This window comes from Arvicola amphibius, chromosome 11 (genome assembly GCF_903992535.2).
Source record: "Arvicola amphibius chromosome 11, mArvAmp1.2, whole genome shotgun sequence".
Lineage (NCBI taxonomy): Eukaryota > Metazoa > Chordata > Mammalia > Rodentia > Cricetidae > Arvicola > Arvicola amphibius.
The window spans coordinates 30,635,169-30,779,347 of record NC_052057.2 but is presented as its reverse complement, the minus strand read 5'-3'; the positions used below and the strand labels follow the sequence as shown (position 1 = coordinate 30,779,347).

The 144,179-nt window shown below is 35.5% G+C and overlaps 2 long non-coding RNA genes across 3 annotated transcripts; one reads left to right on the top strand and one right to left on the bottom strand.

Annotated features, from left to right (window-relative positions):
* Positions 1-63,699: 63,699 nt before the first annotated feature.
* On the bottom strand, positions 63,700-79,776 carry LOC119826481. Of its 2 annotated transcripts, XR_005287435.1 has the most exons (7): positions 79,610-79,776; positions 79,371-79,454; positions 77,552-77,691; positions 74,741-74,862; positions 72,951-73,096; positions 64,269-64,425; positions 63,700-64,101 (listed from the first exon to the last, which is right to left on the bottom strand). It is a non-coding gene; the product is annotated as an uncharacterized LOC119826481 (long non-coding RNA). The 2 variants fall into 2 exon arrangements; XR_005287434.1 differs by lacking the exon at positions 77,552-77,691.
* A 228-nt stretch (positions 79,777-80,004) lies between these two features.
* Positions 80,005-143,694, top strand: LOC119826892. Its single transcript, XR_005287485.1, has 3 exons — positions 80,005-80,077; positions 133,591-133,681; positions 143,598-143,694. It is a non-coding gene; the product is annotated as an uncharacterized LOC119826892 (long non-coding RNA).
* The last annotated feature ends 485 nt before the right edge of the window (positions 143,695-144,179 follow it).

The window sequence follows — 144,179 nt, the reverse complement described above, 5'->3', positions numbered from 1 at the left end:
GGATTGTCCTGCCTCTTTTCCCATGGCAGCATTAAGTTTCCAAATATACGCCTGTGGATATTTTGTACTGGAATACCAAATTCCAGTTCACAGTCCTTGGTCCCAAGATTATGCTGTAGACAAAGAATAAGAGTCACTATAATCTTCTTGTGCTGTAGGAAATCCTACAGCCAGTAGCCTTTAAGTTACCTAACCACTTGGGCATGGCCTCTTATACTTTTTTTTTTTTTACATCTTATACGATGTAAAGCATGCATCTGTTCTCTTTTCTGGCTGTGGGATTCAGTTGCTGTTCTTTCCAGCAGAGGATTCTGATTTGTGAGTCTACCCCTAAATAAATAACCATCTATTATTCTCAAGTCTGAGCTAGTGTGGGATTTCGTTTAAGTGTTCTTTTTCATTCTTGATTTTCAGATCAGTCAAGAATTTACTGTGATGTTCCTGTGATATTATACTTTAATGGGATAATACCAGTGCATTGTCTCCACAACAATGTTCCAGTAGACTCCCACAGTTCTTTTGTGCATGGAGGAAACACTTGGGGCAGGGGGTCTGAAATACTAATACCCAATCACTCTGAATAAGTAATAACTGTATAATATGTACATTGTTGATCATGTCCTATAATTAATTTGGAAACATTCCAAGACATCCCTCCAAAACAATATTCTTTGCCAAACATACAAAAATTCTTTTGCCATACCCAACATGAGAAAATTTTCAAGCAATCTGAAACCCTTGTGTGTCAGGTCGACCTAAATGTGACCACCATCTCCTTTCCTTCACAAACAGCAAGATATAAAATAGGTGGACCAGGATCATAGGTACAATCGGTCTCACTCTGGCTTTTCGGGATTATCATCAGCAACATCTGAACCAGCATTATGCTGTTCCACACACTGCACCAACTGAAATTTAATTTCATCCTGTGAAAAAACATAAACATGCCCCCTCCCCATACCAAACCTTTGTCAGGACCCTTTCACAAACAAGTAGATGGATCTTTCCAGTATACATGAGCAAATTATGTGGTGGTGCCTTCTTGCCAAATCTAGTCATGGAAGATTGCTCACAGACATCCCGTTTAAAAATTTAAAATTTTAAATAAAACACATATATGGTGACTGTGGGTATAATCCTAATAACTCCCCTTCTTAATTATATTTTTAATTAACACTCCCATGTGCCTTTTCAAAAGTCCTTGCCCCTGCATAGTAAATCATTCTCAAATCTTGGAGATGAATTTATGCCAGAAGCTGATATTGAGATTTTAGCAACATTAGTTTAATGACACCCAGATAGGAATTATCATTTATTCAAGGTATCATTGACCAAAATCCTTATGATGACTGACAGAGAAATTCCCTTTTTATCTAACAATCTAGGGGGGAACAAACAGGGACAATGTTTTCATTTCTGTAATTACTTCCTGCTGACCTGAGGACGTTGTTATATTAGTCAAAGGCAATGATGAAACTTAGAAACATCTGGTTTATAGATAAGCTGAAAGGACAGCAATCACATTGGTTGGACTGGTCCACATCAGGTTTCGGCAATTTCAGGACTCATAGACATTTGGAGCAGGTTGTTATCAGCAATTAATGCTTGGATGTGTTTGTCAGCCAAGTGGAAATCTGATGAAACAGATACAAATTGGAAACAGAAGTTAAATTTTTGGACTCATTTGAAACTTGTATGCCCATGTTCTCAATAATTAAGGAAAGGGAAGAGCCCCAAAATGAGAAGAGAGAAAAAAATACCATAATCATTTTGACCTGTGAGAAGTGGATCCAAGGTATATAACTCTCAAAATTTTCAGAAGTTTGTATGAATTTCTGTTTAATAAAAGGATATGAAACTTTCAGATATATTAGCATTATTAGTCTGTACTGAAATCCATATTGTAGAAAAAAAAAGGAGGTAACAGGTATCTGAAAAACAGCAGGAGAAGGCTTACATCCTTGAGTTCTAACAAAAACGATGGATTTCAGTGAAATAGCATATAAGCTTATATTCAGAAGACAACCAAAAGAAATTTAAATTCTTGACCTTGTGACCCCAACAGCAAGTGATCATTACTCTATTAGCTTGTCAGAACTCTATTAATGTTAAACTATGAACTTTGAAATCCTAGTATAGTAATATTATTAAAGGAGAAAAAATCTTGTAAATTTCTATATTTATCTCAAGCCATTATTTCTTATAAATTTTATCTATGTTTTTCAGAATATCATCTCAGACCCTATAATCCACACTTTTGTGTCTTCAGATCCTTACAATCTGTACTGACGTCCTCGGGTCTTTATTTTTTTTCGACCCTTATAAGTAATATAGACTCATAATATGAGCATTTTGTCCTATTAAGAACCATCATAGGAGCTTACATTGCAGGTTTCATTTACAGACTATTGATAGGATGTTGAAGTTTTTAAGAAAAATGTTTGTACTTCTCTATGGACGTCTGAATAACTAAGAACTTTAGCCTTGTTATTTTATAGAAGGCTAATCATACAACCCTATAACTCAGAAGGTTGCACTATGATGATTAATTATTAACTTGTATTTAGGACTTCAGTCTTCCATTCATCCTTAAAGAACCTGATCCCATAATTAACATAACTCTTCCTCAATGAAGAATCCCCAGTCATGATTAAATTTTATTGAGCTCTACATTTTTCTCTGCTCGCCTCTCTGTCTCTCCCCTCCCTTCTTCAGCCCTTCCCCAAAGTCCCTATGTTCCCAGTTTACCCAGGAGATCTTGTCTTTTTCTACTTCCCATGTAGATTAGATCTATGTAAGTCTCCTTTAGTATCCTCATTGTTGTCTAAGTTTTCTGGGATTGTGATCTGTAGGCTGGTTTTCTTTGCTATCCCCAGTCTTCGTACTGGAGAAAATCAATCAGAATTAGCATAACATAATTAAATATTCAACATTTTTATAGTCTCCCTTAAAACTCGGTAGTATTAAGATAAGTAATTCAAATTTTTCCTATATCATTTCAGTCTCTTATTTGTTTCCTTGTCCTTAACACGACATGCAAATATTCATCAATGTCTCCTCTCATGATTTCTTCCAGCAATTCAGAACATTGAAAAGATACATTTCAAACAAGAGCCAATATATTGCGTGTGTGTGTCTTTGTGTAGCACAATAAGAACTTAAATTTGCAATGACATGAAAACCTGTACCAATGTAAAACTTTTGAATGTAGTTAGCAGTTTTCTTTTTCTTAATCAATAATAATTTATACCTAATTTCCTTTAAAGATGATAAGTATTTGTAACACATTGGATCTAAATGATTAAAACCTATATATTTTTCTTTTCCTTTGAAAAAAAAATCATGATTTTCCCCAAGCCTAATGCATCTTTAACTTTTACTTTAAAATCAGCGCTCTCCAACGTACACAGGTTGGTATGTTTCAACAGTTTTCAAACAGTATCAAGACAGAGAAGGGTTAAAATAAGAAATTGCTGTCCAGCAGAAAAGACATTGACTGTTTTCACAGTGCAGAAGAATTTGCCTAAGGAAGGAAAAGAGGGAGAGCAGCACTGGTGGGCACAGACTGCCAGTATTCCTGAAAAAAAAAAAAAAAAAAAAAAATATTTGTTCACTTTTCCGGCCACAATCTCAGATTCTTATTTCCCATCTGTGCAATTTTTCAACTGCAAGCAGTCAATTCTCTGACACCCAGTTCACATGAGCACGGCTCCCTCTAGTATTTCTGCCCACCTGAGCATGCAAAGGCATCTTCTGCCCTCTGCAGGAGCTGCTGGCTGGCTGTGGGCCAGAGAACAAACAAAGGGAGGTGGCCTGTGCCATGCCTCTCCTTAGAGAAGTTTTGCTTTGGGGACCCAAAGTCCTGGAACTGATCCAGTAAAAATCTACAGGATGCTAGAGGCAGAGGCTGCCTGCCTCATCTCTTCCAGGATAACAAAGAAGGTCAATAGACAAAACCCAGTAATGACAAACAGGTACCAGTACCACTTAAACTTCAAAGACAAGATCACATAAAACCGCAACATAGTAATTGTCAAGACACAGACCAAAACAAAGCATGCTCGTTCATTCACACACATCTTTTTAAATCTCTGGATTAATACTTCCTTTTACAGGGAAGCAGGACACACAGCCTTTACACATTTCAAAAACTGAAGCAATTGCTGTTGTCCTTCCTTAATTCCCCTAGTATTTAAAGCATCTTTAAGTAAATGTACAAAGAGCTACTTGCTGTTTTCTTGGCCCATATTTACGCTTCTACACTTATATACAAGTTACTTTTTACTTAAGTTACTCTTATTTCTTACTTCTTTTTCATGCTGCACAGCTAACCTCTTTTTTTATTTATACCACACAATTGTTTAGTTTTTTGTATTTGCACCACACAACTGCTTAGTTTTGTTTTTTTTTTTTTTAATATTTATACCTGGCGATTGCTGGTACTCCCTGGGATATACTTACCACACCTCTGAGTGCCTTTAAATATGCAGTGTATCTATAAAGACACCCCTCCCCCAGGAGTCTACACAGCTGGGTCCCACCTGTAGGCGCCCTCTCCTACAAAGTCAGCTAGAGTTCCTGGGTAGGGGATCCTCAAGGCCAAAGAAAAGTCACAAGAAACAGAAGACAGGATAAAATCGGGAGCTCTGTCTGGTCTTGCCAAAGCAGCGAACAAGTCCAGAGTTTATTTCAGAACTTGCTTATATATAAAAGCAGAATAAAGCACAGAACTGATGGTCAGTCAGTATCTAACCACAAGACCATCCCTGTCCTTGATTGAGCAGCCTCCTCTCCAACATGTGCTTACTGCTTGGAAGGAGTCGTACTTTCAATCTTGAAGCTCCTGAGGTTTGTTGTCAGCAGTAAACTTTCTACTATGTAGAGTGTTCTTTTCTCATGGGGCTAAGTCAGGAGTATCTCATAGCCATCAAGGTTAGAACAAAAGTAGTACAGGCAAGCTTGAACTCAAATGACTTCTTTACGTCAGAAATGACTCCAGATAGAAACTGAGTCACACATGGGTTTTCACAAAAAATAACTTTCTGAGATGAGAAAGACCCTAAACGAAGAAAGAAAAGGTTCCCTTAAAGAAATAGAAGAAAAAGCAAACAAAAAATTGGAAGAAATCAATTATCCCTTAAATAAAGCCAAGGAAAAGCAATCAAACTGGTGAAGAAAATAGTTCAAAACTTGAAAATTGAAGTAGATGTAGTAAGGAAAACACAAACTGTGGGAATTCTGAAAATGCAAAATCTGGTTCAAAAAACAGGGACTATGAATACAAGGATAGCCAATATTATACCTTAGATGGGCAAAAGAATCTTGGGCATGAAGATATGATACGGGATATAGATTCATCAGTAAAAGAATATGCAAAATTCAACAAAGTCTGAACACAAACCATCCTGGAAATATGGGACGCCATGAAAAGACCAAATATAAAAAAAATCAGGGTAGAAGAAGAATACTAGCTAAAAGGCATAGAAAATATATTCAATAATATCATACAAACACAAAAAAAACCTTTCCAACCCAGAGAAGGAACATGTCTAAAAAGATACAAAAAGCTTACAAAATACCAAATAGACTGTACAAAAAAGTACCCTTGCCTTATAATAAAAAATCAAAACACTAAATATGCACAGTAAATAAAGAATATTAAGAGCTGCAAAGGTCAAAAGCCAGTAGCTTTTGTGTCAAAACTAAACTAAATGTTAGCTATACTTATCCACAAATCTAGCCCTACAGGAAGTACTAAAGGAAAACTCCAACCCAAGGAAGTTAGTCACACCTATGAAAACATAGGCAATGGATAATCTCATACCAGAAAATCACAAAGATGGGAAACACACACACACTACTATCACCAACAGCAAAACAGAAAATAGCAGGAATTAACAATCACTGGTTATTAATATCCCTTAATATCAATGGACTCAAATCACCTATAAAAAAACAAAGGCCAACAGAATGGATATAAAAACAGGAGCCAATCTTCTGCTGCATACAAGAAACACACCTTAACTTCAAAGACAGATATTACCTCAGAGTAAAGGGTTTGCAAAAGACTTGCCAATCAAATGGACCTAAGAAACAAGTTGGTGCAGCTATCCTAATATCTAACATAATGGACTTGAAACTAAAATCAATCAAAAGAGATGAAGAAAAAAAAAGAGATGAAGAAGGGAATTTCATATTCACCACAGGAAGAATCCATCAAAATGAAGTCTGAATCCTAAAAATCTATGCTACAAATACAAGCAGAGTCACATTTGTAAAAGAAATATTATTAAAGCTTAAATCACACATCAAAATCCACACATTAATGTTGGGAAACTCTTACCACTGGATAGGACTGCCAGATAGAAACTTAACAGAAAAATAAAGGAACTAGAAATTATGACTCAAATATTTAATAAACATCTATAGAACATTCTACCCAAACACAAAAGAATATACCTTCTTTTCAGCAACTCATGGAATCTTTTTTAAAATTGACCGCATACTTGATCACAAAGCAAATCTCACCAGATACAGAAAAAAAAAATGGAAACAACCCTCTTTATCTTATTGGATCACCATGGCTTAAAGTTAGAATTACATCACACTAATTTCAGTAAGCCTACAATGGAAACTGAACATAGTTCAAACAAATCATCACTGGGTAAAGGAATAAATAAAGACATTAAAGACTTCCTAAAATTCAATGAAAATAAAGGTACATCATACCAAATTTATGGAACACCATGAAAGCAGTGCTAAGTTCAGAGCACTAAATGCCTATGTGAAGAATTTGGAAAAAAAATCTCACAATAGTGACTTAACAACACACCAGAAATTTCTAGAACAAAAAGAAGCAAACTCACTAAGGAAGAATAGATGTCAGGAAATAATGAAATTCGGGATTGAAATCAATAAAATAAAAACAAAGAGAACAATACAAAGATTCAATGACAAAAACAATTGAGAAAATCAACAAGATAAATAAATCCTTATCTAAACTAAACAAAAGGCAGAGAGAATATGCAAATTAAAAATCAGAAATGAGGCACAGAACATAACAACAGGGAGAGAAAATCCAGAGGAAATATTAGATCATTCTTCAAAACCCCATACACCACAAAATTGGAAAATCTAAAACATATGGTACCACATACCAAAATTAAATAGTATGGTGTTTTCTCAGAAAATTAGGTGTCAATCTACCTCAAGACTCATCATTACCTCTCTTGGGTATATACTCAAAGGATTCCCACTCATACCACAAGGACAATTTCTCATAGTGAGAACCTGGAAAGAAACCAGATACCCATTAACCAGGAAACTCCCAGAAATCCACAAGGATGACCCCAGCTAAGACCCCTGGCAATAGTGGAGAGGGTACTGAATTGACCTTCTCCCGTAGTCAGATTGTTGACTGTCCTAATTGTCATTATAGAACCTTCATGCAGTACCTGATGGTGACTCCAGATGCTCTTGGAGTCAAGATCATGATGGAGAAACTTACAGAATCAGCTGACCTGAACTTGAGGGAGCTGACAGACTCAAGACTGACAGCTGGGGAGCCTGCATGGGACTGACCTAAGCCCTCTACAGTTGTGAAGCTTGGCTTATTTCTTATACTCCTTTGAAACTCCTTCCCTATGCTGGGATGCCTTACACGGGCTTGATACAAAAGGGAGGAGATTGATCCTGCCTCCACTTGATATACCAGACGTTGATGACTTTGATGACGCCCCATGAGAATTTTTACCCTTTCTGAGAAGGATAGGTAGAAAGGAGGTGGGGACAGGGAACAGGAAGAAGGGAGGGGAGGAAATTGTGATTGGTGCATAAAGTAAATAAAAATATTAAATTCAAAAAAGATATTTGAATGCATTTTAACTTATTCTTTTAACACAATATTTTCAGATTAGTTAGCTTACCATATTATTTTCTGAAGTAATTTTTCTTTCTCAAAATTTCCTGTGAATGCATGTTAATTATGATATATTATCAATACCATTTGTCCTCAATAATGTATTGTTCTTTTCATTTTCTCTTTATTCCTTTTTGTGTTCTCTCTTTTCCAATGAAGATTCAGATATCATTGTTATAAATTCTTGCATTTTATAAGGATAACTAGTACTAATTGCATACTGTCAATTGACATGGGATACATTTTAACAATTCATGCCCTTCCAAAGAATCCATATTACATACATCTGGTCTATAATTTATATGATAACTTACCTGCCATCATGTTTCCTGCAAATATAGTATACAAATTCTCTAATATATTTAGTTCAATACAATTGTTTAGAGACAATTTAAAGATATACAAGAAAAACTATAAAGGTTATATATCTAAATTCTGAGATAAATACGCTAAGTATTTATCTAAATATCTGTCTTTCTTATGCGTTAAAAAATTAAAAATTTGGACAAACCATTGTGTTCATCCTGGACACCCATTGAGAGCATCCTCAAATCTCTCTTGAGTCAGAGGAGAGAGTTATGTTTTTCCCTTCAGTTGTATCCCTGTTAGAGAATATACTTGGATCATGATTTTTTTCTACTGTTCCTTGCACTAGTTTTTTTCTTTTTGGAGAGTATTTATGAAAAGACTCTTTTTTATGTTAACATCTGACTGACAATGACTTTTACTTATCTTCTTGGATAGACCTAGAAAACACACTAGACATCAGATCCACAAATTATAACTGTACAGTGACTTCCAGATTTGAAGCATTTCAGGAAATAAGTTCATCCCAGTATATTTTGACCTTTTTTCATGTTTTCCTTTAAATTTGTCTTTTAGCTAATCACATCTTTCTTTTAAAAAAAATTGCTTTCAATTATCTGTTCTCCTTTAAAAAAATGTCAGAGGTACTAAGCTCTCTAACCGTATATGCTAGCTAAATTGATCAATTTCATCAGATTCTTCCATGTGAATCTTTGAAATCATTCATTAATCCTCTTTGTTATTTACTTTTCTACATAATGTTTAACATAATAGGTCTTAGAGATTTTTTTTCATATGTACTGAATAGAAAAGTGACCCAGTGCAGACAAGTAAGATGTATTCACTGAGTATGCAATTCAATCAAAGAGAATATTGCTTAAAACATAGAGTCAATATAGTATACACACACACAAACACATACACACACACAGACATGCATATGTTTTTCTATCATTGACAACAATTTATCTAATTTGAGGTAAATTTTATATAAAATTGCATAAACTGAAGAGAATGTTTTGTGGTTCTCAGTCCAGTTTCCCATATTTATCTATTATCTATTGACTAACAGTTTTATTTGTTGATATTGCTGCTACATACATAAATCTATTGGATACTCTTTTCTGTAGTTATTTCCTTTATTTTTGAAATTAAAATATTACAACATTACACCCTTCCTTTTTCTTTCATTAGAAACCTCCCATATACCCCTTCTTACTCCTTTTAAATTCATACCTTCATTTTTCTTAATTGTTTGTACATGTGTGTATGTGTACATAATAGGTATATGTGTGTGTGTGTGTGTGTGTGTGTGTGTGTGTGTGTGTATACCTAAATGTAGCTTGCTCAGTCTCTATAATGTTACTGGGATGTTTGCTTTTAGTACTGACCATTTGGTGTTAGATCTCCAATTTTTAATAGAAAGTATTAGAAAATAAACAACATGAAGAGAAATCTGCTGGGGCTTATTATTTTCTCCTCTCAATTATTAATCTATTTGAGGAAAATTTATTTTTATCATGTAAGTAATTTCCAATAATATATTTCACACCTTTTGCCATTTAAGAAATCATAATATATGAATAGAAAAATGTGACATGGTATTAGGGTCAGTTCATGTGGACACAAGATGAGCTATAGCACTTTCTTATATCCAACATGTGGTTAGGAGACAGGTGTCTATTCAATTTTCTGCTTGGTTCAGATTTTGTTTTTGATCCAAGGATTAGAGAAAGGGGGAGGAAATAAAGGTCGTCCTATCTACATTCTGGCAGCCGCCACAGCAGAAGCTTCTTCCTGATTGTGTATTTAATCCACTCCCCTTGGCCTTGTAGCTAATGGAAATTCCTCTCAAAGCCTGACAGTCAGTTGACAGTGAGTCGCGGCCCAGTGTTGTGCAATTTCATTTTCTTAAGTCTCTACCTAACTATCTTAGTACAAAGGTGGGAGCGGCCATCTCAAGGGCTTCTATACAATTGACATTTTAAACTAGAAATGAAAGTTTAGGCTTTTGAGTTTCCAATATACCTGTTCATTCTCTATAAGAAATAATTAGGTCCACTACAAAACAGATGTGCTACACCCTGACCACACAGAAAAGAGTAAAGAAGTCAAGCAAAATAAATAAGAAATGCAGGTCACTAAGTTTCTGCTGTAATAACATTATTCTTTGCTTTTAAAAGGTGTGTATGATTTATACAAAGACATTGTCATACTCTCCAAAGCAATTTTGACTTTGAAAAACATAAACACAGCTGAGAAGTTATCTGATTATCTTCCGTGGTATACATTTCCCAGAACAGACTGGTGTTTTTAAAGCAATCAGATACTTTGATGTTAAAAAATTAAAATCTTTCATGTTCTTCCTTTTGCTTAGTAATCTTTATTTTTGTTGGAGAGTTCTAGCTTAGTTAAAAGGTACATATGGGTAAATAACTATTGTATATAAAAGTAGTGTTATAGGTATGTGTTTATTTTTATTTTTCTGTATGTAAATATGATATTATTCAATATTTGTGTGCTGTAGGAAGTCTTACATCCAGTGGTTACCCGACCACTGGGGTGTGGCTTCTTATAATATATATGCCGATGTAGAGCAAGCATCCAGGCTCTTTTTTCCAGTTGCGGGATTCGGTTTCTGATCTCTGTTCAAGCAGAGGATTCTGATTTGTGAGTTTACCCCTAAAAAAATAACCATATATTTCTCAATTCTGAGCGAGTGTGGGATTCATTTTAAGTGCCCTTCTTGATTTAGGACTGTCAAATTTTGCCAAGAGTAAGACGGTCTGTCAGTTATTCTAGGCCTTAACTAAAGTTGTTTGCTTCAAAATTTCAAATGAGACTTTGGGTGATTGCCCAGGTAGCCAGTTGTGTCTGTCATTTGCTGCACATTTTGGAAGTTGCTTGATTGCACTTCCTGCTTACTCGGGTAATATTATTTCCCTTCTCGGATCTTTGATGGGGTTGAAGAGTAGGTAGTTGTAATTACTTTCGTCTCATGTCTTGGCCAAGTTATTTACTATACAAGACTTAAACTAGTTAGAATAGGATAGTTATTTAATATATTTGTTCTTATTGTGTATAACTTTGTATTAGGCTTATTTAAACTCTCTTACTTAAACAGGGGAGGTACTGTAGAAAGTCTTACAGCCAGTGGTTATCCGACCATTGGGCGTGGCCTCTTATACGATATATGCGGATGTAGAGCATGCGTTCAGGCTCTCTTTTCCAGTTGCGGGATCCAGTTTCTAATCTCTGTTCAAGCAGAAGATTCTGATTTGTGAGTTTACTCCTCAATAAATAAACATTTATTTCTCAATCCTGAGGTAGTGTGGGATTTCTTTAAAGTGTCCTTCTCCATTTGTGTGCATTTTTGATAACTCAAAAAAAAAAAAACAAGAAGCATTTCCTAGAAAGAATAGAAAACCACAGCATAAAACTAAAACAATAAAATGGAAGATAAGAAATATTGAGAAAAAATTGAATTAAGTTTTTAAAAATAAACTTTTATAGAGATAGACAATATTTTTAAAATATTAAAAAGGCTAAAGACTCATTTAACAACAATGTTATTTAAAGGTTTATGAAAGTAAACAAAATGACTATTTGAAATTAAATAATTTCAAAATGTAACATGAATGAAATGAACAAAAAGCTCACGTAAACCAGAATTCGGAAACTGATGAAGAAACTTCAACCTGAAGAGTGGTTTTAAAGCAATTTTAACAAATACTAATATAATAGAAAGATCCTACTATAAGTCTTTATTTTATAGAACAAGGAGTGTAGTCCTTATTGAAAATTTGTGAGACTAAATAGCATTAGAATTTAAAACTGCTTCCAAAAGAAAGAATTCATAATGAAAGACAAAAGAAAACTAATATGTATCAGTCTTACAGATACATACAAAAATATTGCTTTGGAAATATATTAAAATGAAATTTATGGTTTTTTAATAAAAATGTAGTCATCAGATAAATGTTTGTAGAACATAATACATTAAAGTATATTTTGTTAAAAAACTGGCTATAATCCCTTGAATTGTTTCAGAAGCAAATATGAGTAACCAGTCACAAATGGAATAAAGCCCCTGTGCACCATGAGCAAATACTTAATATACTGAGGAGAATTGCCTTATTGTGAAGGACTGCAGCACATATATCTTAAAAGCCAAACTTTGGAAACACACTGAAGTTACAAACAAGAAAAGAACCCACAATATTACTCTCATTACTGACTGAATTACTGGTACTGGAGAATATAAGAAACCAATAAAAGTCAATGAAATATTGAACCTTTAAAGCTATTCTTTTAAAGATGATATGATTGCCAACATATATAATCTAATGAAATCTAGAAGCAATAAAAATTAATCAGAAATTGCAGCAAGGTTGCCAAATACTAGAACAATTCAGAAATCAATACCATATATACACAAGCAACAACTGATTCTAAAATGTAATAATAAAGCATGCTCCTCTGCAATAACAGCGTGAGTTGTAAGTTATCAAATAATGGATTTAATAAAAAGTGTCTAAGACATTTAGGAAGGAAATTACTGAGAGCTATAAAAAGTCTTTAAATGAACCAAGAACGGCAGCTTTTATCTTGATTAAATGCTATATATTGAAAAAAAATTATATTCTGACACTCCATAATTGGTATAAATTTAATAACATACAAAATTACTTAAGGAAATTCAATAAGATGATATGAGGAAATAATTAATAATACTAAATTAGCAAATAAAACCATGCAAAGAGAAATATTATAAAATCAGTAAAAATTTAACATTTGAATTTCATAGACAAGAGAATATAAAGAGGATATTGAAAATGCAGAATTGATCATATCCATGTTGAAATTTATAATGAAAAAAAGAGTCATTAAAATCAATAGGGAAATTATGCATTTTCAAACATTTTTTGAAGGCCAAATGACGATTACTGTAAATCTATAGTAAATTAATTTATAAATAAGTTTTCAACTACTGTACTACACAGCTGAAATAAATCAACATGTAAATGAACAAAGGATCATGCATATCATGCAGTGAACATTAGATGCTGTCCATCTCAAGAACCTTCCCCATATTAACTCTGCCAGCAAGATGAAATTTCCTTTGAGAATCACATGAATTTTGCTTCAAACTTGTTAACCTATAAAGATAACTATATACTTCCACTTACAATGACACCAGGCAAATATCTCCACTTTAAAAGGCAGAAAGAGGAAAATAGAAATAGAATATTAAAAAAAGAAATAGAATATTATCAGAGTAAGACCTAAAGTCAGAAGAGAAAAGAATCCAATCCCCCTATCTCCATGCTTGCATTTAGTGCACAGTGGTTGAGTGTTGACTCCCAAGTACTCAGTCAGTCTTCTCTTATTACTTTGCTGACTGCAACATACATAGTTTCTGACTTATGCAGTTGGGCTTAGGAGTTATTCCTATTTTCTAGCATCATTCAATGTCTGGAATCACTGTTCTATGTTCTTTGTAAATTTACTTTGTAAAAGTAAACAGTTAATTTTGCTTGTACTTGTACTTCTGTTCATTGAAACTCATGTTTGTGTAGACCCATTTCCTTTTAACTCTAATCAGAATGAGAGATCAACATATCACAGCCCAATTAGATAGTAGATGGAAAGCATTCACTTTGTGGCTGGTAAATCAAAAGAGAAAGAAAAAAATCAGACGTGCCTGATCCCTTCTAGGTGCACTTGGCAATGGACTCATACGAATTCCTACATCTTTCTCCACCTTTCAATAGTGCAGAATGGACATTAAGACCTTACTACACCTGAAACTCTGGGTGCCATGTGATATCCAAACACAAGTATCTATCATAAACATGCAGACTTTCAGACTTGTGTGAGATGTGTGTGTGTGTGTGTGTGTGTGTGTGTGCAGTTTAGGTCCTGACATGAAAATAAACGCTGCAATTCAATTAATTTGTAAAGGATTATTATAATCCTAGATTAAGAAACATTCTTCAAACATGTACCATAAAAGGAAAATAATACAAACTGGGCTATCATGTAGTGACTACTTCAAAGTCATGTTAATCAAGTTAAACAAAAAAGCAACGAAAATATGCAGGTTTGAAAAAAGACATTATGGAGCAAAAAAAGTGCACATAAAAAGATAATAAAACTAATCCCAAATTTATAGTAAACTCAGTAAATAATGATGACCGAGAAATACTGTTCACAAGAGTAACTCTATGAATCCATAGGAAACAGAAAAGATGCAGTGCCATCACACTTTGGCTATCAACACTCCTCGGAAGAATCATCTCCATCAGACTGACTTGTATCATGTCTGTGGGACTGTTTATTGTACCATAGATGGTGTTGATGTCCCGAGGCATGTATTCCTGAGTGTCTAATGGTGGTAACTGAGGAGGAGAGTAAGCAATGTTCCTCCATCGTCTCTGCTTCAGGCCCTGCCTCCAGGTTCCTATTTGAACTGATTCACTGGCTTCCCTCGATGAAGGACTACAATCTGGAAGATGGAATATTTTCTCCCTTCACCAGTTTGCTTTTGATTACTTTTTAGCACAGTACCAGTAAAACAAACTAGGATGTGTATATTACACAATAACATGAGAAATAAGAAAATAATCACAAAGGTTAAATACCAACATATTTTCTTTCATAGCTTTCTTTTTGCCAAAATACCAAACTGGAGTACTCCATAATTCAATAGGATAGAAAGTGATAGAATTCTCTGATATGACACTTTGTGAATAAATGAATTGGCAATCCAGCTAAATAATTGGTGTTGTATGCAGAGATTAATATATATATATATATATATATATATTTACCAATAATAAATATATTATTGCAACATTTTCACATGGTTGAGATGAAGTTTATGAAAAGTTTTTTCCTGCATTAAATGTGTTAAAAAATTGGCATCATCAATATGTTTAGCAAGATAATAGATAAGCAGCTAGGCACATATATTTCCCTGAAACTATGTACATAAAGAGGACAGTAAAATAATTTCATACTTTTATCTTTTATTTTGAGTTGCATCTTATGGTTTATTTCTGGTTCATAACTTTTTTCTAGATAATATGTCTCTGTAACTTTGCTCCCTTTGAAATTCATCACATCTTTTTTATTGTTACATGAATATATGTATATCTATATTCATATATGTTGTTAAACGTAGACTGTTTAGTCTGTGAAACGTTGCTGGTATATATGTTTCCAATGCTGAACATACAGTATTGATGGTAAGAAACTGATATGCTCTTCTCTCGGGAAGACTAACTGCATGCTAAATATGTTCTTTATTCTCACAAATAAGTATAATCCTCAACCCTCACCAAGAAGACATGTCTTCACAACAGAATGACACCCTTACAGAAAACCATGACCAATCATAATGCAGAGTCATGGAATCCAGTTCCAGACTGGCACATCTACAGAACAGCTCCCACATCTAAAGTCCATCATTTCAGGAGAGTGATGAAAATATTATAAGAGCCAGAGGATCAGTAAGTTTTCTAGGAAACAGTCTTCTAGTATTCTCAGAAGCTGTATGTGCAGGGAGGAAAGCCCTGGAGGCCTCAACTCTACACAAAGAACTGGAGGAATCTATGAAATGATGAATTCTTAAGTTCTTAGCCATTGATGCTATACTTGACATCATAGGCAAAACAGTAAACATGTCTGCATAGTTTAACATGTTTTTCAATCTGAATCTTTTTTCCATAAATGCACAGTATACCCTCTTTTTAATTCTCCTTACTGCATGTCCAATTAGATATTTAGTTTTCTCATAGTTTTATATGCTGGAAGAATTTCTGGGAACACTACTTATTTCCCTAAGTTTTGAAGACTCCAATGTCCTCTGTAACTCTAGACAAGCTTTTAATTAACTTTCTACTTTATACAGTACTACATTGGCACAGAAGATTTAGAATATTTTAAAAGTCCATATGCCCATTGTGACTATTTCTTTAAACTTTACATTGAAGACAATGTATTGAATGTTTTTACAATATGACTGTTATGTTCTTCATTAATAGAAACCTAAACCTGGAGTGTGTACAATGCTCAGTAAGACTGAATATCACACACAGTTCTTGCAGATGATCTGTTTTTTACACCACACCTACTCCCAGTTTCTCAAAACTCCCTGTAACATGAATTCCGAGAGATTTATGACTCTCTTTGGCCCTTGTGTGCACCTTCTTTCTTTCATATACAACTCTCAGGCAGGAAAATAACTAAAAATGAAATACAGATTTTAAAAAACTGATATCTTTATGTATATAGACAAGTAAGGCTCCATCATGATTGATTTTGCTGTAACTGTCTGATGATGCCTTTATATATATAAATATTAGATATTAATTCTTTTCTATGGTATTTCACAAAATACTGTTAAGACTATTCTTAGTCAGATTTTACCCATTTTCAAACTTCACTAGTTAAACATAGGTTTAGAAATGTGATTTTGGTGAAGTGTGTTTTTATACTTCACATAAATTTTGATATCTTTAACATAATAAGATTGTATGTAATAAAAAGATTATCAAGTAAGAATTACAATATCCAGCCTATTTATATTTGGCAAATTTAGATAAAATATCTTATTAATTATCCTATCTTTGTGACTCTAAAGTTTTACACCTAATCTACCTTTTATCATAACTAAGTAAAACTTTAACTATCTAGACTTCAAGTCTCTCAACATCATCCCTTTTAATTAAGGAGAAAGGTGGAATATTCTTTGTTTGTTATGATTGCTTCATAACGAAGCTGATTGGCTAATAGCTGAGCAGGGTAAATTTAGGCAGCAGAGCAAAGATGACAATGACGGGAAGAAGGACAGGTCAGAGGAGTCACTAGCAGATGCGGAGACAGGCAAGATGGGGTGTCACATTGAGAAAAGGTACCAAACCACAAGGCAAAATACAGATACAAAATACGGGTTAATTTAAATGTAAGAGTTATCTAGTAACAAATCGGAGCCATTGGCTGAACATTTGTAATTAATATTAAAAATATTGATATATTTTCAGACATTGCACAGAAATATACAATTTAATGTAAGAGGATCAGTATTTGAGATTTTTAGCTTTTCTTCCCTTGTTAAAGATTTACTTCAAACGTGTGTGCGCGTGTGTGCGCGACATAGCTGAAAAACTCTTCATTAGCGAGATTTGTGTTGTTCTTCTTTTTTGGGCTTTTTAAAATTCTTGTCAAAGATCTGTTTAAAGAATTACCACATTTATGTATAACTATTTAAGCTAGGTACATATATCTGTCTTACCCCAGTGTTCAGGCTGAGCTGAACATCACTATGATAATGGATTGTAATAATGAGCTCCTTGTATTGACTTTCTCTCTCTTCTGAAGGCCGAGGAGCAAGGACACTGCTCTGCTTATGACGCTGCTGGATTTTGTTGTCTTCTGTTTAGCTTGGTGTCATTCACGTCAATCACTGTCCTCTAGTTTGAATGAAGCTCACAGAATCCCAATTCTTGGTATTCTATGAACTCTTTTTTGATTTGTTTTTATTATTTTTTCACTTTTATTTTTAAGATATGATTGAAATACCAGTGTCAAAGATTATTTCCATATAATTTGTGTAGCCCAACGAACCTTAATTTCTTACAATATATACATTTTATCAATGTGCTTCAATATTAAAATTGGCTATAGAAATTGTATTTGTGGTTTTTATTTAATGTCTTTCAATTTTAATTTAACATCTAGAATCAGAATAGAAAATCAAGCCCTGAGGGGTTACACGTGAAAGGCTTTGTTTTGATACAAATGTGAATGTTGACTGAATGTATCCACAGAGTACTGGGATTTTGCATCTTTGCATTTAGCAAAGAGCGATAATGTACGTGTCTGATCCTCTGCTGAGATGACCCATTCTAGACATTTCTAGCATGTTAGCCATCCTGCTGAATTGGATATGTGTATCTTTTTTTCAATAATTTTTTTCTTATTGTCCCCCACCCATGCATCTCCAAGCTCTTGACCATCTCTCCTGTCCTCAAGATCCACTCCACATATTTTCTTACAGCACATGAGAAGGAGAAGAGGCAATCTAGAGGACCAGTGTTGCTCTATGTGATCCCGTCATAGAGCAATGCTTGACTTTTCTCTACCACGATCACTCCGGTTACCTCAGTCTATGGATTTGCTGCATGTGAGACAAATGTATAAGCTGACTCTTTGGTTTCCTTAGAATTGTCTCCTGAGAGTTTGTTAGTGACAAGCCTGTGATGGAGACAGGGGCATCATGGACTTCCCTCTGTCTTTCTCTTCTTCCTAATTAATGATGTGAGTGAATTATATATTTTTTCCTTTGACATGTACTCACCTCCCTTAGTATACACTTTTCTCATCTAAGACTCAATTGTTGAGACAAGTGAGCTGAGATAAGAATCTCCTGTATTATGAGTGAAAGGAATATTTCCTTTTTAGAAGTTAATCTCTTCCGATATTTTATTGTAGTAATGCAAAGCTGACTCAAATAGGTGACACTATTTGACACCAGGGAATCGTTGTTAAATCACAGACAGAATCATGCAACCTTTATAACCCCGAATCCAAACAAGCTTCCATGGTTTGTGAAGAAATTGAAGACATTTAGCCAGTGAATTCTTCAGGTCAAGAACAAATTAGACACTCCTTTACAGCTCTGTATGGCTAAATCCAGAAATTCTTTGACGGGAATAAAAAGCACTATGTAATGAAGTAATTGGTAAAGTAATTTAGCAGGAGTAGGCTATTGTAATGTTGAAGTCAACTGTATAAGTTGAAAGAAAATATGAAGCAGAGAGTGAGTTACACATATGTGACCTACTGCCCTGTTTAATTAGCTGTGATGTGAGAACTCCGAACTGAGGGACGTCGAGTGTGTCAACTACCATAACAGTGGAAAGGTGGACAATAAGCTCATGGACACTAGTTAAGGGAGTAGGAACTTCAGGTGAGAAGAGCATATTCATTCTCATAACTTCCTATTCAAGCAACGGAAGCATTCTATGTGTCCCAGTATTTCTGCAACACCAACAGCTTCTACTAATTCTGTGAATAATCCACTGGAATAAAGGTACCCTTGGAGGAAGTTCAGAGCGGACATCTACCACGAGCAGACTTAGACACAAATACAGCAAGCTTGTCCCTGGGGAATATAATTTCCTATTTCAGAGATCATGCATTATTTTCATCCTGGAAAATATTTAATAAATATTTATTAAATATGTAATTGCGGCATTACCCAAGAAGCTGAATTGTATGTACTATATGTCCAGCCACCCAGTCTTAGAAGTTTCCAGATGACTTCATTTTCTGGTGAGCATTTACATAAATACAATTATCTTCATCCTGCTCCCATTCCAAAACAGCTATTTACATTAAAGACTCCAGAATTATGACAGGTTCTAACGAAGCACCTTCCTCACTCCCCAGCCAAGACATCATCTACACACCAAGAGGTGCTACGGACCTGATTCACGTGTTAGGTTTTATAAAGATAAAATTAATCAGCTGGAGCACAGATTGACACTTTGCCCATTAAAATAATTTCTCTTTACCACTGCCCTTCTGGGTCATCTCAAATCAGGACTGCCATGCAATTTTTTATTCTTAAAGAGCAGAAGCATTTTTACGACAAGCACAGGAAACCTTTGACTAGGGCAAAGACTGAAGGTATAGAAATGAGGTGATAATGAAGGGCAGTGACCACGTGCAAGTGAGTATACGAATCGTTCAAGATCTTCCAGAACTTAATCTCAGTCAACTCATCGTTCCAAAACCTTGAGTTATGTGTTTTAATCCTTAATTTTACTGATTCGCGTATGAATTTTTAGAGTTAATACTCAAATATTTCAGTTGTCCATTGATTTTTTAATAGCAAATGTCATGTCAATTCTTATTTTTATTTATTTACTGTAGAGTCTATATTTCATATTGTAAAATATTTTATTCTCAGACATCTTTTAGTAATTCTTCTTTATGAAGATTTTTTCTTCATGATGGGGTAACGTGGATGTTTTTCTTCATTAGGTGAACATATAAGAATAATATACTTATATCTTTTTATATGGGGATGGTTAAGCACCTACAAGAAAACTTACACTTCATTATTTGAAGACCAAACACTAGCTCTCAATTGGGTTGTTGTGAAGGTGGGTAAATGTATTTTTATAAATGCAATTTCATGAATAAACAGAGCATCTATTTTTGTTTTCAGTATTGAACTGTGGCCTAAAACTACCCCTTATACTGTGAGTTAACAAATTTTCCTAGCTAACATAATTTGTTTCTAGAGAGATACCCTATATTTATGTGGAGAAAGTGTGCACAAAATGTCTTAGTGTATGAATGGCCGCATCTACATTAAACAGGAAGTCTATCTCTATTTTTTCTTACCATTATTTGATTATTTTTATTTCTTTAATTGTAGTTGAAAGTAAAATGGGGTCTCTTAATATTTTTTTTCTCAGAATCGAGATGCACAGGTTCACTATTGAGACCCCTAGGCTAATTTTTCAGATATAAACAACTATCTAATTATATGTATTTTTAAACTTGATGCTTTCTTTTCCTCTTTTGCTATTTTGTACTTACAAAAAAAATTTAAACAAAGAAATAAATGAAGAAATACTTTGATAATTTACAAATTTTCCATTTAAGAAATTTAGGAGAAATAAAATACAGATCTCTATATTACTAAATTTAGTGCTACAAAGAAGAAAGCAAGAGAGGAAAAAAATAAGAAAGAAATAAAGGAAGGGAATAGGGAAGAATGGTAGAAGGAAAAAAGAAAGAGCAGCAGGAAAATAGAAAATGTGAAGATAAAGGTTGGCTTTCTGGGTTAATGAAACAGAATGGTGACGTGGAAGGAAAAGTCAGGAAGTCTGGAGGAGGAGTGGGATTGAGGAAGAGTTCTGATATTTCATAAACTTGAGATTTTTTTCTTTGTGGGGATCATCTCTTCTGAGAATTGACACATAACATATTTCAGATCCTGAGATTTCAGCACAATCTTACCAACAGCAGCAGGGCAAGCAGCCCTGCCAGACTCCTCCTGTGTGCCCAACCGCAGTGTCCTGACCTTTGTCCTCCCCCGAAGTCCTGAGAGCCTTGTCCTTCTCCAACACAAACAGAGCCTTAGACTTCCTCAAAGTGTTCAAAAGTCAATAAAGAAGTGCAAAACACCCAAAAAAAAAAAGAAAATAAGAAAAATCAAAATAGTTTGTATGTTGTCAATGTTTGGTTATAGTAATCTTGACTCCCCTTTAACATTTTGTTCTTTCAGGTTCATAAACACACATACACACACACACACACACACACACACACACACACACACATCATTGCTCTTTGTTTAATGTACCACCGTTTGTTTCTTAACACTTTCTCTTCCTGCCAAACCTTTCTTCTTCCCAAGCTTCTCTAATATTCCTTTTTTTATGTGTGTATATGACATAGTGCATGTAACTGTCCTTGCCCACATGAGCGCAAGTGAGGACTTCTTTGCTTCAATGTAGACAATGTACCATGGGCTACAAAACTGAGGAATAAGAATGTCCCTCCTCCACAAACCATTTTACTGTTTATGCCCCTCTGGGAGGGTTTGGTATCTTAAAACCTATAAAGGTCCTTGTTGAATACAGTCTTGTGCTGGTGGTCAATGCTGTGAGTTCAAAGTGTAGCAAACCCATAATATGCAGAAGATAACATTTCATATTCCTTCTAGCAATACATTCTTTCTGCTCTGCCTATCACAATATTTCATGAGCCTTGGAATGTGTCATACACATGTCCCACGTATGGATTAGCTCTCAGCAGTCATTATGACTTGTATATTTGTTATATTGTGTATCTCTTCTTTAGTCTTGTATTCATTACTTCAACCATATCTATGTATGTCATAAATAGGTCAAAGATGCATGGTGAACAAGAGGCTCCAAGCAAAAAAGTAGAGGAACTTTTACCTCAGGTGAATTTTGTTGCCTGGATTGTGCTTGGATATGATTTCATGACTTCTGTTTTAAATATTTGCATTCCATTTTTAGGCTAGTTTATTCTTGCTAGATGTCAGAACATAGCTATAGAATGCAATATAGAGAATATATCCTCAGTGCACCCCAAATCTGTATATGGCCTTCTGTCTTGTTTGCACTCTTTCCCAGATATACTTTATAGTACATGCTGGGCAATTAGGTTGAAATTGTTTTGGCCTGAGAAATTTCTGGGGAAGAACTGCTGTGTTAATACTTTGTATATACTGACTGATGCATATTTACATGTTTTTTTTTCCTGATCATGATTTTCTAAACTCAAAACCCTTCCTTGGATCGTTCTTTTCTTTATTACTATATGTATAAAGGTACATCGGAGCTGAAGCAAAATTATCTACAACATTAGACTTCAGTCCATCCCATCCTTTAGGGTCCTCAAATCCCAGGTCTCTCAGATAGAGACTGCATAGGCCACATAGGCCGGTGAAATTTATATTCTAAAGTTACTGCATCAATGTGTGTGTGTTCTGTATAATGCTATTATTTTTATATGAACATATTCTCTCTCTATCTCTTTGCAACTCTCTTTTTCCCCACAATAATTGCCTATAAGTAATTCTTAGTTTATTATGCAAAACATAGACTTAGATGAGTAGCTTTAGTGTAAATCTCAATTTTCTCCATTTTAGGAAAGGCTTTATCAAACAAAAGACAGGTATACAGACACACAAGCATGTGTTTCTTTAGGTATCCTGTGAATTTAACTATTTGGCAGAAAAAAACATAAAAACAGAACACCAGATTTCTCTCTCTCGAACAGTCAATCCTTGCTTTAATAGACATACTTAGAAACAGGTCGCAATTACATATCGGGATGCATAGCTTTAGTCAGTGTTTAAGTACGACTCATGTCTATGTGTCAGGGTCTCTGAAAGATTAATGACACACAAATTTGTAAAGAAAATGGTTCCGTGACCCAATTGGTTTGATTTTTAAATATCAATGTCACGATTCTTTGCATTGACTGCCTTTGTGAACCACAACCCTACTTTACTGTGGGGACAGGCTGCCACATATGAATTTCATTTCAATTAGTTTCTGGTACTTCATTTGCTAGCCTATTTTAGATATCTTTTCCTTTCCTTTTCATGTGTAAATTTTCATTTGAAATAATTAACATATCTAACAAATCACAGAATTAATCTTTCAATTCAAACTGAGGCACATATTTTTACCCAAAATATGTCAAAGTTTTCTCAATAACTCAGTTTCTAATATTTACTTGCATTTTAAACCAAGGCTAGGCTTAGAGTCAGTATCTTGTTCGGTTTCTTTGATTTTCTTCAACTTCTAATTTTAAAAGCTAGTTAGAAATTGGTATAATAGCAAAGTGCAAAAAAAATAAAACCTCTGTCTCTAGAGAGAGCCTCTGGTTCTTATTTAACACTCATTTAACACAGTTATGAACTTGAATAGGACGATCAACTACACAGAGTCCTGACGGTATTTTTGGAGGAATCTGGGAGAAGAAATTGGATCTTGAAAATATAGTTTTACTTGCTATATGGTAGTAGCTGAGACATCATGGCTGGGAGAAATACATAAATACACTTCTGGTTTATATTATACAGATATTTGTAGGCAGAGGCTCTTCATTCATTCTCAGCTGTTTAGATGATCACACCGAAACTTTATTGTTTCTAACACTGCTTGGCCAATAGCTTAAGTAGAAGAAAAATAAAAGATCCGAGTAAATTGGGAATATGGGGACTTTGGGAGAGGATTGAAGGGGAGGGGAGAAGCAGGGAGGGGAGGGGAGAAAAATGTAGAGCTCAATAAAAATCAATTAAAAACAATAAAAAAGAATATTTTTAGCTACCTCTTTTATCCGAAACTAACCCATCTTCATTAATCTGTGCATCACCACGAGATCATGACTTAGCAGCAAAGTCTCTGCAAGCTCCTGTGGAGGTGTTTGTCTTCTTTGGCAGCTATGTGACTTCTCCCTGACTCTGCGTAATCTCTTTATATCTCTGTTTGGAATATCTGCCTAGTTTTACTCTGTTAACCCATTGGGTGAAAGCAGCTTTATTCACTAACCAATAAAAGCAACACATAGACAGAAGGACCTCCCACACCAGGCATTGTTTTATGGAAGCATGATAAATAAGCAATATGTGCCAGATGATTCATAGTTGCAATGCAGACTGTTGTAATCTGTTGACCTGATCTGTCACCTGGGTGCCTTATCCCTTTAAGAGACAAGCCCGTCCTCTGCCACCTCCCCCTTGAATCTCCTGCCTATTCTCTGTGTTTCTTCCTGTCCCTCTTCTGAAGAGGTAACTACTGCCTCTCTCACCCACCCTCCTTCTTTCTGCCTCCCCCTGTCTCTCTGCCTCTCTGCCCCCTCTCTGCCTCTGACTCTCTCTTTTCTTCCCCCTTTCTACCCTTCCCTTCCCTTTCTCATCTATAACCCAGTAAATAAACTCGATACTCAAACTCTTTCTGCATGGCTTAATCTATCTGTCACCATGGGAACCTGAAGTGGCCTAGGATGGCTTGCTGCTGCCCTTTGTGGGAACGCTGTCCATTGTGGTACCAGCCTCTGGCCCCATGCCTTTATAAATGATAACAGAGACTATTTACAATCACTTTGAAGCTCAGATATTTCATTTCACCTTTCTGAAATTTTCTCCCTTTGAATGTTGCAATTGCACTTAAAGACAAAATGAGCTAAAATCTTCATTTTGAGAGTTTTACTTATAGCAAATTTTAGATTATCACTTGTTTCCTCTTTCTTTTATCTAACACCTTTGTGCTTTCTATCATATGGTAGTATTCTATTATTCTCAAAGCCATTTAAAGTTTCCTAAATCCAAAGCACAAAATATAGTAAAGCATCACAGACATTCTTTGTTTACTGTCCAAGTCTTCATTCTGTCATTTGTCATGTGATTTTTGTCATGAACAATGGAAACTTCATTATGTATTGAAAAATGAGTAAAGAAAACTCAGGTATTAACTTACAAACCACACAAAGCATAGTCTCCATTTAGACAGCCTCTTCCAACTCACTGACTCCGATCTCTGGTTGATTTAGTTCCAGTGACCACTCAGTTTTTGTGAAATACTCTCTCAGCTTTGCTACTTTATCCCTCACTCTTCATGAAAAAAATTAAATTTCTTCTGTTTATTCATCACTGTATGGTTTATTCTGATTACAACAACTTAAATTCAGATTTTGAGGTAACAGATTTTTTCAGTAATAACTAAAAACAACATCTATTCCTGAAGACAGATGGTAAGCCCAAAGTTACTCCAAGTTCCTGCAAGATTTTAATGTCATCATATCAGGATACAGATATGCCCAGAAAGCCTACACAAAGTGCTATAGGCAGCTAAGGAATGCTAAGAGCAAGATAAATAGTCTACTTCAAGGAAGAGCATACCAGTTGGCTATCCAATACCAAATAGTCAGCCTTCAAAACTTATATACAAGTAACACTATATGGGCTGAGCAGGTTTTCTTAAGTATTTAGGAATATGTGTGTGTGTTTATGTGTATACATATGCATAGTACTACATATTATGATTTTATTAATATATATGTAGATATGCATATGTATCAAGAATTTAAAAAAAATGAAGAGGGTCTGATTTTGAAAAAGAGTAAAGGGTTATGTCTTTACAGAAATGTTGTCCCACCTGGTTCCTCAGCCTTTTATTCCCAAAGAAATACACAGAGGTCTACATTAATTATAAACTTTTTGACCTATTAGCTCAGGCTTCTTATTAACTAATTCTTACATCTTATATTAACCCATTACTCTTGTCTGTGTTAGCCACATGGCTTGGTACCTTTCATCAGTGAGGCATTCTCATCTTTCTTCCTCTCTGTCTGGGTGATAACTGCAGACTGACAGATTCCTCTCTCCAGAATTCTCCTGTTCTTGTCACTTAACCTCTGCTTCCTACCTGGTCACCTTGCCTATACTTTCTGTCTGGCTAATGGCCAATCAGTGTTTTATTAAAATACAAGTGGCAGGATAAACACCATTGTCCCACAGAAGTTATGGGATGGATTAGAGGGAGAAAAAGAAAAGTTTTGTAATTATATTATAATCTAAAGAATAGCAGAAATAATTAAAAATAATTATCAAATGTGAATAGAGAGGACGATTGCAACACTGCCAATAATGTCCCACAAATACAGCTATATTCTTGAAAGCCCAGTCATTGTAAAAGTCTGAAAAAATGTTTAGTAAAAATCCTTATTAATATTTCATGGTGAATTAGTTTTTAAAATATAGAAAATGTTTATTATAGAAATAACAGATGATTATTGAAAGAAAACAAAACACAAAAGTGAAAAAAACTCTTGTGCATTTTCTTCCCAAAAACAAATCTTAAATACTATTTACTGAGTATGAACTTAAAATGATATTTACTGATTACAAATTTTTGATATTTGTTTTAATCTAGCTGAGTTCTTGACGCTTGTGATAAATAAGGAATGTTTTAAATATTTTGAGTAATATAAATGTTTCTAAATTTAATTTTTATTTTTGTGTGAATTTTATGCAAGAGGCATTTTAATTTTACTCATCCCTCATCCTTTTCAGTAGAACTCATGTTCTACTGATTCCCACTCAGATTCATAACCTCTTTTATTTGAATAATGTTATTATATACATCTATAGATAGATATATAGACACATATATCTCCTATTGAATCTATTTACAGGTTCTTGTATGTATAGACAACATACAAGACAACCAGTTGAAATTGGATTGTCATTTGTAGGCTCATCCCTGGATAGCTCTGAATTTCCATCTCTCAACAGCCCTAGTTGCCATAACTCTTTATCCTGAGGTATAGATTTGTGATATTTCTCCGATTTATGGTGGCATGTCAACTGTTGTTTTCATTGTGCTGGTTTTGTTTAGGTAACCACATTGTTAAATTTTCATGGGTCATGTATAGAAGGTACTATCTCACTGTAGATATATTAGAAGCTATACTGGTCCTCTGTCCCTTACCCTCTTCCATGCTGTAGTTTCCTATGCTTATATATAGGAGTTGCATTGTATGTGTTGTGTGAATGTAGCAACTACAGTTGTATTGTAGGTGCACCAAGCCTTCTCCCTGAGGACTAGCTTCCAGAGTATCTGAAGGTGCTTTGCAAACTACCAAAGCAAGAAAGACAATCAATAGTCTTACTTAGAGGTAATGATTGTGAACCACAAAAGTGGCTGGTATGATAGCATATCAATGTGCTTCATTAATGACACTTATATCTGGGGAGTAACTAAAAACTATGCATTTGGATTTATAGGGGAAAACTCATGTGTGGTTCTGTGTACCTAGCCAAATATCCATGTGTCATGATTCTCAGAAGAAAAGCTACCACAGCCACTTTCCTAAACCAGTATAATTCTGAGCTGCTTTCTAAGACTTAGCCTTATACCCACAGACATGTGTATCTTCCATTTCTCATCAAAGACACTTCTTTTTACGACAGATGGTAATCATTATAGCAACTACAACTAGTAAAAATACTGAAAACAAATTAAAATTACCTCTTCTTCTATTTCAAGTTAATCCATTTCTATGAAATTTTTACTAGGAAGGTAAATATACATAAAATGGAGAAAATTACAATAAGTGTAATAAATTATTTTTAAAACCCATTATAAATTATCTAACATAATTCTTCTGATAAGAAGTAAACACATTGGTACCCTCAGAACCACAGTTTCCGGTCCTGCATATGATTCTATCATATTAACCCTCCAAAATATATCAGTAGTCAGTTTTATTTACTCCTTCTTTAAAGGATTAAACATAGATGAAAATCTGTTTGTATTATTTTTTCTGTTTCCAATTGTTGTATGAACAGAATAGATAAGAAGTATGCTTATGATATATTATATCCATTTATCCATGCTTGTTGCATAATACTGTATAAGAAAATGTAGTACCTCTAATTTATTCTTTTAGTTATTGAGAGACAGTTGCATCCTAGTGTACTTGCAATTATTATTAATAATGTTATTTTATTTTTAACAATTTTGGTATTCTCACTTAAAATAAGATTTCTGTTACATACATAGAAATGACATAAAACACAACATCCATCAAGATCTCTAAATTCATTTTATTTTTGAAATTATAAATTACTTCTTCCTTTTCTTTCATCCTTCCAAGTCCTCCTATACACCCTTCTTTTCCTTTTTTCATATCTGTAAAACTTATTTTCATCAATCTGCTTCATCTTTATTATATTTATAAATATATATATATATGATATATAAACATATATATGTATTCCTAAATATATAAATATGACCATTACAATCTATATAAATATAACTGTATGGATATTTTCGTGAATGACTGTTAGATCTTAGATAATCAATTAGTGGCTCTTCCCTAGGGATGAATTTCTCCCATTTTCAGTATCCCTTAATTGAACAGAGATTTTTGTGTAAGTTTGAAGCCTCATACCATTGAATTCCATTCCATTCCATTGTCCATTCAGTGTGATGCAACATGTGAGAATATAGAAGCTTCATGGAAAACATGACTTTAAATGATAACAAATACAACACAAGTTGGTATTCAAGACACAGGAGCTGCTCTCCATGGGGATAGACAGGCGCACATGATGAAAATGCCAATTACTTTACATATGGTGCAAGGACAATGGAGGTTGGAGTTAAGGTAGTGGGTACAGGACCAGTCAAGCTCAGAGCACCAAGAAAGGTGAAAAACAGACAGAAGAAATAGCATGACTGGGAGCAGTAACGGCAAGTTGGCTGTGTCCCTCTCACCTCTGCTCTCACAGTCTGAGGATCTTGTGCAAACTGTTTTCGTCCTTTCACACAGCCCTGTTTCTAATACAGATATCTATCATAGACTTATTTGTTAGTAAAGATAACTTTTAGGAAGAAGATCCTATCTAGGATCCCAATCCAGACCTCTCTGCAGACAATATGCACCAACCAAGACGAGCAGTGGCTGTGTTTGGTTGCTAGAATAGTTACCTCTTGATCATGGTAAAACTGCAAACAAGTCATGCAACTGTAAGAGGAGAGAACTTGGTATAATTAGTAGTACCTTCTATTCATACAACGTCAGGGGATAGTAATGCTGTCGAAATGACAAAAGCTAGCTGACAGTGGCAACTCTCATTTTCCAAAAAACAAATATAACCCCAAAAGTAAGGGATTTCTTTATGTAATCCAAAGAGAATGTTTTCCCGAAGCACAGATGAATTTAAAGTTTTTTCTTCATTTTTAATCATCCAATTTCTTTCTAAAAATATCCTAATCACCATCAACAGGAATATCTAATTCATTTATGTGCTTTTTGTATGCAAAGAGATTTACTATTTAATGCACATTGGATATGTATAATAGATTTCATACTGGTTTCATTGTTGTGCATGTCTATTTAAGTTTAAATGAAACTTAAAACATTGAATAAAATTTCAATTTCAGTCTCGCTGGTTACATTTCTTGAAATTATTATTAGTGAAAATAGCATATGTAGAGGATTTCCAACATCTGAGATAGGTCATCTCACAGTGCCATCCCAGGAGATGGAGGAAGGAAGTAGACTCAGTCTTCAGCTACAGGGTAGCAGAAGTCAAAGTCTTATACATTACATTACACATCCCACAGCAATATGTTCCATCCTTGTTATGATCCCATGATGTTTCTAAGGGTGGGATGACTCTGTTATTCACTGCACAACACACATGACTTAGTAACAGAAAGAATAACTGAGTAAATGAGCACTCAGAATAAATGACTTAAAATAAATTGCATATCTGACATTTCTATGGGAAAAGATCTTCAATTTAATAAATATATGATCATGTTGATATGGGTCATATTCTTTAATAAAGTAATAATAATTCTACAACTTTTTCTATGTTTCTAGTTTACATTGAGGTGCTTGTGATATTCTACAATCTCTATTTTATTTCCTAATTGAAAGTAGAATATTTTTGTTATTTATTTTTCATATTGGTTAACTATAAAATGTAATCCATCACTGTAGCAATCAATTTAGTCTGAATAATTCTTGCCTTCTGAGTATGACAAAAATAAAAATGAACTAAATGTTTCATTATTGTTCCTATTGGATTTTCTTCACGTATTTCCAATACCCATTTTATTATTATGACATTGTTCTATTGATTTATGAGTATGTACACTTCTCAGTATTTTCCCCCGACTCTTCATTGTTTCATCCATGTTAAAATTATGCAAACTTTTCCTTCTGTTCTGTTTCTATACTACACTGAAAAAGAGCCAAAAAATCTTTTATTTATATTCAGTGTCTCTGGAGATTCATTGATTTCCCAGGTACTTGTATTCAATGAATGGTGTTAGGAGAACTTTTGTGAATATTAGGAGCTTTCCCTTTGGTACTTGTATAGATTTCATTTTGATAACTAATGGGCTTCTGAGAATTTTTCCAGGCTTCTCTATAATCTACACCTTGAGAGGCAGCTTTCAACAGCTGCCATTAGTAGTTCTGGTGCATCAAGTGATGGTTCATTCACATTTGTGTGGTATGAGAATAAACTAAATTCATAGGAATAGTAGTCAATAAAATTCTATGTAGTATATAGATACAGATATATAGGTAATAGCTACTGAAAAATCTAGTCAAGAAAAGAACCCAAACATTACTGATTTCTTTGTGTATATAAAAACAAAAATAAATATGTTTTATATCTCTCATTTCATGTTATTTAATGTCTAATCAAAGTATCATTAATTATACTATCACAATATTGGGTAAACCAGAAGGAAATCATATACCCTAAACCAAAGTTACCCTCCCTACTTTTCTCCTGTGGATACGTGTCAGTATTCCAACAGCTGTCATCATCTGTGGGACCAGATAGAATTCCTTCTTGTCTCTAAGAAGCACATTTTAATTGACTTTCAGTCCATAGTGATTCAAGCAAACTAATCACATCCATCCACTGGAAACAATAGCACATTCTTGTCTCTATCCTGCCATGTGTCTCTCACAGACCCCAGCTTATTTTGACATAAGAATTATACCCTGGGTTTTATGACAAGAACTTTGCTTCTCCAGGTGTTGATGAATGTTAGTAGCACATTGATGTTATTTTTACCACACAACAGTCTCTCCATTGTTGCATGCCATGAGTCTAGCCTTTTTTTTCAAAATCATAAGTCAATAATATCTCCCTTAGCTAAAAGTTAAATATAGTGTACTTAAAATGATCTAACGTTCATTAAATGCATTATGATACTATATGTACAGTAGCATAAATACAAACACCATTGACTGTACCAAATAGAATATGCATATATGCTAAAACATGCATGTATATCATATGCTTTTATTATTGATTTATTTAAAATTGCATTGCTAATGGAAGACTGAAATTGGAAAACACCCTAAAGGGAGTGACCATAAGTTGAAAGAATTAAATTTTAAATATTTAAAGATTTTTGAGAATTCAAAAGAGCCATGGATGTTCACATATCCTCCAGTAATACATCATCAACATATTTTCAGGCAGCGGCGGAGAACAAGACATCAAAATGACTTCTGAATTGGAAATAAATGAGTGGGCGTAGTTCAGAAAATTAATGATACTTCATCTGAAACTTGTTGTCTTCTAGAGCCTGGATGATCATGGTGCTGGTCAGATCCTTGGGGGAAAACCCAGTGTGAGCTCCACCCTGATGCAGGACACTCTGTCAGGCCCACGCACCAACAACATGCGCCCCTGTCCTCCCACACCTGTTACTTCTACCTCCATATTGCTAGTTCCATCTCTCTCAGCAACACGTGATTCTGCTCTCTTTTCCATCTCTCTATGCACACTTGCACATCAATATGGCATTAGAAACTGCTGCATTGTACAGTATTTGTTCCCAGACTGTGTTCTATGCAAATACACATTATAATGAGTCATTACTCTAGTTCAAGTTTTCTGGTACCCAAAGTGCCATAAATACTGGAGTATTGCTATGATCCATCTCAGATATCCTGTTATTGCCTAGATTTTTGATGACCTTGTGCCTGGGCAGCAGATGGGGCAAAAATCCCAGTGAGCCCTTGGCCACTGGTTTCCGAGGTTCTAACCTCTAGCATCTTATTGCAGCCCTTGGGCAGTGATCAGGAAGAGGAGCAGCACACTTTGCAGTAGTAGTCACTTTATTCTGTGGGTCAGGCCCAATGGTCCCAAGATTCTGGGAAAACTAAAGATTAGCCACACTCAGCAATGACATGTCTCTCTGCCTGCAATGGTCGCCACTGCTATGTCTCCAATTTTGTTTATTGCAAGCAGATCCATTCATGCTTCCATTTTCTTTTCCAGTTCCATGGGCCATTTTTTTTACAAGTATCCTCCCATGACAGCCACCCTTTTTGAGTTCTTCAGGAGACTTGTGAGCTCTGAAGACACACCCTTCTCTGCTTTATCTCTCTTGAAACTCCCTTGAATCTCTCAGGGCTACTGGGAGCAGATCAATTGTCCTTTAGTTGCTGTTGGCCACTGCCATCTTTAATAGAGTATCAAGCAACTTTTTGATAAGCTAACACAGATTACAGTTTATGTCTAAGTATAATATACCTTTATCGCAGGGTAGTTCTACTTTAATTTTTGGAACACCCACACTGATATCTTTCCTCAGTCTTTCAACACATTCTCACAGTGGGTGTTTTCTTCTTTACTCCTATCACCATCAACAACAGTTGCCTTGTTTTCTTAACAATGACCACTGTGGCATGGGTGATGCGTGCCTAAACAGTTTTAAATTAAATTTCCCTGCTAACTAACCATGCAGAAGTGTTCATCAAGCACATAAATGAAAAAAATAAATAAAAGAATTAAAAAAAAAACAGAAAACCATGTATGTCTAGTGGTGCATATACTCATTATATTACCTAAATTTGATTAAGTTTAGAATAAAAGAAATAAAAAAATTAAAATAGTTTTTACTTAGAGAAACTTAAATGGAAGATAACAACATCAAAATCATAAAAAGAAATAATGAGAGCAGAAGAGTACGAGATTTGATGCATGGGGAGATTGAGAGGATCTGCGAGGATTTGTGGGAGGAAGAACCATAATCAGAATATATTGTATGAAGCAAAATCTATTTTCATATCATGGGCAAGGAAGTCAGGACCGTGAGGGGTGCGTTCACCCATTGAGAAGGTGGGACAGAAGTAACGGGGGATCACCAACTCCAGTTGGAATGGGACTGATGGAACAGGGGACCAAACCGGACTCTGAATGTGGCTGACGGTGGAGGAGGACTGAGAAACTAAGGACAACGGCGATGGGCTTGAACTCTTCAGCATGGACGGGCTCACTGTGAGCCTTGTCAGTTTGGTTGCTCACCTTGCTGGACTTAGGGGGAGCTGGGAGGACCTTGGACTTAACATAGTGAAGGGAACCCTGATGGCTCTTTGGCCTGGAGAGGGAGGGAGTAGGGGTATGGGTGGAAGGGAGGGGGGGGAAGCGGGAGGAGGAGGGGAGGAGATGGAAATCTTTAATAAAAAATGAGAAAAAATCTATTTTCAATAAAATTAGGAATTATAGATGCCTATGGAATTTGAGTATAAATATTATTAAACTAATGAATTAGAAAAACAATTACAGACCACTGGAAACCTGATCACCCATGGCCTGTCTCCTAAATCCATGAAGAAGCAGCCAATAATCCATCCTGTCCTGCCCAAGGGGAGGGCATAGAATTAACCTAGCAGAAACATAAGCCAGCTCTAGCTTAAATGGTGATAGGCTAGAGCCCCACCCAGCTATCCCACCCTATAAAGCAAGCAACAGACAACAGGAGCTGGAGGGGGCCCACTCCTTGTTCAGAGCACTAGACTTTCCTGACCCCATAAATGTACCTTGCACAAAACAGAAAATTAACTCGTAGTAGCCATAGATAAAGAAAAAAAGTAATTCAAACCTGGATTTTCCTGTATAATATCACTAATGGGCCAGGATCTAGTTGTGTGATTGCCTTCATTTAAAAAGTAGAAAAGTATGATTTTAGTAAAATGTAATCACTATTGTTTTGGGTATCTTTTAAATTTTAGACATAGTATTAAAATGCAAATATCGATTTAGTAGGCGTCAAAAGGAAAATGATTGAGTATACTGGCAATAGAAATGCTAAATTAATAACTTTTCTTTTGCAACAACAGGAAGTAAGAGACATATATAAATACATCTGGGACATAGAACAGGGCAGAGTGTTGGAGATGTTCTTGGCAAGTTTCTAACATAAAAGGATTTAAAATGTAGTCTTTAGATGAATTCTGGTATTTAAACAATGAATTATTGCTTTTAAATTTTTCTGTCTAACTATATCCATCCCACCAATCTCCAGGGAAATAAATCTAATAAATGATGGCATGATGTTTTCATTATGTATGACCAAAAAAGTATCAAATTTAAAACTTAATGTTAATTTGTTTTACTGAAAGAGGAGACTAGGCTTAAGATCTACCTCAAGAATATATATTAGATCCAATGAACTCATCGGAGAAAAGAATTCAACTGTAGAAAACTAGAAATATTGAGGGAGGAAGAAGTGAAATAATAGAAAGGATATATAATGCAGATTGGAAAATGAAACAGATAAATGAATACATAGATGGATAGATATGATAGATAGTTGATAGGTAGAAGATAGACAAACAGAAGGATGAATAGACAAACAATGATAATGCAATGATATAATACTAGGGAAGTGTTTAAGATTGAGAGAGAATTAGGTTTTATCATTTATTGATAATCTTTTATGCTAGACTGAGTTCATAATTCTTTATATGGAGCTATATAAATGGTAGTTTGCTAAAGAAATCTCTATTTTAAAGTACACTTTCCATAAGATTTTTCTCAGCATCTTACTCACTGTTAAATAATTAATGTAGGCTCTATGGAAATCGGTGCTGAACCCATTTATGGATTCTATATGGTACAATGCCAAGAAAGATACAGCTACTACAATAATATGTCTGTTGATCGTGATAACCAGTTTCTTTTGATTGTAGTTGAGGCTTGATCTACAGGAAGGAACCCATTTCTGGTATAAATATGGTCAAATGTCTGTAGGTGGTAATCTTTTACCATTTCTAAAAGAATATGTTATTAATGCTGCTTTCAAATACTTGTTTATTCCATTAGATTAATTCTCTTCTTGGCCTCAGCTAGAGAAACTTTGGTTTGCAATATTGATGATCATTAATTAAGAGAATCATTAGTTTTTAAAATTATGAGAATGAGGTACTGTTGAATGATTAGCACTAAATGTACATTTAATATTAGCCCCAACCAAAACTTAACAAATTTCAATGGAAGAGGATAAAGAAATAATCAAAGGACCTCAGATTGAAAGAATGATGTCATATTGTCTTCTGGGTATAGCAAATTATTGCTCTCACAGACGCATACTGGTTGTGGTTACCTACATAAGGTCCTCTCAAGACTGGACACATTGGCCGGGCAGTGGTGGCGCATGCCTTTAATCCCAGCACTCGGGAGGCAGAGGCAGGTGGATCTCTGTGAGTTCGAGGCCAACCTGGTCTACAAGAGCTAGTTCCAGGACAGGCTCTAGAAACTACAGGGAAACCCTGTCTCGAAAAACCAAAAAAAAAAAAAAAAAAAAAAAAGGACTGGACACATTGGCATTTATCAAGAATGGGGAAGATTCATGTTCCCCCACTGCATCCCGAGGAACTTACACAGTTAATGACTGTAGGGGAAAGGAAAGCAATAGTCCTCGATGCTGTCATCATTGACAAGGTGCCCTTGGTCAAATACATACTGCCCATCATTGCACATGTAAGTATGCTTAATATATGAAGTAGATCACACATAAAAGACATACAAAAGTAGGAGGGTGAGTTGTGGGGGTAAATGATGAAATAATGAAAGAAGCAATTAAATGAATAAAATCCCCTCTTAAAACCGATAAATCTTTTCATTAAATATCAACATACCACATTCAGTAGCTGCTTTTCTACATAAGTTCCAAGCCTGCAGAATATATAGTCAATGACAACGAATTTTGAAAATTCACGATATATAGTGTTCCTTCCTTAGCTGAGCCATTAACATTGGTAAAAACTGCATTGCTTTTATATCTCTCAATATGAGGAAGCCTTTGGGATTCTTGCAGTCCTGGCTCCTCAAAGACTCAAGGTGAATTTATGCAGATTAAACTGTTAATTAAGCTTTTATCCAGACGGTTTAAAAGCTGAAATTTAATAAAAGAATGTGAAAAAATAATTAGAAAAATTTCATTCTATCATGGTCACCCTAACAGAGGTTTAAAAGTATTCTTGCCCTCTATTTCTTTGTATCTCAAACTAAAACAACAAATTTTGTCACAACTATTAGTTTAATAAGTATTATATTTTTATCTATTCATAGTCCACTATAGTAACTGGTATTTCTACATAAAATTAAAAATTCCCAATTATTCTTAGGTGGGACTTAAGCTAAATGGTGAGTTGTTAGAAAAAAATGTTTGAGACTGATGTGCTACCTACTGCAGTAACGAAAGTGAGGGGAAGGAGAGAAAAGGAGAGGGCAGGAGAACATGACGGAGCAGGATGACCTAGACTGGGGAAGGACAGAGAGGGAGAGAAAGGAAAGAGATATCTTTATTGAGACTGCCATTGTGGGGCTAGCAAGAAACCTGGCACTAAGAAAATTCCCAGGAATTCACAAGGATGACCACAGCTATGACCCTAAACAATAGTGGAGAGGGTACCTGAATTGCCTTCCCCTGTAATCAGATTGATGACTACCTTAACATTCATCATAGAACCTTCATCCAGTAACTGATGGAAGCAGATGCAGAGATCCACAGTGAAGCACTGGGCTGAGCTCTTAGAGTCTAGTAGAAGAGAGGAAAGGGTGATAATATGAACAAAGGAGTCAAGACTTTGATGATGGTACCCACAGAAACACCTAACCTGAGCTAGTGGGAGCTCACTGGTTCCAAAATAAATATGAAGGAGTCTGCATAGGACCAAACTAGGTCCTCTGAATTTAGGTGACAGTTATGTGGTTGGGACAATCTATGGGGCCACTGGAAGTGGGACCAGGATTTATTCCTAGTACTTGAAATGGGTTTTTTAAGCCCCTTCTCTTTGAAGGAATAACATGTTCAGCCTAGATATAGGAAGGAGGGCATTATTCCTGCCTCAAATTGATATGCAAGCCTTTGTTGCCTCCCCATGGGAAATCTTATCCTCTGTGAAGAGGGGATGGGGGATAGGGTGGGAGGATAGTGGGGAACGCAAGAGGAAGGGGAAGGAGTGGAAACTGGGATTAAATGAGAAAATATTGTTTTAAAATAATAATTAAAAAACCAAACCTTAAAAAAATTGACTATACCACAGCCTTCTTTTTAGTCAGTATCAGTAGTATTTTTAAAGAATTTATTTAAATATCTGTCACTAAAATACATATAAAACTTCATAATTATTATTTTGTAATCTATAAATTATTTTTTTATATTTTATATTTATAAATATATTTATCTTAATAAAATATATTTATTATTTAAGATTTACACACTACAAAGTATAAGGGTTGTAAGAACTGACGAACTACAACAAATCAGCAGGAAAACCTGTGGGTTCACATTACTCTTCCAAACAATTGTATTTATTCACATACTAGCAAATGGACAAATAGACCCAGTTAACACAGCAAAACAGATGGGCGCCATGGAAGTCACTGCTTCAGTGAAAGTTTTAATTGTTTTTGTTTTAAAAAAAAAGTGTGAAAAAGGAAAAAAAAAACTATGCTAACTTACAGTTTTATTCTTGTTTTTTTAGCCCATTGCTTTTCTTTTTTTTTTTTTCAAACAATAAAATTGGCACATAGGTATTGATATTGACTGCATTGTGATCTCTGTTATTGGTTCTACCAAGCTTTTATTTCATTTACTGTCCTGTATGTATGAATGACTTTTTCTGAAGAGAGGGCCTAGAGTACTTTATCATGTCTAAACCCCAAAAGAATATGAGGTAATTTTCTTTAGAAAATGTGAGTTATGTGTTGTGGTACTGTAGTTGAGAATAATTTATATTAATAGGAATTGTACAGTTAATTTAAGAGCACATTTAGAGACTGTTCAAGAATGTGTTTTATATCTGTTCTAAGTATCTAGCTAATTGAACCTTAAAAAATTTAAAGAACCTTTTCAAATAAGCGATCAGAGACATCACATATTAATACAGACATGACTCTCAAATGTGGATTCAAACATACGAAAAGCTTTGTAAATATGTCTATCGGGACTGGAGAAAGCTGCACCAATAGACATGCTAAAGTGAATAGGAAAAGTCCAAAAAGCCACAAGCATATATGAAGAACTATGGGCAACTAAGGAATACTGAGAACAAGAATAATGGTCTTCCACAGAATAAAGACAACCAATTGATCAACCAATATCTGATATTGAGCCCTAAAAACATATGTACAAGTTAACATAATACAAGACCAAACAGATTAAATTTGGACAAAAATATTAATAGATATTAATTAAATTAAGTTAAATTAAATTAAATAGATGAGAAGGAGCCACAAATTTGACAAAGTGATGGGATGCTCATATGGGACAGTTTGGAGAAGGGAAAAGTAGAAATGAAGCAATCGTTTTATAATCTCAAAAATAAAAGAAAGGTTTTAAATGTAAAAAGCCATTGAACCTGGATTTTGGAAGGATATTGGTCTAAATAGCATAATCTACTGCTATTAAAGATCCTTTCTACAAAATGATATGTTGTTTGATTACAATTGATATCCATTCTTCAGTAAACTTTATAATAACCATCTAATAATGAACATGAACAAAGGGACAATACTTCTACCTATTTTATCCATATTTGGTTTAATATCTTCACATGCAACCTGTATCAGGTGGTAATGTAAAACTGATGATTGTAATTTATCATTCATAATTTAGTGAAATCAGTCAAAAGCTAAGAGGATATTAACTCTTAAACATAAGCAGTTAACACTTATAAAAGGTCAAATTTATTTTGAAAATAATTATCCACCACGCACTAAAATATCAGAACGCATAAATGTAAAGCCTGTGAATCTAGACTATTTGAGATATGTATCTCAACTGCCATTTACTAACTTCATTCAAATACAAATAATTTACAATTTATAAATGCTTTATTCAGAATAGATAAAAATGTGGGTTTATTGACATTTGACCCTTTCAGTAACAACTATTTAATATATGATTAATTGATGCTAACTCTATGTTCATATGCTATACATCACTGCAGGGATGGGTAAGTAACACTATTTAGTATTCCATATGCAAAGTCTACACTAGTTTCATTGCAATTACAAAGTCTCCCATAAATTCATTGGTCTTTTAGATCATAACATTTTATTAACAAAACTAACTAAAATTGAATCATCTTTATTAAGTTATATTAAAATATGATCTTGTCAGGTATTTGGGAATACTTTATAATATTTCAGTTTCATGTATGTGACCTCAAGGCTAACAAAGCCAGATATTGACAGAAAAATCTAGCAAATTCTAGTAAAAACAATATTTAATAAAATATTCTTCATGATAGCTAATAATCCGTGAAACATTTTATGAACTTTAATAAAAATACAAAAAGTATCTCAATATAGTTATAAATCATATGGGAAATTACTTTAAAAGACAATTATTCCATTTAAATAATTATAGCATCTAATTTCTCTTTTAGGAGAAGTTCTTTCAACATTATGTGAAAAATCAGTTTTATATTTGTTACAGTGTTAGATATTTATAATTCATAGAATAGTGCAAAAATTTCACTTATTTTTGTCTTACTTTGGTTAAAGAATAAGTTTAATCAGATATTTTGCTGAAAGTATTATCACACTATAACAATGAAAACCAAAAATATATAAAAAGTTTGATACGGTATCAGTTTTGAAATTACACCAGTGATATGTAGCTTTTGTTCTCAACTATAAAATGGAGTACCGTATTTGATACTTTCTTGACAAAATTATTAAGATGATATGAGATTAAATATGTAGAAATGTTATCTACTTTAGGAAATAATGCTGTACAACTTCTTTTAAATAATATATCTATATACTGTCTTTATGTGATTATTTATGTATACAAATAGATACCAAGGATTAGTTTAGGTGTGTGATGTTTTTATTTATTTTCTAGGCTTTTTGAATAATAAAAATTTTTAAATATTAGTTCCCAAGCAAACTTAGGCAGCTTTTATACCTAAAATTGTTTCCATTTATAAGAAAACAGAAGCATGATATGTGGCCTTTGACATGTATCAATTTACAAGATTAAAAATAGAATAAAATCTGAATGTGGTTATATAAGTCCTGGGGATATGAGGGTATAGCACTCATTTAGCATTTGTGGTGTTCTGGTGTTGATTCTACCACTTCAGTAACAACAAAAGAAAATATTGCATGGCCATCTTTGTGTTAAATACATTAAAAGGGAAATTTTTATCAATATTTTGGATTAATTCACAATGTTACCTTGCTAGATAAACAGCTATTGAACTATTCCCTATAATTACTCTCTTCCATTTTGGTATAACAAAATAAGTGGAAATAAAATATGTGGGGTATGATTGGTGGAAGGTTCTCAAAACTTGGGATTTTGATTGTGTGTGTAGCAGACTCTGATATATATATATATATATATATATATATATATATATATATATATATATATATACACACACATTCCCTTTCCCTTATGTGTATAAGCACATATGCATGGAGTTCAGAAATCAAACTTGAGTGTCACTTTTGAAACCATACACTTTGTTTTTTTTTATAGAAAATATCTCATTAAGACAGTTGACTTACAAAAGCAATGGGAAGGACTAGAAAAAAATGGATTTCAGACACAAGGAAGAGATACATAGAATGTCAGCATTCACAAGACCTACAAAAATTCACTCTAGGAAAAACATCCTAGAAAGTAGAGGGGTTGTGGCCACAAAATATTGCTTATTTTGGGAGAGAAATGTCAGGTTTTTCTTCTCAATGATATAGCTGGTGTATCACCAGTCCCTGGCAAACCCCTTGACTCAGAGCAGCCAGGCAATATAAACTGGACTTTGTCCCTTGCCAAAGGGACTTAGTAAAGGGTATGTGGCTGGAGAGGTTCTCATAGGAGATGAAAAAGATTGATGAATATAATCAAAATACATTGTTGAAATTCTCCAAGTTTAAATAAAACAAACCATTAAAAACAAAAAATGGGAACATGGGGGTGGGGTGGGATGGGGGGATGGGGGATGGGGAGAGAAAAGTGTGAAGTGGAGGATGGGAAGAGCTTGGGGGAATAGGATGGTTGGGATATAGGAAGGGTGGATATGGGAACAAGGAATTATATATCTTAGTTAAGGGAGCCATTCTAGGGTTGGCAGAGACTTGACTCTAGAGGGGTTCCCAGGTGTCCAGGAAGATGCCCCCAGCTAGTTCCTTGGGCAGCTGAGGAGAGGGTGCCAGAAATGTCCAGATCCTATTGCCATACTCATGAATATCTTGCATATCACCATAGAACCTTCACCTGGCATTGGATGGAGAAAATGACAGAGCCCCACATAGGAGCACCAGACTGAGCTCTCAAGGTCCTAATGAGGAGCAAAAGGAGGGAGATCATGAGCAAGGAAGCCAGGACCGCGAGGAGTGCTTTTACCCATTGAGACGGTGGGACAGATCTAACGGGAGACCACCAAGTCCAGTCAGAATGGGACTGATGGAACAGGGGACCAAACCGGACTCTCTGAATGTGGCTGACGGTGGAGGAGGACTGAGAAACCAAGGACAACGGCAATGAACATGAACTCTACAGCATGGACGGGCTCACTGTGAGCCTTGTCAGTTTGGTTGCTCACCTTCCTGGACTTAGGGGGAACTGGGAGGACCTTGGACTTAACATAGTGAAGGGAACCCTGATGGATCTTTGTCTTTGGAGAGGGGTGGAGTGGGGGTATGGGTGGAAGGGAGGGGAGGGAAGCGGGAGGAGGAGGGGGGGGAGATGGAAATCTTTAATAAAAAAAAAATGAGAAAAAAAAGAAAATGAAGAGATAAACAAAGGTCATGTATGTATGAAATAAAATGATGGAAAATTAATAAATAAAATGCCACTGAAAACAACGTTGGTTCTGCTTAGATCACTTGCTAATGGTAATACAGATCCTGTGTTTGTGGTAGAGGAATTTGGCCCACAATGTGAGAGAGAGAGGGGAAAAGCAAGGTTCAGAGGTCAAAAGTGCAAATGTGCAATTTGTTTGGCAGAATGCTATTTAGTGAAGCTGAAATATTATTTGACAGCTCTGAAATGTGTGACTTGATGCTGTTTCACAACTACTACAAGAAACAGGGAGACTCCAAACTGAGGTTGGACTCATTCAAAATATTTAGTGGCGATTATTCATAAATGCTACTTCATCAACTGTTCCTCTGCTTCACCTAGTGACTTTGAACCAACCATGCCTGTCTGGTGATTTCAATGATAACCAAAATTTTAACGAGAAAATCATAAAAATTTAACCAGAATATGGAATATCTTGTTTGTTTTTAACAGAGAAAAAATGAGATTGTTCTATGGCAGAAATAATTCTCTTAATTACATGACAGGAAAAAAATGAAAAGGTATTAAGGACTGTTCACAACGTGGGAACTTCCTGAAGTTTCTAGCACTAGGAGTGAGGAGCAGGATTAAAAGAGGTTGATGTGTAATAACGGAAGCGATTTCAAGAGAGATCTTGCATACCCAACACAACAGAGACTTCTGACAAGGGAGAGATGTATGGATGTCTAGACTCCATGGTAGGAGGTGCCATTCATGTTGTGTAGGAGTTTTAGCGGGACAATAATGAAACAAATTATTAAGATTTTAGTAAAATGAAACACATATTTAAAATTTTAGTAAAACTGCAAAGAGGATCTACCCAGTGCTATGGGAAGGTGTTTTAATATCTGAGCTAGGATGATTCTAAAAGGAAGCTCTAAGGAACAGTAAATCAGTAAGGAAAAGCAGCTGTCTTCCCCCTGCAGCCATATCAGCATAACCCCACAAAACAAATGAAAAAGTAAGGGTGTTTGGCTAATTTTAGCCCAGAATCATAAAGCTAGGGATAAAAATTACAAGATTTTATCCTAGAATCAATTCTCTGATAATTGTCCAAATTGGAAATAACATAAATGCCCATCACTGTGTAAAGGATATAAGATTATAGTATATTGATTAAGTGATCTAGTGTGCTGGTGAATCATTTATTTTAAAATTCTGTTTTCTCCGTGGAAAACAGGGAAAGGCACTCCTTACTCACAAGACAAATACAGTGCTTTTCGTCTATAGCTGCCAAAGCATTTGTTGTTTTTGATGGGTTTGGATTGAGCATTCTCCCGTCAAGTTCTAGACCTGGTTGATGAAGTCACAGAATTTCAAAAAAAAAAAAAAAAAATCACACAACTGAGCCAAAAGATAGAGGGACAGAAAGCAACTGCAAGTCTCTCATGCTAAGGTAGTGACAATTTGCAAGGACAAGAGAAGTAATTGCTATTCTTGGTCCATCTGTTTACAGACATCTCCCCTCTTGGTCATTATGATGGTCAATTTTCTTTGCCAACAAATAAGGAAGTAGAATTGTCATGGGCAGTGAGATTTTGTTTGTGATCTGGCAGACAAAGCTTGCCTGAAGATCAGGGTACAAGGCACTAGCTAGCCATAGAGGCTGGGCAGTGGTAGCACACACCTCTAATCCAAGCACTTGGGAGGCAGAGGCAGATGGTTATGTGTGAGTTCAAGGCCAGCCTGGGCTTCATGAGATTGATTCAGTCTAAAAGATAAACAGAGCCAGGTGATGGTGGCTCACACCTTTAATCCCAGGATTTGGGAGTCACGGTTCCTTAATCTCAGCACTAGGGAGGTGGAGACAGGAAGGAAGATGACTGGACTGAGAGATGACTGTAAGGCAGAGGAGCCAGGAGCTCAGTCCCTTCAGTCTGAGGATTCATAAGACAGCATCGTCCTTTCAGTCTGAGGATTTTGTAGAGTTAAGAACTAGTGGCTGGCCTGTCTGTTTCCCTGATCTTTCAGAATTTCACTCCTAATATCTGACTCTGGGTTTTTATTATTAAGACCCATTAGAAATTGTGCTGGATCCATAAAAATACATTTTTTCTGTGTCTTGAGGGAGTTCTGAGGAATATTTTTCTGAGAAGGTACCACTCACCAGTGACCTGAGGACACTGAACGAAAGGTGAAAAGTGCTATAAACCCAAGCGTTCATTTGTCTGTTTCCTGGGCAAGGAGGGTCCAGACTCCATAAGTCCTTCCCCAAGATGGATCCCATCTTCAGTCTTTGAGTTGAAGTAGTCTTTTTCTCCCTAAATGTATTTTGTCAGTTATTTCATTAGAGCGGTGAAAATGTAGTTAGGCACAATTACTCATTGTCTCTGTCCTATGGAATGAACTCCCCTTCAATACTAGGCCTCCACTGCATCATTTAATCCCAGAAACAAAATCTCATGATCTGTATCACTGAAGCTACATATAATTCTGTGACATATAAATTTGGTTTCTCTGTACGCAACGAGCATTCCAACACCAAACGGTGTGCTACTGAACTTTATGATACTATAATGAATGCTTAAAATTATCTACTTCCAAAAAAAAAGGTACACAGGGGCTCAGAGTCTGTGAAGTCTTGAGTCATGAATGAGCATCTTGCTTCTAGGTTCTTAGCAAGACATCATTGCTGGTGTCTATGGCAAGGCAAAAGCATTCATCGTGGAACTGGGAAGTAAGAGGACGAAAGAGTAGTGGTTTGTCTATGCTATTCAAGAGCATTCTCTAGTGACCTGGCAGTCCTCCTAAGAGATATCTTGAACATTTTACTTTAAAGACTTTACTCATACAGAGGAGTTGGAGACCAAACCATTAATGTATTGGCTTTTGGGTGACACACGTTCTTAACTATATTAAATAGTGTCAGTGATAAGATAATAAAATAACCCCACTCCAGAAGAAAGATGTCAAAAGAATATTTGCAAATACTTGTCTCCTGGAATTCCAGGTCTCCCTGAGTGAACACTGTTAGTAGTTAGGGACTCTCCTCTTACATCCTATTCTGTTGCCTGGGTTCTGGTACTTCCCTTCCCCCAGTACTGTGAGTCTTTTTGTACTGGTAAAGTGATAACAAATAACTTAGTGTTCTTGGTTATCTTAACAAAGATAGCAAGGATCTGATTCTTGACTTCTTGGGCTTGGATTCCATGTATATTATAAGAGTTCCGGATTTTATTCCTTTCCAGATTACATAAGTCTGGGAATTTTCAGTGGGCAAAGAGGCTGTAGAGGAAAAAACTGTTCAGTGAATCAGAATAATTTGTTTTCCTTATTGTCCTTCCTCTGCAAATAATCCCAGTCTTCTCTGCAATCATTACTTTTTGATTTTCTTGCACAAGCATCAGTATGTCCATTTTTACAGAAACATTGGAGGCATGTATTAGTTAGGGTTTCTATTACTGTGATAAAATGCCAGAACCAAAAGCAAATTAGAGAGTAAAAGGTTTATTTCACATTACATTTTCAAGTTGAAACAGTCTGCAATTAAGGGAAGTCAGGGCAGGGACTCAAACAGGACAGGAACCTGGAGGCAGGACCTGAAGTAGAAGACACTGAAATATGCTGTTTACTGGCTTGTTCATCCTTATCTGCTTTTAAAAAAACTCTAGAACTGTGCTCAAGCGTATCACCGCATGCTGACATTGGGCTCACACACATCAATCATTCATCCAGAAAATGTCCTATTGACTTTCCTACAGGTAAGTTTATGAAATAATATTCATAATTGAAGTTCCTCTACCCAAATTACTCTAGCTACTGTCAAATTGACAAAATACCAATTTGCACAGGGACATGCCACCTTTTATTGAAATATTTTCCTGTATCTCATCATTATCTAACACTGGTCACCATTGACTGAATCCTCTAATACTTCTTCAAAGTCAAGGGCACATCTGTAGAGTTTGTTCAACTCAAAGACAAGCAGTAGACCAATAGTCTAATTCAAACTTATGGGACAAGAGGGTATATATGTTTTTAGTAAAAGTATAACTACATGGACAAGTAAATATTGGGAGTTAATCATGAAACACAAAGTCAATACCGAGAAAGAAATGATACCTACATTACCTGAACAAGTTGCCATGCAGTAAAATGATTAAGTGTAAAAAGCGACTAACAGAAAAATATTCAACAAATCCTTACATTTATCAAAACTATGCCAAACTGAATAATGTATACCTTAAGGAAATAGATGATACATAGGAAAAATGTGTCAAGGAATTGTTAATCCAGCTCATTATACATTTTTATTTTATGTAAATAACATTTTTCCATTTATTTTACATTCTGACTACAGTTTTCCCTCCTTCATCTCTTTCCACTCCCATCCCCTTCCCACCCTTCATCTACCCTTTTTCCTTCCACTTTTTCCCTGTCTCGATTAAGAAAGGGGCAGGTCTTCTATGGGCTTGAATAAGGCATGACACATCAAGTTGAGGCAATAGCTCGGTCTTTTTGTAAGGGTACTGGCAGTGAGATCAGGATCTAACCTTGGGACTTAACTGGCTTTTGGGAACCTGGTCCCTATACAGGATTACCTCACCCAGCCTTGACACAAGGGGAGAAACTGTGTCACGCTTCATGATAATTTTTAGCTCTAGCATTAGAGACTAAAGAAGATAAAGGAGGAAAACACAAGAGATTATCAGATGTTATGTAAATAATTTTGTCCTATGGTTAAATATTTAAAAACAAGTTAGTTTTAGGCGATTTAGCTTAAAGAAAATACATGTCAATGTAGCATTCGGTGAGAAGGATGGTTAGTTATGCTGCCCCCCACAGGAGAGAAGGATAAGTGAAAGTGGCAGAATCGGGGACAGGATAGACACAGGGAGTGAGTGTTTCAATGTCAAATTTCCTTTATTCATCCCTTTTCGTTGTGATTGCTCAAAATGCACTCAAGGGCTGTTTTATTTCCATCTCAAACATAAAATAATCAAAATACTTTTTACGATTGCATATTAACCAATATTAACGTGGAAACTTGAGAGAAATTAGTCATCCCAATCAGCAAAGGAAGAAAGATTCAAAGCTTATGAAGCATCGTGAAATCTTAAAGCCACACACTCACAAATTGTTCTGAGTATGCTCTTGACATATTACTAAAAGGTAAGAAGCAATTTCACAGCAATTTGAAACACTTTGAAGGAAGATTGAGGAGACTGTCTTTACAACAATACTAAAAGACTTTCTTCCTTTACAAGTTGCTTCATAATTAATGTAAAGAATAGCACACAATAAAATTAATATGCCAACATAACACTCACAATAACCCATAATAATTAAAATTACAGTGCTGTTAAATTTTAAATATTAACTAAATAATTGATTTATATTGTAAGTACTTGAGAGTAAATGTTTAGATTTATAAATATTTATTAAATTATAATGTGTGCATACCTTTTACACATACCAAAAAAATATAAAGTCCATAGTTTTCAAGAAAATTTTTAACTATGAAATTAAGTTCTAAATTCTTGCAGAAGAATAGATAATGATTACCTTTTGTAAAAGGCAATTAAATACCACAGAATCAGATGCTTGCCTTAGCCTTATGAAGGCAGAAATAAGAAAAGCTCATCAGAAGTATCACACCAGTTTCTAGGATGCATATTTGATTAACAGTGCCTTGGCACTGCTATTATGTCTGTATATTTAGAAAACAAAGGTTTAATTATTAATGCACCATTCCAAATGGCTATCAAGATAAATAAGGCCATTTACAGCCCCTTTTTGTTCTCAAGAGTCTTGTAAAATAAACCTGTTGTCTTTGTGTTTCAAGTTAACCCCTGATTATTGGTAGTATCCTACAATCAGCTAAGGAATCAGTAAGTGCTTCCTAATCAGCCCTGGGGTGGCTTATCTATTAAATTAATTTGCATCTTTACCTACTTGTCTTTGAAGTCCTGTTGAATCAAAAGGCCTTATTTAAAAAAGTCATAAGGGATTTCAATATTCAAATCACATGAGCTTTTCCCTCATTAGTTTTGAAATAAACTTGAAAAACAAATTTAAATTAATTTTGCAGAAAACCTTCTTTGATTCTATTGTTTTTTTTTTTTTAAAGCACTGCTAAGAATACTTTTTGCAATCAGATTTCTGTGAGTGAGGATTAATACTTTAGAAATTTAATAAAAATAACTGGAATTTGAAATCAATTTATTTTCTCTTAAAAATGGCATTGCAGATAAAAGGAAGGGAAGAAAGACAATGAATACTTTAATAAGAAAACACATTTACCTAGCCATACAACTGCCATCCAAATTCAGAGGGAGTAATTTGGACCTATGCTGGTTTCTTCCCCGTTTGGAGGGAGTTGGTGAGCTCCTTTTAGCTCTGGTAAACAGTTTCAGTGGGTGTCCCCATCATGGTCTTAGCCTCTTTGCTTATATTCTCACTCCTCCCACTCTTCAACTGGACTTTGGGAGCTCAGCCTAGTGTGAGTCTCTGCCTCTGTTTCCATCAGTAACTGGAGGATGGATTGTATGGTGTCATTTAAGATATTCGTCAATCTGACTGCAGGGCAAGACCAGTTCAGTCCCCCTCTCCTCTATTGCTTAGGTCTTAGCTGGGGTCATCCTTGTGGATTTCTGGGAATTTCTCTAGTGCCAGGGTTTTTTTTTGTTTTGTTTTTTTAGCTCCATAATGGCTTCCTCTATCAAAATATCTTTTTCTTTTCTCTCATGTCTGTCCTTCCTCCATCTCAACTATCCTGTTCCCTCTAGTTCTCCTCCCCCCTCCCCTTCTCCTCTCTTCTGCCCTTTCAACCCTCCTTCCTTCTGGCAACCCCAAATTTTGTCAGCTATCTTGTCTATTTCCCCTTTACAGGTTGATTTATATGTTTTTCTTTGAGTTCACCCTCTTACATGCAGTGACACCAAGATTTATCCCTGCTGCTTCTACTGACTTTTTGGGAACCTATTCTTTTTTGGATAGATACCTTGCTCAGTCTAGATATAGTAAGGAGGGCCTTGGAACTTCCACAAAGTAATGTGTGCTTTACCCTCTCTGAGCAGTGAAAGGGAGGAGGGGTGGAGAGGTAGGTGGAGGGAACGGGAAGAGGGGAGGGAATTAGAACTGGGATTGGAAGGTAAAATGAAAAACAATAGTTCGTTTTCATTTTAGAAATGTAAATAAAATACTTCTTTATGTTTCAACACAGGAGTAGGGCCAAGATTCCAGGGATGTGAACTTAATGACATTTCAGCACACAGGAAAAGTAGAAAGGGCAGGCTGTTTGCCCTGAAGAAGGTCAAAGATTTTTTTGTTGTTGTTGTTGTTGTTGTTGTTTTTTTTTTTTTTTTTTTTTTTTTTTCGAGACAGGGTTTCTCTGTAGTTTTGCAGGAGCCTGTCCTGGAACTAGCTCTTGTAGACCAGGCTGGCCTCGAACTCACAGAGATCCGCCTGCCTCTGCCTGCCGAGTGCTGGGATTAAAGGCGTGCGCCACCACCACCCGGCAAGGTCAAAGATTTTTAAATGGGAGGTCCCCTTCTCATACCCACAATAAGAGCAGTCCTATCTCTTTAGCCAGTGCAGAAAGCATCTGGTTGACAGCTTTTCTGAGCCCCTCCTCTTCCTCTGACATTGTGTCATACCTCCCTCCTATTTTTCATACCAACGGCCCATTTGTTCATGAAGCGCTATAAAACTATGCAGGTTTTCCTATTCTGGTGAATGTTGCTACTACACTCTTTCATATCATATAAAGCTTATATAAAACAAGTTTGCTGTGACAACCAAGTAGTCTTTATTGAAGAGGAGATTAATTCATTAATCAAATAAATTAAAACAAAACAACTAGAAACTATTTTATCCTAAACACCATACTGTCTGTTATTTGGTGGCTATCAAAAGAGCTTCAACCCCAAGTTTATGGGTTAAAACTTGACATGTGATGAAATAATTCAGTGAACAATCAGGAATTATGTTACTAGAAACTGGAAATGAACAGTGTAAGAAAGATCCTTATGGCAAAATACTATGCGATCTTACACAGAGAATATTGGGAAATATCCCTCTAAAAGAGGGATTTTAAAAAAAAACCCACAGACAGGAAGCTAGAAATCGTAATATTCAAGGAAAAATGTTCCTTGAAAGAGCATAGAAAACAAGCAAAATTCTGATCAGGAAAGAATTTAAGAAACTGAAAGAACAAGTCATTTACAATTTACTGTGATAACTGTTTAGAATGAATGACAAGTTAAAAGTGCTAGATTGTGCAGTACCGTGTTGGCCATACGTTGAATATGGACATCATTGAATATACAAGAAAAATTATTGGTTTCATTTCTGAAACTTTACCAAAGCAACACGGTCAGTCATAGAACAGTAGTTTGATCACCGAGGCAGAGCACTCATGATAGAAATGAATGACTAGATATGAAAAATTGGATGAGACAGATTTGAGATTTAAAGATGGTGTAATTAAAATAGGAATGGAAATAAAGTGCCAACAATATACACAAAATCTTTTTCTAAAAATCAGTAATGAGAGATGAGAAAATGAAGTAGTCACAGGTAGAAATTCGTTTCTATGAAAAAACAAACAGAAGTTTAACTTGCATTATACAGGTAAGAGAACTGAATGACATTCAACTCTACTTGTAAATTAATTGGGAAGTCATGTGAGGATGGGGCTTAGAGAAGTCATATGCTCCCAGGGAAGTACATTTTAATAATCAAACTCTTAAATTAAGAGAACTGATTCAGAAGACAATAGCCACGGGAAGGGATATTTCATCTACTCCAAAGTATAACAGAAAGAAATTGGTTAGACTTTGTAGAAGATTAGGAAATGTTGAGTCTCATGTGAATGGAAAAATAGAAAATCAGAAGCATTGCTATTAGAGAGAATTGCCAAACAATCTTCATAATTCTACAAAGAACAGTGTCAATATGAGTCAGAACTGGAAAGCCCTGGGTTCCAATGTCTCTAGGTTCACTGTGAAGTGAGACAATAGGGTAGAAACCAGAACGAATGATTACTTTCTCCTGATAAATCTAACTGAATGAGAGGGAAATGATAAATGTTTTAATACTGAAACCCAGAACTGAAAAAAAAATCTTACCCATTTAATTATAAGGGTAAATATAAGCGTTTCCAGAAGGGAATAATTACATTTCAGTTCAGTAATCCTGAAAATATGCTTTCTTTGGTTTTCAGGTTTCAAAACTCATCATCTCAAAGTCCTCTAACAACTCTTGGATATAAGCACCTGCAAAAATTGAGAATTAAAGGAAACGTTCATTTATGGTGAGCAGAGGAAAGAGAGAGTTCTGAGTTATCACTGCCACCCCTCATTTTCCCAGGAGAGATAGTTATTGAAGTATTTTAGCAATAACATGCATAGTCAAGAAATAAAGGGGTAATGAATCTAATAGAAAAATACCATAGAACTTTTTTCTGGTATGCACCAGGGGTATATAAAGCAGCAACTAACAAAATTTCATAGATCTTACCAATTGCAGTGCCACAATTAAACCTGGAGACTAAAAGAGGCTAGATTTCCAAGGGTGAGTTGAGTGACTCCCCTGCAAATAGAAATGTACTGGACTGGGAATGAAGTTTATAGCTGGTTAAGAAAGGGTTGTAGAGATACAAAAGCAATAAGAAAATGAGAGAAAAAAACCCTCTGTGCACATAGTAAAACTAGAAATAATGTCCACAGAAGTGATGTATCCTTTGCAAACTATGATAACATAAAAATTATTTTTATTTCATTACAAATCTTGTCCCAACATGTTTAAAAGTCTGTGTTCATATATGGATAAACAAATGAGCTTACTCTTTAGAGAAACATAAATTCTGCAATTTATCAATCTGCATTCATAAATGGATAAACGAAGGAGATTTCTCTTTAGAGAAACTTAAATTCTTCAATTTATAATCAGGGTCTAGTTGAAAATGACACAGTCACACTTCTTATTGGGTATTCAATCTGGGGAATAATATGAGAAACTTCAGAAAGTAAAATTTTGCTTTATAAATAAGAAAAATACATGTATTTGGTATGCATATCCTAGCCGAAAGGCAAAGTAGAATTCAGCCTTCTCTGTGTCTCTGTCTATGTCTCTTTCTCTCATCTTCTCTCAACTGCACTGGCCCCTGTGTGTTCATACTCCTTCTCTTTTTACTGTATGAAATTTATATGAAACAAAATTTATGTTTGATCACCTGTGCTTTTGAATCAAGGGGACAGCCTGTGATGTCTCTGGAAGGGGCCACCATTGACTACTTGCATACATGAAGCTTGTGTCTGAAATTGGAAATGTGTGTAACTGATGATTAACACGTTTTCTGTTAAGACACAATCCAACATGTGAGTTGGATTCTGACTTACCAAAGAAAATGTGATGGGTCCTTATGAAAAAGTACCTCCGTTCTTTGCAAAGGCCTTGGCAACATGCATTATGAATTATTCTCCTAATCACTTAAGTGTGGCTGTTAGCAACAAACATAGAACCTCCTGAACTAGCATCCATAAGTTACTAATAGTTCAACAGGAAAGAGTAGAACCCTATGAACACCGCCGTTCCCTGTAATTCAAGACTAGCTGTAAACAGGTACAGTCTCAACCAGCCTCAGTAGAGGCACTCCCAGCTGCAATCGTTGCATTGGTTGTCTCATGCCCAGGATGTTACACAATTCTGCACCTCTATTGCCTGACTGCTACATATTCAGCCCCTCTTGGTGATGTCCCCCTGCACACACCTCCATTCACTACAATGAGAAACGTCTCTGATCAAGGCTAAGAGTATCATTTTTCAAGAGGCAAAAACATAAATACTGAAAAGGCAGTTTGGTATTATGTCAGTTAAGCCAAACAACAGTATTCAGTGCCCTCCCAAGGCCTGTGGTACTCACAGCCATGTTCTTCTGATTGGCTGTGATAGCAGACCCTAAATGCCTCCTGTGTGATGAATCAGAGAGAGGTTATTTCAACTCTTTCTCTGCGTGAGGACATTGAATGTTTTCTATTCCAGAATAAAACAGTACATCATTAAGGAACCAAAGCCTAGCTCTTCACTAGTCACCAAAACCCACAGGACCTCGATCTTGGAATTTCTACTCTCTAGAGTAACTGAAAGAAATAAATTCTTATATCCTTATGGACTATTTAGCATATGACACAATGTTGTAGGAGGATTAATAGAATAAGTCACAATTATAAATAAATATAAAAATAGTAGTTTTGAGAGACTGGACAGCAGTTAAGAGCACTTCCATAGAACACGAGTTTAGTACTCTGCATACACACGGAGGCTCAAAACTTGAAACGCCAAGTTCAGGTGATCTCATGCCTTTTGATTTCAGCAGGCGCCAGGCCCAAAGGAAGTATACATGCATACATGCAGACAAACACAGATATACACAGAAAATAAAAATAAAAATACTAAATATCAAAGAAAGCATATCAACAACTGTAGAAATAAACAAGTAGATGTCTATAAGTTGAATTAAGAGGAGTATTTATCAATTATGACTTTATAAACCACTGTTAAACATTTGTTTAAATTGAAGATGTAATTATAGTAACACTAGCAGTTGTTTTTAAAGGCAATTATGATCTTAAGACAATATATAAAGGCAAAATTCTCCAAGAATATGAAAATATTTACCTTGTTTATTAGATAAACTAGTAAGGAACAAAGAGGGGTTTAACAATTATCAAGTTAAAACAAATTATCATCTGTGCTTCCGAGAAATATAAATATCTTATTGAACAAAATAGAACCAAGTTTAGAAAGCAAAATTCCAATGCAATTAAAAATATTCAATACTATTCAAATAATAATTATCTTATGAATACTTTTCTGAAGAAACATGGTGATGTAAACTCAAAGATTAAAGAAAAAATAAAAAATAAAAATAAATTTATCCTATATAATATTGGTCATGAAAGGAAGAGAGAAACAATATATCACGAGACTACATTCACGGGTAGAACTATTCTTACTGCTATAACTGAGCACACCAGTTCCGGGCCAGGGTGCTTCAGGAAACAGAGAAACCAGGATTGCCTGACTGCAGTTTTTTAGCTCACATTTTCCTGACATTAGAACATATATTACGTGTGTGTGTGTGTGTGTGTGTGTTTGTGTGTGTGTATAGTCACTTTTCAAGCTTGCAAATAAAGTATCATTTGGTTAGTTAAAAATATTGGTTTTGCTTAATCATGGCCAATTATTCTTTAGATTCATGTCAAGCACAGACAACCTTAGTAAATATTGACACCTTTTATATATAGGGATAACTGCTTTATATATTCAAAACTCAAATGTCAAAATGTCTCTTAAACAGACTTCCAGGTGAAATGTGTATGTTGTGAATAAAGAATAATAATATTTAATTCTTTTGTTTGTTTCTGTGTAGACATTATTTAAAGGGCTTTTTTGGATGAAATTTTAGGGTGCAAGCACATTTTCCATTATCTCTACAATCTAAGCAATTGATTAAAAAACTCTGTTTTGCTGTCTCATTGAGCCTAGCCTATCAAAACTTCATTTTGTGGTAGGAATTATAAAGAACATGAACAATATAACTTGACACTAAGAGCTACATAGAGTAAGAGAGACACATAAAAGGATTGTGTCTAGCCAGTTGGCTGTAATTTCATCATACACAATAGGTATTCCCTAGGCATTGGCATCACACAGGTTCATGAGATCTTTTTTCTTTTTTTTTTTTTTTTTTTTTTTGTTTTTCGAGACAAGGTTTCTCTGCAGCTTTAGAGCCTATCCTGGAGCTAGCTCTTGTAGACCAGGCTGGTCTCGAACTCACAGAGATCTGCCTGCCTCTGCCTCCCAAGTGCTGGGATTAAAGGCGTGCGCCACCACCGCCCGGCAGGTTCATGAGATCTTAGAACTCTCCCTTGGCTCAAAAGAAGTGGAAAGTGGGTTCCTGTCGGCTATGCAACTTCTGGTAAATTAACAACAAATGTAGGCTTGTTAGGAATTAGACACTTTCATAACACATCCTTTGAACTTTCTAAGTTGTATTCACCATAGAAGTTTATCCAGTTTCTACATATTCTTAATTCACTGACTTAATCTGTACTTAGTGCTTGGATTACTTTGAGTTCTTTAAAACATCTCAAAATGGTATCATATTATCAATAGCCACAATAGACTTGTTCTGTGAATACAATATATGTGTTCCCAGACTTGTTACTGAGTTACTAAAGCCATCTTGTTTGATGAACATATGATAACTTATATGAATTAATACTCAGTTATGTAAATTGTTTTTCCATCAAAAAGAAAATAATACTTTCAAAAATAAAATATAGATCTGTTTCCAATTTGTTCTCGCAATCCACCTCATTTCAGCTTTCTCTAACTTACATGCAGAAATATTCTTTTAAAAAAATCAATTGAAAATTCAAATGTTCTAAAAGGGTGCATTACTCAAGTAATTCAGCATCAAATTATACTTCAAAGCACTTATTTAGCAGAACCAGCACTTTAGCCTATAAAAAAAAAGTAATCTTAATTATGATAGTTTGGTCTGTTGAACATTTGACTCATTGTTTCTTTTAGATTACAATGACACTCAATCAATTATTTTTAGCATGATTTGAAACTGGAAAATAATTATAGAGACAAAGATAAAAATATATTGCTTGCTATCTAAGGATCAAAAATAAACTCTGGAGACTGGCAAATGGCTCGGCAGTTAAGAGCTTGCATTGCTTTTGTAGGTGCCACAGTTCAGTTCCCTGTTCCCAATCAAGGTGTCTCAAAGTACTCCCTCCTCCAGGGAATTTGCTGTCCTACTCTGGAATCTGAATGCACCTCTATTCACATGCATATATTCTCTCTGTCTCTCTCTGTCTCTCTCTCTTTCTCTCTGTTTCTCTCTCTGTTTCTCTCTCCGTCTCTGTCTCTCTGTCTCTCTGTCTCTGTCTCTCTCTGTCTCTGTCTCTGTCTCTCTCTCTGTCTCTCTCTCTCTCTCTCTCTCACACACACACACACACACACACCAGTAACTTTTAAAATAAAATTAGCTCTGATTAAAGTTCACTGGGAAGATGAAATTTAAATGTGTCCTCCCTTTCAAACTCATCATAGTCTAGTGATTAGTCATCAGTTCTTTATGGATTTTGCAGAATATTAATACCGCCACTTAAGTAAGAAATGCAAATAAGTAAGTCAGCATGTAATGATCTATAGCTGATTAATTAGAATCTTTTTAAAAATGTGATTAAGATGACTGTACATTTTATTAAGCACAAACTTAAACATAACAATGTACTGACTAAATGTTTATGCATCTGTGCTTATGTGCTTCTGTGCACTGTCATATGTCGCCACATATTTTATTCACCAGTAAAATTTTAGACTGTCCTCTGCCGCACAGTTTTCAGTTGAAAATTAAAGTCACCTTATTGTCACATCAAAGTCTATGTGTCAATACCCATAAGGCACAGAATGATAACTAGCTTACTCCAGTGTGTAATGGAGAAAATTTAGTGTAAAAGAGGTTCCACCCATTTGTCTATCAATGCAATTAGGGAGCATGGTGTACTAAACTAACAGGAAAACCAGTTTCAAAACAGGGAACACACCAAACAGTGAAAAGAGCGCAAAACCTTCTACCTGACCCCATCAAAAGGATGAGATCTGATTGGCTGCTGTTCCCACTCACCATCTGATCATCCGATGTGAACATCAAGGAATAACAATTTCTGGTGGTCTCAGAAAACAGCCCATCTCCATAACTGATGAGACCTGCTTGAAATACATTACTCATCTACCCTTTAGTCCTCTAGACAAAGTTCTCAACTTTATCTGAAAGACCCATACTGCCCCACACCTCAAAGTTCTGACATTCTTGACTGAGGCTTGGCTCATCTTTGAGGCTGAAATGTAATTCTGTAGCAAACCATCCAGCAGACATGTGTCTGTCCTTCACATCTTGCCCAGAAATCTTGAATGTCTCACCTTTTGTTCATATCAGTCTGGGCCTCTGCCTTCCAGTAAGGCACATATAGAAATAGGTACATAGAAACATATAGATATAGCTATGTGTAACTAGTGATTTGAGAATTAACATTGATAGATAACATTGGAACCGTGAAAGAACCTGTGATGCTTACAGCCAGCTAACAGAGGAAATTAGGAGTATTTGGTCAGTTGAAGCCAATGAAACTGAGATAGCTTGTGGGCTTATTATTATTCAACAATTTCTGACATGTGGAAGACAAGAGAGTGTTTATGTTTTGACAGCTCTCCACTGGCAATAATGATGCACAGAGTTAATGCATTCATTTTCTAGCCCTAGAAACCTAATCTGGGTTCTGTGGCATGCTTGATTGGTGTCAACCAATGGGCTTCATCTCCAGGGCTTTTTATCTTTCCTTTTGATAAATGCTCTTACTAAGTTACTCCTAGGCTTTAAACTCACTGTATGGTACTGCAGGACTGAAAATCCAAACTTCCTGCTTAAACCTCCAAACCATGTGGGATTTTTGGCATCTGTTTCAAAACCAAGAATTCTTATTTATCATCAATACCAGGGAAATTAACTTTCCTTACCATGAAAAACCCTATAATCAAGACGACAGATGGATACTTGGGACTAGCGAACATGCTAGTCTAGCACTGAGTACTAGGATAAGAAGATTCTAAAAAAGAAAGATAACAGAAAAGATACAAGAATAGCTACCTGAAAAATAACACCCAAAGTAGGCACTAGTCACTGTTGTTTTCTGACCCCACATATACGCATATTCAATAGCAATCCCATATATATGAACATACCCAAGTTGAAGTCTAAACATTAGCTACAATTAAAACTTCTTTTTTAACTTTCAATAAAAATGCATTCCTATACCAAACAGCTCAACACTTTACATCCGAATAGAATTGCACATCCTACTACTACAGATGTGAGAGCAGAGTGTTTTCAGTACCCAATACGTGGGGTAGAAATCTTGGTTTGGGGGCTATTTCTCAGTAGAGTTTTTGTATACATTAGGTTGAGGTTAGAGTTCATATTTTAGAAGAAACCAAGCTTATGGCTGGTTTTTATATATGATTTTCTAATTGCTGACAGACCTCTTCACCTTTTCTGAACATTAAAAAGTTGGTAAGTAGGAAAGAGATTCCACAGAAATTTTATTTATTCTTTCAACAAGTGATGCAAGCATTCATTATAGCTTAATATGTGACTGGTCTTTAAGAGCAGACTTGTACTAACAAATGGTAGAAAGTATTAATAAAAGTAACCTGCGTATAAAGAAATCAATGGAACTGAAAATGTTCCTGGTGTTAACAGATCAATAGAATGGCGAGCACCAGAGACTACATGGCAAAACTCACACACTACTATTTATAGGATATATCAGGTTGTATTATAAAGAGATTTTAAGCTGGGCGGTGGTGGCGCACGCCTTTAATCCCAGTACTAAGGAGGCAGAGGCAGTCGGATCTCTGAGTTCAAGGCCAGCCTGGTCTATAAGAGCTAGTTCCAGGACAGGCTCTAGAAACTACAGGGAAACCCAGTCTCGAAAAACCAAAAAAAAAAAAAAAAAAGATATTTTAAAAGCATGACTTCTGAGCAAAGCAATAATTCCTGCATAAACTGACTAGGCTGTGATTTGGGACTATGTGCTGTCAGGAAACATTAGTTTGAATAGATCGGGAGACAAGGATGGAGAGGGTCCAGAGACATCTCTTACATAGCTTGATGTATTCACCACCACAACCTCATTGACTGTGAGGAGATCAGGTGTCTGAAGCAGACATAGCACAATAAACAGGAAGTGAAGTCAAAAATGTTCCCAAATGAAAATTGCAGGCTTCCTTCAAAAATTCCTCCTTCTTTGACAGTCAGTTCATTGTTGCTCTGAAGGCAGAAATGGGATTTGAGAAGAATGTGGAAAGTGTGCAATAGGCAAAAGCCTGTTTCCAGGACACAGCAGTCCTACAAAACTTGAGGGTTATAGACATTCCTCTCTCTGAAAAGATCATTTCTTAGAGAAAGAAACTATATTCAAAGCTATAGAAAAAACTTTAAAGACAATGAAAGCTTAAGTTCCCTCTCAATATCTCTCTCCTTCTCTCTGTTTGCATGTGTGCATGTGTAGTTTTAGAAGATTTTATTGATAATCCAGTAGACACAGTGGCTATTAAAATTATTTTAACAGTACAAACATTTGAAGACCTTTCTATGTTTTTTTTTAATTTGTCTTCAGCATTCCAATACATTATTTTAAATCACAATTCACTAAAGGTATAATATTCAAATGTCAACACAATGAATCTAAATAACTTTTCATCAAGAAGTATACCTTATGATATTACTTTTGTTTTAAACCCCCTAGCTTCTAATTAAGTTTCTGAAGCAATAGCAATGCAAGTGACTTGATTCAAGATGAATAATGCCAATCTCAGTAAAAATTATTAAATTCTGGTATCTGTAGAATAATGTGGCACCTGTTTTCTATTGTACACACCAAGGCAACACTCAAAGGAAAATGAAGTCTAATATAATCATTATTAAATGTTTATTAGTCAGAGCTCAAAATCTCATTAATTGTACTGCGGTACAGAAACACCTATTTCCCAAGCACAAACAACTTTAAGGTTTGGTAATTAAAACTTTGGATGTCAATACTCTTCCAGCTCAAGGCAGCAAGCATTTCAGCTTATCAGGTAATGAAAGCATATTTCTAGCTGTTCAGTTTTCCCACTTATAACTTCAACTGCATTTTTCATGTTGTTTTTTTCTAAGATTACCTCAGTGAATACTTTGGAACTCTCTTTATTTATTGTAATAGGGAACATATAGAAAAGAAGACACAGAATAGAAAAAAATAAAATGACATACAATGAGGGATGTTATCTATGTATTAGTAATAGTTAATTATTTTTAATTTCTTTTTTGCTTTTATTAAACATAGACTCTTTTTTTGTACAATATAATCTGATTAAAGTTTCCTAACCCTCTACTCCTCCTAGTTCCTCTCTGCCTCCTTTCCCAATCAAATGCACTCCCTTTCTGTCTCTCACTAGAAAATAATAGGTTATTAAGAGATGAAATAACAACCAAACATGACAAAATATAGTAAGATAAATAAACAAACAAAACACCAGTTTATCGAAGTTAGAGAAGACAAAACAATGTAAAATTATGAGCCCTAAGAAAAGGTACAAGCATCAGAGACCCATTCATTCACATATTCAGGACTCCCATAAGAGTACTTAATGTTACATTATATATGCAGAAGAACTGGCGCAAGCCCTGCTTTCCTGGTATCCTCTGTTCTCGGTGTCTCCATCTCCCTGACTCTTTCTCTCTCTTCCACTGAGCTCTGACAGGAGGCATTTGAAGATGACCTAATGTAGAGTTGTGTGTTCCAATCTCTCTCTCTCTCTCTCTCTCTCTCTCTCTCTCTGTCTCTCTCTCTGTCTCTCTCTCTGTCTCTCTCTGTCTCTGTCTCTGTGTCTCTGTCTCTGTCTGTCTCTGTCTGTCTCTCTCTCTCTGTCTCTCTCTGTCTCTGTCTCTGTCTCTCTCTCTCTCTCTCTCTCTCTCTCTGTCTCTCTCTCTCTCTCTCTCTCTCTCTCTCTCTCTCTCTCTCTCTCGGTGCCTTATGTCTGGTGTGGGTTTCTGCATATGTTCCTATCTGCTGCAGGATGAAGACTCTCTTCGGATGGCTGCATGCATAAGGCACCATGCTATGAGTATAGCAGAGTGTCATTAGGAGTCAACTAATTGTTGTTTTTTAATTGTTGTTGTTTTTTTAAAGCAGTAGTATTTGATTTTACCCTTGGTCTCTGGTTCATGATCACCCAAGCACTGTACAGTATGAGTTCCATATCATGGAGTGGTCCTTAGGCCAAATCAAACATTGGTTGGTTACTCCTTTATATTTTGCAGGCAAAACAGATTGTAAACCAAACGTTTTGCATTTGCTAGGTGTAAGTTTGTCTTTTAGTAGTCTGCAGGATACCTTTCTGTGTCAGAGAAACTAGAACATGGGGTTAAGGTTCTATCTAGACACCAGCTCCAACTGTCCATGTTCAATTAACTGTGTAGTAAAAGGGCCTTCCTGTCAGGTTATAAAGAACATACTGTTATCTTGGCAACAACTTCAGTTGTTTGGCAATTTCCAATGGACCGTTTCTGCCAACAACTCAATTGGGAGAAACACAGTTCAGGTATGGTGTGCTTCATTTGGTGACAAGAGATTATCAGGTATGGTTCTCTCACCGCCATTATTTGAAGGCTTCATTATATTATAGAAATATTTCATAGCACTAACTTTCTCATGCCCTTCAATTCTAGCTTTCTCTCCAATCATTATTTCCCTCAATCCCATCTCCCCTCCTACTTCCCATCTGATCCGCCGCCCCATTTTGTCCCTGCCTGTCTTCAGGCCACTCATAAAATTTATCCTCTTTCCCCTTCCCAGGGAGTTCCAAGAGACACCCCACACCCATTGCCAGTCCGCTCCTCTATACCTTACTTTTCTGGGCCTCTTCATTATAGCAAAGTTATCATTTATTTATTGGCTAATATTCAGATATAAGCATACACATATCATACATATCATTCTTGATTGGGGTTACCTCACGTAGGATTTTTTTCTAGTTCCATATATTTGCCTGTGAATTTCATTTTTTGTTATTTGTTTGTTTTGAGGAACATGTAAGTTGTTCCCAATTTCTAGCTATTATGAATGGGGCAATAATGAACATGGTTGAACAAGTATCGCTGTGGTAAAATGAAGCATCTTTTGCTCAAATGCCCAAGATATATGTAAGTGGTATAGCTGGATTTTGAGGTACATATGTTTTCCTATTTTGGAGAAACTGCTACACTGATTTCCATAATGACTGTACAAGTTTTCAGTAACTCCAACAATAGAGGAGTGTTATCCGAGCTCTACATTCTCACCAGTATGAGCAGTCCTTTTGTATTGATCGTAGCAATTCTGACAAGCGTAAGATGGAATCTCAAAGTACTGATTTGCATTTCTTTGATTGTTAAGGAAGTTGAACATTACTTTCCTATTTTTCAGCCATTTGAGTTTTCTCTATTAAGAATCTTGTTTATTTCTCTACTCCAAATTTTAGCTTTATCCTTTTTTTTTGTATTAAGTTTCTTGACTTCTTTATGCATTCCAGATATTAGCCCTCTACTGGATGTGGAGTTAGTAAAAATCATTTTTGAATTCTGTAGTCTACTGTTTTGTCTTATTGACACTATCCTTTGCAGATCAGAAGGTTTTTGGTTTCATGAGGTCCAATGTCTTAATTGTTGGTGTTGGTACCTGCATTAACGGTGTACTCTTAGGGAGTCTTCTCCTGAGCCAAGGCATTCAAGCTTTCTCCCTTCTTCTCTTTTATCATACCAAAGTACCTGGGTTTATGTTGAGGACTTTAATCATCTGAAGTAGAATGTACAGATTGTGTACAGGATGATTTCATATTTCATGTTTCTACCTGTAACCATCAAGTCTGACCAGCACCGTTTATTAAAGATGCTATCATTTTTATCCAGTGTGTATTTCTGGCTCCTTTACTGAAACTTAGGTTTCAGGCTGGGCAGTAGTGGTGCACACCTTTAGTCCCAGCACTCAGGAGGCAGAGGTAGACAGATCTCTGTGAGTTCAAGGCCAGCCTGGTCGGTAAGAGCTGGTTTCAGGATGGCTAGGACTATCACACAGAGAAACCTTGTCTTAAAAATCCCCCAAACCACCACCACAAAATTAAGTATGTGGGTTTATGTTTGAGTTCTCAATTTAATTCCATTGATCAAAGTGTGTATTTTATGCCAACGTCATGCTGTGTTTATTATTACAGCATTATAGTACAAATTGAGATAAGGAATAGTGAGACCTCCCACCGTTCTTTTATTGTTCAGGATTGACTTAGGTATCCTGGGTTTCTTGTTTTTGCATATGATAAAATTGAGCATTGTTCTTTCAAAATCTGTAGAGAATGTGTTGCAATGTTGACAGGGATAGCAACAAATCAGTAGATAGTTTTTGGTAAGACAGATATTTTACTATATTTATCCTACAAATTTATGAACATGGGAGAACTTTCCAGCTTCTTATGTCTTCACTTTCTTTCTTTAGAGAATTGAACTTTTTATTATACAAGTTTCTCCTTACTTGCTTATAGTCATCAGAAGATATTTTCTGTTATTTGAAACTATTGTGAAAGGTGCTGCTTCCCTAATTTCTTTCTCAGCTCTTTGCAATTTGTATAAAAGAGGCCTACTGACTTCTGTGAGTTAATTTTGTGTCCAACTACTTTTGTGAAATTCTTTTTTAGCTAAAGGAGTCCCCAGTGAAGTTTTTAGGTTCACTTATATATACTATAAAGATTCTTTGACTTCTTCCTTTTCTATTTGTATACCCTTGAACTCCTTCATATGCTTATTGCTCTAGCTAAGTCTTCATGTTCTGTATTGAATAGGTTTGGAAAGAGTGGCAATCTTGTCTTCTTCCTGATTTAGTGTAATTGGTTTGCATGACTCTGCAATGAAACTGGTATTAACTATGCATTTGCTGTAGACTATCCCTACTGTGTTTGCTTATGTCTTTTGCATTTCAGAATTTAACATACCTTTTTACTCATTCCTTGGGAATTTCACATTATGCCCTCCAATCTCACTCATTTCTCATTTCCTCCATATCAGCCAGCATAGCATACCTCAAAAGAAAAAAATAAAGCTATCAGATTTTAAAACCAACAAAGCAAAAAGAAGCACTTATTCTTCTATCTTTCTTGCCTCTCCAACACCTCTTCATTTGTCTTAGTTATTTGTACCCTGCAGTGTGCTGTGCTTTCTACCCATTTGTCTGTTCAGCTTTACTTACAAATGTTCATTCTGTAGTGTGTTGTTGTTCAGGTTCAAGTGCTCTGTCTTCTGGTACACAATCATCAGCACTGGATCCTCACCAAAGCTCCTCTTGGATTTGCTGCTGTTGTCCCTACTCATGGAGATCCCGTGGTTATGGTTCTTTTCATGTGTTCCTGCAGGACATAGATGGGGTAGATGTTGGGGTGTATCCACTCAAAGCTTTGATGTGGGTCTGAGTGGTAGTCGCTTTGGTCAGGCCAGGTTGCTGGGACTACACTCCTCGGGTGATGGGTGAAGCTAGCTCTTCTATGTTCATGCCATCTGAACTAACTCTCCCATGCCCAAGGGTAAAGAGTGGAGTCATCTCGCTCAAGTGTGGGGCCAGTTCTTTAGCTGCAGTGGCCAGCAATGAACAAGCAGAGGTGTGGGCTCAGCACAGCCTTCAAGTTTCAATATTCATGGTCCTCTGTTTTAATGAAGGAGATCAACACAAGCTCCAATTAACTCCAATTGCAGCAGGTCACAGACCCAGGCATGGTGCCCTGGGCAGTAACTTGGGTCTGACATCACTATGACCCTAGTGTCAGCACCAGCCACCTAGATCAGTTTGACCCTGGAAACAGCATAACTCTTGAACATCAACATGGTTTCAAGTGGTTGATGAGACCCCAGGTATCCTCATGACCCTTGGTGTTAACAGAAGCCATGGATATCAACACAGAGCCTTGCTGCTTTAGGGCCTCAGATCCGGACATGGACCTTAGCAGCATCTCAGACCTGGATATCACTATGGCCCTGCGTGGCAGGGCAGGTCACTGATATCTGTATACCCCTGGATGCTTTGTGACTCTGAGAAACCAACCTGACCTCACATAGCAGCTCAGTCCCTGGGCATCTTCACATCCTTTGGTGTCAACATGAGCCACAGATGTCAATAAAAACCACTGCTAGAATAGTACCAATGACCCATCTATAGGCCTTGGCAGCAGCCTGAGAGGGACTTCATCTTGGTCCCTGGTGGCAAGCTGGACATCAATAAGACTGCTTCTCACCACCTTTGCTTCTTCACTTCCACCTCTTTTCATAGCAATGAACCTGTATGCTCCTCTTTCTCTCCCATTTCTCCATCATTCATTTGCTCATCATAATGACACCTATCTGCTGGCACTGCAAAATGCCAGGCAGGCCTGTGGATGGCTTCAGCTACCTTGAGCTTTGAGGACTTTTATCATAAAGTGGTGTTGGATTTTGTCAAAGGTCCTTCCTGCATCTAGTGAGATGATCATTATTTTCATTCACTTTGTTTATTTAGTGGGTTACAGTTACTGATTTTCATATATTGAACCATCCCTTCTTCTCTGAGATGATTCTGCTTGATCATGGTGAATGATCTTCTTAATGTGTGCCTGAATTTAGACTGCAAATATTTTATCGAGTTGTTTTTGCATCTGCATTCATAAGAAAATTGCTCTATAATTCTCTTTCTTTCTTAGGTCTTTATGTGGTTTGGGAAACATAAAATGAATTTGATTGTGTTCTTCTATTTCTGTTTTGTGGAATAATTTAAGAAGTATTGGCATTAAATCTTTCTTGAAATTCTGGTAGAATTCTTAAAGAAAATCATCTGTTCCTGGGATTTATTTGGTTGGGAGAAATTAATAAAAATTTCTGTTTCACTAAGGGCTATAGATCTGTTTAAATTATTCATCATATCTTGATTTAACTTTGGTAAGTGGTACCTATTAGGAAAATTATCTTTTTCTTTTAGATTTCTTACTTGGTAGAATATAGTGTGTCTAATATTTCTCTTGATTTTTTTTCAGCTCTTGTTATTATGTCCGCATTTTCTTTTCTGATTTTGTTAAAATGGATATTTTCCTGCTGTCTTTTAGTTAGTTTGCATAAGGGCTTATTGACCTTTTTGATATTCTCAAAGAACCAACTCTGTGATTCATTGATTCTTTTCATTGTTCTCTTTATTTCTATTTTTATTGATTTCAGCACTGTATTTGATTATTTCTTGCTCTCTACTCCTTTTTCACTTGGTGGTTTCTTTTTGTTCTGATGTTAAGTTAAGCTGATGTTAAGTTACTAATATACTATTTTTCTAGCTTTTTTATGTAGGCATAATGCTATGAACTTTCCCTTAAAAATGCTTTCATTGTGTCCCATAATTTGATTATGTTGTTGTTTTTATTCAATTCTAGAAAATTCTGAATTTCTTTATTTCTCTCCTTACCTAATAGATGTACAGTTGTTCATTTTTGAGGAGTTTTTGAACATTCTGCTGTTTCTGTTGTTGATGTTTAGCTTTAACCCGTGGTAGTCTGAAAGCATGCAGGGAGTTATTTCCATTTTCTTATATCTTTTGAGATGTGCTTTGTGTCTGAGTATGTGGCTAATTTTTGATAAAGTTTCATTAGGTGCAGAGAAGAAAGCATTTTTTTTTTGTTTAAGTGATGTACTCTGTAAATACCTTTTAGGTCCATTTGTATGCATGAAGGTTAAAAGGGAAGTTATGTGGAATCTACAGGAGATGGCAATAGGGCAGGAAGGCTGTCATGGTGTTGTGCTACAATGCTAAGGGTGAGACTGGATGGATTTGAGTAAAAAGAAGGAAAAGAAAAGATCTAGGGTCAGCTACCTGGTTTTGTGGCAACTGAATTAGCAGGTGGGACACAATGGACTGGGTTAAAATAGGAGGCTGATTTGTGAGATCCACAGATTTGGACAGGGTGGGAAGGAATGTTGCAACCAGTGTTCTGTTGCAGAGCTAGGGATTAGACTGGGGGGTTGGATTTGAAGTGGAAGAGGAAATGTTGAAGGTCTTCATTTGCCTAACCTGTTTCCCTGGCCTCCTAATCCCAGGTATGTTCCCAGGGAATATCTGTGGTGTTAGAGAAGTTATAATGGGATGAGCTGGAAGAAGAAAGATTAGGGAGAAGATCCTTATGATCCATTGCTGAGAATGTCAGAGAGGAAAGGAAAACTACAACAAACTTTCTGCTACCGAGCTTTCGGTGAGGCTGGGGATATTATATCTAGAGGAGCATAAGGGGAGGTGTGGATCTGCCATCAGCCTGCAGATATTTATTCTTGACATTTAGAAGAATGAAACTTTTGTCTGTTTTTATTTTCAAACATTTGTGCCAATAAAGAGGAGTTTTAGTTACATTTTGTGTGTATGAATTTTCAATTTGTGATGTTTGTGTGCATATGCTACATGTGTGTATGTGAACATAAATGTGTGCCATACACAAAAATGTCTGAGAATTTATTGTCAAGAGTTTTCCTTGATTTTTTTCTCCTTTATTAAAGGGAGTGTCTCAAATAAATTTAGAGATCACTCATCTGCTAAACTAGACAACCTCCTTCCCCAAGAATGCCAGGTTACTGTTTCCCCATTACTGGGATTAGTAGGTGGTCTCAAAGTCTGCTCAGCTTTTTCTCTAGGTTCTGAAGAGAAGAATTTTTGTGTGACTAGTGCTTCATCCACTAGACCATCTGCCTGGCCCTAGACTTTGAATTCCTTATATAATTTTTATATGTATGTATTGCATTTTTTCTGGATATATGTACCTAAGTGTATGTATGTGTATCATCTTGTGCAGGAGCATGCAGAGGCAGAAGAGGGTAGTGGATTTCCTAGAACTGGATTTAAAGGTGTTTGTGAGCTGCCATGTGGGTGCTAGGAACCAAACTCAGTCCTCTAAAAGAGTAACAAGTGCTCTTAACTTCTGTGACATTTGTCTAACACAAATTTCAATTCTAGATGATGTTTCAGCATGAAATCTGGCTTACATTAATTGATTCATTGTATTATTTTATAACACCTTATTTTTTTATATTCGTGTTTCCTCTTCTGTTGAAATTTAAACGTTATTCCTCATGATAGATAATGAGTTCTTTATATTGTCTTTTCAAAATATAAAATATTTATTTCCATCCACTACTCTTGCTATAATTTGATGACTTATAATGTATTAGTAAAAGACTCTATTTTAAAATAATATTTTATTTATTAATCAACTGTATATCATGATTTGCAATGCTGTCTCTAAATTTATTTATTTGGCAAAAACAATTCTTAATGTCTCTTTTTATTGGATGTTTGTTTCTTTACATCACAGCAAATATCAAAAGTTATATTAAAATTTTCCATTTTGTTCTTTAACATATTCAGGTTGATTTGCAAACATGTTGAATTTTCAATTATAACTATTTTGTTGTCCTTGGATTTTAACTGCACAAATTTATGCAACTCTATCATCACTCTGCCTTTTGAAAATGTTGTTAGTTTTCACAAAATCTCTGTGGTTTAAGCTACATACTTGGAAAGACTGAGGTCAAGAGTTCAGAAGATCAGGGAAGACATTGATTTTTTTTCACTGCCTGACATTAGAATGGAACTGATTTTTTTAATCACTGTTTCAACCAGTCCATCTTCTTGGTAGCTCACTGTGCGGGACATTTTTATGTCAACTTGACTCAAGCTAGAGTTGTCAGAGTGGAGGGAGTCTCAATTAAGAAAATGTCTCCAAAAACAGGATTGATCAAGCCTGTAGAAGATTTCTTACTTAGTTGTTGATGGGGGAGAAAACCTGCCTATTGTGGGTCATATTTCCACTGGGCTGGTGATCAGGGATTCTATAAAAAAGCAGACTGAACAAGCCAGGGCAAGCAAGCCAGTAAGGCGCACCCCTTCATGGCGTCTGTATCGCCTTCCCCTAGGGCCCTGCCCTGTTCGAGTTCTTATCCCAGATTCCTACAATGATGGACTACAATGTAGAAGTATAATCCAAGTAAATCCTTTTCTCCCCAACTTTAATAGTAACCCTAAGACATTCATTATTTACCTGAGCATAACTAGTGAAAATAATAATAATAATTTTAACTTTTTTGAAATTTGTCTAGAAGCTTGTAAGCATAAGAATTAGACAATTCTCCCACACATTCATTCTTTTTTTTTAAATTTTACAGTTTCAAATTTTGTGCTTAGGTCCCTTAAATAAGCTCCTAAGTTAATTTTGTTTTTATAATTGAACAAAATTATAATAATTTGCTATTTGTATTCTTAGATGGAAATACGTGATATCAAGAAATGTTTTCCTCTAGATAATTCTTTTTCTTCGTGCCTACTGATTTTACATTGCAATCCGGAAATTAGCATGCTACCCGCGAAAATCTGGAATTCTGTTACAGTTATATAATTAAGATACATATTTATTTTGTTTTATATGACATCTAAACTAGTTGACTCAAACTAGAATCATATTTGTATTGAGTTATGGGTAAAACTTCAACGGCTGTTTTTTAGATTTAACATTTTCTCTTTATACCCATGGCACCTCTGAAAGTTTAACTGATACTTGAACAGTGATTATTATCAGAATATATTGTAATTCTTTTCTGCATCTTCCCTTCTGTGGTCTCCACACTTGACAAGGTCTCTGTCAGCCCCTAATTTGTATATGATTCTGTAGGTGACAGAGACCATTTTAGACTATCAGTTTTCTCTCTATTCCCCTCTACTCAGACCACCACATTTCAGGAAGAATATTAAGCCAAGTCATTTACTTGTCTGTAGTATCTCTTTATTTGGTCAATAATATTTGGGGTTTTAATATTTTCATTGGTTTGTCTCTAGCTGGAAGTTAGTTTAAGACACAACATAAAAATATCTAAGATGATTAATTTTAAGGTATACTACCCGATTTTGGCATTCTTATGTTTAAAAAAGACCAATAGCAAGAGGGATTCTCTGACAACTTTTATTCCGTCACTTAAGAATCATTTGATCTTCCCCTAATGTGCATAAAGTACTCTCATACAAATCCAATCACTACACATATAGAAAAAAATACATGTATTTATCTGTGAAGGACTAAAAGAAATACATGGAACAACAAACTTCAAAACTGTTCTCAGTTAATTAACAACAGTCCGTATTTCATTTGCTCACTTTTACTGCCCCATCCATTTGCTTCTGAATTAAAGCTACATTGAGAAAGTCCACATTTCTTTGTTTTCTTCTAGTTATTTTTTTTTTTGGCTCAATGTCCTTTATTTATGGCTAGAATCCACTGATGAGTGAGTAAATACCATATTCATCTTTTTGAGTCTGAGTTACCTCACTCAGGATAGTGTTTTCTATTTCCATCCATTTGCATGCAAAATTCAAGGTGTCATTGTTTTTTACCGCTGAATAGTACTCTAATGCTTACATATTCCACACTTTCTTTATCCATTCTATCTATCTACCTATCTATCTATCTATCTATCTATCTATCTATCTATCTATCTATCTATCTATCTATCTACATATGTATCTACCCATTTGTGTATCAATCATGAATCTTCATAGAGTTTCTTGGTGGTCTGCCTTTGTTGTAAGTTCAGTTATAAATTATTGATAACTCTTAGAAAAGCAAAATTCTACTGCACTTGTATTCCGTTCTAAAGTACCTATGGATTTGATTTCAGACTTGAGTTTGGCTTCTTTTACTGCTTTTGTGATGTTTCTTTGTTTGCTGTGTTTAATGAACTGATTTTCTAGTTTTTGAAAGCTAAATAACAAAGGTCTATCTTTGTCATATATATGGTATCCATATATAATTTAGCAATAGGTTTCATACCTATGTTATATATTTTTCTTGAAAATAAGGTATTGTTGGAGCTCACCAACTGTGGCTGGACAGGGAAGGAACCAGCATAGGACCAAGTTAGACCCTCTAATCGTAGTCTTCTCCAGTCATACAACTGTCACCTACATAATATTAACCACACTGAATGAACCTCATAGAACAGAAAGTGGAAAGTACACTTGAATACATTGGCACAAGTGACCACTTCCTAAATATAACCCTAATAGTAAAGATAGTGAGAGCAAGAATTAATAAATGGGACCTCCCCAAACTGAGAAGCTTCTGTAAAATAAAAAACATGTTCAACAAGACAAAACGGCAACCTACAGAATGGAAAGATATCTTCACCACATCAGACAGGTGGCTGATCTCCAAAATATAAAAAGCATTCAAGAAATTGGTCATCAAAACAAGAAATAATTCAATAAAATAATGGGGTACAGACCTAAACAGAGAACTCTCAACAGATGAATCTTTCTTCTTTTAAGCAGTCTCTTATAAAAACTTAAACTTTGTCATAACTTTGAGAATAATACTTCCATGGGTGAAGTGAAGTTACGTTAATAATACACAGTGAAGCTGCATGGTGGTGGTACACATCTTTAGTCCCAGCACTCCGGGGCAGACACAGGTGTATCTCTGCGAGTTCCTTGATCTCTGGTCTACAAGAGCTATTTCCGGAACAGACTCCAAAGCTACAGAAAAACCCTTTCTCTAAAGACCCCCCCCAAACGATACACATGGAAGGCACAGCTCAGAATGAGGTGCAAACAATTGTTTACTCCCATGTAAGGATTTAAATTTCAAGTGTTAAAAAGTTGGAAAGAGACGTACATTCACTAGGAATGAGGTCCGACAAGTGTTGTAAAGCCGAAACTCAGTGAGTCAGTTCTATAGAAGACTCTTAATGACTCATGGAATTCAAAAAATATGTTCATTACAACTCAGATAGAATATTAATTACAGTTCTTGAGAAGTCCATAAAACTGGCCAGAAACACAGGGAGCCTTCCCCTTCAAGATTCTGTATGCTAAAGGACTGTTGAAGAGATTCAAACCAGTTTAACTCTGGGAGAGGCTTAGAACATCCCCATAGCTTAGAACAAACTTTACTCTGCCAGGAAGTCATAGCATAGACACACGATTCCCACATTTCATGGTTTGTCTCCCACCCTGGGATGGATTTTCAATGCTCATAGAAGTATGTTGTCACTCATACTTCTCCAGTCAATTTCGTGGTTCACTATGTTGGACTTCAATGGAATTGTTACTTTAGTCTATCATCCATTACTTATCTGGAGTACATAAATATTTGTTCACGTTTCTCTGAGAATAAGACCAAACTACTACAAGAAAGTTCAATAAGTGGGGTGAATATAAACAAGGCATATGATATACAAATATAAAAATATCTCAAAAAGCACACCCTTATATATAATTAATATATGGTAAACATATTTGTAATGCAAATAAATGGATGTAATGATTCAACTAAAGAGGAATAAATACATTGCTGACAGTGCAGGACCGTATGAGTTGGAAATATGAATCCAGAAAACTGAACTCATGTGCTGGCATGTGAATCCTGCACAATATGCAGTATTCAGGCCTCATGCAGATAATTTGTTAAATAAATCTAGTTATGATTGTTTTATTTACTATGGAAATCCAGATAATATTCATCTCATCTTCAATCAGTTGCCAGATAACTCATTTGCCATTGTGAATGTTAAGTATCTGTTGATAACCAGATAAATGAACAATCTGTGAATTGACATGCGACCACCTGCAGATATTTTCATCTATTCTTCCCCATTTGTTAAAATGGAAAGAAAGATGATACTGTAGTGAAAAATTCTAATCCTCTTCCTAACTAGTCCATTAATATAGAGGAAATAAATCCTGAACTACAGTTACACAAATGGTAGGCCACTTTTCACGTTTAGAGGAAAAATTATAGTAAGATACCAATGCAAATATGTAAGTTTTTTTTAGATAATGTTGTGCCACATAGTTATTACACAGCACAAGGATGGGGAAAATCACTAGACTCACTGTGGTGACTTCACTTTATGATTACCAGGGTTTTGTAAAATCAGATCAAGAAGTCGGGATTACAGGAGCTCAAGTGGTTTCCATGGTTTCAGAGGAGAGTTAATGATTTTAGGATCAACTGAATAGGTATGAAATTCACAGAATCCCTGAAAAATACAATGGAAATGAGATATTGATTAAACATATGCATCTGCCTAGAAACTGAAATTTAAATTCAAGATAATAAAACATGGTGTCTCAGAAAATCTTTGAAGATGATTTTTTACTCTCTAAAGTGTAGGCTCTTTGGATTATAATAATATTTAAGAATATAAGATCGCTTTGCCAAAATCGTTGCAAGCCTTTAAGGAATAACTCAAATCTGGTAAATAATAAAATATCTGCAAAATGATGATGTGAATTTTTTTAGTGTTTCCTTAGGGAAATTTCAACATAAGTAGAATTCACTAATTTTAATATAAAAGTTATATTAATATATTCACTATGTTATTATTTAGGTCGAAGTTTCTGCAAAAAGTTAAAACTTTGAAATTATTTCTGAAGACAGTCTTCTTCAGGGAAGTGAATACAGGTAATATTCCTATGTTTGACTGATTCCCTACTGTCTTGTTCATGAACAGAGTCCTTATTGGACCATGTGGGGTAATAAAAGGTGGCATAAAGTTTTGAGAGGTCTGTAGTACGAGGAATTTAAAAAAGTTGGAGCAGAGGCAACAGGAAAATGTGCTCAAGGTGCATTATATTCATGCATGAAATTTTCAATAGCAAAATTTAAAAAGAAAATCCCAGTGTGTTGGGACTAATGAGTCCTGGCCTTTAGCTGCTCTGCCCTCCTAGAACCTTCTAATTAAAAGTTACTAGAAGCTGTGCCTAGCCTAGAGGATCAGAGGATGGGATTTTCACCTGTTGGCCATTGACTGCAGTGTATTTAAGCCTACATGGTGCTATTAAAGAGGGGCTTTTGGTACCAGTGTTGGAAGGTCTCTGTCTCTGTGTGTGTATTCTCAACCTCCAGAAGCTCCAGAACTTGGGTCTAGCGCATAGAGCGCAGGCCTGGGCCTCGGTGCGTGGCACCAGTGTAGTAAAAATTTTACACTTTAAATTTAAAATAGTTACTAATTAGTGGTCAAAAGACATGATAAATACACAAAGAATTTAATTTTTCCAATTTTCTCTCAAATACTCTGATGAAAATCTTCAACAGTTTTATATATATATATATATATATATGTATATATATATACACATATATATATGTATGTATATAAACAGATTGTGGCAAATTTTCTTTAATAAATATTATAGGTATATGCATAAATTAGAGATAAATTAGAGTATCTCTTTGTACTGAAAATGACTGTAAAGTTTAATATACTCTTTATTCTAACAATAGCAGGTGTAAGACTGGCATCAACTAATTTTACAATTGTATAATATAAACTGTCTGATAATGGAAAAGATGACAAACAGTATATGGAAGAGATAATAAAGGGGAGAGGAAGCATGCATGACATATAACAGGCTCAAAATACAATATACAAATACAAGAGCTAAAAATTGAAGGAACATTAAGAAATGATTATTATCATACGATGTACATATAATCTCCAGTTTGTTGTTATTGTTTGTTTACTTTAGTAAGTAATGAGAAGCAAAATTTGGTTTGTAAATGAGATCATACATGCCTGATACCTTCCATTACTTTTATTTACATCTTCGTTAGAAAAGATAAATATTTTCACCCACAGGGAACACAATTTGATGACTTTTCCACACATTTGTTCTCTTACCATGTTCATGTCAATAAGTCAAAACTTTTCTGTGTGTGATAACCTCTTGTCGGAGCTAAGCCCTCCATGGAGTAAGGTGTGTTGCGAGTGGGTGTTTGTATTTCTTCCTTCCAATGCAACATCTTAAATAAGAGAGATATTTCATTAATACATGTTGATTGTTGAAAGACTTACACAGTTACTGTAATATCTCCTTGAATACCACAGCCTTTGTTTTTTAGAGATTCATTTATAAATCTGAAATATATGAAATATAGACAGATTCCCTACAATGTCTCTAAATAGAATTCTTTCTGGGGTGGGGGGAGGCTCTGTGTCTCTTTGGATAGTTTGTAATCTTCTCAAAAATAAATACTTAGAACCAATAATTGTACATTAAATACTGATGACCACTAAGCAAATTGAAACATCATTTTCCAGAGATATCACAAGGCAATAAAACTGACATAATAGTGCTGATCAGGTAAGAAAAATAAAATAAAAACAACATTCAAGGTAAGACTCAATGTGTGGGAATGCTTTGAAGAAGGTAATGGTAAGCAGAGTGTAGTAAAAAATAATGCTATGGCATAAAATTTGGGTATTTATAGCATTCCAAATATCAATTGGTTGAAAATAAATCAAAGATTTATTTATTATTATTATTATTATTATTATTATTATTATTATTATTGTTTTTTGAGACAAGGTTTCTTTGTAACTTTGGTGTCTGTCCTGGAACTAGCTCTTGTAGACCAGGCTGGCCTTGAACTCTACAGAGATCTACCTGCCACTGCCTCCAGAGTGCTGGGATTAAAGGCATACACCATCGCCACACGGCTAAATCAAAGATTTAAAATAAGACTTCAAATCATAAAATTACTGAATGAAAATGTGATTGAAATTCTTTATCACAATATTTGAGAAAAAAATCAGCATAACTGTGAAAAAGACTAAAGAAATTTTGTAAAGGAGAGAAGACTACAAGAAAAAGGATGTACAGAATTAAAAAGTATTCATGAATGTATATCCCATAAATGATCAATGTTCAGAATACTTACAAACTCAACAGAGAAAAAAATAAAGAATTACTTAGAAAAACTATTACTCATTTTTAAAGACATGGGGGGAGGCCATCTTACAAGGGCAGCAGTACCATGATGGGCAACTGGTCCCACCATGGCTGCAACAGGTCAGGCAAGGCCTAGGCTGGACATGGTGTGTAACCCAAGGCCTTGGTGGGTTCCTTTGGTTGGTGGGAGATTACAGTAGGTTAGAGACAGACAGATATGTAATGTAAAGAGAGTTTGGGTACAGGGTTTATTTAGTGGGTTAAGGCAGGTAAAGGAAAATGGGGAAGGGGAGAAAGGAGAAGAAAGAGAGGAAAGAAGAAAGAGGAAGAGAGAAAGAGGTAGCAGCTACCTTTATAGAAGAGGGACAAAATGAGGGTGCAGGATGAAGGAGGTGGAAGACCTGCTTGCCTTGGGAGAATGGGGAGAAGTAGGTGGGGCTTGTCTCTTAAAAGGACAGAGAACCCATGTGACAGGCCAGCAGATCATAACATTCCCATCTCTTTATTGCAATAAAAAGGTGGAAAGCTAGGCATAACAGGTTAAAGGGATTGGGATGGCAGATTCACAAGACTGATTCCTGCTTATCTGTGGTCATTGTCCTGGGAGACCTAAGAAAGCAGGGTGCTGGTCACATCCTGAGGTAGCTGGTCTCTTTATGCCTGCCCAGTGTTTGTGGCTGGTATGGCACTATTCAGTGTCACTTGCACCTGGCAAGGTGTTCACAGAACAGAGGACAAAGTTAAGCTTAGGAAGAAAAACTACAGGGTCAGGGAATCGAGAAGGGAGTATATGAACTTTTTAAAGTTTGGCTCTCTGGAACTCACAAGAATCTTTGGGTTTGTGAAAACATAAGCTTTAAACAGCTACATAGTGTTGTGCCCAGATAATGACCCTCAAAAAAGCCACCAAGAGCCAGGGAAGACCAGACTGCAAAAAGCAAGGTTTCTTTTCATTGCAAGTACAAGCTAGCTCGGAACTTCTACCTCCAACACCCCATAGCAGCCAGGTAGAGAGAGAAGTTAAAGTCCCTCTGTGGGGTTAGCTTTTAAAGGTAAAACTACAAGCAAGCCTTTCAGAGGTGCTTTGATACGGGTGCAAGGACGTTGCTCCTTCCCATCCTGCTATGTCAGCTTGTTCTTTGTTTTTAGAGCGAAGCCACCCTGCCATCTTTATCACCAGGTGGCTGGGCCTCCTTATGCTTTGGAATTTCCCAGGTGGGAGGGGGCAAGGGAAGAGCACTATCTTTCTGGGAACATGAGGCTAGGCTGGGTTTCTAATTTTAAAACATTCTGCTCGGAAATTCCTTCTCGTCCCTTTGAGAATAGGGGTGAGGGTCTCACAATATTTATACCAGAATGGCTGTGTCAGATATCTTTTTGCATAATGAAAAATATCATTAAGACTATGAAGGGCAGAGTGAGAGAAATTTGGTAACTTGTATTTGTACTCACACCTTTGTAACAGGCAAACACACACCTTAATAACTTGTATTTGTATTTTACTGAAATTTCTTTGATGAGGCTGTCCTATTAAACTGAAAAAAAGTCTCAGCTGTCAAGCTGCATCAGAGATCTTTGATAAGGATAAAATTTTACTTGAGTTATTGATTTAAAAATGACAAAGAACATACTTGGTTGGCTACCTAGAGCCACTCCTGTGGCTCCTCCATGATTGCCTTTTGCTGTTATAACCAGGGCCTGCCAGACTCCAGAAGATGCTGTGGGCTACGAAATCTATAGGAAGACAAGACTACCTTTACCTGGACATCTAGGCTGTCGATTGCAGCAATTCTGTCCACTTCTGGAGATCTTCAATTTAGATGAAGGGCAGTTTTTCCCAGTGGTCAGCACTTGGCAATTGATGAAGTGAATTGCAGATGGATGTTGTTCTGATTTTTGTCTTTTTTGGAGGAAATAGAGTGTGGCTAGGAGCTAACCTATCTCTGTTATGAAAATTCTTTTAATAATTAAACATGTAAATGCTATATTCCCCAGATGCCTGAGCAGTTGAGGGCTTTTTATTGAGTACAGAGAAGTTATAATTACAGTATAGGATCTGCCAGGAGAGCTGGGTCCAAGCTTGACTGTACTGGCTCTCAACTTAACAGGTAAGATTTGTACTTGTTAAAGACAAAGAAGAAAAAAACTGCTTGCAATAGAAGCTTAACTGTAGCACTGACATTAGTAGAGAACAGCTTAATATATTTTAAAGCAGGGTTGGATTACATGTACAGTATTTTTGTAAGAGACTTAAAAGTACATGCCAATTTAAAAAATGAGACATATTGCTTTCTTAGTCTGGAATGAGATATAATGAACAGACAATTATTTAACAGTAAATATACATACAGAGTTAAAGGTAACTTATGTTTATAAATAGTTAAGTCAAATACATGTACACACACATACACATAAAACAGGAGTTGGGTGAAGTTGCCTTCTGATGGGCCCTACCAAAGGCATGCCACTGCACAAAACGCACATGTAGCAGGGTCACTATGAGAAATTTAGAGACAAAAACAAAAAAAAACCTCGGGAATAGTCAGGGAATACCTCAGTAAAGATGGCGGAACTTGGTCACCTGACCTGCCCTTAGTTAAGATGGGGGAGAGATCACCTGACATGACCTTCCCTTAGGCAAATTGGTGGTGAGGTCATCTGATCTGTCCTCAGTCATGATGGCAGGGGTCATGTGTTGTATGGAGAAACCATGTTTTCAGAGCTATGGAATTTTAGAGATATAAATAACAAGAGATACATAGAGGCTGTGTAGAACATTCATTTAAAACATAATTTCATCCATGTGGCCACACCATTGACACATTCTTTTATACATAAAGTAGAGAGGAAAATTACTCAGCACCTTAAGCATTGTGTTGCTAAGCCACCGTGCCACCAGCTGTGGTGGGGAGCAAGAGCTGGCACTAAAAACAGCTGTCTTGCCAGTTTTTGCGGGACCCGTGGTAATGGTGGCAGAGATCGAATAGAAGAAATTGGAGTGAGGAAAAAGAAAAGTTTGCAGGCAGGTGGGGAAGGGGCTGCCCAGAGAAAGGAAAAGCAGAAGGATTTGAGATGTCAGCAGGCAGGTGGGAATGGGGCTGCCTAGCAAAAGGTAAATAAAGCAGAGGGGGATGAGATGCCAGTGGCAGGGCACCAGCAGTCCTCTTTGCTTTTTCTGTTTGTTTTTGAGGGTTTGTTTACCGTAGCTGAAAATGTGAGAATGGCTAAAAAAGTACAAAACCCGGGGCCATTAGCTGAATGTCTCCAGGCTACTGTGGGGGTTGTAATAAAGCCAAACTGATTTCCTTCCTGTTTGCTCTGAAACTAGGGGATAGAAAAGCTTTGAGCAGTCCCAGACAGTGAGGACCACTTAAGAGAGGTCCAAAAAGAAAAAGCAAAACAAAAAAAAAAATTTCGAACATCACGAAAGGACCACTCCAAGTCGCCCAAAAAGAGAGAAAAAATAAATAAATCCGAACAGCCTGAGGACCACTCTGAGTGGTGTGGTCACATTTTTAGCTATGGGAAGCAATCAGAGGTGAATGTGAACAAAAGCTGATTTGGAGAAGGGAACCTTACCATTTGTAGTGATGGAGCAGGCACAGGATGTCAGAAAGTGGTCCGAGTAAATTTATGGTACCCATGTATCCTCAGTTGGCCTTCCTGTGGGTGGGAGAAAACATGGAGAGAGCCTGGTCTAGTCATATACCAATGTTATCCTTTTTAAAAGGTATTGGGGTTGTAAGGAAGGTTGGTCCCAATAGAGGTGGCATTCACATGAGGGGCTGCGGTTCATATGAGGGGCTATGGTATGTTACCTGAGGCCTCTTTGGGTTGGTGGGTAGGAGACCTTGGCAGGTGAGAGAGACAGATAGGCCATCCAGAGAGAGTTTGAATATAGAGTTTATTTAGTGGGTTATAGAGGGGAAAAGAAAGGGAGAAGGGGAAAAGGGAGAAGGAGAGAGAGTGGCAGAGAGAGAGAGAGAGAGAGAGAGAGAGAGAGAGAGAGAGAGAGAGGCGCAGAAGTGGGGAGAAAGAAAGAGGGGGAGGGAGAGAGAGGCAGCAGCCGCCACTGCTTCAGAAGAGGGATAAAAAAGTGAGAGAACACAGACTGGAGGAGGCAGAATATCCCCACCCCTTGGCAAAAAGGGGGAGTGGGTGTGGCTTGTCTCTTAAAGTGACAGGGTACCCAGGTAACAAGTCAGCAGATTATAGCAAAAGTAGCATAGCCTCTCTTCAATAAAGACCTCTGAAAGTCAATGAAGCACATCAAACATTTGGAAAAGGTAAACTGAATTTTTTTTTATCGTAATTAGAGACTTTTACTGTAGAGAAATGTTGATGGTAATGTGTGGTAAAGGGGTACTACTCCCTTGGCGTCTGTCCCTTTCTCTGCTGTTTTATTTACTTTGACATAATAAGTCTGAGCTCCTTCTAGGAAAGGGAAAGAAAGAAGGGAAGGAGAGAAAGAGGAAGGAAGGAAACGAAGGGAGGGAGGGAGGGAGAGAGGATGGAAGGGGGAGAAGACGACAAAAAACCCTACCAACACAAGAGATAAGTCTACGGGACAACAGCTTTAGTGCTAAGCTAGAACTGCTGCCACACTACTATCCAGAAGTTCTTTGAATAGTGGATACAAAAACTCACACACGATTAATGAGCCGTGGGCTCATTTTCCTTCAAATGACATGTTGGCACTTCAGAACAACTTCTAATATGTTTAAACCTAGGCATATGAAGTAGATTAATCATGTTGTTGGAAAATATACCTGATAATGTGTTATTCAATCAAATGTTAAACTCTGCAAATCATCCTATGCTTGTCTGCTTCCTGAAATGTCTGTTTGTGAGGCATTAATGTGGACATCTAGTATGTATCTCACCAAAAGTTGTCCCTACAGTGTGGAATTATTTGGGTGGTGTTTTAAAATTCTCAGTTGATAACAAATTGCATATTTCTAATTTTATAATAATTTATATGGAAAAGTAAAAGAAAACAGAATTTGAAGCATAAAATCAAGGCAAAGAGTTATTGGTGTCTGTTTTGAGGGACTACCTTGCAGCCCCCATACACTTCTAAATCCACAATGGACCCTCCACTTCCAATACTTCTGTTTCCAATTATTCAGCATGTGGATTGCATGCATGTGCCACCATGCATAGATGAGAATCTATTCTAACCAATCCCAGGGAAATAACTATTTACACTTCACTTAATTTTTAACAGCCTAAATCTAGGCTTAAAACGAAAATCCAAACACATTTGTTATTAAGTTTTTAATTTTATTTAGTCAGTTATAACATGGGTTTTAAGGTTTTCTACCATTTATTTAATTCAATCACATTTTCTTACTACTAGACTACTGTGGACTATACATGCTATACCATAAAATCACTTAGAATTGCAATAGTGAACCTGATAGTCTTTCTTCTCACATTATATTCTCAAACAATAATTGTTACATTACAAAATAGATTTGAATATGTTGACAGTTTATACTGAATAATTGTAAATAGATATTGATCAGCAGTTATTTAGGTTTTGGAAGTTCTATACTTTCACCTTGGCTTCTAATTAAAGTAACCACAACTGGGCTTAATTAATTCCCTCCCACCATGTGGAACATTTTCTCTAGGCATATCAACCACAAAATACCTTTAATCTTCCCAAGGTAAAGCACTGGAGAAATTGGGGATGCTCAAATAGTACTTTAAAAACTTGTGAATATGTTGTGTTCCTGCAAAGTATCTTGAATTTCTAAAAAAAAATCCTTTATACGCTAGAGAGAAATCAGGGATGGTGGTAAGCATATATTTATATTAATTGCTCTATGCTAATATGCAAAGAGCCCTTCTACTTAGAAAAGGATATTTAAACTCAGTTTGATCCTAATTCCTTTATAGATTCTCATTGATCTGCTTCTGAGGCAATTATTTGACAAGGACAGAGAAACCTTGGAGGAGAATCTCAGCTAATGACAGTATAAAGACACTTTTAATAAGTGGTCAGAAAAATGATCAAGGGGGCTTTGCACTGCTTTAATCTCCAAGTTGTATTAACGATAGTCATATTTTGGTGTTATAAAGCTCCATTTTTATTTATGCAAGTACATGTCAAAAATATATTAAAACTAAATTCAAAATATTAAAGGTACAAACATATTTTCTACTTCTGTTTTATATAATTGATAGGTTGGTTAGTGGAACAAATAAGCATACAAAATCTAAGAAACAAAACTTAAATCAATTAGTACTGTTTTTCTTATTTTCTACTTAATCAAAATGGAGTAGATGAATCCATGCCGTTATTAAATACCTGACATTGTTATTTTGAAAATACCTGTTCATAAAAATCTTAATGCACGCTTGACTATTTTATTATTATGATTAGTTCCCAACTGTTATTAAGAATAGCCATGGAAATCTATTATACTAATTGAAATTGGACTGATTTCTTATCAAGATTATAGAACAGGTGACAATTTGAAGGTAGTCTTCTGCAGGAAGAACCAAAGTATCTTGGTTACAGCCCTCTGTGACTTCATTACTCCAGAAAGTTGCAAATGAAATTTTCAATGGATCACTTCAGGAACTTTTTGATACTAAATTGATACATAGCTATGAACGTGACCAAGCTACGTCCACCTGCATACAAATCCCTTCTACATTTGGACAAGTTGTAGACCAGACACGGAACAATGCAGTTATCTGCCAGATGCATTGTTTCCTTAGTTATTCAACATGAAAAAAACAGACTCATGAGACATCACACATTCTTGTTCACAAATATTATCAACTTACAGAGTCATCTTTTGATAGAATATATGGATAAGTAGACATAGAGAGTATATTTTTTCACATGTATATAATGAATTCCTTTTATTAATTCTTAAAATTTAGTTTTAATGAGCTTTGTATATTTTTATCTAAAACATTATTTACCCTTGATTTAAACTGAACTAACTTCATGACTCTAATGAGATGAATTGAAGAGGCATCATCAATTCATATTACAAATTCCCGAATCCCTTTTCACTAATTCCCAAAATAAGTAGTGTTATCTTCAATCATGAGAAATAGTGCTAATTTTTATTGATGGCTACCATCAGAAAATTAATTAACAATCCCTTCTAAGTTCCATTTTGAAAAATCACAGGAAAGAATATCTCTAACAATCTGGTGTTAGAGTGCTATGCGATACTAAAACCTTACAAAAGTATTATCAGAACAAATTTAAATCGCCATTGTTTTAGAGAAAAAATACACAAGGCAAAATATTTATGGAGAAAAACTCTTATTCTTTTATTCCTAAGCTCTATATTTATTTAAAATTTCATAAACTATGAATCAGAGTGTTTAAAACATGGTTTAATTATAGACAGCGAAAGGTTTTCACTAAGGTTACATTTATTTTGAAGTTCTCTTAATCATTTGTTTAAACATTTTAAGCACTCTTCTTTTAAATAGTTACATATATTTCATTAGTATTATATAATTCAAGTCATATTTAAATATCTGATTATTTCTTGCTAAAATATTGTATTAATTCTCCCAACATACATAGACTCATTTCGTTGGCATTTTTATATGTCAGCTTTAACTATATTTACTTTATCATTAATTTTCTGATGAAACAGTGACTAAAGGTTAGGAACATCACATCATATACTATCAATATTTAATTAGTGGAGAAACCCCAGTGTTCTATTTTCATTCTTAGTAGAAAAATAGTTCACTTTTATTCCACTATTACAATTTTTATAAAGTGTTTGAATATCTCTGGATATTTTTTCCAGGACGCGCGCGCGCGCGTGTGTGTATTTGTGTGCACGTGCATGAGTCTGTGTGTTGTGTGTGTGTGCACATGCATAAGTCTGTGTATGTGTGTGCCAGTGTGTGTGTGTGTGTGTACACAAGTGTATGTGTGTGCAAGTGTGTGTGTGTGTGTGTGTTTGATTTCTCTTCTTAGTGTGGTTTATTTTCCAGGCTATAAAGAAATATGATCATTGCTGCTGAAAATTATTTGACTGGAATAGTACACATAAATTATTTATATGCAAGCATCCTTCCAGTGAGGCCACATTTAAATAAAAATTAGAGAAATGTGGTCTTGGGAATAATTATTGTCATATGAATGAAGCTGAATAAAGAATGAAAGAAAGGGTCTGTTTTTCAAGGGAACTCTTCATTTCAATAGTGAGCATTAGCATTCCTTGGATTTAGTTACAAAATAACCAAAACATAATTTGAAAGCATTTATATCTAGACAAATAAAATCAACATACTGACAAAATTAATAAATAAAAAAACAGAAATAAGCTTTATTTTGGAAAATGCTTTTGTATTGCTTAGGTTCTAATATTCTAGAAAATGTTAAATATCTCTTTAACTTCCTGATTTCTTTCCTATGAACAAAACATCAACATGACACCCATAAATTAAAATATAATGTAATGTTTTTTTTAGAGAATTCCCTCAGCAACTTAATTGTAACCTGTTTGAGGCAGAGAAAAGAGAAGGAAAATAAAACTGAGAAATTACTAAAGTGATAAATGATGTCTATCATTTATGAATGAAATTTATCCATATTATTGCTTATTTACAAATTTTGAATTGTGCAAAAACATATTAACAATTGCAAATTAAGTAGAGTTAACAGTAAGGACCAAATGGACATTTTTATCAGGCAAGTTTACTGAACTTCTTCCAGAATGCTAATATATTCCAAAAATAGACAAGAACCTCTCAATTAGTATACCTGTCACAGACTTTCAGATCTGTAGGGCTTTCTGTTCTTCCTAAGTATCTCAGGAATAAAAGCTTATGAAGGAGCCACTGCAGAGGACAGTTATTATACCAAGAAAAACAAAGTTGGAAGACCTCACACTTTCAAATAAACTTTTGCCTCAGACATAACAAACAACTAGAACTAATTACGTGTTTTTCTCCATCCTAACTGAAGTAGAAAAGGGACTGAATACACACTCTGAGTTTTCTTCTTATTTCGTTTCCTTAGTTTAAGAATCCTCTCTATCTGCTTGACCAGAGCCCATGACTGCCTCCAAAAGTCCAAGTAGGTCACCAGCCCACAACCGGTCCCTTTGTGATTCCATCTAAGATCACAAAGACTAAGATCAGAAGCAGACAGGACAGCTCATGCTGGTGAGGATGTAGAATCAAGTGGAAATCTCCACTTCTAGTGAGACTAAAAACTTATGCAGTCACTATGGAAATCAATATGGTGGTTCCTCAAAAAACTGAGAATCAATCAGATTTTCTCTGTTTAATGTAAATCTGGTTGTACACTTCTTTATGGTTGCCTTTATAATATGCGAAATGTCCCTTACATTCATAGACCCTTTACATTTGTTATCTAGGAGAAATGCTAGAATTTTTTTCCAAAACTTTTCCTTATCTAAAAAAATGATCATGTGGTTTTAAGCTTGAGCGTATTTCCATGGTGGATCATATTTATTGATTTATGGATACTGAATCATCTATTGCTTAGACCATGATATATAAAATTTATGTGTTTTTATTATTTACTATATTTTATTAAAATATATATTTTATTAAAATATATAAAGCTTAAGTATCTGATACATGTAAACTTAACAATAAGAACAATGTATACACCTTACTTCTCTTTGTCTACTTTTTTTTATCTCATTTTCAGGTGTGAATTCCTTCAGTCTGATAAGATTGGAGATTTTGTCTGTTTTCTCTCTCCTGTAAAATTTCTGAATAGTTCTTTCCAAAACAATATCACATAAACGCCATTTGCAATTTTTATCTTCCTGTGATATCAAGCAAAAATGCAACAGAAGTGACTTCTATCACAGATATTCCCTAGTCCCAGTTTTCTAGCTAGAAATCCAGAGCTAAACAAGGTAGTAGGACACATGAAGCTATTTTTCCTTACTCAGAGATTCCTAACTTTTCACAGCACCCTCACAGGTTGCTGTTCTGCAAAATCATCAAGAGAAGAGCAAGTTTTTGTTGCTTCCTCTTTGTCTAAGAAGAATATAGTTAGACTAAACCCACATTCTTATGGAGTTTAATAGCCCTGATTTCCTCTTCCACAATACTTCCTTGGTTCGCCCCACACTGGAGTTTCAACAAGTGAATTTTGAAATAATTTGCCATCTAAAATCTTCCACATCTTTTATATTATTTCATTAAGTTTTTATTTGTTTAAAATTAATTTTCATCTCTTCAGATAATTAAAATACCATATTTACCATGAGGAATTTTTTTAATTTCTTTTATTCTTTCTAGAAAATTCATTTAAGAAGAGGATACAATTATTTTGTTCTCTACAGAGCACCAGTTCCTAATCCAGGGGCCATGCATCTTAGCACATGTAACTGAATTGAAAGACACAACAAAAAGAAAGCAACAAAGAAAACTATTTGTATTAAAAACAATTTCAAAATTCTTAATAAAGCACTAAATGAAAACAGAATATAATCATATATCATGAAGATCAATTTACATAATAAACTTGGCCTTATCCTAGAAATGTAGGAATGTATCAACATACATCAGTCATTAAATGTAATACATCTTACAGAGTTAATTATGAAAAAACACATGATCATCTCAATCGCTCAGGAAAAGACCTTTGACAAAATTCAATGTGCTTTCCTGATACGTAATTATTTTAATTGGAAAATAAATGAAGACTGTTCATGTTGTCACTAATTTCCTCAGAGGAGGGATACATCTTGCTACATTTCCAAAGTTTTACTAAATCAAGACTCTGCAGAGTGATAAATATAGTTAATGCAACAAATTTTAACAAATTCATTCAGTTCTATTATAGCAATAAGCTATTCCAAAATGGGTCCTTCCTTGTTGAATAGTGCAGATTTATGGAATATAAACTACCTAGATTTCAGTCTTCATTTCACTGCTAATCATTTGCAATCTATACTATATTCTAAAAATTTTTTTACATGGGAAATTTTTCACAATGAAAATCTTGTTTGAAGTATTAACATGGTTAGACAAGGTGCTTGATACATTGGTTATATATAAAGGTATTTTATATACATGAATGAACATGTGTGTGTGCTTGTGTGTGTATGTGTAATTTTGTTTTTGTTTTTTCCTCCTCCAAACAGTTTACAAGGTAGTTTTTGTAAGGAGCCCATTACAATTTCCAGGTGACTTAAATTTCAATCAACGACTTTTGAGAGTGAAGAAGGAATGTTTAACAACTTTGGCAGTCCTCCATCAGCTAGACAATGCTGATGTTTATGGTCTCTGTAAATAGAATTTTCCACAAGCAAGTTAGGAATTTTACTCAGATTTGTCTTATTTGAAATGACAGATACAACACCCTTACAAATAAATATACGTACAAAAATAAGCACTGTGGAAACAAAATTGCCTATCTATTCATTTTTGAGTGACCAGGGGAGAAATAGGGCCATATATAATTCTAGAGTTCTCAAAATATGCTAACAAACTCTCTGGTTAGTATTCCCCACTTCATATTTTGCTCTGTCATAAACTCAGAACATTTGTGATTCCATGACCTGGTTGAACCATCCATTCAAATATTACTCATCAGAACATACAAAAATATTTTTCCTGAATTTTGCAACAGTGTCAATACAGTTTGAAATGCTACACTTTCTAATGTATGTTCAAATTTCTTGAAGATATATTTATAAAAATGTGCCATTTCTAGCTGAGGACTAAGTGGGTTCTGTTCAGCTGTGATCTCAAGAGGCAAATGTTCTTTCAATTCTGCTTCCTCCCTCTTCTCATTCCACTGAACACACTCAAGTAGAGGTTTAGAGTTTGTGTTGTTAGTCACTTTCTGCCAATAAGCACAATAAGGGTGTATGGTATTCATGTATTTAGAATTTTTAATTGACTTTTATTTTATTTCTATGGAGTGTCAAATTTATGAGGGCTGGTACTCTCATCTGTCTTTCTTTGTCCCTAGTACACATGTTACTAAAATAACAGGTGCTTTATAAATAAATGGATAAAAAAATCTCAAAATTGAGTAATTTAAAAATATTTGGCCAGTTAACTGGCACTGGAAAATATCACAAATTTATTTTGCTGACCTAATATAAGTGATAGCTGTGTACCAAGATACTGTGAGAACTCAAAAGTCTTACTTGTAGAAGTAACTTTTTTTCTGAAATTGGCCAATAGTTTTTTTTTAAACGAAACTGATATATTTGTGATTAAATCAATGTTAGTATGAATATTTAATAAAACATTATTGATCGTGGTAAAAGTATGAAAATAGTACATTTGGCTTAGTTTCTAAACGAGAACAGATGAAATCAAACTCAACTCTCAGCACTGACAGTAGCTAACAATAATATTAATTAAAGCTTAGTGGTAGTGTACACAGCGTGTGTTTGTGTGTATATTCTTTTGAGGTGCATAGTCTTTTTGCAAGGATTGGAATGATTTTCACCACCACTAACTTCAGGCAAACTTCATTCTTATGGACAGACATGCCATTTTTTAGCTAGGAAATATGTCTGAATTCTGGCAACTCACATTACAGGTAATGCTTACTAACTTGAAAACTTAACCTTGGTAGACACTTTCAATGTATTGAAATTGTGAGTTTATGCTTCAGTAAAATTCCCATACAAACATACACACACAAGCAGACACTCTCAAACACACTGTCATACATTTCACACTGCTAACAAAATTTGGTTTTCCACATGATATAATCTTCATGTAGAAATTCAGAAATTACACAAAAACAAACAATATGAAAATAATAACATAAAATAAATTTACTTCTTAATGGAAACAACTATGATAATTTTGGACAAAACATGGGTACACAGCCTACTATCCTTTTTATCCTGTTTTCATATCTGTAAGTGATGAGGAACATTTCCTGGTCTTTGGGGACAGGTTGAAGAAAAAAAGAAGGCATTCCATGCATCCTTGGCTTTACTCTTGAGAAACTTAAAGACTTAGCAGTAGGAAATTTGAGAGTGATTCTTCCCAATGATTCTACTGGGAAGCATGGGCAAATACCTAGAGTTTCAAGACAGATTGCTGTAAAATAAGGCACCTTCCACTTTCCTATAGTTTCTGTGGGATTTCTAGAAAACTTAATGTACTTTTAATTTGATTCTTGCAGGTAAATTCATAGGCATGAAATCCATCGCTTTGTGATGTCTTTGTTATCTTAGCTATTGCTTGTGTCTCTATTTAAGTTTAAACTCAAACAAAATACACAATCCTCCAACTTAACTTTCTTCCTAACCCTCTGTTCAATTTAGCTATATCACTCTTTTGATGATTATCCTTAACTATTGCTCAGAGAAAATAGTACCGTATAATTTCATACTATGTTACCCCTGCCTATGATTGTTATTTTGGTTACTGCCTAGCTTGCTGCCTTCCTGTAGTGTATTAGATACTTATCTTTCTGAAAAAAAAATACTATGAATAAAAAGGGGAAACAGAAACATGATTGTAGTACTTAAATGCTTCCTTACCTTTTTTACTTGTTCCCGAAATCTTGTAATTTGTATCAATTATGAATAGAACCTAGACTTGCTAATGGTTATATGATAACCTGGGTCAGAGTAAAAACAGAGAATGAGTGTATATATACCCTAATTCCTGCTTGGTTTCTTGCTTTATAAAACTGTCTTGCTGAAGTGGAAGAGAAGAATTACTGATCAAAAGAGAAAAAAATCGGAAAAAATTAGACAGATAGGAGGTGTTGAATCAACCCAAATGAAATATGAGATTCCCATATAAAAATTCTCTGCTCTGTAAGTTACATTTTAATTGATTTTTATTGAGCTCTACATTTTTCTTTGCTCTGTCCCTGCCTCTCCCCTCCCCTTCAACCCTCTTCCAAGGTCCTCATGCTCCTAATTTACTCAGGAGTTCTTGTCTTTTTCTACTTTCCATGTAGATTATATCTATGTAGGGTTAGTTTTAAAATTAAAAACAAAGAAAAATGATTAAATCTTGTAAACATAGACTGCATTTTTGTTTTCTAGCGGCCCAGACCCAGATATTCACAAAACTTTAAAAATTACAACACTGTTTTGGCTCGATTGTATTTTTAGCTAGCTCTTACATCTTAAATTAACCCATTTCCATAAGTCTGTGTATTGCCTCTACACTGTGGCTCATGGTTGCCAGCATGTTATTCTTTGGCAGCTACATGGAGTCTCCTTGACTCTGCCTTTTTCCTTCTCTACCTCTGTTTGTATTTCCTGTCTTGCTATATTACTTTTTTTTTTTTTTGTTTTTGTTTGTTTGTTTGTTTGTTTGTCGAGACAGGGTTTCTCTGCAGCTTTTTTTTTTTTTTATCCTGGAACTAGCTCTTGTAGACCAGGCTGGCCTCGAACTCACAGAGATCCGCCTGCCTCTGCCTCCCGAGTGCTGGGATTAAAGGCGTGCGCCACCACCGCCCGGCTGCATACTGCTTCTTGAATCTTTATAAAATAGCTATGTCTTCAGCTTTTATCAAAGATGCTTCTGTATTTAGCAAACACTGATTAAAAGAGAGCCTCATAACTGGTCAAGATGCTGAGAAAAAGTGATGACTGAATGTTTATCATCAAACACGACATCCATTTCACTCCTTCCAAGGATTAGAGGATATAATGAGGTGGTGTTAAATTGTAAGGGTTAAAATATGAGGAGTAAGGTTGCTAAAAATCCTTTATATAGCATGAGATAACCATGACGTGTGTAGAGTCACAGCTGCAGTTTTCTTCATAGGACATGCTCAAGACTGAGGAGGTAAACATGCACTCATATGATACAGTAATTCATGGGATCCTGCCAAGGGTATCACACGATATCCAAAGGTTATTGGGGAAAAAAAAGGGTCATTGTTTTCAGTGATGTAGTCACTAGTGAGAAGTTTATGCATTTTATCCAACCCCATTTCAGTTGCCCTGGCTAAAGCTACTGATTCACAAGTCTAAAACAAATCAAAATACGTGAAATTCTGATAGATATTAGTGAAGAGTGGAGGGGGAGTTGTAGGGATGGGAAGGATAAAATCGTATAGAGATGAGTGTGAACAGGCTGTATAATATACATGCACAGAATTTCAAAGACTAAATTAGCAAAGAATTCACATTGTGTTCCACATTTGAGTCTCTCTCACATTGCAGCGGTGACACAGGAAAGAATGATCAATACTTTGCCACTTATTTCAGGGTAAAGATCCTTTCCACTAGGCAGAAAAAGCTTTGAATGTATCAGATGTCCTTCTAACCCCTAAACCTACATGTCTAAACAGAACAAAGAAGGACTGGCTCAAAGAAAAGAAAAATAACAGAAACATCAGTCATGTCCATGACCATGAGTCCAAATCTGTTAAAATATGGAATAAACTTCCCAAAGCTACATAAAATCGGTTGTATTAAAGTAATATAATTAAACCAATTATACCCAAATTATTAATATATGTGTATGTGGGAGGGGTGTGTGATATGATGTGGTGTGTGTGTGTGTGTGTGTGTTGTTTGATGGTGGATATAATCATTGTACTAGATCTGTTTTACAAGCTGTATTGTCTTATATTTTGTTTCCTTTCTTAATCATTGTCAACATAACTAAATAAAAACTAATAATATGAATCAATGCTACCATCACATTTTTATTGTTATAGAATTCTAACTAAAATATTTAATGCTGGAATAGAAGTAAAGACTTACCTATGGAGGTCAGTAAAGGCAGAATTTTTATTAAGTGGTTATATTTTTCTCTCTCAGTTACTTGCTTAATATATTTTCTGATTGTATGTTGCCTCTTTCTTGAAACAACTTTGCAATGAAATAAAAGAATCTTTAAAATAAATAATATAACACTCAAGATTTGAAATTCATCACATGCCATGCTTAATATTTGAATTGCAATATAAAATACTGAAGTGGTAAACCAGGTGTAATGAGGAAATTACTGTAACCCACTAACCACTGTGTACGATAACACAGTCCCCATTACTCAATTGGCTAAAATGTGAGCTAACATTTTAAGAGTTGAATAATGAGAATCAACGATATGTCTCAACAGTTAAATGCATTTTCCACATGAACCTGATAACCTGAACTTGATCCTTGGAACATACAAATAGGAAGTATGTACCCGGCATCTGTAATCCCAATACTCCTACTTAGAGGTGAAAGAAAAAGACAGGAATCACCAGGAAGCTCAGTGGCGGATAGATTGCAGGACACGGTGCAGCAGACACAGGTGAACTATGCTTCAAAAACCATGAAAAGGGAGAACTGACTCAGAGAAGTTGACCTCTGCCCTACCCTTAAGCATTGCCTCATGCAGGTGCATACAGGTGTACACACCTTCACAAACCACACACACACACACACACACACACACACACACACACACATACACACACACACGCACACACGCACGCATGCACGCACAGCAAATAGCATGGAAAGATTTAACACTGAACAACTAAAGATGCCAAATATAGAATAAGCAAATTATCTTCAAGTCGCACTAAATCATCAAACTCATTCTTTTGAAAAAAATATGAGTGTTAGCCTCAGCAGACTGTTTCTTAGGCAACCCAATATCAATGCCATAGAGGACAACATTGTCAACAGCTTTTGGAGATGGAGGATTTTTTTCCCCCTGTGTGTCCAGATCAGTTAAGTGGATGGTACCATGTCAGCAAGAAAGCAAATGCTTTTTTTTAAATTTATTTTTCTTGCAAAGCTTATGGATGAGAAAAAAAAAAAACAGTGAGTATAGGACAACATAATAATTGGGCATGTCCTATTTTGTTATTTGTGCTGAATTGTATTTTTGCTACAGCAGATTCCATTAATACAGTAATAAATACAATAGAAATAACCCATAAAACCACATTTTCACAGAGAAAGATCAGCTACTTGACTGGCATGCAAGCCAGCTTTTAGCTGTTGAGAATGTTAACTTTTAGGACTTGTCAGTATAAAAAGAACTTCCTACTATTAGGTCAGATGAAATAATTATTAGGATAACTGGGAATTTTACTGAGTGACTTTTATGAAAACGAATCTATTATTTATTGGACGTGTTAGGTACAGTAGTGGTTATTATCTGATATTCAGTTATCAAATCTACTAAAATAATAAATATATGTAATTTGGTGTTACTCAGCTCTCACAACTTAACAGGTCTGTAGAATGCAATGATTTCCTTCCATAATTGTCGAGAGGGCACCCCAGTCTGCTGGAAATTGGAGCAGTCATAAGATGTCAGCAATTTGATCTCTGTTCACCAGTGGGATCAAACTCATGTGTCTTGTAGATAAATTTAATTAAAATTTTTGATATGTTGTGATTAACTAAAGTACGCTTTTAAGACTAGATGAAGTAGAGAATCAAAATCATTTAATAAGCAAAGGAAAGAGTGAGAAAAGGGTAAAAACTTAAACAGCATTGTTTTATATGTATTTCAACATTACAATTTGTCTTTTTACAAAACAGAGTTTGTCAACGGGTTGAAATATTGCTTAAGTGATGTCACACATATTCTACATTGTTTCTTAACATACATTTTAAATAATGGCATAATAAAGGTTTTAATCTAAAACTGCTAGTTTCCTAGAGATGAAAAAATGATATCAGAAAGCCGGGCAGTGGTGGCGCACGCCTTTAATCCCAGCACTCAGGAGGCAGAGGCAGGCGGATCTCTGTGAATTCGAGGCCAACCTTGTCTACAAGAGCTAGTTCCAGGACAGGCTCTAAAAACAAGCTGCAGAGAAACCCTGTCTCGAAAAACCAAAAAAAAAAAAATAAAAAAATAAAAAATGATATCAGAACACACACCAGCTCCCTAAACGTTCTGAGCTGCACCGTGATGCTTACCTATTAAGGAGGAGAAAGACGACAAGAATATCTGCTGAACTCTGAGGGCAGTTCATATTTAGAGCATAAGTAGAACAGAAGGTTCAGGAAGACATGGAAATTAGAAAACCATTATTTAAGACAAAACCATGGCAAACGATGCACTGAAAGGTTTACAGTGTTCTCAGGTAGAATTCCAGCTTCAATCTGACTTCAAAGTAGGACACAGATGAAGATAGAACTAAGGGTGTAGATACTTGGCAAATGCATCCTTTGTCTAGTGTGCAAGGATACGTGATTTGCATCCAAACACCACATAAAATGGATGCAGAGACTGCACATACCCGTGATTCCAGTAATAGATCAGGAGACGAAAGTGTATCAGGATGTGAAGGGCAACATCTGTTATAGAAATCTTGAGGCTACCCTGAGCTATGTAATATTCTGTGTCGAAATATTAGAACTCATGAATTTATAAACTGGTATAAGGATGATAAAAAGGGTGAATATATAGATGATAGATACCTATATTGATATAGATGATGGATAGATAGATAGATAGATAGATAGATAGATAGATAGATAGATAGATGGTAGAGGGATAGCCTGATATATATGTACATATATATATGATACATATATATATATATATATATGATACATAGATAGATACAAAGAGAGCAGAGATATAGATATATGCTATATAGTGATATAAAAATAGAGATTTAAAGCAAAATCAGTTTGCATTGTGGAAAATTTCACTATCTCCTTGACATTCTAGTTTAAAGATGTGGAAATAAAACAAATGTAGATACACTGATTAGCTTTAGGGTAAAGAATTTTTTCCTGGACCTGGGGGGAGTTGGGAGGACCTTGGTCTTAGCATAGAGTGGGGAACCCTGATGGCTCCTTGGCCTTGAGAGGGAGGGAGGGGAGGTATGGGTGGAGGGGAGGGGAGGGAAGGGGGAGAAGGAGGGGAGAGAAGGGCGAGAAGGAGGGGAGGGAGGGGGGAGGAGGAGGGAAGGAGATGGAAATTTTTAAATATAAAAAAAAATAAACCATGAGGAAAAAAAAAAAAAAAAAAAAAAAAAAAAAAAAAAAAAAGAAAATGTTCTTTCTGACTATTAAAAGAATCTGAAAGTATAAACAATCCTTGGGGAGTCACTCAGATAATGACACCGCCTCCCATTGACCATCACCATACTGTAGACTTTTACAGCCTTGCAGGAACAAAGGAAATACCACTCCTAATGTGAAATCACAGTTCTATTTTCTTAGCTGATAAAAACTATTTGTCTCATTTTAATGAGCCCAAGAAATTGCTTAATGATTTTATGATTTTGGAGATGTCACACTGAGTCGAGGAAATCAGGCTATAAGATTAGATACAAAAAGAATGGCATCATCTGCAATGTTTTTGCATGTAAATTATTTCAGACAAAATGGGAATAATTTGTTACAGATAAAGAAGAAGAGTCAAGTTATTGCTATCTTTTACTGTACCATGCAGAGCAACCGTTTTTTATGGTGTGGTTGGAACTTATTACAGAAAGTACCAGCGATATCATTCAGAGATAAAGGCTTCCTATATCCTTCTGTATGCGGTTAAGTCACTGTTATCATTTAATGTCACTATTTGAGGCTTTATTGGAAGGTGTTAGCAGGGATTGTAGCTACTCATGTAGGTCTGACTGATGATTTATCATTGAGAAGACTGTTAGGAAGATCTTCAACTTCCAGCAAGCACACACCCTCAGAAGAGAGATAACGTGGGCATGAGGGAGAAAACGCAGACCCAACATGTCAGCTGGATGAGCTGATGTAAACCCAGTGATCACTTGGTGAGAGTTGTTTAGCATGTTGTCTTCACATGTTAGTAAAAATTAATAAATAAGTCAGATTCTAAATTATTAATTTTTATGCCAAAATATGGGGATATTATTCAAAAGGGGAGATTGCTAATGTGTGTCATAATTTGATGATTTCTTTCAACGTTGTCAATTAAATACATGTTTTGTCAGCTGGCACACAAGACAAAGAGAAGGCAGATATGTAGTGAAATAACTGTAGACAATGATCAGTTCTGAAAGAAATGGGGTATATACAAAAGTCTCGGGACAGGCAGAGCGGTCAGTGGTTGAGGGCTGAGGCCCTGTGTTCAGGTTTTCGGCACAGAAGAAAAATAGTGGATGTTGGAATAGACAGCCAATAGATGAAAGGAGTAAATTAATAAATTCTAAATGAGTACTTTTAAACATTTACTGCTAATTTTTAAACTTTTAAACATTCTAATTAACTTGGGAAAAAATGACAAAGACAGTATACATTTAATATGGTTTCGTAAAACCTAGATGAAGGAGCCACCACAAAAAAAAAAAAAAAAATTAAAGAGATTTGCTTTGTATAAGGATATCTAGAGATTCCAAGAGTAAAAGACAGAAATATATACACACATGCCAATATATATACTTAACTTTAACATTATAGGTTTTTTGATAATTTATTTTTATATTCTAGCAGGAAGTCTAAACAAATGCATACAGTTAGGCATGTTGAAATCCCTTGTTTCAATAGAAAGAATGCCTGCCATTTACTTGTCCTTAAAATCTGTTGTGCAACCTATTTTCACACCATGTCATACATTATGGACCTATCAATTAAAGTACTTTCTTTCCATGGCTTACCAGTTGCAAATCAGAGCTTGACCTCAATGATAAGAACAATGGAGTCTTCCATTAGGTAAATACCAGCACTTTTTTTCCCCCTGGAATTCCTGTGAAACAATGCAATTTAATTATCTTTGCTCTTTAATTGCCTTCACGGGAAAAAAACTAATGTATTTTAAATTAATTTTTATATGCAGCACTACAAGCCTCTGCTGCTATTGTTGTGGTTGTTGTTGTGGTTGTGTTGTGGTGGTACCGTTCCGTGTTACTGGGTACGCTGTCAACTGGCAGCACGTTGTGTCTTATCATTCTGCTCCACTGCCTGGGAAACTTTGGGTAATAAGGAAAATAAGACAAAAAAAAAAAACCCCAACCAACCAACCAACAAACAAACAAACTGAACAAACAAGCAAACAGATCCACCTTCATTTGAGCAATCTAGAGAGAACAAACGTAATTTTAACTTGTAAAATATTAAGAAAAAACATGGGATGAAAAAAAATCACCGAGTTTTTAATGTTCTCCCAAATATAAGTATAATTCATCCTCTCTGTAGTTTATCATTCTTTTCTTGAAGATGGGAGCATTGATTATAATTGCGAATTTAGTTTTATCAAAGACCTTATGAAGGTTAAATGTATCAGGTGACCACAGAGGCTATCAAGAAGGAGACAAGATTATTTTTAGATTTTATTCAGTATTAAGAGTCTGCAAACTTTATAATATTTATTCTTCTTTGGTTATGTATCAAAACCAAAAATTCAATGAAAAAAGTTTATTTTGCCTTTATAGATAGAAAAATATATAATTCATACAATGACCATTTGGACAAAATTACACAAATATATAATCTCAATAGTTAACAGAGAAAGATGAATTATTTGGGATGGGGAAAAGTGAGGTTTTGTTATTGCTGTACACAGTAAACTACATAGACAAAAAGTGAGGACAAGTTAGTCTGAGTTGCCTTACAGCAATGAGAAATTTTAGTATAAGAGAGACATTGCTTAAAGATAACGAAATAATCTTAGGCACTTCCCAAGTGACTCATTGGGAAATAGTCCTTGTTACATCAGCTTGATGACCCTTAGGGTGAGTTCTTAACTATAAGAAGCCAGCTCTGGCCCTGTACTTCTAACTGCAGTTCTCTTGGTTCAGGAACCTGGAGTATTACTGTGACTGGCTGCATGTCATCCTGCTTCTCTTGGAACAAGGTGAAGATGGAGAGGTGAACTCATAACACCCATACCACAAAATTAGCAATTTTGTTATTTGTCTTCAAATCCATGTAGTTAATATTTTTGCTCCATTGTGCTGTAAATAATTGTATTTAGGCTTTCATAAAGTGACTCAAAGTGTTATATGCATACCCACATGTATGTTCCTAGATGTCCATACATTTGTACAGTATATACATATGTTCTCTCTCTCTCTCTCTCTCTCTCTCTATATATATATATATATATATATATGTATATATACATATATATACATATATATATATATTATAAATGTATCATTTTGATATAAATTTTGGCCTTAATCAAATATTTTGAGATAATTGTAGATTCACTTGAATTTTTTTAAAAAAAAATCACATAGTTGAAACCTATATCCAATTTCCTCAAATATTATAGAAAGCACAAAATATATCACAACTGGCATATTAACATTGGCACAGTCAGTACTGAGAAAAGTTTCAGAACGACAGGAAGATCCCATGTTGCATGTCATTGCTAGGTAGAGAAGTTGTCTTGTCCCCTTTCCTCACACTCACACTCAGCATTTAACACAGCACTATTTTCTGCCATTTTAAGATGGATAGTACTGGGATTCAAGCATTAGCAAGGAGTGAATTACGTTTTTCAGATGATAGAACAAAGATGGGTTATATTAGCCTTAAAGCTAGATTCATATTGGTCAGTAGTCAATCAGCACATGATCAAGAATATTAGAAAATATTTTCAACTACAAACAAAGAAGAATGTTGTATTATTATTTTGAAGATAGCATCTGGTAGAATGATTCAAAAATTGAAGTGGATAATTTCATTATTTTCACAAAATCTATATAGAACATACAATTTTGTATTTTTTTATTTGCCTCAAAGCAAAAATTAATAAGCAGTTATAATGACCAACTAAGATCATTGCTTTTAGGTATATTGTTTGTTTTAGTTCAGTAAAGTTAAAGTGCTTAGTGCTTAAAAGATGTTAGAAATTAAAAAATAACCACTGATAATGCACAGAGGTACATGCATACGTACAGAAACGCACACATACTCATAAATACAACATACACGAATGCACACCTGCAAGAACAGGTAAATAAGCACATAGAGTGACTTTTCATTCATATTTATATGTAATTGCTCATTTTTAAAGAAGTGTAGTAGTATAACATCTGCATTTTTAAGGCAAGATAGGCTAATTCGCTTAAACTTTATTGCTTTCTTTCATTTTTTAAAGCAAAATGCTTACTTCACACATCAACTGCTGATAAATTCTCTTGGTCCAAAACCAAATTAACTTCCAGACATAGAGGTTGGAAGGTTTCATGCAATTCTACTGGAGAGTAACTGCCACCCACGTTCTCATATAGGGGTCAGAGAGAAAAGAAGGAGGCTGTGTGGGGGGTATGATGTAATTATATTTTGAAATAAAAAATTATAAAAAAATAATTCAATCAGAAAAAATAAACCTCACAATAACAGGAAGAGTGGTCACTGACATATATGGGCTACAGAAATTATCATAGTCCTGAAGATGAAACAACTATTTTGTAAGTTTTCAGAATCTTTACCTAGTGGATAGAACAAATATGAGATAACTAATTAGAAGTCAGAAAATCAGGATAATCAGTTAAAAGTCAAACAACTATGATATTAAAAGGTGGGAAAATAGGGTAGTTGGATTAGAGTTAATATTTGTAATCTCTGCAAATCTAGTTGATTAATAGCCATCAATTTAAGAGAGTGACTGCTGTAATTTATCACAAAATTATCAAAATCTGACAAAATTACCCACAGTTAAGACCTCCTTGTTATTTATACTCAATAATGTATACAAGCTCACAATTTAATTGAAAAAACACAAGAAATTTAATAAAAATTCTTCATAAAAGTAATACAAAAATAGCAAAAGAAAATGCAATAGCAAAAATATAAGCTTAATATAAAACATAAATTAAATCAGGAATCAAATACATATGCATATACATAACACATATATAGGTATATACATAATGATTGATTATATCCTTTTTTATCAGACAAACAAGAAGGAAACTTAAAAAGAACAGGAGAGAAGGGTAAATAATCATTCCTAATCATAGAAAAATAATTTCCATCTGTCATAAATATCAGCAATACAAAACACTCACAAAAATAGAAGGAAAACAGAACGAATGAAATCAGTATGAAAAAATATGTACCAGGACTTCTATGCAGCAAGGAATTAGATCAACAGATCAATGAATGGCAAAAGACTCTCACAGTGTCATATGATAGACATAAAAATCAACATCCCAAGATAAACAGATCATCAAGGAAGGCAGAGCAACTAAGATTTGGGTATATCAGGGTGAGACATGTGCAAAACACACATCCTTTGTGAAGAACCAAGAAGTGGAAATAAAGATCCTTACATGCAACACACAGAAAAACACACCTGTGATAAACAGGAGCGTTCAAATTATTTCTCTCTCCCTTTCAAGGTTTGTAAAAGCAAACTGTTAATGGGGGATTCAAAACAGAAAACAAATATAATTACTAAAACAGTTAACAAAGACGAAATATATGAAAGGAACCAAAAAAAGAGAAAATTATAGCTTTTAAAAGCACATTGCTAACTATATGAACGTAATTGCTCATAAAACAATTGCTACACCTTAGAAATAACAGAACTGACACTATATCATGAAGGCATGTTAGGGGAAAAACACGAAGTGAACTGTATATTGAGTGGAACACTTTGAACAACTTTACACCATGTCTGGCTTACTATAAGAAGTGCAGAGAGAAGAACATTCCTAGAATAACCGTCATGTTTTAAGATCTCTTTCGACAGCCAGCACTAGTTTTCATACCTTGTGGCAAAAAGATGAGTCTGGAGCGTACAGAAACATCCCAGGGTTTTGGAGGTATGTCAGCTTTCTTCGAATTCATGCCACCCCTACAGAGAGGACATGTTGAGCTCTCCTGAGGACTGTCTTCAGACATTCTCCTGCATAGACTCCATTATCTTATGTGCTCTCTAAACTGAACATGACTGAAAGCTTACAGTAATGTTTGTTCTCCTTCATCTGTCTCAGCCTAACCCTTTCTCCGCGTTAGAAAAGAAAAACAGGCTCATATTCAACCGAAATTGTAGACAGGGAGCTCTAGCTAGTTTGCAAACTATTTTGAGTTTGCAAACAAACAAAATGGCAATTAGCAAACATGGATGTGCCCTGTGAAAGTAAACGGCAGCGTACCAAACAACATTGTAATTCAAGTGGGTTCAGATTTTTACATTTTCACCAAATTGATTAAAACTTAATGAAATTGACAGATGGTAGATTATGAAATCTACTTTTATGTCATTTTATTATGCTCTTTTGATTACAAAACCCTATTATGAGAATAATTTAGCAGTATTACTGTAATAGGATTCTGACCAATACTTTCTAACTCACATTTGAAAAGGGTTCTAAAAACTTTTATCAGTAAGAACATGATGTGGCAACAAATTTAGAGTAAGCTTTAGTTCATTCTTTCAAGAATTGGTGGTTTGGTCGGATGTTCCATCAGTCCCATTCCAAATGTGGCTGATGGTGGAGGAGGACTGAGAAACCAAGGACAAGGGCGATGAGCATGAACTCTACAGCATGGACGGGCTCACTGTGAGCCTTCTCAGTTTGGTTGCTCACCTTCCTGGACTTAGGGGGAGTTGGGAGGACCTTGGACTTAACATAGTGAAGGGAACCCTGATGGCTCTTTGGCCTGGAGAGGGAGGGAGTGGAGGTATGGGTGGAAGGGAGGGGAGGGAAGAGGGAGGAGGAGGGGAAGAGATGGAAATCTTTAATAAAAAAATGAGAAAAAAAAGAATTGGTGGTTGTGTTCGTTCACGTTAGAAGAAAATGTTGAAGGAATACAGGCAGAGGCTAGTGTGCACTGATTGTACATAGGACCAAGGTTCAGTCCCCAGCATCTGTTTGGAACAATTCACAATTTTACTAACTCTGTAAAATATCTGATACCTTTAACTGGTCTACCAAGGCACACACACACACACACACACACACACACACACACACACACGTCAGAAGAAGAAGAGAAAGAAAGAGATGGAAAAAAGACAAAAGGGACAGAAAGAGAGAATGGAAAATGCAAACATAAAAATATTGTTAACTGTTAGTTTATTTGAGAGGAAATATTTGTTAGTTTATTTGAGGGTGCATTTCTGCCATATTGCTAATATTTCATGTTTTAAATTATCTTTCAGGTTTCTGGTTTTGTCAATGATGGGATTAAGTAGGACAAATCAGTTTCTCTCATTGGATACCTGGAAGAAGTGAAAAATATTTTCAAATATCTCTTCAAACATATAAATAAACTTTCAAGAAAAAAATTCATGAAATGTGAGACTAAAAATCCATCATTAAGGAAGTGTTTTCCAGCATATGAACTTGGAACCCTAACATCTCACCCAGAGGCATTGCTGTTCATAAAGAGAAAGGAAAGCTTTACAGAAAATGTTAAGAAGCGCTGTGTGGAATTTTCTCTGGGGAGATGTTAACCAACATCTACTTAGGATAGAAAGAACAGATTTGCCCAAGTTCAGCTCAGTGAACCAATGAGTATAATGGAGTTATTTACAGATGTATGAATAACCTTTGGATCTCTTCACCATTAAAGTAAAAATATTTTTCTCCTAGCCACCCTATGAGCCAATAAATCCTTGGGAATGGCCTGGCTCTCTAGGCTTCTCCCTGACTCCATCATTGAGAGTTAATAGGTCAGCCTTTTAAGGTTTAGAGTGAGTAATCACATGGGCTGACAGTTCAAGAACTAAATGGCCATGTCATGCCCAGAGGGCAGCATTACACAAGAAGCTGAGAGGAGCTTTCAGTGGATCAGTTGGTTTGAGAAGGAACTATTTAGATTATAGGACTGAGGGAAGGAAATGGTAGTTTTTAGCAACTCTGTCTTAAATGAACTCTACACATGAACAGGTCACTTATCTTTAATTTCTTAAGACAGTGTTGTTAACCACAGAAACAAGATACCTTATGTTGTGGGCAATGGATAATATTAGGAAATCATTAAATACCAACGAACGTGCATTTATGAAACATGACAGTAAAAAGAGCTAAAAATACATGATGCAAAGTATATACCAACAATAACGTAAACAGTTGCTAGTACTTACTGGGTAGTGGGTCACAAAGAACAATTTTACACTTGTCAAGGTTATCAATTGTTAGTCCGAACACTTCATGCACTTTTAAGGGAAACTGCATCCTGCTTTATAAATACTTAATATTTAGTCATAATTCCTTTGTTTATGCTATAATTATAAAGTCCTCAACTTCTAGGCAACAAATGAAAATACTACTAAAAGAGAAGAAAATAAATAGATGATTTCTTCTGAAGAAATTTCCCAAGTTTCATAGATATGAATAATTTTTTGACAATCTTTTATTTAAATTATATTTAATATATATTTGATGATAATTCTGAAGGTTATAGCTAAAAATATTTGTGATGATAATCATTTATTTAAAACACTTATTCTTTATTCTTTCAACTTATTTTAAAATCAAGCAAATCACTCAAGAATAAGAATATTTTTTCTTTATGATAAAATAGATATTTTTACATACACGATTCATATTTCATACAATGTTTTGGAGGGATACTATTTTTATCCTTGAATATTTATGATTAAAATTTCTATTCTGGTGGTGACAAACACCTTTATTTTCAGGACTCAGGAGGCAGAGGCAGGCAGATCTCTGTGAGTTTGAGGCCAGCCTGGTCTATAGGAGCTAGTTCCAGTATAGGCTTCAGAGCTACAGAGAAACCCTGTCTTGAAAACAAAAAATAATTCTAGTCCTGTTCATTTTCCTACAAATATCATGATGTCACTGCTTTTTTTAACTACTAAGTAATACTCCATTATGTAACTGTAACCACATTTTCTTCATCAATTAATTCTTCAGTTTAATGACATCTAGCTTGTTTCCAGGTCTGGCTTTTATGAATAATGCTGTTATGAACAGAACTGAGCAAGAATTCATATAGTGTAGCTGAGCATCCTTTGGGTATATGCCAAAGACTGGTATAGCTGGGCCTTGAGGCAGATTGATTCCCAATTTTGTAAGAAATTGCCATTCTGATTTCCAGAGTAACCATACAAGTTTGCACAACCACCAGCAATGAAGAGTGTTCACTTTGCTCCACACCCTTCCCAGCGTAAACTCTCATTAGTGAAGTTAACCTTAACCATTATGATACGTGTAAGATGGGATCTCACAGTTGTTTTGATTTGCATTTCCCTGATGGCTAAGGATGCTGAACATTTCTTTAATAGTTTCTCTGCCATTTGAGATTCTTCTATTCAGAATTCTGTTTTTAAATTGGATTATCTGGTTCTTTGATGTTTAGTTTCTTGAGGTCTTTGTATGTTTTGGACATCAGTCCTCTGTCAGATGTGTGGATGGTTGAAAACTTTTCCCATTACATAGCCTGCCATGTCCTTTGCCTTACAGAAGCTTTCCGTTTCATGAGCTCCCATTTAGTAATTGTCTACTCATAGTGTCTATGCTATTGGTGTTCTATTCTAGAAATTGTCTTATGGTCTCTGTCAGTTAGGGAGCCTACATGGGACAGACTCAGACCTTCTACATGTATGTGATAGTTTCAAAGCTTGGTCTGTTTATGTGGCTCTTAGCAGTGGGATCAGGACCTATCTCTGGTACTTGAGCTAGCTTTTGGGAACCAAATCTCCATGCTAGGTTGCCTTGCTCAACCCTAATGCAGGGGTGGTGGTGGGTTCTTGGTACTGCCTCAACTTGATGTGCCATGCTTTGTTGACACCCATGAAGACTTTTAGAATATCTTATTATTAAAGTCTTAGTTTCAGAAACGGAATTGAATATAGTCACATGGTGTGTTAAAATGGGATAGCAATATATAAAATAAGGCCTACTTGGTTGATATTAATTGACAATTAACATGTAATTGGAATTATGGAATAGAGTTGCCGGGGGAGAATTTTAGGCATTGTCATAATGTTCAGTCTTCGGGAGGATTAAAGCCTGTATCTCTTACTTCTCTACATGGGATATCACTCATTTCCATGTAGAAATGTTTATTTACAATGAACTCTATTCATTACTCTGAGGCAAGGTGACATCTTTGTTCACTGCCCCAAGCTCACAGACTTACTGTGCTTTCTTGGTGTTTGTAGTACTCCACCATGAACTATCCTCTTGCTTCTCATAACACCCAGTTCCTTCTGACAGGGACCATTATGATACCATTCAATAGGACGCAGTGAAGATTGTCACACATGAGTCCATTGTGCTGACAACTGAGAGAGTGGTACATTGACCAATGAATAAAACTCTATGCACGAGCTAGGGTTTTCTTCATCGCCAATCATCAGAACTCATATTGGCTTTGTAACATATTTTGTATTACACAGATAAACTAAAGAGTAGCATGTGAATATTACATACCAAATCTCCACAATCTGGACAAAACATTTTGTAAGAACTCAATATTCTTCCATGAATATCTCTAACCTCATCCACTGAAAGAGGCCAATATTGATCTCGGGTTCTGTCTCTTCAATCACAATCCCTGATGTTGGATGTTATAAAACAATCTCTGAGAAATATTCAGCTTCATAAATGACAGCAGTAGGCATTTTATTCAGATTACTTTTAAGTTTATTATTCATATGTATGCATATTAATGCATGATAAGGAGTAAATTTAAAATAAGGGCACATAATGGACTATCTAATTCAGAGAGAAAAAAAGAAGTTTTAAATAATGAATGCAAACTGCTTATGTCAGATATTTGAAGCCAATGGATAATTTTAAATGGTACAAGGAAACATTAAATCAACAGAGACAAATATTGCATTTCTGAACACTTTAATGACCCGTTAGTATAATGGCACAACTTTATAGTTGCCTGGTTGAATGATGATGTTTGGTAATTGTTGGCAAAGCACACAGTAGTGTGCACACTGGAAGAAGTAGGAAGTTCTGGGTAGTTGGACATACATGTAAAGAACTTTTCACATTGTGACAAAATAATAGGTATAATTTTGAAGTGGATAAAATTATAACTAAGTGTAAATTTGATCTTTACTCTGTTCTAGGACACTCACACAAAACACACACACACACACACACACACAAACATGCACACAATTTCTTTGAGAGTGGTCTGAGTATAAAACTCAGACTGGCCTAGAAGTCTTGACACTCTTCTCCTAGCTGCGAAGTGCAAGATCACATCTGAATAAGCATTTCTTTAAAAATACAGAAAATAACTATTTGTTTGCCTATGCCGATAATCAATAAGGAGTTGCTTGGCAATGAATGACAGGTCACACAACTGTTTTGATGCTTCCTTAGGTCCAATCAAATGCACTGTCTGAGCAAATGGGAGTCATAGGACCACTGTTTCTACTCTGTAAAGAAAAATTTCCTTAGTGTTTGAACATTAGCAAGACCTTGATAATTATTTCATCTAAGGACAGACTTCTCATGACATATCTCAGGTATATTTGTGCACACTGCTGGATTTAGATCCAGAAAGAGCCTGCATTAATGTATATTTTGGATTTTCTAAGTATAGGATGTGGTTTTGTATGGTTGATCACCTGTCATGAGTTTTTTTCAGACTTTCATGGACACTAGGGTGTGTCTAATTAGTATCTATTCCTCTCTATTTAAAAAACAGGTATCACAGTTTAGGATAGCAATAATTCACACACAGTGGTTCCTAAATATTTTGTCCTTCTCATGGAATATTTCAGCAAAGAAACACTTAGTTCTTGACTAACTTAATTTAAACCATTAATCACAATCATAGTCAGGAAAGAAATTTTGGATAAAAAGAAGAGAGAAGAAGAAGAGGAGAATGAAGCAGAAATTGACAGACACATACTAAAAATGTTAAGACATTGAAGAAAGAAAATGAGGAAGATATGAGAGATGAAAAATTCTTCCATACTCATACATCTTTGGGATTAACATAAAATGTTCACACAACCAGAAGTCTGCATATCTAGTGCAATCCTTCTATTTTGAAAGGACAACTTTCAGATTTATATGGAATTCCAACAAAAATTTAGGTTGCCTAAAAGAATCCTGAATAATTCAAGCACTATTTGAAGTATCATCATCCTCAACTTCAAATTGTACCACAGAGCTATAGAAAAAAGACAGCATGAGATTGGTACAAAAATAGACATATTGATCCATGGAATCAAACTGAAGACCCAGACATGAATCCAAATTCATATGAAATTCCAATTTTTGATAAATAATCCAGATAAATATACCGTTAAAAAAGATGTTATTTTCAACAAATTGTGCTGGTCAAACTGAATCGCTGCATGTAGAATAATCCAAGTAGATACTTATAATCCTGCACAAAACTCAACTCCAAATGGATCAAAGAACTCAAAATAAAACCAGGTACACTCAACCTGATAGAAGAGAAATTAGGGGATAGCTTTGAACTCATTGGCACAGGATAATAAAATCTCTGAATACAATGCCAACAGTTCAGGTACCAAGATAAAGAACAAATGAGGCTTCATAAAACAGAAAAGCTTCCTGAACAGCAAAAGATAGTGTCCTTTGGACACAGTAGCAGCCTACACAATGGGAAAAGATTGTATCAAACACACATCCTGTATAGGGCTGATACTTAAAATTTGTAAGTAATTTTAAAAATTATAGGTATCAATAAAACAAACCAATTTTTAAAATGTGGTAACAATATAAACAGAATTCTCAAAAGAGAAATCACAAATGGCTGGAAAGCTCTTAACCAAATGTTTACCATCTGTAGCCATCGGGGAAATAGAAATCAAAATTACTTTGAGGTTTCACCTTACACCTGTCAAAATGTTAGAGATCAATAAAACTAATGAGAGCTTATGGTGGAAGGGATGTGGTAAAGAGGAACCTTCTGCTGTGGGATAATTCTCTTTTACGCTGTAAAGGTATGTCACTCATATTAGCTTAATAAAACACTGTTTGGCCAGTTAAAGGAAGGATGTATAGGTAGGGCAGCGAGACTAGGAGAATTCTGGGAAGGCTCAGTCTGCACTTACCAGCCAGACAAAAAGAAAGCAAGATGAGAATGCCTAACTAATAAAAGGAACCAAACCACATGGCTAAACATAAACAAGAATTATGGGGAAATTTAAATTATGAGATAGTTAATAATAAGCCTGAGATAATAGGCCAAATAGTTTATAACTAATATAATCCTTTGTGTGCTTCTTTGCTACTGAATAGCTGTGGAACTGAGCAGGACAGAAACTTTCATCTAAAACATTCTTTACTTTATTTTATCTTATGTGAGTTTCCCCATGCAAGCTTACCTTTAGGTAGACCCTCATTTCAGTTTCTTACAGTTTTCAAGCTCCTTTTCTTATGCTTTTATCATGTGACATGTAAAATCTGATCATGTTTTGGTTAAAAAGTGCATCATTGTTAAGAAGGAAACCATAGTACCATGCATGTAACCTGACATATATTAGAAAAATTCAAATACTTTCTGAGTTCGATATTAAATAGAAAGCTGAAGTGGAAGAAACTGTAATCCTAAAGTCTTTATTGAAACAACTTAGGATGTATTGAGTCATTATAGAAGGTAGCAAATTAAAAATTTCCCTCTTATTTTACCTATCTCTAAATAAAAACTTACAGAAATGTCTTTACACTCATCCAAAATACTAGAAGTTGCTGAATTAGAGTCTCTTATGGATTCTCCTCTCCTAATGTAGGTGTAACATATTCCCCAAAGCTCATGGTCAAGAATTTAATGAGTACTTAAAATATGTGTATAAAAAGAAGCAATGTAGGTTGCTTTCATTTCTGGTTAAAATCACCTATGTATGTGTCACACTCTGAAGTATTTAAGGAAACCTAAAAGGAAAGTGTTTATCCAAACAAAAAAAAAATGCAACTATTGCAGCTTAAACGTAAGCTATTACTGTTGCTTGGCATTACAAATAGAGAATAGACAAATATTGAAGATGGAACGGTGTTGTGGCATTTTCTCAGAAACAAACGTGATCATATGGAATCCTTACCTAGAATTAGTTGAAAATTTCCATCTAATAAGATACATTGCTGTATTTGTATATTAACTTTACACAGAGAAGGGTTTCGTTAAGACAGTTCTATATATACCCATAATTTACATCCATCATTTTCAGCATGTATTGTCCTCCCTTACTTCCCTTCCCATTTCACTTCATCATTTAAACTTACTAATAATGGTATGTGTGTGTGTGTGTGTGTGTGTGTGTGTGTGTGTCTGTGTGTGTTATTTCTTCTACTGTGTTTTTGAACTTAATAAAAACAAAAATCCATTAAGAACATAGCAATATTAACACATTTAATATGCTGTGGAATTTATAAATTATTTTTAGTAGCTTGAGTTCCAGTAGATGGACTGGTCTTGAATGTGCTAAATATTCAAGCCTGGAGTTAACATTCCTGATCCTTGGGCAACCACACCCAAATTCTGCTCTTGCAGGTATATAAAACTACCATCAATTGCAAAGTTTCCTTTTTAATTTATAATAACTCGCCTAGTAACAGAATCTATAAAATTTATTCTGTCCAACATAAATGAATAAATAAGAATAGTATAATTTATAACATACTATCATATAAAATTAGCATTAGTTGTTTTATTCTTAGAATGTTTTGTTAGTCTGCATTTTCCTAATAAGTTAAATATTATCATGTAATTATTTCTTTACTACTGAATGTCGTAAGATACCATAGCTTCAAACATGAATAAAAGAATACATGGCTCAATCTAATGTTTGGTGCGAATGATTACATAACCTTTATTTAAAACTCTTGCCTAATTTATATTTCAATGTGCATCAGAAATCTGAATGTAAATTTTTCTTCTCATGCAAAGTGATTTTTCCAATGCTGGACTTCAAATGAGAGTCATGGGTGTCCTTAGTGAGCCTGTCCCTGTTCGGTTGTCACCTCACACATCGAAATTTTTCTCTTTCTGTGTCATTTGTATCTGGCTCTTCATCACCCATTGATTTTCACTTCCTTTCCCCATGCAGCTGTGAGGAAGCAGTGTCTGAGTTGTGTCAGATATTCCACCTTGGAGTTCTTCTATTCTTCGTTACCACAACAATCTTTCTTTCTAGGTGTCTAGAGTCACTTCTCCAGTTTCGCCTAAATGTTTTAATGCCTCTATTGAGAGATGAACAATGAATGATAGTTAGCTAGTTTTACAAAACAGTAAAAACCGTGCCTTTTCAAGGAAGAAGGGTTTCTGTGTGAGCCTTGTCAGTTTGGTTGCTCACCTTCCTGGACCTGGGGGTCGTTGGGAGGACCTTGGACTCAACATAATGTAGAGAACCCTGATGGCTGTTTGGCCTCAAGAGGGAGGGAGTGGGGGTGTGGGTGGAGGGGAGGGGAGGGAAGGGGGAGGAGGAGGGGAGGAGATGGCAATTTTTAATAAAAAATAAATAAACTGGAAAAAAAAGTTATAAGAAGTTACATAAAATTTAGTAAATATAATATTATGAAATGCTATTTTTACCTTAAAGACTATTTTTCTGTTAGGAGATAAATCTTAATATGTTGAAAATTAATAAAATGAGTATTACTGGAAGCCATAGAAATGGGATATTAAATCTAAGAAGCCTGATAAGTCTCCATGAGGAAGGGAGCAGCACAAAAGGTTTTTTGAGTCACACATAGACCCTTTGTGTAGGGCCTGGGTCTGCCCTTGTTCCTGGGGCTCATCTTGAGGACAGTTTTTGGTCAGATGACTAAGCATTCTGTTTGTTCCTGTGCTCCCTCTGCCCTGCCTGGTGATTTGTTGTAGGGCATTGTTAACTCTATTGTTGGTATGGTAATTTCCCACCTGCCTAGGTGGAAGTCCTTGTGCAGCAATTAGATATGGTAATTTCCCACCTGCCTGGGTGGAATTCCTTGGGTATATAAGATTTTCCCCAAGGCTAAATAAACGGCATTCGGCTGATCTCCTTTCGAATGACCCAGGTCTCTTTGTGTGTTCTTTCAATCTCCAGGCCCCTGTTCAACTCGATTAAGGTACAGTCGTGCGAACTGTACCGAGGGGGTAACACAAAATCGGGTGTTACACCTTTGCAGAAAGGGGACAACAGACATATAAACTAAATCCCGAAAGCAAAAATAAGGGAAATATCAAGATGGCGAGTCATATTCCAATAAAAAGTGTTTATTTCTGTTGTAAAAAATTAAAGAATAAAAATATTACAAGTTGTAGCTGTGAGTCTTCACAGTCTCAGTAAAGAACAGACTGATGCAATATGGGTACAGGTCAGCCAGCTCTGGAGGTGATGCAATATGGGTACAGGTCAGCCAGCTCTGGAGGTGATACAATATGGGTACAGGTCAGCCAGCTCTGGAGGTGATGCAATATGGGTACAGGTCAGCCAGCTCTGGAGGTGATGCAATATGGGTACAGGTCAGCCAGCTCTGGAGGTGATGTGCTTGTATTCTCCAGAACTGCCTTAGACTTTGAAGTGGGAGGGCTGACATAGAATTCCTTATCCAGGACAATACTCATTATGTTTTGACTCTGAAATCTGTTAAAATATAAAATTTAAAATTTTTGAAATGATATAATTACCAAATATGCATTTTCATTACCTAATAAATATGAATGGTATGAAGAATGAAGTGAGATAATCTTCCATGAAGAGATAGTCCTCTTGATATCAGCATTTCCTAATTTTGGGGGTTTCCATTGCCTGATTTTTCCAATAACTTTTTTCTTATTCAATAGGACATTGTGAGCTGGGAGGTGGTGGCACATGCCTTTAATCCCAGCACCCAGGAAGCAGAGGCAGGCCAATATCTTTGAGTTCAAGGTGAGCCTATTATACAAGAGCTAGTTCCATGAAGGGCTCCAAAACCTGTCTTGAAAAAAATAAAAAATACCCCCTCCCCAAAAGAACATTGTGATTCTATTTCCCAATAATAACATAAAATATGAATACTATTAAAGTTATTCTTACAGGAAACATACCTATTAACTATATTTTGTCTTGTGAAATATTAGTTTAAGGTATGTAACATTCATTTATGCTAAGGAGTATTTGTTTAATTATGCAAAGATGTGTTGCATTATTTTATGTTGCTTTGTTTAACTCTGTAAAGCTGTGTTACTTTGCTTGTCTAAAACACCTGATTGGTATAATGAAGAACTGAATGACCAATCCTAGGCATGAGAGAGGGATAGATGGGGCTGCCAGGCAGAGATAATAAATAAGAGAAGAAATCTAGGCTTAAAAGAAGATCAAGGAGTGAGAAAATGAGACGTGGAGGAGGACAGGGGCCACGGTAATGCAGTCTATCACCGAGTAAGAAAGAAAAATATATAGAAAAAAAGGTAAAATAATTCCCAGAGTCAAAATGTAGTTAAAGAGGAATTAGATAATTTAAGTGAGAAAAGTTGGCTAGAAACAAGTCATGCTAAGGCCAGGCCATTTATAAATAAATCTCCATATATTCATTTGACATTGGGTGGCAATCCTCCAAAAATAAAGACTGTATTTTTGAACCCAACATGATGGGGCCCAAATTTCTTCATAAGACCATGAAACTCTGCCACAGTGCCAGACAGTGGCATTGGCATTCCAGATTTGGAGGTTTGAATGTAGTTCTTGGTAACCGACTTCTAACCAGACCTACAAACTTTAGGCCAATTTTCTCTTTTTTCTTAGAATATATTCTCTGGATGACTCCCTTTCTTCTTTTCACGTCTAATGATGTTAATATTCCTTAGTTAGGTGCTTTTATTTTTCAGGAATGACAAAAATAAAACCCAACCCCAATCATAACTTTTGGAGAGTTCCTTTTTTGCCAGGTTATATTCTTTCAAAACCATTTTTGGCAACGGAAAGTTTATTATCTTTTAACATAAAAATTATTAATATTTTTCATACCTGATCAAATGAGAGATATTCATTAATCTTATAAGTTAGTTTAGTTTTGATGCACTATCACCTCTCATATTCTCTGTCAATCTTGAAGGTATTTACTGCTTTACTACTCCTATGGAAAGAAAAGCAAAACCTCTTCCCCACTGTAACACAATTCCTAGTTTCTATTCTAAGGTGAACCTCTTTAAAATATATAGACTCATTTAATTGGGGAGGTTATTTTTTAATTATTCAGTGTCTCTCAGCAACATTGTTCTTTTTTCATTAACATTTTAAAAATTAAAGTTAATAAAGAACTATGTAATTGATATCTGGGGTCTTTATTACCCCTTTCTGTTTATTATGCATATCTTTTAAAGTATGATTATTTTTCTACTAGTGCTTGTCCTGTAGGATCATGTGATATACTTGTAATATGCTTATGTTATAATATGAAAAAATATTTCATTTTCGCACATACATATGTTGGAAAATTGTCACTTTGTACAAGTATCTCCACAATAACTATGACTTCTAATAAATGTGAAATTGCAGAATCAGCCTTTAAAGAACTTAATGTGGTTTCCCTCTGAAATTCTGAATGTGTCCATGGTATGTTGCACATATTTTAATTTTCCAAAATATGAAAAATAAAACACATCCACTTGCCAAATTTCATTTCTTTGAGTATCCTTTTGAGCTACTTTTTGCAGGTAGTGAAGTTTAATTATATGAAGAACAATCAGGACTTTTTCCTTTTATAATTTCTTTGGCTTGTTGCCAAGTGATAGAAACTTTTTTTTAACCTTTCCTGTTAATATGGTGTTTTATAAAACTTTGAGGCTTCTAGCATATTTTTTAACCAATAGCTGATCAATTTTATTATTATCTCATGCAAGAGGTCCTGGTAGACCCACATGGGATCTGATATCTGTTATATACAAGGGATGATTTTATTTCTAATTACTTGTAGTTGATAACAAAGTTAATTCTGAATCTTCTGAAATAAATAAGCAGTTTCAGTGCATAAAACAACTCATTCTGCATATTGAAAGTCAGTAACTATTTTAAGAGATTCTAGAAAATCTAATATCATTAGAATAACATTTATTTTTATTATTTATTTATTATTTATTTTATTATTTTTATTAATTTATTATTATTTAAAGGGGCTTTGAGCCACTTTACTTAATTTTCATAACATATAACCTGACTTTCCTGATTTATTTGTATCACTATAGAATGTAGGGCTCCAGAACAGGTGTTCCTTTTATTATATGAGGGAGAATCTAATTAGTTCTTTTTGTAAACTGAATTCTCTTGTTTTAGTATATTTGCTGCTAATCCTCCCTCCAAAATACTGTAAGCTCTTTGCCAATATTTATTTCTGTTCATAATGAGGCAATTTTAGCATTAATGAAAAGTACCACAATTTCTGTTGGGTCTATTTCTGTTAACTGACAAACTCTAAATTTGGAAAATTTTTTGACATAGGTCTTTATTTTTTTTTTTTTTTTATTTTTTCAGTGCTAAAAAAATACTCATTCTAAAGTATTATCTTACTTATGAATTAGAATTCCTATAGTGGATTTTGTACGAGGTAAAATAACCAGAACACAATCTAGCTCTGGGTCCAGATGATCCACATTGACATCCTGTAATTTTTTTCTACCAAAGCCAATTCTCTGTGAGCCTCAGCTGATAATCTTCTTGGACTATTTAAGTCCTTATCATTTTGCAAGATCATAAATAAATAAATTCTTTAGTTGTTGTTCTAGTTGTGGATTATAACTTCCAGCAACTTTTGAAAATAATTAATTTTTTATTGATCTCTCCTTTTGTTCTTTCTGTGGTTGAAATTTTTGTAAACCCATTTACACCTGATATAATTAACAGGGTCTGCTCTTTGCATATTTTTTGGGAGAGATTTGTAATCCCCAACATAACAAAACTTGTTTTACTTCTTCAAACATTTGTCCTAAGGTACCCGTGTCTGTATCAGTAGTAACATACCATATATCTATTTAATTGTGAACTTTAGATTAAGGAAACAGTTTATGATTTTGTTTCAATGGCTGTTGTACAAATATTGACTCAGTTTGGGGCTTTTTAATGTCCCTTGTGAAAGAATTTCCTACTGATACCTTTTAGTAGGATGAGAATTATTGTAAGTAGGCACATGAAGGTAATTTTTTTCTTGATTCTGTTCTTGTAAAGGTATACTAAAAAAGCAACCTTTTAAATCAGTCATTATAAAGACCGTCCTTTAGGCGATAACAAAGGCAAAAAAAAAAAAAAAATCCAGGGTTGTACCTTTGGTTGAATCACCTTATTTATGGTTTTTAAATCTGTTAACATTTTTTTTCATTTCCCAGATATCTTTCTAATAGCAAATATAGGAGAATTCCAAGATCTGGTCTATTCCTCAATATATTTAGCTTCTATTTGTTCCTGTAACAGCTGTTCTAGTGCCTGTATATTTTCTGATGTCAAAGTCCATTTTGCTACCCACACAGATTTGTCAGTTAACTATTTTAAAAGTAGGGTTCTTGGCATTACTGAAAAGACACCAGCTCTTGTCTCCTGCACAGTTCCAACCTGAAAATAGTCTGACTATTATTAATAATACATTTTAATATTTCTTTCAGAAGTTTTCTTTATTTTATCTTTTTGTTACTGAGATTGGAAGAATGTTAATCTGTGTTTTACATTGCTGCAACAAATCACCTTCTCATAAATTCAGTACAGTGTTAGTCGTGTATGGTTTTAATTTTTCTATCTGCTCTTCTAGCCTTATACACTGGACCCATCTTTCACTTTGTTTTACCTGAGATAAAATGCCAATCCCAACAAACTGAACAGTTACCCAATGAAGAGACCAATCTGATTTCAAGATTTTGGTGAAATTATTATATCGCTTCCTATGTCTACCAAACCCTCAATTTCAATACCATTTATATTTGTTTTTAGCTTTGATTTCTGATCATTTATAGCAATTTGCCAAAACACTTGTTTTCTTATCTCTCCAGAACTTTTGTTTTATCTACAGTTGTTCAGTTTTTAGAAACATTCAGAGAAATGTTGTTTGAACAATAGGAAAAAGTCTTTTAATTGCTCAGCGGAGTAGTTTTGCTAATGTTGAGAAGGAATTATTGGACCAAATTCATCATTGGGGCCTACAAGAGGCTCCCTAAGGAGTTTGCCAATGGCAAAGCATTGCCTTGCCTCTCCCTTGTTGATCTGCATTCATTATTCCAATGGTGACCTTTGTCAGACCTTCTGCATGCTCCAGAAAAATGGGGCCATCTGCTTGCATTGCCACTAGATAAAACATTGTTTCAGAGAACATCTTGCCTACAATCTCCAAATTCCCTTGTTAACCACATGTGACATTTTGGCTTTTCTTAAAATTTCTATAAATTACTTCTCTTGTCAAAGGAACGTTGTAAGAGTGGGATCAGCAGTATTTCTGATCCATTCACCCATTGGTGCTGATCTTGCTTTTAAATGACTAATCACCCTTTTTCATTCTAGATTATCATTTTTTAAATGCTAAAGATTCATTTAATATTTGTCTAGCTTCTGGATTTAATGTCATCCTATTTACAGCTAAAGACAATCTTTATAAACAATCAGTAAAGTATTCTTTGGACCTTATAAGATTTTATAAAGGCCTCAGTCCAGTTTCCTGATTACTCAACCCTGACCCAAGCATACAAAGGTGTTCTATAACATATGGCCCACGCAAGTATGATCATCAAATCTAAACTACCTTTGCAAATCAGTATATTCACCTTCACTGAGAATCTGGCCTTGGGAGATTTCAATACCTCTAGCACTATTCTGTTGTTCTATGGCCCTAGCTTCCTCTTTCCACTATGTTTTCCAATGTAACTAAAAATCAGCTTCCAATATTGTCGTAGCTAAATCTTTCCACTCTTTTGGTAAATTCTGTTCCAAGTTGCTCATGAATTTAACATTTTCTTTACAAATGGTAAATGCCCCTCATATGAAATGACTGCTTCCTTAAATCTCTTCAATTCTAGCATTCTATGGGATTCCTGTTAACTTCTGCATAGTCTTGGGGTATCTATCATCTGATGGTCATTTTTGTAAGGTAATTGTGTAAATTAAGGTTGCTTTACTAAAAATCTTGGCCTGTTTCTCTTCAGTTTCATAATGCAATAGTGTAGTAGGTTCTGCTCTAAATTTCTCTGCCTGTGTCATCTGAGTATTGTTTTTTAAAATTTTCATTAATAGGTCTTCCTAAGGCTTATAACTTATCAATAGTATTTCTAAAGCCTGTATCTTATCAATAGTAAATCTTTCTATAACTGGTATCTTATTAATAGTAAGTCTTTCAAAGGCTTGTATCTTTTCAGTCAAATCATCATATTTGACAAAGTTGTCAAACCATTTTTAAGGATAAAATATGAATTACCAAATTGATAATAATTGTGAATGAAATTTTGTCCAGCCCAGCTAAGTCATATTTTTTTTCATTTGAAAGACATGTATAGTAGCACCAAACAGCTTCCTGACTCCCTGCATTGTGATATTTCAATTTTTAAAACGAGAAACACTCCCTCCCTCCCTTTTTAAACCTAATTCTCCCTTTAAGAACTCCCAAGTATCTCACTAAAGCTGCTGAAGCTGACAGGTGGTACTATTCAGAGGATAAAGAGCTGTGTCACTGGCACTTGCCTTGAGGGACAGAGAAGCCTGGCTAGCTGTTGCTGCTTAGCATGACTGGGCGGAGAATGTGGGCAAAGCAGGTCCAGGTTGCACATCAGCTTGCATCAGCTTAAGTCAGCTTAAATCAGTTGGTGTCAGCTTGCATCAGCTCATGGTAGTGGCTGCAGCAGTAAAAGCCCTAGCCTTGAGTGGTCGAGCTGACAGTCTGGACAGCAGGTCTAGGAATGGACCTTGTGACAGGAGTGACAGGAAGTGAGGACACAGGATGGAGGTGGGGCCACTAACCCCGTTGGTGTTTGGAGCCTGGTTAGGGGTGGATCTGGCAGCAGCTGGAGGCTGTTGGAAAAAAAAAAAAAAAAACCTGCAATAGGAAAAACCCTGGGTCTAGGTGTGGGGAATCAGGTGTGTTGGGCCTGTGTGTAGAGAAACCAAGATAGGCATTATGATGATAGCAGCAGCAGAGTTAGGGCGGCTTCCCCGCCTTGGCATGGTTTATAATGCCCAACGTGATATGCCAGATGTAATGATTATCAAAGTATCCGTTATTAATAAAAACTCGTCAGTCAGATAGTAGGGTACAAATCTGGTAAATCTGAAAAGCAATGGCTAAAAGTCAAGCTGACTCTCCTCTCTGCTTTTCCAAGACCCCAAAAGAGCAGTGCAACTCCTAAGTCCCTCTTCTTTCCTTCCCATGTTCCTCTCACCCCATCTGAGCCAGTCCAAAACTCTATGGTTTATTTTAATCACTGGAGTATAGATTCTATCCCCTGGGTCAAGGTTCATTTTATTGATCATTTTGGGGAACAGAGCAAATAAAAGTCCCCCAATACTTAGTCCTCACACTATTCTCAGGATCCACTCAAAAAGTATCCTCCCAAAGACATGAGGTTCTCTAGGACACCATGTTTATAAAGTTCTAACCTCATTTTTTCCTTGTTTATTGTTTTCTGGCCATTGATCTGATAACTAATATTTTGAATGTGTGTTATTAGTCAAAAAGAATGCAAGTTTCTTGAGTTTTAGAATTCTGTTAATTTCCATATTGTATCATCACATCCTAAATATTTTCACAGCAAAAGTAGGTGATCAATCATTCTTGAGTTAATAGGGACATTATTAGTTTTATGTTTTAATTTTATTTTAAAAATATGTATATGCAAGTGTTTGTATGTGGGGACATACACACTTAGGTGAAATTCCATCCTACTGACTATAAAGGGTAATAGATTCCCTGTGGCTAAAGTTAGAGATGGTTCTGTGCCTTTCAAAGATCCTACAGAAACTGAATTTGGGTCCTTTGTGAGAGTAATATTCACTCTTCACCACTGAACTCTCTCTCCATCCTAGTTTTTAATATTTACATACCAATTTTATCATCTTTTTGATAGAAAATGTGGCAATACTTAGAAAAGCATCTAGATGTCTTCAGAGCAAGTTAGATCAAAATTCCTGGAAAGAATTAAATGATGATGAGGAGCGGGTACTCTGGCATGTTTTATGGAAACATGCATTTGTATACTTTTTTTTTTACAACATTTCTCTGACAGATAATTATCTGGACCCTTTAGTCAGCACAAGCCTGATTTTTGACCTTTAAATTGAGTAAAAAATAGGTAAATATAATAGTTAAAGTAGAAGCCAAGTCATCCACGGCACTCTTAGAGGCCTGCATACTTTTATATCGTCTTTCAATTTGAAATAGCGAACTTCAATTATTATACCTGTGCCTTGGTATTCTCTAATATTGGAGTATTAAGAGACTAAAATTGTGTTTACTGTTTTCACATACTTCATTATATCCCTATATAAGGACTCCACTAACCTCAAGGAAAACAAGTTTCATAAAACTATATAAAAAATACATGCCAAGTCAGTAGAGAAGATATGAACTACATTTTTTTTTTGTCAAATTGAGCTTACATTTTTAATAACACATTGGAAATCACATTCGGTATCCAGCAACTTTAACTGAGTCTCTCTATTCCTAAGGAGATTATATAAAGATGCTACTTGCGTAACATTCTAGGGGGAAGATTTAGAATGTGTTATCTTCTAAAGATCATTTAAATATAAGACTATGCAGCAATTATCCATGCATGTTTAAAACATCAGATGGCAATGGAGAAAATCACCTCATCCTGTTCAATGGGAACAATCTGGAGGCAAGTGGTGTGCGTTGTGATTGTTTCATTATTTTTAGTTTAGGAGAAAATGCTTGTCAGAATTTCATTACCTGCCCAAGCATCCATAAGTAGCTATAAAAAATACACTATGACAAAACTGTCTATTTGTCAAAAATGTGCTTAAATTCAGTTTGTGTATGATATTCTAAACAACTTTAAATTAGAATCTTGGAGATTCTTGACACACTTTTTAAGATTCAGAGAGTGGCTGAGAGAAGTCACCTAAAGAACAACCCATGCTGTAGCCACTAAAAAATGAGACCTCAGTCCTGAGAGAAAAAAAAAAAAAACAAAAAAACAAAACAGAATTTTTATTCTTAAACTCCTTTGCCTTTTAAAAAATTTCCAAACTAGAAGTGGACATAATTGTTATAGTATTTTTACCATTTCCAGACTTAATATTTAAGAAAAGAAAAGGGCAGGGAAGAAGAAAGGCAGAAGTAGGGAGACAGACAGACACACACACACACACACACACACACACACACACACACACAGAGAGAGAGAGAGAGAGAGAGAGAGAGAGAGAGAGAGAGAGAGGCATCATGCTTTCCAAAAATCTTCCCCTTGAAGATAATGTATTCTTATTTGACTTTGCCTTCTGCTCAACTGCTCGAAATGAATCTAGCAGGGATGTACAAATGCCTGTTCAGGGTTGTTATGCATTCTTGCAACATTCCATTCATTTGGGAAATGTGTCAACCCTGATATAAGCCTGGCGTGCTTTCCAGGTCTGTTGGTGCAGTCAAAGACAAAATAGAGTAACTCTACCTTCAAGGAGTTTATATTCTACAGGAATTGTGCATAGATTCTTATCCAGACCACTCAAAATGTTTGATATATTTTCTTACTTACCTTCCTTACATATGACATTTCTGATTTACATTGAGGAAGTTGTTTCTTTCTCTATCTTTGACCTCACTGTTAAAATAATTTGGACTTACTCTTTCCGTCATCAGAAACTTTTATTCCTTTAATGTTTTTTTTTTTCCCCTTTGGGATGTATTTTGATTATATATCTCCTCTTTGCAACTCCTGCCAGATTCTCCTTACTTACCTACTCACACAACCTCAAATTTTCTCTCCCACACTCATAACAAAAGAAAGAAAAAAATAAAGCTTTACACAAGTGCACACACATACACACACACATGCAAATCAATTAAACACTCACAAAAAACACACACACACAAAACTAAATATACAGAAGCCATTTTGTGTTAGCTAGGTACTTTTCATGTACCCAGTGTCGTGTATCTGTTCAAGAAAGCTTTGTTTTCCTTTCAAATAAGCATCAATTACAAATTGTTTTTTTTAGGTTAGGGTAGAGACAATGATTCTATTTTCCTTCTCAGTACTCGGATTTAGTCTGGTTTGTACCTAATCACAAGTGCATGCCGTCACTGTCTTTGTGAGTTCCTACGAGTATCAGCTCTGTTGTATCCTGATGGCATTTTTCTATTAGAATCATCCAATGCCTCTGGCTCTTACAACCTCTCTGCCTCCTCTTTCTCATAGATCTTTAAGCCTTGAGAGAAGTAGTTTTATAGAAACATTCCATTCAGGAATGAGTGTTACGGCTATTCTTTAAGACTATAAAAATGAGTATATTCTTTTAATTCTGGTACTCTTAATATCTACAGCAATAGTTGTGCTATGCTACTTACAGGGGAATGACCATCAGTTTCAAACAGAGCTCAGGTAGTTTACTTCTAATTTGGAAACATTGGCAGAAACAATATGACTGATTGTCAAAAACATGCAGCAGGCCATCAAGGGTGTGTGTGTGTGTGTGTGTGTGTGTGTGTGTGTGTGTGTTGTTTACTTTTTTCATTCAAACACACTAGAGGAGGATATGAAAATAAATACTCAAAAGACTTTATGAATAAGATGTATACCTTTACCTCCTCCTGAAAAACATTAGTCCTCTAAGTTGACTTATTTTTAATATGCCTTTCACCTCAGAGTGGGTTTCTTCATTAAAATTTTGGTTTCTGTTAGATTTTGATAGAGTTCAAAAGCACAATCTTTTCTGTACACAGGAGGTCATTGATGAATCTATCTACTCAATTAAAGATGGCGATAATATGAGTAACAACACCACCACCCCACTGGTCAGGCCACTGGACATTTTGTAGGGAGCTAAGCAAAAGCATCGGGATAAAGAGAGAAGAAAATGGTGATGTAACAGGAGCTATCAGAAGTGAGTGAAGTCTCTGCAGCCAGATAAATAACTTGTTCAAAGTTTTGAAAAAAAAAAAAAAAAACTAGAACATGTTGGTTCATGCCTAGGATCCAAGAGCTGGTAAAGCAGATATCACAACATGGGAAGTGCAAGGAAGCTAGAGCTACATGGTGAGATCTAGTCTCTAGACTCTCTTCCCCAGACCCCACAGGTATTGAATTACAGTTCAGTACTGCTGAGTTATTTGATAACTATGCAAACAGGTTGCAAATGCTTAGAATGAAAATCCAGATTTAGATTGATTAGAACAAAAAAACAAATCAAAACAAAACAAAAGGGAAAATGTAAGTGAGCTTGTAATAAAAACCCTTGAAAAATATTGTTCTGAAAGGAGATTGAGGGTCATTAATGTTCTTCATTTTCTAAGTTTCCTCTTCATAAGAAAGTTCTTAAGAGTTATTTCCTCGACACCTGTTTCATAAAGTTCCATGCTCCTTTATCTGCATCAACAGATACAGAATATGATCAATATTCAACAATTTAAAAATACTTTTGTATGGAACTCACTTTGTCTTTTATTATAGAAAAAAAAGCTGTTTTCCCTCCAAAACAAACACAATTGTTTTCTTTGGTTTTCTGTTAAGTGCCTTATTCGAACTCGAGTAAACTGCTGTCCTTAAAAGCACTAAGTTTTATAACTGTAGGCTAAATAAGCATATGAAACTTGAAAAACTGTGCTTAACCTTTCTATGCTTCAGTTTTCCCATTTATGACAAACTCCTGACAAAATTGCTTGCATAAAACTAGTATGTAAATATCAATTGTTTGGCATCCATACAATCTATCAAGAATTTCAAATGATCCAAAACCACATTTCTGGTTTCGGCATCTCTTTTTCTTTCCTCTGAGCTTTTGGACGCTTATTTTGTTAGAAGAGTTTCCTATTCAAAACTTTTAAAAAAATCAATTACATAACCTGGATTTCAATTTCCAAGTCAACTCTGAGCTTTTAAAGGGGTTTCATTTAGAAATAAGCTTGACATTCAAAGCTCACTCCACAGCCTCCAGGGCTGCTTAGCATAGGATGTAATCCTCACTAAAATAGCATTTGATCCCAGGGAGGAGAAAAGATATAATGGATTGTCCCTCTGCACAAAAGCCATAAAGCAGAATTCAGGGTTGCTGCCATTCTCACCAGTAGGAACCAACAACTACACTCACACCTTTGCCTCTGCTTTGCAGCGTCTCAGGATATCACTTTGAAAATTGTAAGCATTTTATGGGCTGGCCCTGACAACTTAAGTGTTACCTATTCCAATATTGTCCTTTATGTCTAGCTGGACAGAGGAACAAAAAGGTCAGAAGTTGTTGTAAATGAAAGGAGAGGAAATGCCATTTTCATTCACTACAGCAGAAGCCACTAGGTTGCTCTTCCCCTGCCTCCTCTGTAGTCCTTCAGCCATCCATATCTAAATGTTGACTTTGAAAATACAAGACACCCACAATTATGCAAGCTAGCCTTCTGAGCATCAGCACATGAACTAAAGCCAGCAAACAACTTCATAATTTGATCCTATCTCTCTTTGATACACTACTTTATACATATTAAACTAATATCTAGATTTCAACTTACATGAAGACTAGGCATTAATAAATACTAAAACACGTTCAGTTAACGCTACACATTAGGAAGCAGATATCAGGGTATTCTTTACATAAATATGAGATTGGATTAAATAAAAAATGCATTCCGCTTGCCTACCCTGCATTAAGAGACCACTTTCTTTCCGTCATTTAGTATCCACATTGAGAAGTGTCAAATTTGAAAGCTTTTCCACTGTGTGTACCGAATGTGTGAATATGGAAATGTAACCTAGATGCATATGCACTTGCTCTCTTTCTGTAACAGGGCTAAAACAAGGGAGGTGCTTTTTCTTTTCTCTCTCTCTCTTTAAATACACCATCAAACTTCAATGAAGTTCTTCTCTCAAAACCATAGGCATAGTGCATAGTGTCCTTGCAGAAACACCTGGCTTTGTAGAAAGGATGAAGTTTAATCTTCACTAGAAAACAGAACCAAATATGACTGCGCGGGGAATGTCACATCAGGAAGTTACAGGTCTCACTGTTTTATGAGCAATATTCTATCAACTGCTCCTGCGAAAACACTCTTTAAACAGGTAGTCACATAAAGAAAGCATAAATACATAAGTGAGCCTTCACTTGAAGCTTATTGTTGATAAAAGTGAGGGAAATATGACTCACAATGATATGCTTCCTGAATCAGCTTCTTGTCCAAACTAATCAACTAACTAACTAACTAACCAGCTAACTAACATATGTTTCCTGCCACAGTCAAATCTAATGGAAGGAATAGTTAGAACAATAACAGGAGTTCAGTTGCTTTCTTTGATGTCTTTCTATTTTTAACAATCTTAGGGAAATGTGTAAGTAGGTTTTGATATTAATAAAATCAGTACCTTTATTTAAATATTTCTGTGTGTCTTCTTATGGGTTAAAGAATTAAGGGTCTAAGCCGGGCGGTGGAGGCGCACACCTTTAATTCCAGCACTTGGGAGGCAGAGGCAGGCGGATCTCTGAGTTTGAGGCCAGCCTGGTCTACAAGAGCTCATCACATAATCAGTATGATAGATTAAATCCAAATGCCTCCCTACCTATTTTTGATCACTTGGTCCACAATTATTGGAGCTTTTTGGAAAGGATGAGGAGGTTTGACCTTATTGTAAGAGGTATGTCACTAGTAGCAAGCATCCTACTTGTAAATCAGGATGGGAGTTCTCCCCTCTTCTTGCTATCAAGCTTTTCCACCCCATCTTACACTTTTGTCCTCCGAAACAGAAAGCTCAATTAAATACTTTCCTTTAAGAGGTGCCTTGGTTATGGTATTTTGACATAGAAATAGAAACGTAAGTAAAACAATGAGTCCACACATTTGATCCTGCTTCAGAGTTTTGCTTTATTTAACTAAGAGAGTTAATATTTATTTAATACAGTTTTGGCTAGAATCTCTTTCCTACACATGTAATTGATAAATGTTCCAAAGATTCTGTTTACAAATATCATAAATTTTTATTGGCTCATTTGTTAGAACCTATTACTTCCTACTGATTAGAATTTCTTACCAATTCTTTCCTTAATAGGACAAGTTTTAAAGTAATGTATCAAAAATAATGTGATCACCTCAATGATCAAATAAAACAAATCATTCAAATAACCTGGTTTTTTTTTTTTTTTTTGAAAGCACCGGTGTTATACAGCTAGAGGAATTAATAACCGACCAGGATGAGAAGAAGACAAGCAGAGTAGACAGCTGTGTGACCACATCAGCCATTTATTGAGATTGTTTGCTGGAATGAGAATATTATCAATTATTTAGTATTAGTTTGAATAAAATAAGAAACAAGGCCAATGAATCCTGTCCCAAATAAATTCATGATAAGGCTTATAGCCCAGTTAAAAATATCACATCCCTTCAGTTCATATTTGGTTTCGAGTTACACACTAAAATGAACAAGTTTCATTCCTCTACACATACACTTTACAATTATCAATATTCAGAATTTTTTTTTCTTCCAGTTTATTTATTTTTTATTAAAAATTGCCATCTCCTCCCCTCCTCCTCCCCCTTCCCTCCCCTCCCCTCCACCCATAACCCCACTCCCTCCCTCTCCAGGCCAAAGAGCCATCAGGGTTCTCTACACTATGTTGAGTCCAAGGTCCTCCCAACTCCCTCCAGGTCCAGGAAGGTGAGCAACCAAACTGACAAGGCTCACACAGAGCCCATCCATGTCGTAGAGACCAAGCCCATCGCCATTGTCCTTGGCTCCTCGGTCAGCCTCCACCATCAGCCACTTTCAGAGAGTCCGATTTGGTCGCATGTTCCATCAGTCCCATTCCAAGTGGACTTGGTGTTCTCCCATTAGTTCTGTCCTGCCGTCTCAGTGGGTGAACGCATCCCTCATGGTTCTGACTTTCTTTCTCATGATCTCTCTCCTTCTGCTCCTCATCAGGACCTTGGGAGCTCAGTCCGGTGCTCCAATGTGGGGCTCTGTCTCTATCTCCATCCATCGCCAGGTGAAGGTTAAGGCTCACAGTGAGCCCGTCCATGCTGTAGAGTTCACATTCATTGCCCTTGTCCTTGGTTTCTCAGTCCTCCTCCACCATCAACCACATTCAGAGAGCCCGGTTTGGTCCCCTGTTCCATCAGTTCCATTCCAACTGGACTTGGTGGTCTCCCGTTAGATCTGTCCCACCATCTCAATGGGTAAATGCACTCCTCACGGTCCTGACTTCCTTGCTCATGATCTCCCTCCTTTTGCTCCTCATCGGGACCTTGGGAGCTCAGTATCTTAATACTTGTTGTTTGGACAAAGTCTCACTCTCCAGGTAATTCAACACATAGTCCAAGCTAGCCTTAAATTTGTGTTGATCATACTACACAGTACATGCACCAGCAGTGTACTTAATAGTTTGCTTCTGTAGAACTAGAGTAGCATACAATTGTGAGCATACATGTGGGTGTTGGTAACTGAACTCAGGTCCTGTGCAAGAGCAGCAGGTGCTTTTAACCACCGAAGAATCTCTTCAACATCTATCTAGCTGATTTTATTTTCACTGAAATACAGAATATTACAAACTTCAGAAGGTGTGATTAAATTATTATGAAATCTGATAGAGGCAAGACATATCTAATTTCACTTAAAATTTTTATTTATTTATTCATGCAATTTCTAAGCAATGACTTCTCTTCTACTCAAGGTGTTTCAAAGATACACAACACCTGCATGTAAATTGGTCCACACCACCATTGACTAAATAGCTAAATAGAAGAACTTTTACTCCATTCAAAAGTCTGAAAATGGGCAGCTGTTTTATACTCTTCAAAATTCATTTGATTTCACCTAGGTATAATGTAGCAAAGTGATCACGTAGATATTAAAATAATGTTACAAATAATATGTTAACTGAGCTAATAAGTGAAGGGAAATGGCTGATGCAGTATTTATTGGTTTTGTTTTTAACATAGGACTCTATAATATAATATGGGGCATTAATTAAATATTATAAATGACATCATAGAATGCAAAACAAAAATAAGACTATGTGTGATAAATCTATCAAAGAGCTATTAAAATGAAAGTAACTGGATATTGATCTATTTATAAACTGATTTTCTTTATCAGAACAGTGAAGGACAACAGTTTCTGCTGGAGATTGTGTTCAAGAAACTTGGGGTTTTGTAGAGCAAAAAAAGGAAAGTTTGGGCGGGAAGTTTTCATTTGCATGCCTATTTTCTATTTTCCTGAACTCAGAAATTTTAGCATAGATATTTATCATGGTGGCATCTTCAAGAGGAATTCTTGACAAGTTAAACACTGCTAGGAAAAGTCCCTGCTCCTAAATGTCCCCTGGGTTTCAGCTTTTTCTGTTGTGAGTTTATCAGGCCACCTGAAACTTTTAGGTTATTAGCCCTTCAAAGGTGGTGGAATAAATTGAGGATTACCGTCTCTATAAAATTCTCGGGGTGGTTCTAATGTTCAGAGTCTAAAATGTTCTACCTCACACTGAAATGAATAACTAAGTTGTCCCTGAGAAACATAAGGCAACTGGACTAAATCAGTAAAACATTTTCTTGAAGTTGTAAGTAATCAGCTTTGTTGTTGAAGCTTTTCAAATAATTTAATGATTTTAAAATGTAAATTAAATGCTGATTTCTCCTAAAATACAAAGTGCAGGGGCTAAAGAGAGAGCTCAGTGGTAGTGCCTGCTTCACATGGATGAGAGCCCAAGTTCATCCACAGGAAGATGCTGGGAATAGGGGCATGTCCTTGTAATGCAGTATTCAGTATTTGGAAACATGAAGGTCTCTTGCTTGCTGACACAGATATCCAACTTGAACTTCAAAGAGAAAACCTGTGCCATAAAACAAGTTAAAGAGAGATAGAATAAAGCATCAAACATTGACTTCTGGTTTTCACTCACAGACCTGAGTGTGTACATTTGCAGTACATGCACTTCCACCCCCTAAACAAACAAACACACACACACACACACACACACACTCACACACACACACACACACACACACACATACACACGCACTCACCTTGTTTTTTTTTTTTGCTGAGCTTTATTCCCACATTATAATTTTTATTCGTATTTTTGTCATACAATGTATTTTCTTTTTTTCCAGTTTATTTATTTTTTATTAAAAATTGCCATCTCCTCCCCTCCTCCTCTCCCTTCCCTCCCCTCCCCTCCACCCATAACCCCACTCCCTCCCTCTCCAGGCCAAAGAGCCATCAGGGTTCTCAACACTATGTTGAGTCCAAGGTCCTCCCAACTCCCTCCAGGTCCAGGAAGGTGAGCAACCAAACTGACAAGGCTCACACAGAGCCCGTACTCAGCTTGTTTTTGTATATAGAAGTCATATCAGAGGTGTAAATTTCTCATTAAACTCACTGTAATCTCATAAATTTCTATGGTCAGAAAAGAGACAAGTAGCAAGCCACAGCTTGGGTCTAGATTCTATCTGTCTAAGCAAGTGAGCCCAAATATAGGGATGAGGACCTATGTTTTTATCCCTAGAATCCATGTAAAGCCAGGAAGCCAGGGTAGCTAGAGAAAGTCTATAAACTACTGTTCTTACAACTAGATATTTGGCATTTGCAGTAACAAGCAAAAAAATATCCAGTTTCAATCAAATGGCTAACAAACTCTATAAGGAGACTCTTTGATGTCCATCATTCTCTTGAAGTAGATTGATGCTGCCAGGAGCAGATGAGCCTCATTGTCATGAAAAGTCCTAAGTCTTTAAAACATTTAAATGCCATATTCTATATTTGAAAGGTTTGAAAATACCTATCTATTATATATATATATATATATATATATATATATATATATATATCTACTTCAAGAGATTATATATATATAATCTGCACATTAAGAAAACCTAACACAACTACAAGTTTGACTATTACAAATGACAATCTATTAATTTACATTTTATTTATAGATTGCATTTTTAAATTATCTGCACAAACACAATACACTAAATGAGTACAAAAATATAACAAAATTCACCTTAAATTTGTATCAATATTTCAAAATCCATACCAATGCAAAATATTCATTTCTATATCACATCCCCTGTAAATGTACATAAACATTTATAAACAGTATTTGGGAATTTTGATGTAGTTTTCTCCAAACTGTTTTCTGTTTTGTTTCGGGGGGGGGGCAACGTAGTTTTGATAGTTTATGAATACGTTTCAGGGGTACTTGGTCCATCAAACCACAGTAGTCTGGAGGGAATCCACAGCTTTCTGTGCCCCATGGAAACAAAAGTAGAACCTCTTTTCTAAAGCAACATATCCTTAGACCCAAATTTTGAAGTCAGGATGCTTTTCAAATATAAATGTTGGTTTAATTTAGCAGCCCTCAAAATCAAATATCTTTTTGTAATCAAAAAATTAAAGAAAAAATAATATACATAATACAGAATATCTGTGTGTACTTTATCTTTACATGGCTTATTTTTTACAAGTATAATATTTATTTTATTATCTTCTCTCCTTTAATCTATGACTGTCTGTACTCTTTTATAACTTCTATACTCTTTCCCCCCCTCTCTCAAGCCTATATATATTTTCCAACACTGTGTCCCATTTAGAGGTCTTTTCTATCTGAATTTGTCTTTATTGTGTGCATATCTGTAATTGTTTTCTAACTAGGAGGGCTCCTTTTTTTCTTTTAATTGATGTTGGGCATGGCTACGATCAACTCTGTGGCCCTGCCTGTTGACTCTGCCCAGTCCAACATAGTGAAGATATCTTCATTGCCTCTGAGAGTCATGCACACCACCCTAGCTCCAGGGTTGCAATGGGTCTATGTCATCATTTAGCAATTTGTAACATGTTGCTCAGTCTCCATTAAAGTGTTCGGCATCCTGAAAAGCCAGAACTGTTTGTTCAACTAGCCCTAACCAGAAAGTCCTCCTCCTAAAGAGGCTGTGCAGCCTTTGCTTCCAAAGCTGAGTCAGGAAGACCTCTCTTAAAGGAGCCACAGTGCTCCTGCTTGCTACTAGCAAACAAAGCCCATCAGAAAAAAAAATTGAAGCTACCAGGAAGTTGCACTAAACTCTGTTCTTTTGTGTCTAGAATTCTTTTTCAAGTTCTCTCAGGTTTTATGTGGATGTAGTTGTATCAAGTTGGTGCTGTTTTGTAAGTAGAGGCTACTTGTTCATTTCCCGGCCAGCCAGACCCAAAATAATCACACAGAAACTGTATTAATTATAACACTTTTTAAATGCAAAAATAGCTTATACATATTTTTAGCCAACTCTTACATTATTTTTATAAATATATTAATCCATTATGTTTTAACTTCTACATTGCTTTTTTAGCTAATTATTTGCAAGATTAATAATAACAGATATTATTTTCTACAAATGACATTGTTCTAATTTGGGCATTAAGCCAGGTACTTGAAATTATGTTTTACAGTTAAAACTGTATATCATGATTTATGGGTCATATTTATGTCACTTCTGATCCTCATGTTTATTCATTTTCTAAAGTATCATCTTCTGGCATCTGCTTGTGGTCTCAACACTGAACACTCTGGAAGTGAGAGCTGTCTGGAGCATCAGATGTTCAAGGTCTTTGACTACACTAGGGAGATCCCTTTCTTGTATAGGAATTCCCTGCCTCCTTCTCTCTCTCTGTCTCTCTGTCTCTCTCTGTCTCTCTCTGTCTCTCTCTGTCTCTCTCTGTCTCTCTCTCTTTCTCTGTCTCTCTCTCTCTGTCTCTCTGTCTCTCTCTCTCTCTCTCTCTCTCTCTCCCTCTCTGTCTCTAACAGACACATACACAGCAAATAAATACACAAGCAAACAAGCAACAACAAAAATAGAACAAAACAAAAACAAAATACAAATTATATTTTTTTCCAAAGTTATTTCTTTCATTGATACTAATATTAAGGGCTAAAAAAATTGCCAGACTGGGTGATTTATAGAAACAGGCATTTAGCTTCATAGTTCCTGCAAATAGAAACCTAAGACCAGGGGCTTTTAAAGTTTCATTTCCTCTGAGTGCACTGTGCTTGCCCTTCTCTCTAGATCCTTTTGTGTTTGATCCAAGGTCTGGGTGTTATCTCTATTGTAATTTACTCTTCTGATAAGAACTTGAATAATATTTAGATTAGGGGTTACAACCCTCCCTCATGACCTCACTTTATATCTACTCTCTCTTTAATGATTGCTTTTCCAGAAAGAGTCTCATTCTGTATTAATAAGAATCAAGACATAAACCCATGTAGGATGGTAGAGTGTATCTGAACATATGGCAAATAAAGCTCTGGACAGAAAACAAAATATTTTCAGGAGTATATTGAGATAATTCATAATTAGGACAGTGGCTTGTTTTTTAAAATATTTTTTATATATGGAATAGTGTACCAAGCTATCTGTGAAGAGAATAATGAAGAGCCAGTATTTTGGAGAGAAGGTCTACAAAATTGTGATGAAATGTACATTTTTGCCAAGGTAGTTTGGATAATGTAGTAGCACTTAGGACAGCTCTTGGGGGTGGATTTTATTTGTATCATTAATTACAATGTAAGACATCTGTCAGTGTGCAAGGACCCTTGTGAAAATTCAGGATAAGTATATCATATCCTTGGTCTAGAGGTATTTTAATATAAAACTATATTGGTAATATATGAGTGATAGCTGAGCTTATAAAATAAAGAGGGAACCATCCAAAATTCTCATTTATATATCAGAACCACCGGAATTTAAGTTAGGAAAAAGTTTGAAATACAACATTTTTATATGGAAAAGAATCATTCTTTCCATGTTCTATGACATTGTTTCCATAATTACTAAGGGCATAATGGTACAACCACCTAGCCCCATGACCTAATACCTGTATTTGATCTTCAGAATTCATGTGGGAGATGAAGAGAAGTTAATCCTGCAGACTGTCATCAGAACTTCAATAGCACACTGTGTCAGATACTTGTTCACAGACACACAATCATTAAATACATGCAATAAAAATTTACAAACAAACTATGAACCCATATATTGCATTTTCTGTGATTTGCTTTTGGATACATTCAGCAAGATTCAAGAACTTATTTTACAATGAGGTATTAGGTCATTTCAAATTCATGTTTCTCAAGTATTTAAATTATCACCAGGCATCATTCATTGTTCTGTTCTGACATGCAGCTTGTTTAGATATTGAACAGTTTCCCTCAAACTAGCATTTCCAAACATTAAACCATGCTACTTCCCTGCTTTCTGATTCATCAGTGTCTACAGAAACCTGTAAAAATATGTCCTTTGCAACACATCAAAAGTAAAACTACCCCCTGAACAGGAGGAAACAGTGAGGTGTAAATAGAAATAGGAGGCAGAAATGACCAACAGCTCATCATCAATGTCCCAGGGCTTCATAAAGTCTGAAAATCAATTACATTACAGCTTTTTCTTTTTTTTTAGAGAGAGAGAGAGAGAGAGAAGCATTGCTCAAAAAACACAGAATGATCAGAATGATAGATGTTGACCTCTGAAAATCATCAAGGCAGAAAGTATAACAAAAAAGATCACCGTGAAGGTTTGATTAAGTTAGTCTAGCTCAATGAATCACAGTGATGGGACTATTCTAGACATCACCTGCACATGTGAAAAATGAAGTTGTTAGTGAAAAGCCATATGCAAATATCATCAAACTCTGGAACATTTCCCATTACTTATTAGGAGGACATTGCCAACTTGGAGTGACATATACTTCAATTTTTAAATAAATTGCTATAATAAAAGTAGTACAGGAACTGAAGGACTAAAATTGATTTGTTTATACTAATGAAGCGTGTAAGGCAAAGTCATGCAACAAGTGACAGAAGACATTAAAATAGTATTTTAAGTAATAGATTTTTGGTTAAATGTTTTTCACATCTCCAATTCATAATTTATCATAAGCACCAATGGGTGCTTAGGAAGTGGCTGGGAACTTAAGGCAATTGAAATTCCTTCAGAGAATACTTGTTTAATTTCCAGAACACACATTATGGCTCACAAAGATCTATAACTTTAGTTTTAGGTAATCCAACTCTATTTCCTGGCCTCCATGGGCCTCTATACACACACAATGTAAATAAACTCATGTAAACAAACACTTGCATGTATTAATTAAGTAAGTAATTTAAAAAGCCATAAAATAACACTACTAACAGAGGGAACTATTTTAGAAGACTACCATTGTCAATTATTGATTTTTTAATACAAAAACAATAGGCATTAAAAATTGAATTTTTATTTTAAATGTTTGTATCTTCTCCCATATATAGCTTGAGAAAATTAAAATGAATTATTCATAGGTGTAATATGGTTGGACTTCATTAAGTGCAGAGAAAGAATAATTTGGAATGATTGGTAATTTAAATCTATGTGAATACTGAAACGGTTTTAGTGTCCGTTTTCTCTTATTGAGAAATGACTGAGAGTAGCAAGTAGGGCCAGCATTTGAAAGCTTAACATACTGAGAACAAAGATGCTTGTTCTGTAAATCTCATAAAAAGGAGCCAGGTAAAAAGACAGCTTCGATGATCCAGCAGGATGGCCACTCATAGTGAACCAGTTCTTCTGTGGACTCTTGCTACTTCATCCTATATAGTGCTGTGTGTGCATCCAGGTATGCAGGAATGTTTGCCCATGCAAGTGATGTGGGGCCAAGGCTGACAATGGATTTCTTCCTTTTCCTCTATCATGTTTTAAAGCTAGGTTTCTCCTTGAAGCTGAAGCTTGGCTTTTATATTGAAATTGTCATCCAAGAGGCTAAGAAATCCACCTGTCTATATCCTCCAGCAGGTGGATTTCTGGATTCAGCTACATGCCCAACTTTTATGTGTTTATATTATATATCTCAAGTACTCCTAAGGTTTACTCAACAAGTTCTTACTCACTGATTTCTCTTCTCAGCTGCCCACTTTCCATTGCTTCTTTTAGGTACATCCTTGATCTGATGGATTTTCCCTGTAAGAGAATTGATTGTTATGTAGTACCAGAGTCTTCTGAAAGCCAAGATTGATCTAACTTTGTAAGTTTTATTCTCTTAAAATAGTTGTGCAATACGATGTGTTTATAAAAATTATACTTTATTTTATTGTTCATTTATTTGTGTGTGTGATCATCTGTCTGTCTGTCTGTCTGTCTGTCTGTCTGTCTATCTGTCTGCCTGTCTATCTGTCTATCTATCTGTCTGTGTGTGTATATATGTATGTGTTTAGTTGCCCATGGAGCCCCAATGAGAGTTTCAGATCCCCTGTAGCTGTAATTACAGCAACTTGATATGAGATGCTTTGTTGATACCCATGTGAGGCCTGCTCCTCTCTGGACAGAAAGAGAGGTGGAGTGAATAGGGTGGAGGCTGTAGGGGAGATTGGGGGAGAGAGTGACTGGTTGGGTGGGGTAGAGGGAGGGAAAACTGAAATTGGGATGTAAAATAAATTAATAAATTTAATTAATTATAAAAAATAAAAATAAGTAGCAATGATATAATCATTTGCATAATTTGGCTGAACAATCTGTTAAGGAGCAATACATGGATCTGGAGATATGGCTCTGTGGTTGAGGGCACTGTGGTCTCTTTCAGAGGACCCAGGTTCAATTCCTAGCATGCACACAGCAGCTCACAATGTGAATCACCCACATGTGACTCCAGTTCCAGTGGATCTGACACTCTCACAAAGATGTGCATGGGAAACACCAATGCTCCTAACAAATAAATCATTTAATGCCTTCCCTCTAAAATATGAAAAACAATAAGAAAGAAAAAATGCAATGAAAGGGCTTACTTTATAAAATGAACAACTGTTATAGCCATTGGGGTACTAGGAAGCAGAACATCCTTCAGGGTAGAGAAGAAGCATGAAGGAAGAATTGTAAAGGGCTAATGTATACCAGGAGGCTGGGGAGATAGAATTGTGTGAACACTTTCTTCTCTAATTTCTTCCTATACTCAAAAAAAATAATGCAAGCTTTATTTAGTAATTTAGGAGGGATGCCACTTCAGTCCTATGCTTACATCATATGATTTTTTTTTTTTGGTATCTTATTAAGTTGTTTGCCAAAGGGGTTCCATGGGAATCCTCAAACAACTAGGCTGTTGTCAAGAATATGCATAAATTATTCTCAAACTGACAGCAAGGCCTCACTTTGAAGACAGCAGCTATGCAAGTAATTAACATAAAGAGGTCAAGCTGGTGCCTATTCAGATCCTTCACCCCTGCTGAGATGGTGGGACAGATCTAAAGGGAGACCACCAAGTCCAGTTGGAATGGGACTGATGGAACAGGGGACCAAACCGGACTCTCTGAATGTGGCTGACGGTGGAGGAGGACTGAGAAACCAAGGACAACGGCAATGAACGTGAACTCTACAGCATGGACGGGCTCACTGTGAGCCTTGTCAGTTTGGTTGCTCACCTTCCTGGACTTAGGGGGAGTTGGGAGGACCTTGGACTTAACATAGTGAAGGGAACCCTGATGGCTCTTTGGCTTGGAGAGGGAGGAAGTGGGAGTATGGGTGAAAGGGAGGGGAGGGAAAGGGGAAGAGGAGGAGAGGAGTTGGAAATTTTTAATAAAAAAATGAGAAAAAAAAGGTACTCTGTAGATGACCAAAAGGTACATAAACATCAAGACAACATCAAACCCTTTGATCTACAATGACGTCCTGCTTGCAAGATATGTTAGTGTAATAGTGGCACAAAACTTCTGCGTATATAACCAACCAACAATTTTTACTTAATGCCCTTCAAGGGGATGGAACCCATACCCAACACTACTTGGGTGACCAAGAAGCTAAAACTAGGTAGCCCAGGGCCCTAGGGCAAAACCAAATACTACTGGCCTAAAGGAGAGAAAAAAAGAGAAAAAAAAGATGGCAATAAAATTACTCTTAATGACATTCAGCTGTGCTAATAGATCAATGCCTTGCTCAGCCATCAGCATAGAAACTTCTTCCTGCAGCAGATGGGAAGACATACAGACATACAGAGCCAGACATTATTCAGAGAGTGGGAACCTTTGGAAAACTCATCCCTAAATAATGGAAATCTAATTCCAAAGGGGTCTGATGAGCTGGGACAGATGTGTGAAGTTAGCACATTGAAAAAACTATGACCACCTGTTTCAAACAAGTGGACCCCATAGCCTGGGCCATTTTATTTATACAGTTTCCATGGTTAGCATGAGCAGTTTTACAGTCAAATCTGTTTCCTTTTGTATGTAATAATGGTTATAACAAGTGTCAGTTTGTTCCTTTACCTTATTCCCTTTCAGTTCCTCAATCTTCCCACAGGTAACTATTACGTACCTGATTCATAGCTCTTAATAGATGAATAAAAAGTATTGCAGGCGACAAAGGAAGTTTTCTAACTAGGCACACCTACAGGTGGAACCGTGTGTTTGTTGGCAGATTTTGCAGTGACATCATGCAAAATGAGAGTTTGGGCTCTAGTGTTTAAGGTTTACCTCTATCTTAATCTAAGGTCTCACAATAAACTCATCAGCCAAGGCCGATTCCATTCATTCTTTATTCTGTACTACTCTATTTCCTATATGTAATATGCCAAGCTTTTGTCCTATCATGTGGACTACATAGCTAAGAACTTACTCGATAATTGGCACTGTGAATTCCTTGCTCTCATGTGCTTCAATTCTCAACTACTCATAATATTGACACAGCTATTAGAAATGAGGGTACAGTGGGTTTCTATGATTCCTTCTCTATGCTCTATTCCTAGAATGTTCCCAGTGACTCCTGATAGCATCTGTTTACTAGCATCTACTAGACTATTGTGGTAAAAATCATTCTATCCTGAATAGGTAGGTAAATATATAATATCATGAACTACTATGACTCTTTCAGGTTAGTCACAAGGTGTGTTGGAAAAGCAACATCCTGTTCTTAAAAATCGAATTCCTTTACTAATTTATTTGTTTGTTTATTTTTTATTTGCCTTTTCAAGTTAGGGATTCTCTGTAGTTCTGGAGCCTGTCCTGGAACTTACTCTGTAGACCAGGCTAACCGTGAACACACAGAGATCTGCCTACCTTTGCCTCCCCAGTGCTGTGATTAAAGACTTGTGCCACTACCACCTGACCAGTGTTATTAGACAAGCAGGACACATTGGGGAACGCATTGAACTAATCCATGTTAATTTTCCATCATTCCCTTTTTATCTCGTGAATCTAAACTCTTCTACCTACATTAGCACAAAGTTTAAACACATAAAAGAATTACTTTAGCTATTGATTTTAGAATAACTATTTATCTATATAAAATTAAATGGATAAATAATCTTATCTAAGAATACTTTTAAAGCTAAGTAGTGTGATTAATATATTAATATTTTCTTTATTCATATAATAACTTTAATGCTACTCTTAGCAATTTATTTGGGTAATTATTTAACTTATATGGAATAGAATCTTAAAATTAAACGGAATTAAAACCGGGTTATAGAAAATAATAAATATGCTCTAATAAAACACCTGGCACAAACCATCTTTACATTCTATGGTAGTGTGTACTCTCTCCCAATTTGATGTAGGAAGCAAAGAAAAGCACATTAAATTTATTGAACACCTGATTTTAAACATTTTCCATAATATATTTTTAAATATCTTTTTTTAAAATTTCATGGTTGAGAAAATAACACTTCAAAGTATCAGTTAGTTACCCAAGGTGATACAGATTAAGAGTGGTATAGTCTCAGTTCAAATATCTTATTAAAAACTTATGCCGGGCGGTGGTGGCGCACGCCTTTAATCCCAGCACTCGGGAGGCAGAGGCAGGCGGATCTCTGTGAGTTCGAGACCAGCCTGGTCTACAAGAGCTAGTTCCAGGACAGGCTCCAAAGCCACAGAGAAACACTGTCTCGAAAAACCAAAAAAATAAAAATTAAAAAAAAACATAATTTTACACATAATTCAGACTCTTAAGGCTGGAATTTTAATTAATTATATGGTTAGTTCAACTTAAGTTATAAGTATACTCTGTTGACAGAGGTCTGTCCTACCTGGTTCTGCAGCTATTTAGTCCCAAAGAAACTCACAGAGGCTTATAATAATTATAAATTTGTTTGTAACCTTTTATCATTGAGGCATTCTCATCTTTTGTCCTCTATGTCTGGATGCCAACTACAGACTTAGCTTTTCCTCTTTCCAGAATTCTCCAATTGTTGTCACACCACCTATACTTTTTGCCCAGATACAGGCCAATCAGCATTTTGTTAAGCAAATACAAGGAACAAATCTTTACCGGGTACAAGACCATAGTCCCACAGTAATACTGCATATTAAATATCAAGTAATTATCACTTATGCATAGCCTTGAACACATTTTAAATTGTGAATAAATCTAAAAGTACATAGTATTTATTTTATACATTTTTTACATTCATGCATGTATTTACTCTGTGTGATTTGTGTGTGTGTGTGGGGATGGCTGTGAGTTTGATTCCAGATGTGCTAATATTAATATGTAGATAGCAGAGTATAACTTTCAGAACTCTGTTCTCTGTTTCTACTATGGTAAGAGCTTGACCTCATCTCTTCAGTTATGACAGCAAATGCAAGTACTTACTGAGTCATTTTGTTGGTACTATTAAGGTCTCAAGGCATACAAGCATTTAAATATTAAATAAATAAATAAATAGGCAAATAAAAAAGGAAGGAAGCAAAGAAAGAAAGAAAATTGTCATCTATGTATGCTTTATTTTCTTAATTTGCTTTGATAACTTACAAATTCCATTTCTTAACATATTACATTCTACATCTAGTCATTTAAACATTGTAAGCAGAAAAACACATGGTTAAGATGAGTCAACTAACCTGGGATCATGGGGGCTGACAGAGACAGCCAGGAAGCCTGCATGGGACCCACCTAGGCCCTTTGCATATAGCATACAGTTGTTTAACTTGGTTTACTTGTAAGATTCATACCATTGCAAACAGGGGCTGTCTCTGACTCAGCTACCTGCATTTGGGACTTATTCCTCCGACTGAATTGCCTCATCAAGTCTTAACAGAAGAATGGGTGGCCAGTATCTTGATATTCTGTGGTTGGCTGACATCTACAGGAGGCCTCCCTATATCTGAAGAGAAACAGAGAAGGAGGACTGGCAGTGGGGAAGGAAGGTGGGGAGGACCCAGTAGGAGAGGAGAGAGGGGAAACTTTGTTTGGGACAAAAAATAAACAAAAATAAATCAATAGCAATTCAAGTACAAAATTGACTTTAATTATAATTAGCTATAAAAATAAACACTGTATATTACATAAAGTAATCATTTTTCTGTAAAATTTTTTTTTGGTTTTTCGCGACAGCTTTAGAGCCTGTCCTGGAGCTAGCTCTTGTAGACCAGGCTGGTCTCGAACTCACAGAGATCCACCTGCCTCTACCTCCCGAGTGCTGGGATTAAAGGCGTGCACCACCGCCACCCGGCTGTAAATTGTTTTATAGTAAATATTTTAAGGTCTGCAGTTCTTGCTGTATGTATGCAATTCTATTTATAGCATGGCAGCCATGAAAGAAAATAGCTGTCCTCATGATAAAGGAAGTCTTTACTCGTGGACACAGAAATTTACATTAATTGCATAATTTTGAATACATTCAAAAACATATTTCTGACATTTTTGTAACTACCAATACGTGTGAAAATGTTCTTTGCTTGGAGGAAGTAGGAAAAAACAGCATATGACATGACATTCATTCATATTCACCCCCAAAATAAACAGACACCTAAAATTAATTGGTTAATATTATCTATGAATGATAAATATTTCTTCTTTGTTATTTGATCAGTATTGACATTGAATTAAAGTGAAGTATGCTGTGTAAGGACATAAAGACACACAAACTTGGCATCTTTGTGTCAATATATTCACAAACATTGACATAAACATTGATATGCAATTATCTCTAACTAAACTGGACTACAAATTCATATATTTCCTATAATTCTTAAGAGTAACTATACAGAGTACTTTGTCATTTAACCTGAGATGAACATATATTAAAACTGCACATACTAGTTTCATGATATGATTCACTAATATCACTTTTAAATAATTCATACTTTAAATAAAGTGCCATTGCATTATTTCCCACCGCAACCCCACTCAGTACCTCTATCCTTGCTCCCTCTTGAAATCATGACATCATCTCTTAGTTTCCATTCTCTGCAACATGATAAGAGATGCATAGAAATATTTTTATGCACACAGGAACAAGAATTATACTGTTGAGGTTTTCTTAGTGTTGCCTAAATCCCTTTTCTCTTGTTTATACTTGAAATAGACAAAAATCATCTAGTTAAATTTAAGGAAAGTCATATCATAATAAAATTGTAGGGAAAATTGAACATTAGGTCTGCCATTCCTTTTTTTTTTTCAAACATAGTTCACTCCCATTCATCTTAATTACATGAAAGAGAGAAGAAATATCCATCAATGTCAATACATAAGTAATCACCTTAAAAAGAATATCAAATACAACATACAGATAATTTTCCTTTTGTCTCCTTAAGCCCTGACATTAGCCATAATTGTAACCATGGTGTGATTACCTCTTGCTAGAGTTGGTTGGCCTGGGAACATAATCTTTGTTGATGGAAGGACAAGGAGGTTTACAATTCCCTGAATTACTTCGGAGCAAAAAGAAAACCTGCATTTTAGTTACATATTTGAAGTTCTAAATTTTTATATTTACCCATCTAATGATAATACAGCACATTTTTTTCTCATCTTTCTGGAGCAGTGAAGAGCACAGATCTGGGATCTCAGACAAATCGCTAAGGAAGACAAAGGGACATGTTCAGTAACTGGCATTCCTCATATATGACATTAATTTGATTATGCATACAAAATATATGTCTAACTAATATTTTCTAATTGTCATGACGTTTTCAAGATAGAAACCCATGAGAAATTAAGATATATTTGTATAATAATGTCAGCTCCTTCTAATCTGTAGGAAATAAAAACAATGTGGAAGTTACCTAAGAGAGACAGAATTCTTTCTCTTTTTTTATAGAACCGACAGATGAGCAGATGACAGTAATAACACCCCCTACTAGGGCTTGGTCCTGATGCAAATTAATCACTTAAAATGAATCCTGTTCCTTTCCTCGCTTCGCTTATCCTTTCTTCTCTTCTGTCCTCTTCTCTGCTTCCCTCCAATTCCCTCCTCTACCACACTTCTGTCCAGTTTCCCCTTCTACCCTCCATCCCTATTTCCCCTCATACACAGATATAAGCACATCTCAATTTTGGATAACTGGTTTTATATTGATAAACTTACTGCATACTCAAAATATGACAAATCAAAAACATGTTTACTACATCTGTTGTACAGAAACAATGATTTTATCTACATAAATTGTGCTTAGCACACTTGTATTAGTCTAAAACGGACAAAGATCATATATTGCAAAACCAATAACTTATGAAATGATATGAACAACTCATGCAATTTACTAACTATTTATGTGACTGACTTTAGGTGAAAAAGAGAACAGTTACGTGGATATGCATGCACAACATTTTAAAGTTGAAAATTTAAGTAGAACAATGTGTTGTATGGGGCCTGTGTATATTGTGAGTGGAGTGAGGGGTAGGAGTCATCTTTGAATATGGATGGACATTCCACAGATTATCAGTGTGGCTTTTACAAAAATACCTGAGGATGAATCATTTATAAATAATAAGAATATATTTATCACTACCTTTGAAGCTAGGGTGTTTACAATCATGATCTCGGTAGGTTCAGGTTTCTGGAGATGTTTCTGCTACTATTTTCAGATATGTTCCCTGAATTCTGAGTCACACAAAGTTCTATTCTAATATAGTAGGAAGCTGAATGGAATAAAGGTGGGAGTACCCTCTGTAAAGCCATTTTATGAAAGTACAAAATCAAACTGTATCCATGGGACCAGAGCTCTCTTAGTCAACTCTCAGTCATGTCTGAAAGTCTCTAAGATCCAGGTATATTTTATTCTTCAGTAGAGTAACGCTGAGTATATCAGCAACTATAGTCCTCATGATCATGAGTAGTTGACCAACATATAATGGACACCACAGATTTTTTTTGGATGGATTTGAACTGGTTTTAGTTTGTTTGTTTGTTTTGTTTCGGGTGTGGTTTTACTTTGCTTTCTTTGTTGGGAAGATATTGTTTTGGTGGTTTGCTTTTTGAGAAATAATTTAATGTTGGATGGGTGGGGATGGGGAGAGGCTATAAGAGGATTTGTAAGAGGGAAATAATATGATCAAAATTTATTTAAATTTGAAAACTGTTTTAGAAAATAAAAAATAAAATAAAAAATGAGAAATGGACTGCACACACACTGGAAAGGGTGAAGCCTTAGGATCCTCTTCCCCATTTGTGTGACATACATTTCTCATCAATTGATCAAAAAAGACATTATTAAAAAACTCATGTATAATGCAGGGTAGATCATATATAAGATTAAAAACCTCCAAGTAGTATGGGTTAGCAATTCCTGGTACCTGGGAAGCACATACAGATGGATTCAAAGTTCATGGCTAGCCTTGTCATCACAATATGATTCTCTCATAATTAAATATACGTAAGGAACTTAGGAGATAGCTCAATTATTTTAGTACTTGAACTACAACCATGAAGAACTGTTATTGAACCTGAGAACTCACACAGATTCTGGCATGGTTGACACTTGTAAATTCATGTTATGGAGGTAGAATTGAGCACACTCATAGGGGATTTACTGAACAGCCATTATAGCATTCTTGGTATGTGTCAGGACAAGAAACCTTTCCTCATAAGCATACTCAGCCTTAAATGCAACATATACGCTGCACATTCCCATTACAATGGTTTGGAATCATTGCAAATGAAGGGTGGAATGAATATGAGAGCAAAGGGGTTATAGATAACTGCAAGAAAATAGTATCTTTTGGGAAGTGTAAATCAGCTGCACACATGAACTCACAGAGATTATAAAATCATGCACCAGCAAGCTCAATGCAACCTCAAGTCAGATGAAGTTCCAGAATGGAAGCTTGAAGTGGACCTGAAGTTCATTCATAACTGAGAAGATACAACCAGCTAATAGCTGCTAGGAGAGGGAGCCTGCTTTCACTAAGAGTATTCCCACTGATGGATCGACCACACTCCAGTGGAAGGCCAGCTATCTATCAGCACATAGGTTGCACCAACTTGGTATGATGGGTATAAAGGAGGACACAAAGTTGATCATATACAGAAGGAGAGGCAGAGTTCAAAAAGAGGTTGAATATGATCAAAACTTTTATGATATTTCAAAAGATTGTTCTCTGGCATATACACCCAGACATACACAAAGGCACACACACTTACACACACACGCACACAGAACGCAGCACTCACACAAGAAAGGCACACATAAAGGTGATTATAATATAGAATATCAAACAATATATTGTAATGTTATCTCTCAGCTCCTTGGTTATAGAGCAGCTGTCCAGTAAGAAGTAAGAAAGAACAGGTAGGGCAGATGACAAAAAGAAGCTAAGAAATTGAATAATAACATTACAAAATGCATTTGTTATGAACATAGTTGGACACATGTCCTTGTGGTATGATTGAACATCCTTTGGATATATAGCCAAAAGTGATATGATGTGGGATTCTCCTCTGTATGCTGTGAATATGTTTTATTACCATTAGTTACTAAAGACACTACTTCAGCTTAGAGCAAGGCAGAATATAGCCAGGCTGGAAGAGATATAGAGAGTAGGAAGAGTCAGAGAGATGTCATGTATCTGCTGAAGGAGACAGTCACTGGAACCTTATGTGGTAAACAACAGCCTCATGGTAATACACAGAATAATAGAATTGGGTTATTTTAAGATATAATAGATAGCCAATAAGAAATCTGAGCTAATAGGTCTAACGGTGTTGTAATTAATATAGTTTCTGTGTGATTATTCAGGTCGGTGCATCCGGGAAATGATACAGCAGTTTCCATCTAAAGTGGTATTGCTGGATTTTGAGGTAGGTTGTTTCTTAACTTTCTTAGAAATCACCACACTGACTTCCTAAGGGGCTGTATCAGCTTGCATTCCCACCAGCAATGCAGGACTGTTCCTTTTCTCCCACACCTCTCCAGCATAAGTTGTCATTAGTGTTTTTGATCTTGGCCATTCTGACGAGTGTAGGATGGAATCTAAGGGTGTTTTGATTTGCATTTCTGTGATGGCAAAGGATGTTGAACATTTCCTTAAGTGTCTTTCAGACATTTTAGATTCATTTGTTGAGTTTTCTGTTTATCTCTGTACCCCATTTTTTAGATTGGATTATTTGTTCTTTTGACAACCAATTTCTTGAGTTCTTCATATAATTTTGAGATCAGCCCTTTGTCTGATATGGGGTTGGTGAAGATCTTTTCCCATTCTGTAGGCTGCCATTTTGTCTTGTTGATTGTGTTTTTTGCTTTACAGAAGCTTCTCAGTTTCAGAAGCAGCATTATTTCTCATAGCCAGAACCTGTAAACAACCAATATGCCCCTTGACTG